This window comes from Dasypus novemcinctus, chromosome 11 (genome assembly GCF_030445035.2).
Source record: "Dasypus novemcinctus isolate mDasNov1 chromosome 11, mDasNov1.1.hap2, whole genome shotgun sequence".
NCBI classification, from domain to species: Eukaryota; Metazoa; Chordata; class Mammalia; order Cingulata; family Dasypodidae; genus Dasypus; species Dasypus novemcinctus.
Genome location: NC_080683.1, coordinates 117,470,839 through 117,615,017, shown reverse-complemented (window position 1 = coordinate 117,615,017; position 144,179 = coordinate 117,470,839). Strand labels below are relative to the sequence as shown.

The window sequence follows — 144,179 nt, the reverse complement described above, 5'->3', positions numbered from 1 at the left end:
CTGTCGATGGACATTGGATTGTTGACAATTTTTTTCTATCATAAATCTGTTATGAACATTCTGACAAAAGGCCATTTAGACATATTCCTAGGAGAGGAATGATAGGCCCTAGGGTAGGTATATTTTTAACTTTATCAGAGACTGTTTTCCTAAACGATTGTGCCATTTTACACTTCCACCCAGCACTAGGAGCGTATCAGTTGCTCCCCAATCACAATAACATTTGGTGTTAACACCTTTAGTATTTTATCCACTTTGACAAGTGTGAAATTGTGAGAATGCAGTGGCCTTGGTTAAGGCGCAGTCATCATCTGGGAAAAGGGCACAAAGAATGACGATCCAGAGAATAACCACGTGCCCTTGAGATTAAGAACTCAGCATTCCCTTAACTCCTGTTCTGGGTCTCAGAGCAGGAGGGGAAGGAGGTGGGAGCTGCAATCAGTGCCAGAGCTGGATAAAGGAGAATGTATTAAGTAGGTCAGCAAAAAGATATAAAAGGACAGTTTAATAAAGAATAAATGGCCTCATTTCTTTGGAGATGATGGTCCCCTGAGCCCCATTGTGTTGTGTCTTTTTGTGTTTTTCTTTTCACCTCCGCATTCATACGGGTTCCAGCAACAAGCAGCGTCCGAACAGGGACCTGAATGACAGTGGAGTCCAGGGGTTTCCAGGAGAACTGGTACCAGATGAACTGGTAAGACAGAAGAACTGTCTCCTGTAGCATCAGGGTTAATGGGGAACTTTCAATCACGATGGAGCGAGTATGCTCGGCTGTTTAAAACATTGCTGAAAGGTAGTGGAGTAAGAGTGAAACAGAAAACTCTTATAGAATTATTTAGATTAGTAGATTCTCACTGTCCATGGTTTCAGCCACAGGGACAACAGTTACTTAATGTAGATCAATGGCTTAAAATGTTGAAAACATTAAGAAAAGTTTATCAAAACAGCACTTCTATTCCTCTTAAGTTCTGGTCATTAATAAATTCTCTAACTGTGATTTTCCAGCCTTTGCAAAGTGACTCAGCTGACAACAATTCCTCTTCTTTCTCCTCTTCTTCTGATACTGACAGTGAAGGGACTGATGAAGAAAATGAGGATATTTTAGGTCCCATTAGAACTTTTACTCACACCTCTGTAGAGAAAGACTGTAGATGTAAACATTTAGCAACTCAGTCCCCTCCGCTACCTGGTAATTATGGTACCTTTAATATTATCCAATGTGGACTGGATTCCAATAAGGCAAATATTACTAGTTCTGCTCCTCCTTCTCATGACTATTTTGCAGCCATGCTGCAGCAAGATACGTCTACTCCCCCTGGTTATACAGAAAAAGTAAGCCTGACTCCAGCTCAAACTGGAGTGACAAAGGGAATGTTGCAAGCTACTCGAGAGGGGGATTTGGAAGCAGCAAAAATTTTGAATGCTTTTCCAATAATAATTACTCAGCAACCTCCCCATGCTCAAAATCCACAAGGTTGGTTACTATGTGATCATAATCCAGTTAATTTTAAAGTAATTAAAGAGTTAAAAACTGCATGTTCCCAGTTTGGAGCAAATTCTCCTTATACATATGGATTACTGCAAGGAATGGCTCAGGCAGATAGGCTGCTCCCTGGGGATTGGGACATGATAGGACGTACTGTATTAAGTCCGGGTGAGTTTTTACAATTCAAAACATGGTGGACAGATGAGGCACACGTTTTTGCTCAAGGAAGTGCTCAGTGAAACCCTCCAATACCTGTTAGTTTTGAGCAATTAACTGGTACAGGAGCATGCTTTGGAATACAACCACAGTTACAATACCCAGATACAGCTTTAATTCAAGTAAGAACTTGTTGTTTAACTGCATGGCATAAAATCACTGCTCCTGGAAAAGTCTCACAATCCTTTTCAAAAGTGCTGCAAGGAAGTACTGAGCCGCATCTTGCGTTCTTGGCTCGATAAGAGGATTTCATGACTCAAACAGTTACTGAGCCTGAGGTCCGTGATATGTTATTACAGACGTTAGCTTTTGATAATGCTAATGCAGAATGTAAAAAGGCTTTAAGACCTTACAAAGGCAGCCGGGAGAAAAATTGCTGATTATAGTAAGGCTTGTCAAGATATCGGATCTGATTTAAATAATATGACTTTGTTGGCTGCTGCATTGAACAAATCTAACAGTAGTCCCTTGACTTGCTTTAAGTGTGGCTGGCAAGGTCACTTTCAGAGTGTATGCCCCAATCAGGATAATAGAGGTACTAGTAACCAGAGAAATAATTATGGTTATAAAAGATCTCCCACAAAACTTCGTCCTATCTGTAATAAAGGTTATCACTGGGCTAGTAAATGTAAGTTTAGATTTCGTAGAGTTGAAACTCCCATTCCTTCCGGAGACGCCTTTGCGGGCCTTCCCCAAGGCCCTGGGACAAACAACACGGGGGGGAATCTTCGGAGGATGTACCCTGTCAGCAACGGGGAGGACCATGCCATGCTCTCTCCGCATGAGCTGCAGCCACTATGGGCAGCGCTGCTGTAGATTTACCTGCCGCCGAGCCTGTATTGCTTTCACCATCTTTAGGAGTACAATTAATTAGTACGCAGGTATTTAGACCTAATCCTAAGAGCTCAGTAGGGCTTTTGTTGGGAAGAAGTAGTTTAACAGAACAAGGGGTTTTTGTGCATACAGGAGTACTTGATGAGGATTATATTGGAGAAATCAAAGTAATGATGTCTACTACTCAAAATTATCAATTAACTGCTGGAGATAAAATTGCTCAATTATTATTACTGTCATATTGAAAACCTTCCACTTATAATCCTATTAAACATACTGGAGGGTTTGGGTCTACTGGACCAAGAATATTTTGGTAAACATTTATTGGTGATGAGGGACCTGAAATTTCAATTACAGTCAATGGTAGACTTTTTATTGGCCCGGTAGATACAGGAGCTGATGTTTCCATTATTGCCCAAAGACATTGGCCTAAACGTTGGTTATTACAACAAGTTCCCACAGTATTTACAGGTGTAGGCTCTATGTCTGATGTGTATCAGAACACTGAAGTAGTATCTGTCCGTGGCCCTGACGGGCAACAAAGCACGCTTCAGCCTTATGTCGCTGATGTGGCTATGAACCTTTGGGGACGAGATTTATTGCCACAATGAGGAGCAACAGTTAGCATTCCTGATAGCAAACCACAAACTCTTTGGATAAAGTTCTTGCACAAACAGTTAGATAAAATCAAGACAGAACTGGATTTGGATATTCTTTAAACTAATAGGGGCCACTGTGCAACCGCAAAGAGCATTACAATTACAATGACTGGTTTTTGAGCCCGTGTAGATAGAACAGTGGCCCTTAACTGAAGAAATATTGAAAGCTTTAGAACACATTGTACAGGAACAATTAGAGTTAGGACATATTGAGCCTTCAGTGAGTCCCTGGAATTCACCTATGTTTGTGATATAAAAGACATCAGGGAAATGGCATCTGCTTACTGCCGTGAGAGCTGTTAATAAAGTCATGAAGCCCACAGGACCCTTACAGCTGGCTTGCCTTCTCCCACTGCCATTCCTCAGCTTTGGCCTTTAATTGTTACAGATTTAAAGGATTGCTTTTTCGCTATACCTTTACATCCGGATGATAAAGAGAATTTTGCTTTCACTATTCCTGTTACTAATGATTACAAACCTACCCCTCGATATCAGGGAATGATGAACAGTCCCACATTGTGCCAGCATTTTGTTAATCAACCTTTGCGGAAAATAAGAAAGATGTTTTCTGATGCTTACATTATACGTTATATCGATGATATTTTATCTGCTTGTTTAACTTCTGAACAGCTCCATATAGTGTACTGAAAAAGTGTGATTACTTTTAAAGAGTATGGATTCCAGAAGAAATCTTAAAAGCAGTAAAATCTAAGATGTAAAATGAGGGAGAGCTTAAAAACAGCTATACAAAAAAAAAAAAGTAAGAATTACGGGTCAAATTATAAACTTCATGTTTCTGTTGTTGTGTTGTAATTGTTTTGTGTTTGTCTGTTTGTTCAATGTCAGTGTGTATTTTAATACTTCTGGATGGTAATATAAATTGATAAATAAAATTTTCTAAAAGAGCTCTATTCAAATGGCCAAAAATTAAATAAGTGCTTATATTAATACTTAAGTTTAAATGTTAATGAAATCTCTACAATGATAAAAATTGTAGGTCTTGATTAATGAATTTACTATAAGTCTCTTCGTAAAAAAATGGTTCTTGCCTAAATTGAAAGGAATAGTTTATTTATCTTCACAAAATAAAATAAAGGATATAAAACTTAAATGAATATTTTAAAAGGTAAAAGTTTGTAGAAATGCTTATTGAAATTTGATAAGTTTTTCAAAAAAGTGTGTTTTGTCCTAAAATAAGACAGCTGGTTTTCATAAAATCAGAAAGAACATATGCAGGCTGGGATGCCTTGAAGGCATGTGGTAAGTTATAGAGGGTATTGTGGTAACTTTGGCTAAGGGAATATGTCTTGTACAGGTAAAATTTGTCTTAGGATAATATAACTATAGTCTATATGGTTATAAATAATAATAAGTTTATGAAAGCATTGTTTAAAGTGTTTGAATGGCTAATTCCAAGAAGTCATTATTAATAAACTGAATTGATAATAACAATAAAAAGTAAATTTGTAACAGGAAAGCATGTTGGCAGCCAGCCTCCCCTGACAATTTGTTTCTAAAAAGTGTTTCTAGAATTGCATGCTACTAGGTATTTGAAATAAAGAAAAGTTATATTTGCATATAACCAAATTGAATAATTATTTTAACAAGTTTGTTTAGTGTTGATGGTAATCATATTTTGTAAGAGGTTTTCTCGGAGACAGTTTCCAAAATCATTTTGGTAACTTATCTAAGTAGGATGTATAGCATGTGTTTTTATTATTAAGGAAATAGAAAATAATTTTGCCCTAACGTAAAATGATTGGTTATTAAGAAAGAGCAAAATGTGGAACAAAACCTGAATGAATACTGAAAGTGCAAAGGTTTGTGGAAATGGAATTTTTATGGTTAAAGTTAAGTAAGATTTGATGGTCTATCTATAAAGCTTTAAAAGCTTTAGTATCAAATGGCACACTGATGCAAAGTTAAAGTTTTGTTTTTTCTCAAAGTTCCTCAAGTCATTAGTCTGTTTTAGTTTATAAAGAGTTTTTCTCCTGAATAATCAGTATACAAAGAAAGTCTGTTTTATCAAAATAGCTTCTTGTACTTTAACCTTATCATTTCCTTGGTTTTCTAAGAAGCAAGTGTTATCATTTTTAAAGGAACATAATGTTCAAACCTGCTTTCTCAAAGTCAAATCCTGAAAAATATCTTTTTATTTCAAACTTTTGCAAGAGATTTGTTCTTTTACCTTGAAAAAATTAAAGTAATAAAATAGTTAAGTTCCTTTAATATGTTATAAGTTGACTAGAAAGTGCTTAAAGTATTATAAAATTAAATGGAATTCTTTAACCCTCTGTTATTAAAGTTGCATGAGTAAAAAGTTCATGTGAATATTCAAAAAGTGTATAAAATTCCTGAAAATTTACCAATGTTTCAGCACAATATTAATTAAAAGTACAATGTGATTAATCATGGCTTTGATTGGCCAAGGATCTGAAAAAATTATCATTCCCTTGGAAACAAAAGTAGTTACTGAATTATGGCACAGCAATTTATTATGGCAGGCTGCTCTTTCTAATTTTATTGGGATAATTGTTACACATTTACCATCGAGTAAATTTCTAACATTTTTTCAAAACACATTTTTATCATCATTGTAATAGTATGAGATCAGCCAATAAAAAATGTTAGTATATATATTTTACTGATGGAAAAGGAAAAGCTGAATATTATCAGCCCACAAAAAAATTATTGATACTAAACAAACCTCACCACAAAAAGCAGAGGTGTCAGCCATTATTCAATTACTTTCTGATGTACATGAACCCATTAATATAGTAGCTGATTCTGCCTATGTTTGCTATACTGTTAACCATATTGAGACTGCTTACCTTTCTGGAAGTATGGAGATTGATTTACTTTTGGCAGATTAGCATACATCCATGTAATTGTAGATACAGGTAGTGGATTTACTTAGGCTTCTGCTATGACAGGAGAAACTGCAAAACATGTTATTCATCATTGTCTTGCCACTATGGCTATTATGGGTATGCCTAATAAGATTAAAACTGGCAATGGCCCTGCATATCCTAGTAAATCACTTTCTAATTTCTGTAAAGCATGGAATATCCAACATAGTACTGGAATCCCCTATAATCCCAAAGGACAAGCTTCATAGAAAGAACTAATGGTATTTTAAAAGCCTATTTATATAAATTTTTAAATAAAAAAGGGGGAAATAAAGGGACATCCCCCATAGACATAACAGAGATGGGTTTAATTAATGATTTTCGGCCAGCAGTTATATGAAGGAAAGCCCTTTGCACTCTGAACATTCTTAACATTCAGGCTAACACTCAGACATCAGCAGCTTGACAGTTCTGGGAGGGAAAATCAGGACATTATAAAAATCTTCAACAACCGATATATTACAAAAAGCTTTTAGATAATACATGGTACCCTGCTATGGTAAAAGTGTGGGGTCGAGGGTATGCTCTTGTTATTACAAAGGATGGAAAAGAGTGTTGGATACTTTTAAGTCACATTAAGCCTCGTGACTGCTCTGCATAAAGTAAGTACAAATGAAAATTATACATATTGGATTTACATTCTTAATCTTCCCTTATTGAAGCTCTTACATGGGTAGATACTTCTCATCCTGTATATCTCAATGATTCTTTGGGGTTTCTGGGACCTATCGATCATCGTTTACCATTACATCTTGAAGAGAAAGGGAGAACTTTAGAAAATTCTATATTTCCTTTTATACATCATCCATTGTGTGTTGGTCCTTCCCTTGCTTCATGCCTCATATAAAAGTTTAATTACTATTGAAGGTAATGCATTATTTGTCATTGCTTACTTATCTATACCATTTACTAAAATCAGCTGGCTTAATCATTCTTGTGAGTCATTTCAAACATCTGCAGTCAATGATTGGTTTTATTGTCATGGCACCAATGCTGTTCAGGCTTTTAATGATTCCTATGGAATAGTATGGATCGGGCCACTGTGGGAGCTCCACTTCCTGTTGGACTGAGCATTTCTCAGAACGCTGGTGTTAATAAGACCAGTGTTATTACTACTGCATCTAAAATATACTCATGGGTAACTTTAGAAAATATTTCAGCAAATAGTGACAAGATCAAATGGCATAATTTGGGAAAAAATATTCCACAACCATGGGATGATTCGGTAAACATTACTCAACATAATCTATGGAAATGGTTACTGGCTCTGTAACCTATATTGGTGCACAGTGTAGTTCATAATGCTTCCAAACAACTTAAACTAGATAAAGGGGAGAAAAAAATTTTTGCAGGCATGTGTGAGGGATTCTTTAGTGTTTGTATTAGGCACGATGGCTACTTTAACTGTTAATGATACCAGTTTTTATTGTTCTAATTGTTCTCTTATAACTTGTGTTTCTTTCAGTGTCTGGCTATGTCCTAATAATACTGTTCTCCTGGCTCGATGGAGGCGTGGAGTGTGGTTGCTGGTCATGTTGACTTGTCCATGGCAGCTCACTCCTGAATTGCAGTTTTTGTGGAATTTTAAAAATCATTACATTAAATGAACTAAGTGCTTTAATGGGTTACTGGTAGCAGGGATCATTGGATTAATTGGAGTGATTACTGCTGCTTCTGTTCCTGAGGTAGCATTACATAATTCTGTTAAGCACTAAGGAATATGTTAATCATTGGGACAAAAATGCTAGTGACATGTGGCATAGTCAAACTAAAGTAGATTTAGAATTAAGTAATCTTGTTAATGATTTAGAAAATGCTATAATTCATCTTGGAGATACTGTACATAATTTACAACTGAGACAAAACCTTAAATGTGATTGGAATGAGTCTAATTTTTGTATTACACCATTGATTTTTAAATAATAGTCACTATAACTGGTCAGAAATTCAAAATCATTTGCTAGGATATAAGCATAACTTAATGCTTGATATTTTAAAGTTGCAAAAACAAGCATTAGACATGTCACAAAATACATTAAATATTCAATCTATGGTTTTTTTGGGATGAATTATCATCCAACCTAAATTCTATTAACCCATTTCATTGGTGGAGTGATGAATTGATCCACACTCCATCTCTGACAATGATTGGAGGATTCCTACTATTATTTGTGAGTCTCATTATTATGTACAACTGCATAAAAAGGCAGTTACAAGTGCAAATACAGTCCTTACAACTTATGCAGGCCAGATTGACACAAAAGTGCCCCTAAAATAATCATAGCTTGGCTGGTAGTCAATGATGGGTAAGACTTTCAGAGGAAAGCAACCTAAGACAGGCACAGCACTTGATGAAATAAAAAAGGGGGAATTGTGAGAATGCTGTGGCCTTGGTTAAGGTGCAGTCATCATCTGAGAAAAGGAAAAGGGCACAAAGAGTGATGATCCAGAGAATAACCGCATGTACTTGGGATTAAGAAGAACTCAGCATTCCCTTAACTCCTGTTCTGTGTCTCAGAGCAGGAGGGAAAGGGGGTGGGAGTGGCAATCAGTGCCAGAGCTAGATAAAGGAGAATGCATTAAGTAGGTCAGCAAAAAGATATAAAAAGACAATTTAATAAAGAATAAATGGCCTCATTTCTTTGGAGATGGTCCCCTGAGCCCCGTTGTGTTGTGTCTTTTGTGTTTTTCTTTTTACCTCTGTGTTCATACAGGTTCCAGCAACATGAAAATGATCTCATTGTGGTTTTAATTTGCATTTCCCTGATAGCTAATGATGTTAAACATGTTTTAAGGTGCTTTTGAGATAAACACACTTAAGTCTTTTGCCCATTTCAAAAATTGGGTTGTTTTCCACTTATTATTGAGTTGACCAATTCTTTTATATAGTCTGAATATAAGTCCTACATCAAATATAGGTAGTAAGACTATTTTATTCCAGTCTGCAACTTGCTAATTCATTTATGAAACAGTGTCTTTGATGAGCAGAAGCTAGTTTTTAATTTTGATTTAAACCACTGTACCCTTTTTCTTTATGGTGTCCTAAGAAATCTTTGCTAATATCAAGGTTGTGATTACGTTTTTCAGTGTTTTCTTCAGGAAGCTTAATAGTGTTAGTTTATATGTTTAGGTCTATGATCTTTCTCAAATTAATTTTTGCATATGGTCTATCAAAGGTTCTTCGTGTTTTCCATATAAAAACGTGATTCTAGCACTATCTGTAGAAAAGTCACTCCTTTCTCGATTGAATTTCTTTGTTGTCTGTGTCAAAAATCAAATGATTACATATGCCTGGGTATATTTCTAAACTTTCTGTTAATCTGTTGATAGACCAATTTGTCTATTCTCTATGTCTTGATGACTGTAGCTTTACAGTTTGTCTCAAAATCAAGTAGTGACTTCTCCAACTTTGAATTTCTTTTGCAAGATTGTTGGTTCTTTTGGATCCTTTATATTCCCATGAAGACTTTAGAATCAGCTTTTTTGTTTCTATTTTTTTAAAAAGAAGCCTGCTGGAGTTTGATTGGTATGGTAGTACATCTATAGATCATTTGGGAAAACTGATATCATGACAATATTGAAGCTTACAAACCACGAATGTGATACCTCATATTACTTATTTTAGTCTTTAACTTCCTTTTGTAAGATCTTGTAATTTTCAGTGTAGAAGGCTTGCACATCTTTTGTTAAAGTTTTTAATGATGCTATAACTATTATAAATATTATTGAAAGCATTTTATTTCCAAACATTAATTGCTCCTACATAAACATAGAATTAAATTTTGCATATGGACATTGTATGGGGTAATTTTGCTAAAATAACCTAACAGTTTTGTGGATTCACTTGTATTTTCTATGTAAACAATCATGTTTTCTGCAAGTAAAGAGCACTTCAGTTCTTTTCCAGTCTTGATGTCTTTGCTTGCTGGCTTTGGTCTTGCACTAGCAAAGAGCTCCAGTACTAAGTTGAATAAAAGTGGGGAGGAAGGGACAGTGGGCCTCCTTATCCTCTTCCCAGACTTAAGATGACTGTTAGGTACTTTGTTCTTAAGTGTGATGTTACCTGTAGGCACCCCCCCTCCCCCTTGTGGCTTTTTTTGCTTGCTGTCTGCTTTCTGTGTCCATTCACTGTGCGTTCTTCTGTGTCTGTATTTATTTTTATTTATTCCCCCTCCCCTTGCCTCTTACTTGCTGTCTACTCTCTCTGTCCATTCACTGCATGCTCTTTGTGTTTTTTTTGTTTGTCTCCCCCTTTTCATTGCATCACCTTGCTGAGTTGGCTCTTGGTGGTGCTTGCGGGCCAGGCAGGACTCCACAGTGCTTGTGGGTGAGCTTGCCTTCACAAGGAGGCTCCAGGATGTGAAACCAGGGCTTCTGATGTGGTAGATGGGAGCCCAACTGATTGAGCCACTGCTGCTTCTTGACCTGTAGGGTTTTAGTAATGCCTTTTATCAGACTCAGGAAGTTTCCTTATCTTCCTAATGTGCTGAGTGATTTTATGATGAACAGGCATTGAAACTGACAAATGCTTTTACTGCAACTACTGAGATGTTTATATGACCTTACACCTTTTTCTGTTAAGATAGTGAATTACATTGATTGATTTTCAAGTGTTAAATCAACTTTGCATTTCTGGGAAAAATTCCATTTAGTCATGATATATTATTTATATATATATATGTATTAAACTATTATTTCTTATTCTATTACATTATTATTTATTATATTTATTTATTTTAAAATTTTTATTTATATTATATATTCTTTTATGTACTGATGAAGTTCTTTAGAAATTCTATTTGCTTTTCTTTTTAAAAAAATTTTTCATTAATTTTACCACTGGGTTCACATTTTCCTTTAATCCACAAAAATATTTATGAAAGCTGTTTTAAAGTCCCAACACCTATATAATCTTTGGGGTATTCCAAATGAACATTTTCCCCTCCAAATTATGGGTCACATTTTTTTCACCTTGTCTAATGGGTTTTTATTGTATCCTGGACAATTGAATGCACTTTGTTAAGAGTCTCAGTATTTTTCTATTTGAGAATACTTACTTGTATCCTGGGGAGCAATAAATTTGCTGGTAGAACGCCTTGAGCCTATTGAGACTAGATGGGTGGCTCCTTCTCCCCTGCCACAGCCTCCCTGAAGGCTCAGCTGACTGCCGTCTGGTCATGAGGTCTTTCAGCTTTAGCTGGTTGAAATCCCAATGTTTCCCAGCATCATGCAATCTCTAGAATCTTGATTAAGCTCTCAGCCCCTCCATAGCTGCTCTCCCCCAGGCCTTCTGCTGTGGACCCCCGCTGAAGTTCAGCTTAGCATTTGGCTAAGGTCTCCTGGCTGCCCTTCGCAGATTCCTGGGGCTGCCTCCAAGCCCGGCTCTCTGGTCTGTTACCCTGCCCTGTAAATTCCAGCCACCTCGGCAGCCAGGACTCCAATCTCAGGGTCCTCTGCCTGGTGAGACTCTCTGTTCAGATTCTCCTTCTCTTGGGAGAAGTTTAGGAGGCTCTCCCACCAACAGAGCCCTGGTGAATGCTGACTTCCTTGGGGAATTTTCCTTCTCTCAAGGATAAGAAGCTCCAGGCTATGTATTGCCATTTCCTGAGAATTGTTTCATGCATCTTAGTCAGTTTTGCAGCTGTTTATGGTAGATGCTAAGTCTAATACCCAGCACTCTGCCATGGCCAAAACTGGCTTTTTTCATTTTATTTTTCCCTTTCCTTAGTAGCCATCCTCTATCCCACTTCTCTCCACTGAGTAGAACTTCCTTTTATAAAGCCTGTCTTTCCAATCCACCTCAGGATTTTATTAAGCGCATGTGTTTTTTGGGAAAGATATACATTGGACTTTTAGTCCAATACCATAAAGAAAATGGTCTCATTCCACATCAAAAAGTCCCCTTTGGTTTTTTGCTTTTCTTTTACTTCTACATTCTGTGCTGCCAGGTTGTTCTCCAGTACTGTAAGAATTCCAGGCGCTCTCCCCTCGTTTTGGAAACATTTGACACTAGCACACATTCTTCATTTGTTGAACTTTTCAATGTTTGGCAACTAATGGGTATTAAGTAATACACCGTTGTTACTTAATTTACATTTCTTTTACTAATAACATTTATTGAACATTTACTATATGACAACACTGTTCCAAGCACTTTAGACATGTTCTCATACTTAATCTTGGTCAAAATCCCTGTGGTGTGCAGATACTGTCATGATCCCCATTGTGCAGATGGGTATGGGTAGAGGGATGCAAGGCTATAAGCACATAAGAAACTGTCACAGAGGTGGGATTTAAACACAGAAACAATCTGCTGCTGGCAGGACAGATGCCCAGACCGTGAACTGCCCTTGAGCTTGGCCCCTTGAAGATCACTGACCCCAATGAGCCATTTCATGGAGTCTGGCTGGAGTCAGCTCAAGAGGAAATGGGAGCAGAGCAAGCGGGGATAACAAGGTACTGGGGACTCCTGGAGGAGTTTTGCTAGAAGAAGAGCAGTGGGATGTTCGCTGGAGAGGAGGATGCATGTGTGTGTTTAATGTGGGACCCGTCGTGGCACGTGCGTTTGCAGTGGTTGCTGATCCGTGGAGGAGGCAAACGACTGATGCCTGAGGCAGGGGAGGGGCCCACGGTGCTCCTGAGCAGGTGCAAAGCCGGTGGAGGTTTCTCTTCTGGTTGCTGTACTTTCCTCTGCGGAACAGGAAGCCAGTGTCCAGCTGAGAGCAGGGGTAGAGGGATGTGGGGGGATTGAGGCGGGAGGGGGAGCATTTCACAGCCCCTGAAAAGCTGGAAGAGTGGGCAGACCAGGGAGACAGAGGGCGGCTTAGGCGACCACGGGCCCGAGCAAACCTTAGGAACCTGCTGAATTTAAAATAAGACTGCGTGGGGGTTGTTTTCCCCAGCCTTGCTCAGCTAGTGGCAGGGCTGCAGGCACAGAGGAGCAGAGAGTTGGACTGAACTGGTATTGGGTTTTGCAGGCAAGTCTGAGGAAGGGGGAGGGTGGGGTGGGCGGATACGAGGGGCTTCATCTAAAGAGGAGAGGCAGGGGGTTGCGGCAGGGTTCTAAGTCTATCCTGGTGGGTGGTGGAGTGGAAAGCTCGGGGGCCTCAAAAAGGACACGTGTTTAATCTGTGAAATATGGCCCGCTACTCTTGAGGGCGGGATCTCAGGTCCAGGCTGCTGCACCAGTCCTTGGTGTTGGGAGAGCCAATGGCAGGCCGTTGCACCTTTCTCAGATGCAGGTGTGGCCAGGGAGCGAAGCAGCTGAAAAGTGATCCAACCTCTGTAAACCCAGCACCACACGTCACTCCGCCTGGCTGGCTGTCCCGTAGGGGCAGTGTTTGGGCTTACCTGCCCTTCCCGCCCAGGTGTGGGCCCCAGCTCTATTTCTGAGAACTTCGTGCAGCTTTTCGGCCGGGCTGGGGCCTCCGTGGGGGCACTGGCTTCTGGGGTCCCGCTGGCCCCGGTGCTGGCTTGAGGCCTGGCCTCCCTCTCCCAGCTCAGGCCCCTCCCGGGCTTCTGGAAGACAAGGCCTCCGGCCCTTCTGGTTTTAAAGGACTTGTCACCAAAACACAACCAACCAGACATGACCAATGGCTCAGCTTACCAATGGTGCGAGCCGCTAGCATCCAACCAAGTTTCTATGCCTATTGTTTTTTTTTTTTTTGCATTTTGGTAATTTTATTGAGAGGTATATCTTTTAGTACCAAACATAATGGTAGTTTTTTTTAAAAGATTTATTTTATTTATTTCTCTCCCCTTCCCCCCCATTGTCTGCTTAGTGTCCATTTCCTGTGTGTTCTTCTGTATCCGCTTGCATTATCCAGTGGCACTGCGAATCTGTGTTTCTTTTTTGTTGCGTCATCTTGCTGCATCAGCTCTCCATGTGTGTGGCGCCACTCCTGAGCAGGCTGTGCTTTTTTTTCATGCGGGGCAGCTCTCTTTGCAGGGCACACACCTTGAGCGTGGGGTACTCCTACGAGGGGATGCCCCTGCATGGCACAGCACTCCTTGCGCCCATGAGTACTGCACATGGGCCAGCTCACCACACGGGACAGGAGGCCCTGGGTTTGAACCCTGGACCCTCCATATGGTAGGTGGACGCTCTATCAGTTGAGCCACATCTGCTTCCCCATAATGGTATTTGTTAGGTTACCTCTGCCAACTCAGAATTAACACTGATGTATTCAAAATATTAAAATGTATCAGCCATTTGGGAAAACTTAAAAGTTATCCACAAACATAGTTTATAAAAGTTAGGTATAACTTTTAGTTATTACTGTGGTTCTTTGGTTTACTTTTCATTGTATGTTTATACATAACATGATGTCAAAAGTGGTATCAGAATTGGTTACAACCATTCTGAATAGACTCAGGCTACACATTTGCATTGAGTGATGGTTTACAACACTTTACTGTAGACTTTTTACATTTCCTGACTTACCTGGGAAATTCTAAATACTATTGATCACAAGGGTGCCTACTTAGGACTTTTTTTTTTGGCACAGTATGGACATTACTGAAAGTATACTCTCAAAATTCTAAATTGGGAATGGCAATTTTATTAAAAGAGTCCTTAGGAAAACTTGCCTAGTCTGATTTAGGGTCTGGGCTCCCTGCTGTGGGGAATGGAGCTTCTCCCCTGTGAATTCATCAATGGCCCAAACCCCAGGCCTGGCCCCACCTGCTCCGTGCCCTCAGGGGTCCCAGTTCCAGTGCCAGGCCAAGGTGGGCCTTGGGAGGGGGCGGCTCTCGCTGGCCGGCGGTCTAGGGGTTTCACTTCCCTGGACCTCAACCTCCTCATCTTGAAAATACAGCGGGTGTCGGGTGTTTCAGAGTGGCTGTCAATGACTGTTTTCTTTCCCTTAAATTTTTCCATTAAAATTAGGCCGAATGTCCATTCCTGAACTATAAAATCTGAGCGTGACCTGGTAGAGCTTCCAGCACAGGGCCCTGGAACCCTGGAACCAGCGCGACCCCACAGGCCAGGTGAAAGCGGAGGCTAACATGAGATCCCTGTTCACCCCGGCTCCGGCATCAGGCCACAGAGAGGCCCAAGGGACCCCCCTCTCTGCTCTTCTCTTCAGCTGGAGAGCCCTTCAGGGTCCGGGTCAGAGCAACGGGGCTGGCCCTCCAGGGCTGCTGGGAAGCTGGAGGCAGCCGGCGGGCAAGCTCCTGCCCCAGTGGGACTCTGGCTTCTTTTTAACTGCTCACAATCACCTTCAGAGGGGGCGTAAGTCAATACTTCCCAGAATTAACTGTGTAGCAAGCAAAACCCCCATATTCTTCACGCTCCTGTGATATGGGAAATAGAGCTTAAAAACCAACTATTAGGGGAGGGTGGTACAGAAGGAGAGCTACAGGGGCATGTGGGAGAGGGGGGCCCACCCAGTTAGAGTGCGCCCAGGGCTGGAGAACCAAAGGACCAGAGCAGGCAAACACAGACACTGAGGGGCCGAGGGAATCAGGCCTGGAGGCTGGACCCCAGGGGGTTGGGGGGCCTTTGAGAGCAGGAGCCAGGTAGGATTTGCTTTGTGAAGAGAGATTCTGGCCTGGTGGAGCAAGAGCAGCTGGTGTGGCACTAGGTGGTGACCTCGGGGCTGGGAGGAGGGGGCCGGTCGGAGCGGTGCTAAGAGGTCATCACGAAGGAAATGTGGGTGAGGGGGGGATACAAAGGGGTTGCCTGAGCTTTGCTTTGCAGAACTGGGTAGATGATAGTGATGTGGGCTACGGGTGGGAGGCTCTTTGTCTCTTCAGAGATAACCTTAACCTAAGCTGTTTGTCCTAACTTGGGGGTGTGGAATTGTAGGAGGCTGCAGTCCTGCCCTTGGTGACCATGGCAACGACTCCAGTCCCGTCCCAGGAAACAGTTTAACAATGCAAAGTCTATAAACTTTAAATATTCAGGGAAAATGCAAACCAAATGTGCTAAAAGCTTATCTAGAATGTATGAAGTCCATACTAAAAGCTTACCTAGGATGTGGAAGATAAATGCTAATTCAAGCCTATTGAGAACTGAAACAAAAGGACCTTTCCTCTCTGTATAAAAGGGACTCAAAAATCTTGTTCGGGGTTCGAGATTGAAACAGAAAGCTCCCAAGTCTGGCCGGCCGTCAATAAACCATTTTTCCTTCTCAAAATCATTCCTAAGTACTGGCCTCTCTATACACAAATAATTGAACCTCTCTCAAATTCCACAACAATAGTGCCATTTTCTGAAATGGCGTGTGTGGTGTGCTTGTGTGTGTGTGTGCATGTGGTTGTGTGAGTGTGTTCTTGTGTGTGCATACACGCACTGCACATGTGCATGGGCCTGCATGTGCACACAAGGGTGCATGAGGCTATGTGCGTGTGTGCGTGTGTTGGGTGTGGGGGCTGGTGAAGAGGAGGTACATGGGTGAATTCCAGTTTGGACCTGCTGAGCTAGAGGTCCAGCATCACCCAAGGCATCTAGACGGTTTCCAGCCTTCCTTAAACACCGACTTTGTTGTGTGAGGGAGCAACCCTTCTACGCTGTTAGTTGCACTGGTTCATCCAGCACATACTGTTATGGCCCTTAAATAAATCTCTCCAACTTCTTTGCATTTTTCTCTTTCCCAATGTGTTTGGCTTTTGGCTTGTGATAGTTTGAGGCTTTTGTGGACCCCAGAAAAGTATGTTCTTAGATTAACCCATTCCTGTGGGAGTGAACCGATTACAGGTGGGACCTTGTGATTAGGCTCAGTTAAGGCCCATTTGATCAGATCACTTCAGTAAGGTGTAGCCCAGAGTGGGTCTTACTCCTCTTACTGGAGTGCTTTATCAGCAGGAATACTACAGAGAGGAATACAGAGAGGAACCTCCAGAAGCTGAGAGAGAAAGTCCCAGAAGCCAGAAGCTGAAATTAATGAAATCTAGGAGAGAGAAAGCCACAAAAGCAAGGAGCTGAAATCGACAGAACCCAGGAGAAAGGAACCAGAAGCTGAAGCAACGAAAACCCAGAAGAGAAGGGAGAGATCCGCAATTGCCTCCATGTGCCCGTTCCCAGGGAGAAACCATTTCCCGATGAGGCTCTGATCTGGGCATTTCCACGGCCTCAGAACTGTAAGCTTGCCACCTAGTAAATTCTCCCTGTAAAAGCCCATTTCTGGTATATTGCTTTCGGCAGCTTTTAGCAAACTAGACCGTAGTTTCTCGTCTGAGTTAACATCAACGTCATGGTTCACAGAGCAATTAACAAGTAAGTTGGTACAGTAGGTCTTGATTCTGCAGAAAGGACTTGAGAGAACCTGAGAAGTCGCTTTTCAGGCCTCGAGCATGTCATCGGCCTGTAAAGGTATCTTTCTACACTCCTTCAGGGTGGGAAAAGTAAGCAGGCTTCCTTCCTGGGAGGAGTCCGGGCTTTGGGGGGAAGAAGGGATGTTGGCGTGAGGCCCTGGGAGTTAGACCGCCAAGTCAGACCGCTTCCGCTCTGGGTTAACTACTGGGCATTTTCCCGCATCAGCAATTCTGAGCTCCGCAGCTTAACTAGCAGGATATCTCAACTTACCACGAGGTGGCAGAATGATGTCATAAAAGTCCATTACCATTAAAGCTCTTTTTCCGAGTCCATGGAGAAAGATAGCTAGAAAGCAACCATAACGGAGAATTTTTCTTATTGTTCCTAAAATTGAAAAGAAAGGAAGAAATAAAATAAGCAAAACAGGGACAAAGGAAGGAAGGAACTAAAGAGCCTAATGGAGGAAAGGAGGAAGGGAATGAAATTCAAAGTGAAAGAAAAAAGAAAGAAAAAATTTTCACTTACATGCAACCAGACTACATCTAACCAAAAAAAAAAAAAAAAAAGAGAGAAAAAAAAAAACACACCAAACTCCTGACATAGGAAATTTCCGAGAGAGGAAACCAGTATTATAACCACATTTATTCACAGCCTCAATGTGTGAGTTTAAGATAAACCTTTGACCTTCTTTAAAAAGCATTTGTCTCTTTGGGAAACTATGAGAATGAATTTACATTTACAAAGTGTTCTAGTCCTTTTGAGTAAGTCTGGCATGAGTGTGATTTAAGATCAATTTTATTCAGTATCCTTCAAAAGAGATCATTCACACTGTTTCCTAAGTTCGATTATGTGGGGACATGACAGAAATGATTCAGGAGGAGAATAAACTATTCAGACACCAATTCACAGCGATGCCTTTACATCTGGCGCCAGCCAAGTCTTCGCTGGGAAGGAGGCTGTGGTTTGCAATGCAGTTGAGCGGCTTCCCTGGCCTCTGCTCCTCAGAGGCCAGTAGCACCGCTTCATTGTGACATATAAAAATGTCTCTAAATCTTGCCCAATATCCCCTGGGGAGCCCCCCAACCCGGTGTCTGAGAACCACTGCTTTCGAGTCTGAAGAGCATGCTGACAGTTTCTTAGTCTTCCCGTCCTGTTCATGGGCAAAGCTATCTTTGAGCCAGCAGCGAAACTTGTGCCCTTGAACTCTCCATTAGAGATTTGCATCTAATGCCTTTGTCGGGGCCAGGATAATGTTCCCTATATCAAAAAGAAATCAGTTGCTAATTGTTGTGAATGTCCTCTTGGGCAAACACTCACACCAGGCCCTGGAGGGCATACAAAAAAGAAAAGGAATTTTATAAAAATAAAACACAAGAAATGTTGGTTGGGTCCTCATTTTGAGGTGGGCACTTTTTCTATCCATTGAAAATGTCTCTTTTCTATTCATGTCATTGAAACTTTGCATCATCTCTGTGAAGAAATATTTGCTTTTTATAAATGAAGATGCCACGTCTGAGAGGAGTTCAATGTCAATTTGTGGTAGGTGGAAAGACCAGCTGAAGCCCTTCTAGCAGAGGGCACGGGCCCTGGAGGGTGCTAATGATGTATGCACACAGGAAAGGCATCTAAGCTCGGGGCAGGAGAAGATGGATTCCAAAAGCCATGAAAGTCAGGAGGATGCATTGCTGTGGGCTAGGGTGTCTGGGAAATCCTTAGGAGGCGCTGACAATTGATCTGCGTTGATGTAGGCTATGGGTGGGGGTGGGGGTTTCATATATTCATAGATAACCTGAGTGTTTGTTTTCTGTGCGGTGCGTTTGGGACAGTGAGAACTGCAGCCCTGCCCTTGGTAACTATGACAACAACTCCAGTCCTGGAGAAACAATTTAGCAATGCAAACTCTATAAAAATGCAGACCAAATGTGCCAAAAGCTTATCTAGAATGTATGAAGTCCATGGTAAAAGCTTACTAGGATGTGGAAGATATATGCTAATTCAAGCCTATTGAGCACTGAAACAAAAGAACCATTTGGCCCTTCCTCTCTGTATAAACGGAAACTTTGTTTGGGGCTCAGGTTGAAACAGAAATGTCCCGAGTCCGGCTGGCTGTCAATAAATCATTTTTTTCCTCCTCAAAATCATTCCTGAGTCCCGACTGTCAATAAATCATTTTTTTTTCCTTCTCAAAATCATTCCTGAGTCCTAGCCTTTCAATTCAAATAATTGAATCTCTCTCAACTTCTACAAAGCGTCTCTTTAAAGACAGGAGGGTTGGCGAGAGAGGGGATGGGGTGGGTTCTGTTCCCTAAGCGGGAAATGTGGTATCCTGAGGAGTCCTGATAAGGGTGTTGGGAGAACAGGGGCAGTGGTGGCTACAAGCAGAGGAAGGTCCCTGCTGAGGTTGGGAAGGGAGGCTAGCATCTGATGTGACAGCGATCCAAGGCCAAATTCACACAAATGGATTTTGTTTAGTGCAGAGCCTTGCAAAAACAAAAAAAGAAATCGGATTTCTGAACATTCTTGACCAATACAACATGTTCCAATCCTTGGCTCACTCTGTCATGGGAGAGAGGCTCTCCAGTTCACTCAAATCCACACCCTGCCTTATTGTCTTATACTTCTCTTGCTTCACTTAACTATCTGCGGATCCCCTAGAAGCAATTGGATTTGCAATTCTAAATTTAGAGGCAAGTGTTTTCAGAAAGTTAATCTGATAGTGTTAATAAAAATCTACCATTTTTTCCAGTGGAAACTGGAGACAAAAGCTAATCCTCCTTGGATGGATTGTAAAGTTTGGGTCATGGAGGGAGGTGAGAGTATAACAACATTGTGAATGTATTTCACAGCACTGAATGATATATTTGAATGTGGTTAAAAGGGGAAATCTTATATATATATTCACATATAGTGTGTGTGTATATATATAAATATATATATATATACATATATATAAAACCAGAATAAAAATTTTTTTAAAACACAGTACTGTACAAAACCCAATTGTAACTGATAGACTACACTTAATAGTACAATTATAAAAATGTTCTTTCATGAATTGTAACAAAGGTGCCACAATCATGTAAGGTGTTAGTAATAGAGTGGTATATGGGAACTCTGTATTTTATGCATAATTTTTCTGTAAGCCTAGAACTAATCCTCTATTCAATGTGCCTCTATGCTTTTAGGGACTGTTGCTTGAGCTCCCACTTATTCTCTCAAATTCTCTCTGGTTTTGGTTCCTATAGCTTTTCCTGAATTTTTTTTTTTAGTTGCTCTAAACTTTTCATCACTGGCCTTGCTCGGTGCTGAACGTCACACCTTTGTACGCTGTGGTCAGCACTGTGCATGCTCCGAGGCTCATGCCTCTTCCTTGGTTCTTGACAACTCTGTGACACCAAGGATTTTCCAGTGCCTACCATGTTCAGGCTCTGTTCTAGGAACGTAGGAGCTCACCTAACCAAACAGACAAAAACACCAGCCCATGAGATGTTTATATTCTAGTGGGGGAGACAATAAGCAATGAGCCTAATTAAATAAGTAAATTATACGGTATGTTGGAAAATGATACCTGCCAAGAAAAAAACAATGGAGCAGCGCAAAGAGGTGGGCAATGGGGGGGGGTTGCACGATAATAAGATTATCGCGGCTGGCCATTGAGAAGGTGGCATTTAAGCAAAGGCCTGAAGGAGATGTGGGGAATTACCTCGATGCCACGGGCGTCTCCAGGCAAGCTGCTCTGTCACGGAACAGAAAGGCAGGCTCACACCAGCGAGCATGTTGCAATTATGCAGATCGTTGAATCTACGCGAACACATGGTGAAAAGCAAGAGGAAAGGCATGGTATAGGTTGGCACACCGAAGGTGAGGGATAGATACGTGGAAGGTCCCCACTATACGTGCCCCAGGCTACGCAGGGTCCATATGCCCCCCCACCTGTCCCCCCAGCCTTCCCCACTGACAGTGAGGTTACGAGAGCCAAAGTGGAAGTTAACATGGAGCTCAGCGGACTGGAGATGCCATGTGAATTAACCACGAAGATGTCATTAGTGACCTTCAAGGGACAAATTTCGATGAAGCCTTGGGGGCAGGAGGCTGAGCGCTGTGGTTACAGAGGAAGCATGTGGGGAGGAAATGGATGTGCTGCTTCCTCAGGCCAAAACCGTGCATGTCTCTTTGTGCCTTGGGACTGAGAGCTGAGAGATGCTCCCCACAGCCTCCCCCAGGCCTGGGCAATCAAGCACTTCCCATCAGAGCCCCACAAACCCAGTTCCCAGGTAGCAGGCTGCAGATTCATGTATTTCCAGCAAAGTCTACCAGATTCTTTGAAAGGCCTTTGAGGTTGCTCATTCAAGTGAATCCTTTTACTCATTATTTGTTTCCTATATGTAAAGGGGAAGAGGATATTGACAATGTTATTTGCTTATTTATTACTCAGTACTTAAAAAAATCATTCTGTTTCCAAGGCTATCTGCATCTCCATCCATTCATACATATACACACACATCCATCCATCCATCCATCCATCCATCCATCCATCCATCCATCCATCCACCATCCTCTTGTTTTGATAGCCTCTTGTGACACACAACCTTTCCTTCTCTCCAAGGCACACCTCTGTAAGTAACTATATTCTTGATTCTTCTCCCCACTCCTGTACCATGTCATCCCTTTCCTTCCTCCCTCCTCTGCTCCAAGGGAATTTGTAGATCACTCAATACCTTTTTATTTATGATCTCCAGTCTGTCCATTTCCTTAATAAACCAGAGTTGTTTTTACCTTTAAAAATAATACCTGTCCCCACCCCATATCCAACGTAATTTTGCCCTAGGGCTTTTGTTTTTCAGAACCAAGTTTCTTGAACGAGGCATAGCACATGCTATTATCAGCCTTTGCAGAAAACTGACCTGCTACCTCTAAGACCAGCTCATACTTCCTTGTCATGTCTTAATGTCCTCATTTACTTATTTTTGTACTGTAATTTCCTATTTTCTGTCTCATTCAATAAACTCTAGATTCACTGAGAGCAAGATTCTTTCATGCTTACCTCTGCCCCCAGCATCTAGAACAGTCTCTGGCACAGAGTAGATAGTCAGTGTTTGCTGAATGAAGGAATCAGTGAATGAAGGAGTGAATAAGTCCTTCCTGGAAACCTTCCTACATTTGGCATTTTCAGCCATGTTCTCGTTTTAAAAACCATTGGTAACTCAGACAGTATTCTTTCTGGTCTTATTTTTATTTTTTTATTGTTTGTTAGGCCTGTGAAAAGGATTTATTGAGAAATGGGGGAAAAGAACAGAGTTTGCTGGGAAATGGGAGACAAGGCCAGAAATATGCACTGAGATTTGATGCAGGTTCTTCTAGGCAGAGAGAGTGAGCTCTGACTAGTGCAGTCACTTTTAAGCTATTAATTATTCCTCCCCTTGCTAATGTAAGGGGAGGGGACACAGCTGTTACTGGCCACCCCACCAATGGTGGAGGCCAATGGTGAGGCCTGTTTGGAGTATCCGGGGCCAAGATTCCCAACTGGGACCTCAAAGTCAAGGGCTCATGGCCATGTCATCTGTCAGCCATGCTGTCTCTTGGCCATGTTGTCTGTCAGCCATGTTTTATCTGTTGGTCATGTCATCTGTTGGCCATGATATGGTTCATCTTCTCCTGGTTTCTCTGTACTAAACTGCCTCAATTTCCCCCTTAGAGAGTTCACACCCTTATTCTTAAGGGAGTGCTGAGAGGTGATGGTCATTCTTCTGTAGTTACTTCCTGCTGGTTAGAGCAGTAGTCCCTCCCTGACAGGGTGTAAATCTCTCTGGCTTTTATTCTGGCCCTCTGTCAGTATTTGTATTAGTCAGCCAAAGGGGCGCTGATGCAAAATACCAGAAATTGGTTGGTTTTCATAAAGGGTATTTATTTGGGGTAGGAGCTTACAGATACCAGGCCATAAAGCATAAGTTACTTCCCTCACCAAAGTCTATTTTCAAATGTTGGAGCAAAATGACTGCTGACGTCTGTGAGGGTTCAGGCTTCCTGTGTTCCTCCCTTCCTGGGGCTTGCTTCTGTTTCCTATGTGAGCTTACTTCCTGGGGCTCCAGCTTAAGGCATCAGCATCAAAGTCCAACATCAAAATCCAACAGTAGACAATCTTCCAACTCTCTCTGCCATGTCTTTTATCTGTGAGTCCCCACCCACCAACGGGTGAGGACTGAATGCCCTACTGGCACAAGAGGTTTACCTGATTACTTAATTAAGTAAACCTCTGAATTCAATATAATCTAATATGCCCAGAGGAAAAGATCAGTTTACAAACATAATCCAATATTTCCTTTTGGAATTCATCAATAATATCAGACTGCTTCAGTACTTTTGTGGTTTCTTATCTTTCAACATTGCAGCTCCGAGGGGTCTGCTTTTGTTCTTTTTTCCCTGCTGTCTATCTGCACAAGGTCATCTGTAGCCACAGCTTCATCACAACCTCCTCTGTGCCTCCAGTCCTGGCCTCTGTCCAGCTGCCCACTAAATCTTTCCATTCAGCTATCCCATGGGGTCCTCAAACAACCAAGTTTAAAAACTGAAATTATAATTCCTGTCTCAGTGAATGGTACAGCTGCCTATTTACTTACCAAGGGTAGTAAGCTGGGACTTTTCCTAGATAGCCCTCATCCCTCCCATTACTCAGCCATTAATTCCTTTGGATTCAAACTCCTAGCATGTGTCTGAAGCGTGTCCTTTCCCTCTCCACTTGTTACGTCTGAGCATAATGGGTGAGAGATGAAGGTGTTGGAGCAGTGTGGTAGGTTAGATTATGAGCCCCAGAAAAACAAGTTCTTCTTCTTCACTCCCTTCCCGTGAGTGTGAACACATTGTACACAGGACCTTTGAAGTGCTATATTTAGTTAAGATGTGGCTCCACTGAGTCAACACAGGTCTTAATCCTATTGGTGGAAGACTTATAGAGAAGGCCACAGAGAGAGAACCACCAAGGAGCGGCCAGAAGCTGGAGGTCAACAGAACCCGGAAGGGAACAGAGGGAGCACCACCATGACATTGCCCGGTAACGGCAAAGCCGGGACCAAGAAAGGTGCAGACCCCAGGGGTAAAGCATTGCCTTGCTGATGCCTTGACTGGCTCTTCTCCTAGACTCAAAACCATGAGTCCGTAAATTCTGTTGTTTAAGCCAAACCCCTGTGTGTTATAAGTTTAGCAGCTTGGAAACGAAGTATTCTTAGAGATGATGAGTTCTGCTCACCTTCCTACGACCCCTCCCTACACACACACACACACAGTGCCTCTGCACACTCCTGGAGAACTGAGAACAGAGGCAGGGCATGGAACTTGCCAGCTCAGGGCCACCTGCCATGCGTGAGACAAAGCTATTAGCGCCCTCTCTCTCAGGAGAGAGGAGAGGTTGGGGATGAAGCACTGAAGAGACAGGATAGGACACCTCCCTCCACACCTGCCTGAAAAAACTCCCCTAAATAGTATTATAAAATTAAATAGGAAAAGAGGGCAACAAAAGGAACTAAAAGATATTTTGATTGGGGCAATTCCAACCACACATTTCAAAATCTTTCCTTAACTTCCCTCTCTGTGCTATACTGTACTTCACACTCCTCAGTGAAGACATTTTCTTTTCAGAATTGGATTCTGCTGCCTCTTTTCTGCATCATCTTAGTGGAAATCATTCAAATATCAGGTGCCATCAGGCATTCCCTGCATGGCAGGCCGTGGGGGCAGCTGGGGGTGGGACGGAGTCCAAGGCCTCCCGCCAGCTCAGAGGGGACTGGCCACCAGCACAGCACTGCGTGTGTCGGGGGGCTGGCTGTGGGGATATTTCTCCTCTCCTTTGATTTCTGGGGAGCAGGGTGGGCACTTCACTAAAACCCGGGGTGGGCGGACTTCAGGGTACTTACAGACTGCAGGCCACAGGCAAAGATCCAAGGGCTCTAAGCCCAGGAATGACAGGATCAGATTTTGGTTTTAGAAATAACAAGGACACCAGCCAATGTTTATCGATACGTATATGTGACACAGTGTGCTGAGTGCTTCACAGGGGAATTGAATTTAATTTTCACAACAGCCCCACGAAGGAAACATTATGAATTTTCTCCTTTTTCTTTTTCACACAGAGGCATAGATTCAATCCCAGGTGTCTAGACCCAATTCCATTTTTCCATTTTTTTTAACTTTTAAAAAAGAATTTGTAATTGTGGTAAAATATATATAACATAAAAATAATTTTAACTTCTTTTTTTTACTTTCTTATTTTTATTTTTATTTTTGTTACTATATATCATTCATACATGAACACACATAAACAATAAGTGTATAGTAAAGACTGCGAACTTACAAAGTAAACATACATAGCGTCATACAGGGATCTCCATACATCACCCCTCCACCAACTCTTTGCATTGGTGTGAAACATTTGTTACAAACTATGCAAGAGCATCATCAAAATTATACTACCAACTATATTCCTTATCTTTCATTTGGTGTATTTTCCCCCCAACCCATACTATTTTTTAAAAAATATATTTTTGTTACAGATATTGTGAACTTGCAAAACAATCATACAGATGTGTGGATTTCCCATACAACTCCACACCCTGGTAGACCATTTGTTACAGATTATGAGGTAATATCATCAGACTATTACCACCAATCATGGGCTAAAGCATACATTTGGCACACTTTTTCCATACACCTCCATTATCAACACAGAAACAGCTTGGCATTGATGCAAGAGTATTATAGTATTGCTGTTAACCACAGTCTATAGGTCACACCAATTGTAGTTTTCCCATGTTTCTCCATGTTCCCATCACCCTGCAATAGTGATGTACATCTGCTCTACCTCACAGAAGGACTCTCTTGCATTTGTACCCTTAACCACAATTCTCAACTGCCTCTCGGTTCACTGTGTTATTCAGTCCCTAGATTATCTTTAGCTTTCTATTGACATTTACTTCCCCAGACTACCTTTTTCAGTCACAATCCCATTTATAAACCAGTTGCTACACACTATAATGTGTTACTATCAACTCTATCCATCTCCACAATTTTACAGTCAAGTTGATTAAAACTTCTATGTACATTAAGCATTCACAGTTCTTCTCAACCCTCCTCTTATCTCTTTATAATCTATACTCTAGGTTTTAATTCCAAGTGTTTATTATTTGCATTTAGTTCATATTAATGAGACCATGCAATATTTGTCCTTTTGGGTCTGGCTTACTTCACTTAGTATAATGTCTTCAAGACTTATCCATGTTATCACATATGTCCTGATTTCATTTCTTCTTATTGCAGCATAGTATTCCATCATACATATATACCACATTTTGTTTATCCATTCATTGGTGGATGGACACTTGGGTTATTTCCATCTTTTGGCAATTGTGAACAAGGCCGCTATGAACATTGGTGTGCAGATGTCTGTTCGTATCATATAGTTTTTAGTTCTTCTGGATATTTTCCTAGCAGAGGAATTGCTGGATCATATGGCAATTCTATATTTAGCTTCCTGAGGAACTGCCAAACTCTCTTCCGTAGAGGCTGCACCATTTTACACTCCCACCAGCAGTGAAGGGTGTTCCTATTTCTCCACATCCTCTCCAGCACTTATTGTTGTCCATTTTTTAAATAATGGCCATTCTATGTGGCGTTAGTTGATATTTCATTGTTGCTTTAATTTGCATTTCCCTAATAGCTAGTGATATGGAACATTTTTTCATGTGCTTTTTGGCCATTTATATTTCCTCTTTGTAGAAATGTCTATTTAAATCTTTTGCCTATTTTTAAATTGCATTGCTTGCTCTTTTACTGTTGAGTTGTATGATTTCTTCGTATAGAATGGAAATCAAACCCTTATTGGATAAGTGGTTTCCGAAAGTTTTCTCCCATCGACTGGGCTGCCTTTTCACCTTCTTGATGAAGTCCTTTGAATCACAGAAAAGTTTAAGTTTGAGGAGGTCCCATTTATCCAGGTTTTCTTTTGTTGCTCATGCTTTTGGTGTAAGGGTTAAGAATCCACCACCTATCACTAGGTCTTGAAGATGCTTCCCTACATTTTCTTCTAGGAGTTTTGTTGTACTTCCTTTTATATTTAGGTCTTTGATCCATTTTTAGTTAATTTTTGTATAAGGTGTGAGATCGGGGTCTTCTTTCTTTCTTTTAGCTATCAATATCCAGTTCTCCCAACACCATTTGTTGAATAAACTGTTCTGCCTCTACTGGGAGGACTTGACAGACTTGTCAAAAATCACTTGGACATAGATGTTAGGGTCTGTTACTGAACCATCAATTCGGTTCCATTGGTCAATGTCTCTATCTTCATGCCAATACCATGCTGTTTTTGTTTTTTGTTTTTGTTTTTACCACTGTAGCTAGGTAATATGATTTAAAGTCTGGAAGTGAGAATCCCCCAACTTCACTTTTCCTTTTCAAGACGCTTCTAACCATTTGTGGCCTCTTACCCTTCCAGATAAATTTGACAATTGTGTTTTCCATTTGCTTAAAAAATGCTGGTGGAATTTTTATTGGGATTGCTTTGAATCTGTATATCAATTTGGGTAGAATTGACATCTTAATGATATTTAGTCTTTCAATCCATGAGTATGGAATGTCCTTCTAATTATTTAGGTCTTTTATATATCTTTTAGCAATGCATTATAGTTTTCTGCATGCAATTGCTTTACATCCTTGGTTAAATTTATTCCTAAATATTTGATTCTTTTAGTTGCTATTGTAAATGGAATTTTTTTCCTGACTTCCTTCTCAGATTATGCATTATTAATGTATAGAAGCACCACTGATTTTTGCGTATTAATCTTGTGTCTTGACACTCTACTGAAATCATTTATTAGCTCTAGCAGCTGTGTTGTTGATTTTTCGGGATTTTCTAGATATACAATCATATGATATGTGTATAGTGAAAGTTTTAATTCTCCCTTTCCAATTTGGATGCCTTTTATTTCTTTTTCTTGCCTAAATGCTCTATTTAGAACCTCTAGCACTATATTGAACAACAGTGGTGACAGTGGACATCCTTGTCTCGTCCCTGATCTCAATGGGAAGGCTTTTAGTTTTTCACCATTGAGTACAATGTTAGCTGTGGGTTTTTCATATATAGCCTTTATCATGTTGAGCAAATTTCCTTCAATTCCTATTTTTTTTTGTAGTATTTTTATCAAAAAAGGATGCTGTATTTTGCCAAATGACTTTTCTGCATCAATTGATAAGATCATGTGATTTTTCCTCTTTGGTTTATTAATGTTGTGTATTATGCTGATTGATTTTCTTGTGTTGAACCAGCCTTGCATGTCTGGTATAAAACCCACTTGATCATGATGGATAATTCTTTTAATGTGTTGTTGGATTCAATTAGCAAGTATTTTATTGAGGATTTTTTGCATCTGTATTCATTAGAGAAATGGGTCTATAATTTTCTTTTTTTGTAATATCTTTATCTGACTTTGGTATTAGGGTGGTATTGGCTTCACAGAATGTGTTTGGTAGCATTCCTTCTTGTTGATTTTTTGGAAGAGCTTGAGTAAGACTGGTATTAAATCTTCTTTGAAGAATCTTTGAATGCTTGGTAGACCTCACCTGTGAAACCATCTGGTCCTGGGCTTTTCATTTTGGGGAGCTTTTCGATGACTGTTTCAGTTTCTTTACTTGTGATTGGTTTGTTGAGGTCTTCTATTTCTTCCAGTGTCAGTGCAGGTTGTTTGTACATTACTAGGAATTTTTCCATTTCATCTACATTGTCTAGTTTTTTAGCATAAAGTTGTTCATAGTATCCTTTCATGATCTCCTTTATTTCTGTGGGGTCAGTAGTAAGGTTCCCCTTTTCATTTTTTATTTAATTTATTTGCATCTTGTCTCTTTTTTTCTTAGTCAGTCTAGCTAAAGGTTTGTAGATTTTGTTAATCTTCTCAAAGAACTAACTTTTGGTTTTGTTAATTTTCTCTATTGTTTTTTGTTCTCAATTTCATTTATTTCTGTTCTGATCTTTGTTATTTCATTCCTTCTACTTGCTTTAGGATTAGTTTGCTATTCTTTTTCTAGTTCCTCCAGCTGTGTAGTTAGGTCACTGATTTTAGTTCTTTCTTCTTTTTTAATGTAAGTACTGAGGGCTATAAATTTTCCTCTCAATACTGCCTTTGCAGCATCCCATAGGTTCTGATATGTTGCATTCTCATTGTCATTCATCTCGAGATATTTATTGATTTTTCTTGAAATTTCTTCTTTGACCCACTGATTATTTAAGAGTGTGTTGTTTAATCTCTCTATATATGTGAATTTTCCCTTTGTTTGCTGCTTGTTGATTTCCAGCTTTACTCCATTATGATCAGAGAAAGTGCTTTGTATAATTTCAATTTTGTTGAATTTACTGAGATATGTTTTGTGTCCCAACATATGGTCTATCCTGGAGAAAGATCCATGAGCACTTGAAAAGAATGTATATCCTGCTGTTTTGGGGGCAATGTTCTGTGTATGTCTATTAGGTTTAGTCCATTTATCATATTATTCAAGCTCTGTGTTTCTTTATTGATCTTCTGCCCAGATGTTCTATCCAATGCTGAGAGTGGTGTATTGAAGTCTCCAACTATAATTGTAGAGATGTCTATTTCTCCCTTCAGTTTTGCCAGTGTTTGCCTCATGTATCTTGGGGCATCCTGGTCAGGTGCATATATATTTATCATTGTTATTTCTTCCTGGGCACAGTCAGAATGGCGGCCCCCGGCTTCCCTCTGACCTCAACAGGCTCAAAGTTTAGTTGTTCCTAGGATTCTACTTCAGCCCACAGAATCCACTCATCAGTAGCTGAAGTCAGTGCCATACTATGTTTTCCTCCCATTTTTATTGGGGGAAATAGAACTTTCAACTCCAACCATGGAATTAGCTCCCGAGGCGGCTTGCACGCCACAGGCACTGACCTCCACAGCGGGAGGGCTCTACTCACGATTCCCCTGTGTGGATGGATAGTTTCCTCCTTCCACACTGTCAAGGATGTTGCAGGATATTCCTCTGGCCTTCTGGGTCCTCCAAAGGGTGCTGTAGGTAGCTCTGGGTGACCACCAACTGCCCAGTTTCAGGAGCTGACTCTAGGAGCTCCTTACCCTGATGCCATCTTGGCTCTACCCTTCATTTTAACCTTTTTAAGTGAACAATTCTTTGACATTATGTACAATGACAACATTGTATAACTTTCACCCAGACTATTTCCATTATCTCAAACCCAAACTAATACTCATTTAACAATAAATCCCCAGTGCCTTCTTCCCCTCCCCTGGTCACCACTATTTTAGCTCCTCTTTTAGACTCTGCAGCTCGAAACACTCTGCAGGTCACAGAGACAATTCTGTCTCTATGAATTGATTTATTCTAAGTGTTTCAGATAAAGGAAATCAAATAATATTTGCCCTTTTGAGTCAGGCTTATTTCACTCAATATGATGCCTTCAAGTTTCATCCATGTTGTAGCTTGTACCAGCACATCATTTCTTTTGATGGCTGAATCATACACCATTATATGGATATACAGCATTTTGTTTATTCATTCCTCTTTTGATGGATACTTGGGTTGCTTCCACCTTTTGGCTGTTGTCAATAATGCTGTGATAAACATTGGTGTACTGAGTCTGTGCTTTCAGTTCTTTGGAAGATAGACTGAGGAGTGGAACTGCTGAGTCATACGGTAATTTTATGTTTAATTTTCTGAGGAACCGCCAAACTGTTGACTGTACCATTTAAAATCACCACTAACAATGTCTGAGGGTTCCCATTTCTCTGCATCTTCACCAACACTTGTTGTTTTCAGATATTTATTTATTTATTTATTTAAGGAGGTACTGGGGATTGAACCAAGGACCTTGTACTTGGGAAGCAGATGTTCAATCACTTGAGCTACATCCACTCCTCTGTTTTCAGATTTTTATACTGGCCATCCTAGGGGGTATGAGGCGGTATCTCTTAACTTTAATTTCTTTAGTGGCTAATGATGTTGAGCCATTTGAAGATCTTCATCAGAGAAATGTCTGTTCAAGTCTTTTGCCCAGTTTTTAATTGGGCTGTCTTTTGTTGTTGAGTTGTAGGGGGTCTTTATATAGTCTGGATATTAAATCCTTACCAGATACATGACTTACAAACGTTTTCTCCCATTTTGTAGGTGGTCTTTTCACTTTCTTTTTAATGTCCTTTGAGGGTCAAGTCCATTTCTAGTCACCTCGCTGAGCCCAGAGTCATGACAAAGGGAGTAAGGCATCACTGGCGAGAAGGCTGCTTTTTCCTTATTTGATTGGCTTCACGACCCTTCGCATCATGCCCTTGTGTTCAAGCTCTCCCCGGCCTCTGTTCTTCGGCACGTGCTAGTTCCCTTCAGGAACGTTCTCCTCCCTCTCCAGCATGGTGGTTCACTGCCCTTCAAGACTGCCCACTCACTTCCTTCTCAGACCAGCCTCTGCCTGCCCCTTCCCTATGCCTGGCCTAGCCTGGGCATTCAGGCAGGGACCCCTTTTCTCCTAGCACTGATCTTCAGGCACCTTTCCTTTGCACCCCCTAAAATAAATTTTAGAACTTTGTACTGCCTTGTGCGTTTTCAGTTTGATATTCTGAAAATTTTCATCATAAACTTAAATAGTTGTGAAAGACATAATTTCTGATAGATTGTAAACGATAGGGCTTTTAAATAAAGTGTTATGTCACCTTTTAAAACTGACCTAATGGAAAGTCCATAACCTATCATTAGCCATCCATCATCATCCTTTGGGAAAAAAAATACATGCACAAGCCCATCCTTCACAAGTGGGAATTTTATATCATTTCCTTTTTTTCCTTTACTTTACATTCCCATTTCAATATTCCCACCGATTTTTAGCACAAACATCTCTATGTCGGAAGGAAATACAACATGATAGCTCTACCAAGAACAAGTTCTCAGGCAAGAATAACTACGGCTGTTGAGGAATTGGACATTCATTCCTGGCCACCACACCAGGAAGCTTCTAGAGCCTTGGTCCACAGCCCAGCCCAGGCTCCAGGCGCCCTCTGCGCGCTTCCCAGGCGTGCTGGATCTCATTACGCCCCAATTGTCCTTGCATCTGTCCTCGTGCCCCCCAGCAACTCAAGCCTGAGGACCAATTCGCGGGCACCTCTGTGGCTCCTTCCCAGAGCAGACATTTAACAAGTGTTGGCTGATCCTGTGCGCTCCTTCATCTCCCGTTCTAGCTCCTCTTTTCCACTCGGAGGCTCTGAACACTCTGCAGGTCAGGGCCATCCAACAGGAAACCTTGGGGGGATTTTGGGCAGATGCATCTAAAGAGCTCACTTCCTTGCCTGTGGAAGAGCAGGGAAGCCCAGGTGCCAGGCCTGGGACCCTGGCTCCCCAGAAGCAGAGGCGCACCCGCAGAAATGTGCTGACAAAGGAGCCGCGGGAGGGGCCCTTCCCCTGATTCTAGAACAGTGCACTGGAAGCCCGGCCAGGCGGCCCCTGTGGTAGTCTTCCAAGGAGAGGCCACTGCCACCGCCGTGAGGGGAGTGGGGACCGCGGCCGCAGCGCCCCCCAGCGTCGGTTCCAGGGGATACTCGCTTTCTGCCCTTCTGGCTTGAGCTCCTTGGGGGCGCGCAGAGCTAGCGGGGCAGCAAGTGCGCTCGGCAACCCTGGCCTGCATCTGCCCCGGCTCGGGGTCACAGATACCACCTGTGCCAGGCAGCAACCCCTTCCCAGGCCCCTCTCACCGCCCATGGAAAGAAACCACATCAAGGGACACCGAAAGTAAAGACAGACTCAGTAAGAGGACAGCCCCAAAGCTAGCAAAAAAGTCCCTTCCTCCCTCCCCATCCCCTCACCCCCTCCTCTTAACTCCTCCTTCTCTTCCTTCCTCCTGCAAATACTTGTTTGGACTCTCGTGCAGCAGACCCAGCGGAGACACCAAAAAGTGCAAGACGTGATCCTTGCCCTAAAGGGGGTGACTGTCTCCCCGAGGTGCACAGACACGAAGGAACAAATGGCTGAGATGTGATCTTGGTGACAAGCACGTGGGTCAGGGTGTGCTGGAGCCAGGACCTAACAGGGGAAGGCTTGGCAGAGGCCACTGCACCTGGGCGGGGTGGTCACTGGCCCCCTGGCCCCGCCCTTCCTGCCCTCCCCAGGACAAATGCAGTAGTCCTTTAGCAATTGTCCTAGGCCGCTCTCGCCTTCCCACGGATGGACACCGTGCCCTGGGAGCGTGCCACGGGCTTCCCCGACACCTCATTCTTAGCGGTCTGCTCCGATGCCCGGTGTTCCCAGCCTGGAGTGAAAGGTGCTTCCTGAGACTTGATGTGCCCCTGGGTCCCGAGGGCCCCGGGCCTGGGAGGTAACAGCCGCACACAGCAAGGAGCAGCCCGCCCATCTGTGGCTGCCTTTCTGTTAGCTGTGAGTGGAATCTCAGCGATGGAGATGGGACAGGAATGTTCTGTTGGAAACCAGGGATGAGGAAAGGGCTTGCAATGCCCAGCACTTCCCAGGAAGCACTAGGCCCCAGAGGGGAAAGAGCCTGTGGGCAGAGCCTGTGGGCAGAGAGGAGAGGGCAGTGGAGTCCTGAAAGGGCATGTTCTGGATTTGGGAAATGTTGGATTAAACAAATAAAATTTCATTTTCTTGAAGTTCTTCTGAGATTCTTTATGATGCGAACATGCCTGTGCATCTCAGTAAAAAGGTAATAATAACACGGGGAAACGGAGGTGGCTCAACCAACTGGGCTCCCGTCTACCATATAGGTGATCCAGGGTTTGATGCCCAGGGCCTCCTGGTGAGGGCAAGCTGGCCCATGTGGAGTGTTGGCCCACGTGGAGTGCTGGCCCACGTGGGAGTTTGGCTCCACGCAGGAGAGCTGCCCTCCGTGTGGGAAAGCTACCCCGCTCAGAGTGCCAGCTGACATGGAGAGCTGGCTCAGCAAGATGATGCCACAAGAGACACAGAGGAGAGAAAATAAGAAGACATAGCAGAACAGGGAGCCGAGGTGGCGCAAGGGAGTAATTGCTTCTTTCCCACTCGGTCCCAGGATTGGTTCCCGAGCAGACACAGAAGAACACACGGTGAACGGACAGAGAGAGCAGACAATGGGGGAAACGGGGGAGGGGGGAGGAGAAATAAAATAATTCTTTAAAAAAAAACACACGATGTTGAGAAGGTACCTAACACTTACTGAGGATGCCCTGCTTTTCCAGCGCTGCCGTCTGTGCTTTCTGCAGTGGCTGCCCTCACAGGCCTCTGAGGAAGTGCTACTATCACAGATACCATTTTAGAGAGAAAGAGCTGTGGATTAAAAGTGGTTAAGAATCACAGTTAAGGGCACAGCCATGGAAGCAATGGCCTAAGTTCTACCTGGACTTGTTGCCCTGACTCCAGCATAAAATCCTCAACCATTAGGCTGGGGGTGTGGTAAGTTCTGGATCAGGAGGCGGCAAAGTATTTTGTAAACAGCCAGATAGGAAACATTTTTTGGCTATGAGAACCATAATGTTTTCTTGAAACAATTCTGTTATCGTAGCAGGAAAGCTGCCACAGACGGTTCATAAATGAATGGGTGTGACTGGGTGCCAATAAAACTTTATTTACGGAAACCAGCCAAGGGCCTGTTCCAAAGAGATCAGGAAGGGCAAAAGTCGTCTGCAGTCACATGACCTTACCATAGCAGTGGCAGCCTGCAGGAAGGAAAGCCACCGAGAACAGCGCGGCTGGACCTACGGAAGCACAGTAGCACAGAGTTAGTGTTTTTGTTTCTCTCTGCATTTCAGGGGTGGTCCCAAGGCAAGCCCCTCCTACTTGTAACCTGAAAAGTTCAGTCCTCTATGGTCACATTTCTTCATGTGGAAAATGAGGATACTTAGAATGCCCAACCCATAAAAATGAGGCCGAGGTAAAAGGGAACATTGCGTAAAGCAATGCTTTTGCTCAGCGTCTAGCACATAACGATTGCTCAATAAACCTTGGCTCTGGCTCTGGGTCATTAGCAAATCTTTCCAGCCTTTCTCATCACAGCATAAGCAGTTTATCCGACTGATGTCCGCAGCATAGGTCCCAGCAAACACTGGACTGGTCAGAGGGAGAAATCCTTCTGCTCTGGGGACAGGTGGGAAGAGCGTGTGGGTGGCTCAGGCAAGATAGGAGGGCCCCGCGCAGACTCACAGCCCCACGCAGACTCACGGCACTATTACGGCACTTGGGGTATTAACTTGGGCTGTACTTGACTCTCTGGGCCCCAGGCTCCCTTCATGTAACAAGTGGAAGGTGATGCGTAGCAGCGTTCTACAGCAGCACCCAGAGGAGCATTCGGAGAGAATAAACGAGCACGGGAAAAACAACGGCCACCTTAAGGAGAGCCCCACACATTGGGGTTCTTCCTCTTGACAGCGGGTAACGGGAAGGCTTTGGGTACTGGGTGGGTCCCGAGTACCCTGGGGAGAAGACGATGCAAAATGGTAGGTGTCCCTAGGAAGCGACATAAGGAGGATGGGTGACACCCTTCACGACGTCACAACCGAATGTGAAGTCAGCAGTGGCGAACATTTCGGTTTTTTTATTTTACCCAGGACACGTATGAGAGCCCTGGCTTTAGATGCACTGGCCCCGGAGGGGCACCCACTGAACACGGAGCTTCTAAAGTGGTGAACGCACCAAAGCTCTATGAGGAGGCGGAGGAGTGGACGGGGGGCGGGCGACCACGTGGGCAGAGGGAGAGGGTCTGAGTGTGTGGGGAGTGGGCTGTTTTGACAGTCCATGTAAATACCTGCCACGACCCACGCCGCAAAGAGAAAAGCACCGTAAAAAGTCCTGTTCCAAAGAACAGTCATGTCTAAAGCGCAGAAACCAAGAACATTCTTGTTTAAGCTGAGGCCTCGGCCGTTTGTCTCATTTACCATGGGAAAAGCATCTCTCTTTCTTTCGGGGAGCACAATGTTTTTCCCTTTATCAAGTTGGCAATACATTGACGTCGTCGTCCCCAACTCCCTATGGCCTGGGAGAGCACGCGGAGAAGTCTGCTTCCCACACAACCCCACCCATCCACTCTCCCTCAGTCCCCACTGTTTTTATTAGTTTGGTTTGTTGGCTTGCTTGTTTCTTTACGTGTATGCAAATAGGCAAGAGTAGAATGTATTCTTGCCCCACCCCCCTTTATTGCAGAATAGATAGGCATTCAGCCTGTTGCCATCTGTACTTAGGCTAGCCTGCTTGTCTCTTTATGTCACTACCATACTTGCCGTCATTATTTTTTATATAGCTGCATAATATTTCACTGTAAATGTCCTCTGCTTTATTTATTTATTTTAAGATTTTTTAAAAATTTATTTCTCTCCCCTTCCTCCCCCCACCCTCCAGTTGTCTGCTCTCTGTGCCCATTCACTATGTGTTCTTCTGTGTCCGCTTGGATTCTTGTCAGGGGCACCAGGAATCCATGTCTCTTTGTGTTGCATCATCTTGCTGTGTCAGTTCTCCGTGTGTGCAGCGTCACTCCTGGGCAGGCTGTACTTTTTTTGTGTGGGGCGGCTCTCCTTACGGGGCACAATCCTTGTGCATGGGGCTCCCCTATGCGGGGGACACCCCTGTGTGGCAGGGCACTCCTTACGCACATCAGCACTGCGCATGGGCCAGCTCCACGCGGGTCAAGGAGGCCTGGAGTTTGAACCCTGGTCCTACCATGTGGTAGGTGGACGCTCTATCAGTTGAGCCAAATCTGCTTCCTCCTCTGCTTTATTTAGGTCCTCTCCAAGCTCTGCCCCAGTAATCAGGCAGGCACATTTTCAGTTATGTGCACAGGTAGAACTGCAGGTAAGATGCCAAAATGCAATTGTGGGACCCAAGGATCACGGAACCTACAATTTTGGTAGATCCTGCCGAGTTCCCTCCATCAGGGTGAGAGCATTCTGCTCTTTTTAAAGGCTTGTTAGAGAAGTTGTGGGCTTACAGAAAAATGATGCATAAAATTCAGAGTTCCCATATATCAAGCTATTATTAACACTGCTTTAGTGTGATATGTTTGTTGCAATTGATGAAAGAACATTTTTAGAGTTGTGCTGTTAACTGTAGTTGTGGTTTATCTTGGGGTTCACTGTCTTGTACAGTTCTAGGGATTTTCCTTTTTCAAAAAATGTCTATTCTAGTAATGTATATACAACCCCAAATTTCCCCTTTAATCACATTTAAATATATATTTCTGGACTGTTCTTTATGTTCATGAAGTTGTACTACCTTCACCACCATCTTTTATCAAAACTTTTCCATCATCCCAAACAGAAACTCTGTACAATTTATGCATCAATGCCCCATTCCCTCCCCCAACCCCAGCCTCTGTAATCTAGATTCTAGATTCTGCCTCTATGAGTTTTCTTATTTTAATTATTTCAAATCACACAGATCATATAATATTTGTCATTTGGGTGTTGAGAGTTATTTCACTCAACATGATGTCTTCAAAGCTCATTCATGTTGTTGCATGCATCTGAACTTCATTTCTTTTTACGGCTGAATAATATTCCATTGTATGTGTATACCACATTTTTGCTTATCCATTCATCTGTTGATGGACACTCAGGTTGCTTCTATCTTCGGGCAATTGTGAATAATGCCATTGTAAACATCAGCATGTAGATTCCTACGGATATCTGCACCTATTAAAAACAGCAACAACAAGGCATTCCATAAACATTTTTCCCCCAAATTAGCCTCCCTGCCTAAAAGTTTCCCTCTCCTTATCCATATCCCCTTGACTGCTCAGTGCCTAGGCAGTCTTACTCATTTATAATGAATTTTTGTGCTGAACATTTCTGTGGATGAGTGGTTTCTCTAATTTCCTGCAATCCACTCTCATCAGCGTGATTCTTGTTGCATTCTGGACAAAGATGGGGAAGGCATTGCTCATTTCCTTTCCAATTGTTGTTGCCTCCATCCTAAGGCTCTTTCACATGGTTTCCAAGGTGCCAACTTTGTCTCATTGTTTAAGTTCTTGGCTTAAATGTCACTCAGTTTTATTTTCTTTCTGGGATATACCTGCACCTAAAATGACAGTATTTATTTTTCTGTTTATTTCTTTATTGCAGATGGACTCACTCAAAAGCTCCCATTGAGAGTGGATCTTGTCTGCTTTGTTGACTGTTGTAGTTTCCAGTTGAGTGTGGGTCATGTCTTTAGCTGACTGTGGCTCTTGTATGCTTCGTTGACTATGGCCTTCTCCATTTGAGTGTGTGTCTTGTCTGTTAGTTGACCTCTGCTTTCTCCGGTTGAATGTGGACCTTGTCTTTAGTTGAGTGTGCATCTTATCTTTAGCTGAGTGTGGGTCTTATCTATTTTATTGATCTCTGCCTTCTCCAGTTGAGTGTGGGTCTTGTTTACTTTGTTAATTGCTGTCTTTATGGCATTTAGACAGTGGCAAATGGTAGATCCTTAAAAAATCTTTGTCGAATGAACAAATGAATGAGATATAGTTCAGCTTCTATATATTTTTTTGCTTTCCTAATTTGCAATCTTCTGCTACATTAACTGAAATAGAAGTTGTGTATAATTGGGTTCATCTCATTGCAATAACTTAAAAGTTATATAACAGTAACTAACGTAGGAAATGACTTTCAAGTCCCCTCTCTACTCTAGCTTTTCTATCTCAAATGACTGTAAGATGTCCTCACAAAATAATAATGGTGATGATAATGATAATGATAATAGCAATCAACAAATAAATATAAGGTAACCAAGAGCACCAAACAATTCCAAATTTTAAAAATTTAGCAGCTTAGAGAAAGAAAGAAAGAAAGAAAGAAAGAAAGAAAGAAAGAAAGAAAGAAAGAAAGAAAGAAAGAAAGAAAGAGGAGGGAGGAGTAGGTGACTTTGGTTTGTATTTGAAATTACTTCTTGGTTGCTAATGGATACTCTACTTTTCTTCTTTATGAAAGGCAGACAATTTCTAAGAACATCTCGTTCAGGTTCAGATACTTAAAAACTTTCACTTTTGTAAATGTTCTTAACATCTGCAAAGTAGCAAATGAGAAATAGCTCAAAGCAGAAAAATAATGTGGATAAAGACTTGAAATAAAATATATCACATTTTAAAAGACATTTTTATTAACTTCAAAAATCTCTCACCAAAGCAATTATATTAGCCCAAATTCACTGAGCAAATTTTAAAAACTAAAAGATGAAAATAAAATTACTGGCATTCAATTCAAGATTCTAGAGGAAAAAACTGAAGCAAACAAAAAATAGGAGGAAGGAATAAACAAAAATAAATGTAGTAATTAATGAATTAGAAAGCATGCAAACAAACCCTTGGTTAAAACCTTAATGAGTTTGATTACATCATAATTAAAGACTTCTGCTAAATCAAAGACACTATAGACAAAGTTAAGAGATACATAATGTATTAAGAGATGGTATTTGTAATATGTATAACTGAAAAGTAATAGTATCTAAGAAATGGAAAGGAATTCCTGCAAATGAAGAATGATAGCCACCACCACAAATGAAGCTCCCTGAAAGAAAATGAGTGAAGATTCTTGTAAGGAGAAAGCAGGATGGATAACAAAAATATCAATAGATATCTGGTCAACCATACTAATAATCGGAATAACGCAGCGAAAATCATGATAAATCTTTTTATTCCCGTAAGAAGAGTAAATATTTAGAAAATCTATTACCAAATTAAAAAAACATATTCTAATAACATATATACAACCTAAAATATCCCCTTTTATCCACATGCAAATATGTGATACACTGTAGTGGTCTTAATTACATTCACAATATCATGCCACTGTCACCATCATCCATTACCAAAACTTTTCCATCACCTCAAATAGAAACACTGTACAATTTAAGCATCGGATACCCATTACCGAGTTTAGAGGGCTGAGTGGGAAATGAGAACTCCCTCACACTACAATGGGAGTGTAAATTGATGTAGCCATGGTGGAGACCTAGAAATAATTAGACAATGGCACATCTTCATGTACTACATGCTAGCAATGGCCCTTTTGGGTAAGACCCCTGGCAATTGAGAGGTATTTGGGCCCTGTAGGGATTTTTTTAAGGTTCCCTAGTAAGGGTGGATTTGACCTTTTCATGGAATTTGTCCTGACATGCAAGTCGGGATGAGGGCTTTGTAATTTGTATCAGCTCCCCACCCATCATTGTCCCTGGATATACGCCACAGGTCTTTTAGGGGACATGTTCCAGGATATTCATTGAAGAGATGGGTGTGGTAGCAGGCGTCCACCCCCAGAGGATGGATGAGTCAAATACAGCACATGAATAGCTTGGAATACCACCTAGCAGTTAGCAGAGAGGCACCAGAGGAGCACAGCAGTGTCTGAGTGATGGCTCTAGAGATGTCCGTTTCCTGGTCCTGGCAATTTATATGGTAAAAGTGTAAGTCAAGAATCCTGAGATGGGGAAAGTACTCTGGATTATCCTGGTGGACCCAATGTATTTGCAAGGGTCTTCTAGAGGGAGGCAGGAGGATCAGAGTCAGCCAGAGGAGATGTGATGATCACATCGGATTGCTGGGAGGAAGGGACCAGCAGTCAAGGAGTACAGGAGGCCTCTAAGAGCTGAAAAGGCAAGGAACCTTGGCAACACCTTGATTTTAGCCTCATGAGACTGACTTTGGACTTCTGACCTCCAAACCTGTAAGAGAATAGTTTTTGTTGTTTCAAGCCACTAAGTCTGTGATCATTTGAGACAGCGGCAATAGGAAATAAATATAAGCACATTATATAAGTAGATTTTTTAATCACTCACTGTGTTGAGTGCAATAGATAGACAAGAGAATGTATTCTAGAATACACACAAGTCCAAGAAATGGAAGGGGTCTATTGAGGAGAAGGGAATGGGAGTGAGGAGTTGTGATAAAGTGAAAAAATAATTAAAATAGAGAGTCTTGTACAAAACAATTGTAATAATGGGTCAAAAAGAAAGAAAATTCACATCTCTGCACTTGGGGTCCCCTATAACACTCCAATCAAATAGGAAAAAAGAAACAAACTAGTTGTATTACTCAGGGTTCTCTAGGGAATCAGAATCAATAGGAGAGATCTGTAAATAGTATGACATTTGTAAGACTCTCACATGACTGTGGGAATGCACAATTCCAGGTTCCTCAGGCAGGCTGCAAACAAAGCGCTCTGGTGAAAGTCCAATGAAGGTCCTTGATGAGTTTCCAGGAGACATTGGCTGTCCAAAGACAAGCTGGAAAATTCTTTTTGAATCCTGAAATCACTTCCCCTTTTAAGGCATTCAACTGATTGGATAAAGTGTCACTCATTGCCGATGGCAATCTCCCTGATGGATGTAGATGCAATCAGCCATCTATGCGGTAAGCTCACTGACGAGTAAAACCCATAAATGCCCTTGTATTACAATTAGCCCAGTGCTTGCTTGGCCAAACACCTCGGCACAATTACCTGGCCAAGTTGATACAGTAGCCCAACCATCACACTAGAAGAGTTGATGTCAAAAATGCAGCACTATTCGTAAGGAAATTTCTGGCATCCGTGACCGTGAAGACAAGAGAGAAAAGACAGTGATACCACTTTGTGCGAGAAATGAGCTATGACCACAGATAAAAGAGGACCCTTTGGCAATTAAATAGCATTTACTTCATTAAGTTCACAAAGTGAATCTTTAGATAAAATAAACACTTTTTTTGGAAAATGTAAAATGGCGATAAAAACCTGAATAGTTTGGAAGCAAAGTAATTTAACACGTTCCCTAAAATCTATTCCACCCAAATCCAGATGCCGATGTGAAAGACTAATTCTATCAAGATCTTAAAAATTAGGTGATTCCTGTGCTGAGACTGTTCTGGAACACGGACGTAAGGGAGACCTTCTGCAGCAGGACAACAAGTCCCAGCTAGACCAGCAGCGTGATGAGGGATGGTTGCAGAGAGATCCCTTGGGAGGAGGCCGGTGCCCGGTTGCCCTCCACACATCGTCCATTTGCAAAGCAGGTGGCCGTGAACGTTCGCTGACTGTGCCCCTGCCTATCGCCTCGCCCGCCAAGCAGGTGCTTACTACCTGGCGGTGGCAGCTCGGCCCTCCTCAGGCCTTCGTGCTGGGTGTGCTGTGGCCTCTTCCCCCACCTGCAGGCTCCACCCTAGTCCCCACATGGACCCGGTCCTGATGGAGAATAACCCCAGACCTCTTTACCCCATGTCTTCCGTCCAAAATGGACTAAGTCTTGTGACTGTATGTCGGGGTTCTTCAGAGAAGCAGATCCAATAGCAACACACACACACACATACACACACACACACACTATTTTAAGGCATTGTGATTGTGGGGGTTGGTGAGTCCAAAATCTGTACGGCAGGCTGGAAACAGTGGCACGGGAATCTGTGTTTCTTTTTGTTGCGTCATCTTGTTGTGTCAGCTCTCCGTGTGTGCGGTGCCATTCCTGGGCAGGCTGCACTTTCTTTCGCTCTGCGTGGCTCTCCTTACGGGGTGCACTCCTTGCGCGTGGGGCTCCCCTAAACAGGGACACCCCTGCGTGGCACGGCACTCCTTGCGTGCATCAGCACTGCGCATGGGCCAGCTCCACACTGGTCAAGGAGGCCCGGGGCTTGAACCGCGGACCTCTCATGTGGTAGACGACGCCCTAACCACTGGGCCAAGTCCACCGACAGAATTTTTTTTTAAAGTAGGTACGGGGAATTGAATCTGGGACCTCATATATGTAAAGCAGGCACTCAGCCATGGGGCTATATCTGCTCCATCAGGCAGAATATTTTTGATGCAGTCTTGAAAATTTTGTCTTCTTTGGGAAACCTCAGTTTTTACTCTTAAGGCCTTCAGTTGATTGGATAAGGCCTGCTTGCATTTTTTTTTTTTTTAGCAGAATCTCCTTTACTTAAAGTCACCCATTTGCAGATGTTAATCACATTTACAAGTCCTTTACGGCAACACCTAGAAGAGTGTTGGGTTGAATAATTGGGTGCTATAGCCGAGCCAAGTTGATGCACAAAACTCATCGTCACAATGACCCTTGTAGATTCTGGATGGAGAATGTTCATCACTGAACTCCCACACAGGCCCCCAACCCTCTCGGCTCCCCCCTCCTCATTACCTTTCAGCCCACCCCCCGAATATCTGCTTCCATGCCAAGCTTCTGGCTCTCGTTTCTGCCACCCTGTCTAGTTCTAGCCCAGGAAAGTGGGGACACTTAGAAGGCTGCAGGCAGCACCTACACACAGCCCTCTGTGAACAAAGTACCACAACCCAGGTGACTTAAATCAACAAAAATTTGTTTTCTCCCAGTCTCAAGGCCAGAAGTCCAACATTAAGGTGCTAGGTCCATTTTTGTAGGGCAGCTACTGAAGGTCATACTTGGAAGTGACAGGCAGTTAAGGGGAATCTGGCATAGTACTGCTGGAATGAGAGAAGTGCAAATTCATTTCAATACTCTATTGATTCCTAGTTGTTTATCAATATGTACTTCTCAATTACCAGATACAAAGCAACAGCAATGAACGTGTGGGGGCCACAAAATACTTTGATGAAAGAAGTGGGTCCTCTTGCTTGAGAAAGTGAGAAGATGGTGCTCTACCTAGCAAGCGTCTGAGCAAGCTTCCCAGGTGAAGCACACCTGTTGGCTTGATTCTGAAACAGCTTCCCTGTCCCACTGTCAGGTTTCTGTAAGTCTTGGGCTGTTCAGTCTAGTGCGACTCATTTGCATAAATGACGGTGACAGCTGAGTCCCTTGTGCACCACTTCTTGCCCTTCCCAGCCCCAGTTTGCAATCAGTCTCTGCAAATACCTGACCTTTCATCACCTGCCCGCCCAGCAAACTAACCTGTTGCCCTTCTCACATGACAGGACAGCTGACTGACTGGATGAGGGAATGTCTGACCACCCCCTTGGACGGTTCTGAAGATTCTTGTGGGAATCTCATCCGACAGCATCTGCTGAGTAGCACAAGTAAACCAGGCATGCTGGGTAGCATAAGTCATCATGATTGCTTGTTGCTAATGATGACATACCTGTTTTAAATAATATTTTCTTTGCAGCTCAGTAGATTTCATTTGCAAGTGGTTGCTTTTTATAGGTGGCTTCTAATTTTATAACCAAGCTCAGTGGTAACTGAGCAATTCAAAAGTTCTGGGGTCTGCCGTGTAAGGAAGGCCCTGCTGTTAGCCTCTACTCACCTGGAAAACTGTTCTCAAATATCACAAGCCCCGGAATGTGCAGTCCCAAATGCTGCATCCCCTGGCTGGGAAGGCTAAAACCCTAAAACCTTCTCACATTTCATCAGAGGATTCTGACCTCAATGTCATTTTCCAGGAAGTAGGCAAGAGCAGGGGAGAGGGGAGAGGGAGGGAGAAGAGCAAAAGTTAGTTTCATTTGAAATGAAACAAGTAGGTCAGCTGATGATGTACTAAATGAGCCCCACCACTCTGCAGGTTGAAGCGGTACCTTCAACTCAACTTTTCGGTAAAAGAAAAAAAGAAAAAAAAAATCTGGGATACAAATTGTGAAACCAGTAGTGATGATACGATACCTTAATTTGGTTAAATGCCTGACAATGTAAGTCAGTACGACATTTGGTTGACACAAATGAGGAGTTATGCTTAAGTGCACAGAAGCGTTCCCATGAGCTGCTTGTTTTTGGTTTTAATAAGGCTCCATCCCTTTAAGAGGATTGCCAGTAAATTCTTTTGCTAGCTCAACGCTAGACGACAGATGGGAACCTTGAGGTTTTCCCCTCTTAGGATGGCTATTTCTAATATCAAGATGGCTAGAGCCATGTGGGGGGCAGGGGGGCTGGAGGTGAGCAAAGAGCAAAGGTGCCAAAGCAGACATGTTTGGGGGAAGGAAATAACACGAAGAAAGTCATGCTTAAAGCAAAATATTTTTATAGGTTGTTGATGTGTAAAGGCTAAGCAATTTAGCAAGCTGGTGTAGTAATGCAGGAATAAGGGTCTTTAGGAGTTGAGTCCAGCCCCTCCCTAGTACAAGCAAGGAGATGAACCTGGGGAGTGGCCGAGGAACTTGCCTGGACTCTCATGGCTGGATGTGGGCAGAGCGATGTCCGCGGCCCATCTAACAATATGCGTCTGCTCTTCTTCTCAACGAACCTGCTGGAACTTTAGCGGTAAATGACTGTGGCATTTTTAGTGTTCTATTTTTTTTTTTAATTTATTTTATTTATTTCTGCCCCCCTTCCATTCCCCGCATTGTCTGCTCTCTGTGTCCATTCTCTGTGTGTTCTTCTGTGTCTGCTTGTATTCTCATTAGGTGGCTCTGGGGACCCATCCCAGGAACTTCTGGAGTGGGAGACAGGTGATTGCTCTCTTGTGCCACCTCAACTCTCTGTTCTGCTACATCTTCTTATTTTCTTTCCTCTGTGTCTCTTGTTGCGTCATCTTGCTGCACCAGGTCTCCATGTTGACTGGCACTCCTGCATGGGGCAGCTTTCCCATGCTGGGCAGCATTCCCATATGGAGGCACTCCTGCATGGGGCAGCATTCCCACGTGGGCCAGCACTCCATGTGGGCCAGCTCGCCACACGGGCCAGCTTGCCCTCACCAGGAGGCCCTGGGCATTGAACCCTGGACCTCCTATGTGGTAGGCGGGAGCCCAATTGGTTGAGCCACCTCTGTTTCCCAGTGTTCTAGTTTTAATGTGCCCTAAAAGATTGTTTTCCATTGGGGATCTTAGCAGGGAATGTGCCTTTCTCTAAGCACAACCTAGTTGTTGGTGTCCTTTCCAATTCCTCTACATCTAGCTGACTTGTTTTCTAAGCACCTTAACCCAGTGCAGTGTCAATTGCCTCCCTCTTTCTGCTGGGGACACCAGGTCTCGCCCAGCCTGGCTTCATCCACCCCTCCTTCTGCCCAGGAGGCAGAGCTGTGAGAACACTCATGGTTGTGAAGTCCCGGGTCCCTGAGGACTGGCTGGGTGTGACCGTGCCACTGCCCCACCCACCGCAGTGTGGCCTCCCAGGGCTGCTTGAGGCCTCCTCTCTCTCAGCCTTCGTCCCTCTCCACGGACAAGCAAACCACCTTCCTTTTTAAAAATCAGGATGACCCAAGCCAGCACGTGTGAGCGTCCTCAGACTTGTCTTCCATCCACGTGTCTCTCTCCACATCTTTCTTTGACATTAGTTTACATTCAGAGAGAGAGAGACTCTCTAAGTCACTCTATCAACCGGCGTCGGAGATGGGTGATTCTCAACCTTGGCCGCCCCTTAGAATCTCCTGGAGCCTTTTACGTGCATCCCAGACCAGCTGAACCAGAAACTCTGGAGGTGGGGCCAGGTGCCAGGGCTCTGAAAGCGCCTCAGGCGATGCCATTGCACAACTACGTTTCAAAACCAGCTTCTGGGATATCCTTTGCCTTGGCCCCCCCTTGAAGGGTGGCTCATTACTCTCCCCCCTCACATCTGCCCTTGCCCCCCACCGCTTTTGCTTCTTGCCATCTACCTGCCAGTTTTTGTAGATCTCTCTTATCAGGCAAATATTTTCCCTCGACCTTGCTGTGCCCTTCCAGCAATCATACTATTTGTCCCCTTCTGTTTGCTGTCAAAGGTGCTGGAAAGACCGTTGCTTCCTTCAGCTCACATGTCACCACTCAGTTTGCTGGTAGCCTGCCGTCCAGATTCTCTTCTCTATTAAAACGTTTCTCTGAAGTTATATGTGAACCTGATTTTCCCCCAGTTTCAGGGGCTTCGGGGACTGTTGCCCACCCCCTCGCCTTGAAACGCTTGCTTCCTGCGGCGCGGCATTCTTCAGCTTCTCTCTTCTTGTGCCGTGTCTTTTTCCATCCCCAGGAGAGACATTGTCAGCGCTAGCACCAGCTGCCTGCTTTTCCCTCTCAAGGGGCACCCTCTCCTTCCAGGAATGACAGTGATGTGTTGGCAGTGATATGTTGGTGGCAGTTCGGTTTCCCTCTGCTTCTGTCTTCTCCTCGGCTCTGCTGGGAAATGGATCTGGGGAAGGAGGGAGTGACGAGTCAGAGCCACAAGTTAGGGGACTGTTCAGAGCCCAGCAGTGGAAAAGCCGCTGCTCGCTGTGTGCCATGGGACAAGTTGCCTAACCACTCTGTGCCTCAATTTTCCCTGTAAAATAAAGAACAGCATCTACCGCCTGCGTTTTTGTAAGGAACAGATTCGTTAACACATGGGAAGTGCTTAGGACGGACCCTGGCCCCCTGGTGCTATATAAATTTAAGCAACTTTTAGGAGCAACATCAATGTAAGAAGAGAGTTTTTGTGGTGGCGGGTGGTGTATTTTGGGTTCCGTTCATGACAGTCTCGACCCCTGGGCAGGCTCCTAGGTCAGAGGGTGAGGCCGGTTCTCCAGGTGCCTCAGTTAACCCCGAGCTCGTGGTCGTGGTAGAGCACCTCCGCCAACACAAGGCGTGCTGCCGGGAGGGGAGGGTCTAGGACCAGAGGGGCCAGAGGGCATGCCAGTCGGGGGTGCGGAGGGGAGGGGGGATACTGGGGAGGGGGCAGGGCTCTCCCAGAGGCACACAGCCTTTGGGCCCCAAGGAGCTTGGTGCGTGTGTGTGTACTTGCGTGTGTGTTTGCTAACAGGCTATCTCATCATGGCTGTCCAAAGATAATATTGCAATCGCAGCCAAGGGGTCATATTTTCTTTAGTAGGTGCTGGGGAATGAACCCGAGACCTCATACATGCAAAGCAGGTGCTCAACCACTGAGCCACCTGCCAGCCTGGGTGATACGTTTTGATGCTCAGATCTCAAACTCTTCTCATCTGAGTCCAAGTCCTTACCTCCAATCGTGGAATCGCATCTAACCTCAGATGCCCAGCTCTCAACTCAGCACCACACATCTTTCCTCTCTTAGGGGCCCAGATACCTTATTTATGCCACTGGGGAGCCTGAGATCTCGTAGGTGTTTGCACCTGTTCCTTACAATGCAAGCGATCGCCGGTCTTGAGCAGGCTGCGGACCTTTCCCATCTCCCTTTCCTTATCTGTAAAACGCAGGTAATTTTGACTGCCTCCCGAGGGCTTTGGGAAAGAATGGCTTTGTTACTAGTGGCGAGTCATGGAATCGACACCTTGAGAGGCTCCCGTTGATTGCGCTCTAAGTGTTTTCCAGGCACTCTGCTGAGCACATCCACCTGGACTAGTTCCTGTGCTCCCCAGTATAGCCCTAGGAGGGAGGTTCTCTTTCCATCTTTCTGCCATTGAATGGGAAAGCCGGGCTGAGAGAGGCCCACCCGCTCCCTCAGCACACACTCGCCGAGTGCGGACACCGGGCCAGGCAGCGTTCTAGGGGCTCGAGGCTCCCCAGTTTCCAAGGCAAGGCCCTCCTGGACCGCGCAGCCTGCGGGGGGAGAGTCAGGTGAACAGGTGGAAGGTCGCAGCCTGCCGAGAGTCCTGGAGTGAACCACAGCCTTGTGGGAGCACAGGGGAGTCGGCTGATTTTGGGTGGAATAGGTGGAGAGGGCATGGCTTCCGAGGTGACGTGTAAGCTGAGCTGGGACTCAACCAAGAAGAGGGGAGTGGGCAGGACTCGCCTGGAAGGGGCAGGCACGTCTGAGAGAGTCTAGATGCTGGGGCGGCTCGAGTGGGGTCCGGGAGCCGGGGGAGATGGGGCGGGAGGGTGGGTCACTCTAGGGGCAGGTGCCTGTGGGCACGGCAGCTAGTTAGGTGTTTATTCTAAGGCCAGGGAAAGTCTGGAAAGAGTTAAGGCAGAGAAGTGAAGCGACTGATCTAAGTGAAAAAAATAGAGAAAAAAAAAACCAACAATCAATGATAGATTGTATGTCCATGATTATATATTATATTCTTATAATGCAAAGTGTTTTCCGTATTTTATTCTGATTATCAAAATCTGTAAAATACCAGAATTAATATTATGAAAATTAAAAAACAGCATAAATTCACTCCCCCCCCCCCAAATTTTAACATGTCACTCAGGCTTCTGTGTGGTGAAAGGTTTAGAGGGCAAGAGCGAACCCTGGAGACTAGAAAGATGATGGCCAGGGCTGGGAGCAGGTGGACACAGAGCCGTGGATCCGAGAGAGCACGTCAGAGGCGGGTGTCTGAGGCGCAGTCGCTGATGGATGCGGAGGGAGCGAGGAAGAGGAGGAGCCCGCAGAGGTTTCCAGCTTACACCCCTGGGTTTAGGCCACAAGGACCACCGCGCTGGTGGGGCTGGACCGGAAACAGGGTTTGAGGATGAGAAATGGGGCGTGAAACCACGAGCTACCCTGTAGCCACGTCAATGGAGGCGAGGAGGCAGCCAGATGACGAGGCTGGGGAGCTGGATGCACGAACCTGGACCAGGAGCCTGGCTAGAGCTACGCCTGTGGATTATTCACTTATACATGGCATTTATCTGATTGTACGTGGTGAGCCAGGAAATGTACACGAGAAGAGAAGGCCTCAGGCCTGAGCCTGGAGGAACCCCAGCACCTGTAGGTCAGGGGTGAGGCCAGGTGCCCAGGCGCTAAGGGGCTGAGCCGGGATTACTGCTGTGATGTGCCTGAAGAGCCAAAGAGCACCCCCAGTGAATTACTCCAACAGCCCCTTGAACCGGAAACTCCTCACTCCTCATCGAGGGCAACTTTACCGGCTGCCTTCCTGCTTCTCACATCACACGTGTTTCTAAACATCTGTGGACCAAATGAAGAAAACACTCCTCAACTTCAAAAGTAGCTTGCAGGGTACTATTTCATGTACAAATAACCCCACAACAACAATTTCATTCACTCACAGCCATTGAGGACTTGCTGAGTGCCAGGCTTGGCTGTGCCGCTGAAGAGAATTCTGAGAACAAGTTAGAAGTCTCTGTTCTCTGTGAGCTGACTGGAAGAGGGGTCTCTCTCTTCCAGGGTGCTCGCTGGCCCTCCAAGTGCCACATTCCTGCTCACGCCGCAAACGCTCATTCTGCTCTCCTCGCCCTCTTTCGACTATTTCCATAGAAGTCAAGTCTAAAAATAACATCTCTCTGGGAAGCGGACATAGCTCAACCAATAGAGCATCCATCTACCATATAGGAGGTCCAGGGTTCAAACCCAGGACCTCCTGACCCGTGTGGTGAGCTTGCCCACGCGCAGTGCTGATGCACACAAAGAATGCCGTGCCGTGCAGGGGCGCCCCCACCTAGGGGAGGTCCACGCATAAGGAGTGGGCCCTGCAGGGAGAGCTGCCCTGCATGAAAAAAGCAAAGCCCACCCAGGAGTGGCACAGCACGCATGGAGAGCTGACGCAGCAGGATGACACAACAAAAAAGAGATGCAGTTTCCCAGTGCCTCCTGATAATGCAAGTGGATACAGAAGAACACACAGTGAATAGTCACAGTGACCAGACAACAGGGGGAAAGGGGAGAGAAATAAATAAATCTTTTTAAAAAACCAGCATCTGTCAAGCTCCCATAAGGGAGCCGAGTGCCTACCTGTGAGTGCCACATTCTCACCTCCACTCCCCACACAGAGCTCCAGCCTCCCTTCAGGGGGATCCCTGCTCCAAACACAGACTTACACAGAGACTTCTTCAGAGGTGAACTCTCCATCCACACATGAACACAGAGTGGTAAACCTGGAGGAGCAGGTGCTTGTGAGCATCAGGGAGGGAGCACGAGCTTCTAAGTGGAACCAGTGGACCTAGGAAGAGATGGGTGCTGAAGAGCATATGATGGTGAGAGAGGAGGGGGTGCGAGAGGGCCGAGGACTGCTTGGGAGAGCAGCTGCAGGGTGCCTGGAAGGCCGCTGTGAGCGTTAGGTGGTGTCCTGAGCTCCCACGCCTGGCTCGTTCCCCGTCAGGAGGCGGACAGTGGCAGTGCATTCCGGGCTCCTCTCAGGAGCCCAGGCTTCATGGAAGCCTCTTGCAAGGAAGGTCCATTCTTCACCTGGAGCAAGTGCAGGCTAGAGTAGGGCAGGTTCACTGGGTATTGGCCTGTTTAACCCCAAAGCCTTCTCAGCCTCGTAGGGCCAGCCTAACACTCCCTGAAGGGGTTTGCTCAGATCATTCTCTCCTGTGCTTACCCACAGCTAACAAGCAAATAACCTCCATCACTGCAGCCGACATGGTCAAAGAGAAAACATCATAGTGATTTAACACAAAAAGGATCACCCTATCAAAGGACATTGGGACACGCGCTAATTTCCCTATATTCCAGCAGATGGTGCTACAGGCTGAAGGGGCTCTGATTGCTTCAAGCTTGTGTTTCCTGCCACCCCCTAAAAAAATACCAATGACAAGAAGAGGTAAAGGTAGAGATGGAGATTTACAGAAAGAAAACATTGCTTGGTCTAGAACTGTTCTGGGGTGGCCCCAGTGCCCAGCCAGCGTCTGACCCAGAGAATGCACTTCGTAAGAGCGAAGGCACACACGGGCACGCACAGGCCCGACAGTAGCTGGAGCCTAGGAGAGCAGTGTCGCCCCGACGTTCTGCTTTGCTTGCTTCTTGATTAGTTCCTTATTCATGCCCTTTGGACACCCTTCCTCTTGTTGTTGCCCCATCAAAATGTCATGGAAAAATTCTGTGAAACTTGACTGCAGGGTCACACTGAATGTCAAAGGGAGGTGTCTGGAGAGGCTAGTGATAAAAATAGTGCGGCTGAGGTTCCCATCTATTTCTCGTGCCCGCACGCTACGTGCTAGACGGTGCTCCGAGAAGTGTGGTTCCCCAGTCATCTGCACAGAATCATCTGGGCGATTTGTCAGAGGTTCCCATTCCCAGGCTCCACCCCCGAGGCTCCCCGAATGATGCCTCTGCACAGTGAAGCCGAGAACCTCTCTTGCAGAGAAGCTGATCTGAAGCTCTAGGGGACCCCTATTTGTCACACATATTGGGAACTTTTGCAGGCGTTGTTGCAGAAATGTTACTAATGCGATTGGTTAATCCTCTGTGGGCTGCCCCTGCTGCACCGCGGAGGGACAGATGCTAGGCTTGCTGGATTGCCTGCCTGCCGAGTCCAGAGGCACACATGGCCTTGGGGTTTCCCCGGGCACCTGTGCTGTGGTGTTGGAAGCCCTGACGGGGCTGAGAAAGCCTGCAGGACAGTAGATGGAATCTCCAGTGGGGGGCTTGGCTCCCAGGGTCATCCGAGCTCCTTGACTGGGGTCCCTGGTTTCTCCCCCGAAAAGGAAGAAGTCGATGATAGGTAAGTCATGCTGGCTCCACAACGTTGATTATCACACCTTTCTTGGTCTCCCAAGAAATGTTGAGGTATGACTGCTGCCAAGATCAGAGGTGGTGCCTTATTATTTTCATTAAGGACATTTGAAAAGGTAGACCTCTTTCTCTGTCTTCTGGCTTTCCAGCCAGATTCTTGGCTGGCCTTTTCCTCACATTTTAGCAATATTTTAAGGAATGGGGAAATACTAGACTGCCAAAGGAGTCGCTACCTCCAGCCAGTGCTAAGGACCATTGTGGAAGGAAGTGTTATTTATGTTCACGATGGAGGCCTAAGAGATGTGGAAAAAGAGACCCAAAAAAGACCCGCCCACGCCCTTCCAGCAACTGTCTTCATCCAAGGAGCAGAGAGGCGCCTCCTGGGGGAGTCCCAGTGGTCCCCAAGTCCGCTCTCGCTGGTCATCTATGCAGGAATTATTGTTTAAAGCTTCATCCTAAAACTCTGCCAAGTCCTGAAGACTGAAAAAAAATTTAACTCATACAACACAAAATGACACAAAACAAGCTCTGAGTTTGCACCACCAAATGCAGACTCTAGTCCAGGGCAGAGAGACATCGGTGAGACTCAGCTGCACCTGTGGGCGCCCGTTTCCCTCCTGGCTTCCCTTGGGCCCTGATCTTTGTTTCCCTTTTGTTTCATTTTTCTAATCCTTTTATCTTGCTGCATTGTGTGCATCTTTATAAGTGACTTTACATTCTGTTTAGGTGAAGAAATGCTTTGAATTTGCAAATAAAGATGATTTTGCCTCAAGCACATTTATCTTATACATGATTGGAATCAAATAGTTAAATAGCACAATCCAGCCCTCCTGGAGAGGCCCTGTGAAGGATGGGTAGGTTTTGTTCACACAGTGAATGATTTTTGCACATTGGGAGAGAATTCTTCCAGCAGCATGCCACTTTAAAGTGGTGCCTGAGCCACCAAGAAGTCAGGTCTGTCTTCAACTCCTCGAGCCACTGAGCAGAAAGAGGGACACCACTGCAAGATGAAGGGCTGGAATTTTATGAAGTGCCTAAAGGAAGACGTCAAGTGAGAAGAATTGCCATTTACCAAGCATCTGCTCTTTGTTGGCCTCTGGTAGACACTTGTCTTGCAGTGTGTCGTCTACTCCTTCTAGTCACCTTGCAAGAACATGCTTCCAGCCCCCTCTTGAAAACTGAAAAAACCATAGTGTGGAATGGTAACTTCTCTAAGAGCAGGAAATTAGAGCCAAGCTGAGATGGGATCTACAGAACTCTCACTCTCAACACCACAATAACTGCATTCCTCCAAATTACCTCCTTAAAGTCCACACATTGGCTCTCTAAGTCCAAATTACGATCATCAATAACTATAGAAAAGTAGTCAGTAAAGAGTCTTACCTTAGAACAGAATGTTTAGAAATTTTAGGTGAAAAACTAAAAAAGGATCTTCGTGCGGTATTAAAAAATGAATATATAAAGAAATGACTCCACCTTTATAGATCAATGTGATATTAAAACATGTGAGCCACAGAAAAGGATTAAGAAGTATATTTGGAACCTAATCCTGACAGTAGAGGAACTCAAGGCTCTAGATTTCACCAGTTCCTCAGTGAGAAGGGACCGAAAGTTGATTTTATTTTATTTTATTTTTTTAAAAGATTTATTTATTTAATTCCCCTCTCCTCCCCCGGTTGTCTGTTTTCTGTGTCTTTTTGCTGCGTCTTGTTTCTTTGTCCGCTTCTGTTGTTGTCAGCGGCACGGGAAGTGTGGGCGGCGCCATTCCTGGGCAGGCTGCACCTTCTTTCGTGCTGGGCGGCTCCCCTTCGGGGGGGACACCCCTGCGTGGCAGGGCACTCCTTGCGCGCATCAGCACTGCGCATGGGCCAGCTCCACATGGGTCAAGGAGGCCCGGGGTTTGAACTGCGGACCTCCCATGTGGTAGGCGGACGCCCTAACCACTGGGCCAAAGTCCGTTTCCCCGAAAGTTGATTTTAGAACGACACAATTTATTAGTTTTAGATGTGAGATTCTAAAGTGGGCTGTAGCAGGAAGTGACAATTGCTCGCCATTATCCTTGCATTCCTTCTTAGGAGGGGGCGTGACTAACAATTCTACTGAGCAGCTGCCCTCGCGGATAGATAGGAGTGGCCAGCAGCTTCTGGCCAGTGGCCTGTGAACGGCGCTGCTGGGTGCCCTGCTGACTGAGCTCTCAAAAAGAAGGGCAGGCCCCCCATGCCCCGTCTCCCTGCCTCCAGCTGGAAAGCAGTGTGGTGAAGGAGCTGGACCTGGAGATGGAGACCAGTTGCTAAAAGAAGAGCCTGAAGGCTGTGGAGCCACCTCACCTAAACTTTCACAGTGGAGAGAAATAATTCCTATGTCTTTTTTTGTAAAAACCCTACTAGGAAGTACTTGACTTGTTTTCCTCAGGAAAAACAAAATTTCCAGACACTAACAGTTCACCACATTTCCACAGCCAAGTACCAGCTGAGAGGGGTTTCCAGGAGGTGGGGCTTCTAGAGCATGAGGAAGCAAAGTTGGTGTCCTGCTTCCCTCTAGATGGATGGCATAAGTCGTGAGTGGGAGACTTCCGGCTGCAAAGCCAATATCAGAGCCCAGTGGAAGGACATCTCCTTTTATAGAGTTTTTCCTTCCTGCTCTCTCCCTCTTCCCACAGAAACACCACCATATAAAGGCCAATAGCAGTTAGCGTAGGCGCCATCTTTCCCTAGGGTAGGAAAGGGAGTGAAGAGAAGGAGGGCCCCTTCTGAGTCTCCATGCTTTCCTCTTCCTCTGCTTGATGTGGTTCTTCTCTATGCTCCTCCTCTTGCTCTCCTTCCTTTTTCTCTGGAGGCTTTTCATAAGCCTCTTCTGAAGGCATCGTGATTGCTCCATCCCAAGTGGATATTTCGGAAGATCACCTTCCTGGTCAAGGATCTTTCTGATGCCCCCTAGAGAGTGGATTTGGATGAGAGTCTGAGCTGTGGAGCAGACCGTGTCCTGCTGTCCCCAGGCTATGACTGTGTACTAAGAAGTTACCGCTCTCACGGGGGTCAGTGAACAGTCCTACAGCAAGAATCCGTAAGCAACACCCACCTGCCACCTTGAGGGCCAAAGGCTGTCCCGTGGGGTTTTTCATCCCGGCATAGAGCCCAAGGAGAGTAAGGCTCCAGGGTGTGGGTTCGAAGCCAGGAAACGGAGTCCTGCAGGCCTTCAGTGGTCTGATGAGAACTTTCACAGTGCCTGAAAGCATTTCCCTCCAACCAGTGATCCAATGGCTGCCCGGGCACTCCATTGTTATCCAAATGGAGTTCTGAGTCCAGGTTTTGGACATTGGGTGGCACTTTGTGATAAGATTCTTCACGGGAGCATCAGAAGAACTGATAAAGCTAGTTTCATTGGTCAGCATGGTTAAAGCTTCCAAAGGACTCTGTGTGCCTAGGCTTTCCTCATCTTAGTTCCTCAGGGCAGCAGTATCTTCCAGTGCTGGTCAAAGCTTTAGGATTCACCACCGGGTCAGCCACATTGTGTCCTGGGCTCATTGTTCCCTCTTCATCTGATCCTACCAGTTGGACTTCTTCCCTTTGCACTTCAAATGTTCCTGGAGCCACTATTAAATTGTCCATCACGTTGTTTGTTTTTGTCACCGTTGAAAGGATAAAGCAAGGCCCTGAGTCCTCTTCAGCAAGGCCGCCCTGACCGAGGTTGCACAGGTGTAGTTTTTCGACTCGGGGGAAGGCCATTCCCCACACAGAGCCATCTAATGGGATTCGTGGCACAAAGGGCGTGAACCCTTCTCCTATGCCTCCTCTGGAACGAAAGCACCTGCCTCGAACAGCTCTGTCACCCCTGATGGCACCCTAAATGCTGAATCCCAGAGGCCGCCCCAACCTCCCGCTTCCACTGGGGAGTCGACGCCCCATGTCTCTTTAAGCAACTGTTGAGTCTTGTAACTGCAGCCAAACCGATATTCTACCTTATGATTTAATGAAACAGAACGCTTCATTCTGCAAACCTTCTGAATGAGAATTTGTGCAATAATTCTGCATAGAGAAGTGTCTGCTTTATTTTAGTCTTCGTATCATGGCCCCATTGTTAGCAACATTGGAGGCCCTGCAACAGAGGGCGTGCCTCATTTCTTTGGTTCCTGTACTCTTTGCAAGTGAAAAGATTACCAAGGGGCTCTGGCCTCTCAGTGCCCTTAGGAGCATCTGAACCGGGTCTGGAGACCCTGGCTCATTTCTTTTCCGCCCAGGATAGGAGGACTTGGAAAGTGAAGGTCCCACGAGGGTGGTTTGATATTTGTTAGCATTTGTGTTTAAGCCCAAACAGTCCAAAAAGTGACTGGAAATTTCTGCCACAATCTGACCTATACGAGCCCTTTGAAACCTGGGTAGGGTGTTGGATGAGGGCTTTCTCAGACTAGTCTGAGGTTTCTAGAGTTAGTACATCGGCAGCTTCCGGAAGGGGGAGGGGGTTTATAACCAGAATTCCCCTGTCGTCCCCTTTTCTAAAACAGGGTTTAGAGAAGGTGTGGGAGGAGTCCCTCAAACCACTAAGAAGTCTCGGTTGTAAAACCAATGTCTTATTAATGAGCACATTGGGTCAATACCAAGTTTTATAGCACATTTCAGTGAAGAGAAGAAAGTGAAAGTGCACTTAGTATATACATGTATACACACACACATGCATATACTATACACACATGCATGCACTATACATACACACATGTACTATATATACATACACATGTAGTATATATTTATATACACATATGCTATGTATGCACACGCACATATTGTATATATATGTGTACATAATTGTATATATGTATATATAGTATATATGTATCTATATATGCACATGCACATATTGTATATATATTTTTATCATTTCTATTCTTTGTATTAATCATGCTCTTCTTTTTTTTTTATTTTTTTGGTCTTTGTTTTTTTAATGTTACATTAAAAAAATGAGGTCCCCATATACCCCCACTCCCCTCACCCCACTCCTCCCCCCATAACAATAACCTCCTCCATCATCATGAGACATTCATTGCATTTGGTGAATACATCTCTGAGCACTGCTGCACCTCATGGTCAATGGTCCACACCATAGCCCACACTCTCCCACAGTCCACCCGGTGGGCCATGGGAGGACATACAATATATATTAAATTAAAGAGTTTGTTGCCAGCAGGGTCAGGAGTTGTGCACACGCCTCTTGAATTCTCTGTCCTCACTTCACTTCGTATATGGCATAGCAGAACACAAGCAGTGGACCGCTGTAAGGGATGCTACAGTGCAGGTGGCTGGGAAGGGATGGCGAGGAGACTGCCTAGGCATATTAGAAATGGGACTGATCATTGGTAAAATGCCCCTTGGAAATAGAACTACAAGAGTAATGGTTTTTCCTAGTACATAAGAGAAAAAAAGAAGGATAGATGAAGGGAAAAGTCAAGAGTGTCCTTGAATGAAAAAGTAAAGGTCCATAGAAATATTGGGAGAGAGTTATATTGTTGGGAGAGATAAAAGTATATATTCCATTATTTCTGCCTAGTGCAAGAAGTCTAGTCATCAAATTGGTACAGCACAAAGCTCTATAGCTTAACATTTAAATAATGTCATCAATTACGATCTGGGTAAGTTCTGAGCAGATGATAAGTGAAGGAAATAAACAGATATGGCCCTGCCCTGGGCAATACAACCCAAAGCAGATAACAGTACCTAGACAGAGGAAAGCTCTAAGCTAAAAAACTGGGGTTTCAACCACCCTTTCATTTTCCTTCTTGCCCTACTACCTTCCCAAAGAAATTTCTGCTGCCCTAGAGTGGTGTTTATTTAAACTGAGATCCAGAAATAGATGGGTTAACTAGTTTTCTCTACAAGAAACACAAGTTATAGCAAGAAGAAGTCTATAATAGTCTATAATAGAAAGTGACTACAGAAATCTTAAGAAAACCTCTACACAGTTTAAAAAAATCTTTGTTGGCAGGGTTTTACCAGTGGAAAAGTGGATATTCTAAAACAAATCCATGTAAGCAAGTCCCACATGTGGGCTCAGGCCAAAAGTCCCCTTCACACGTGGCAGAAGAAAACCCCATAGTTCTCCTGACTTCCCCCTTGGCCTGCCTAAGTCCTGTTTCTTGGCACTGAATGCAGGGGACATTCGGTCTTGCCAGACAGCCTCTCGTACTTAGCTGGCCCAGACTCTTCCAGGCTCAAGATGGATACCAAGGAAGGGCCCAAGGCCAAAATGATTTGAAATAAGGGGAAAGAGGGTTCCTTTGCAGCAGCCATGGTTTGAGGTAATGAAACTGAACCCTGAAACACAGCAGTCAAAAACAGAGGGGCAGGAAGCGGACTTGGCCCAGTGGTTATGGCGTCCGTCTACCACATGGGAGATCCTGGTTCAAACCCTGGGTCTCCTTGACCCGTGTGCAGCTGGCCCACGGGCAGCTCTGATGCACACAAGGAGTGCCGTGCCACGCAGGGGTGTCCCCCGCGTAGGGGAGCCCCACACATAAGGAGTGCACCCCATAAGGAGAGCCGCCCAGCGCAAAAGAAAGTGCAGCCTGCCCAGGAATGGTGCCCCACACATGGAGAGCTGACGCAACAAGATGACGCAACAAAAAGAGACACAGATTCCCGTGCCACTGACAACAACAGAAGCGGACAAAATAATACTCAGCAAATAGACACAGAGAACAGACAACTGGGATGGGGGGGGAGGGGATAGAAATAAATAAAAATAAATCTTTAAAAACAACAACAACAACAAACAAACAAACAAAAAACAGAGGGGCAAAACTGAGAAGGGCTGACTGGAGCAGTAACCCAGCAGGGCTGGGCGAAAAGATGGCATTCAAGATGAAAAATACCAGGTGTGAGTGAGATTCATTAAGGATGGCAAGGGAAGCAGATGTGGCTCAAGCGATTGGGCTTCCTCTACCACACAGGAGGTCCCAGGTTCGGTTTCTGGTGCCTCCTGGAGAAGGCGAGCTGGTGTGGTGGGCAGGCACGGTGAGCAGACTCAGCAAGATGACTCAACAAAAGAGACACAAAGAGGACAGACAATGAGAGACACAACAAACCAGGGAGCTGAGGTGGCTCAGGTGATGGAGCACCTCTCTTCCACAAGGGAGATCCCAGGTTTGGTTCCTGGTGCCTCCTAAAGAGAAAACGAGCAGATACAGACAGCGCACAGCAAATGGATACAGATAGAAGACAGTGAGCTCAAACAACGAGGAGGGGGGATAAATAAATAAAAAGAAATCTCTAAAAAGAGGAAAAAAAAGAATGGCAGGGGCCAGCTGAGCGAGGAACATGTGGGAGGATGCGAATCAAGCTTAGTTCATAAAACTAAGGGAGCAGCGACTGGGAGTCTATAAAGGAGTCCTCCCTGCAGAACACAATGGTATTAACTTCACCCGGAATATTTATTTATTTATTTATTTATTTAGATTTTTTTATTTATCTCCCCTCCCCAGTTGTTTGTTCTCTGTGTCCATTCGCTGTGTGTTCTTCTGTGTCTGCTTTTATTCTTGTCAGCCACACCGGGAATCTGTGTCTCTCTTTTTGTTGCATCATCTTGCAGCGTCAGCTCTCCATGTGCGTGTGGCACCACTCCTGGGCAGGCAGCACTTTTTCTGCACGGGGCGGCTCTCCTTACAGGGCACACTCCTTGTGCGTGGGGCTCCCCTGTGTGGGGGACACCCCTGTGTGGCACGGCACTCTTTGCGTGCATCAGTGCTGCACATGGGCCAGCTCGCCACACGGGTCAGGAGGCCTGAGGTTTGAACCCTGGACCTCCAATGTGGTAGTTGAGTGGTCTATCAGTTGAGCCAAATTTGCTTCCCCACCAGGAATATTATGAAGGTCAGTTTAAAGGAGGAGCCTCTGTACTTAGCTTTATTATGGTGTTTACTGTGACTTCCCTAAGAAATGCATAGAATAGTATTGCTTGATATATTTGAATCTGATTCAGAGGATTTCAAATACACTTAAAATCCTTTGTAACCTCATATATTTTTCTTATTGAGGTGAAATACACAGCACATGAGATTAACTGCTTAAAGGTGAACAAGTTCTGTGGCATTTCGTGCATTCACAAGGTTGCGCAACATCTCTCTAGTTCTGAAATATTTTCGTCACCCGAAAAGGAAACCCTGTGCTCATTACACAGTCACTCCTCATTTTCCCTCCCCGCAGGCCCTGACGTCTGCTGCCTGTCTCCACGAAGCTACCTGCTCTGAACATTCCATGTCCGGGAAGTCAACCTCTAGTGACCTGTGTGTCACGTTGTAGCATGCATCGGGACTTCATTCCTTCTCACAGCTGAGTAATACTCCATCACGTGGACAGACCATGCTGTGTGCATCCAGCCGTCTGTTGATGGACACGTGGGCTGCCTCCACCTTTTGGTTATTGTGAATGATGCCCCTGTGAGCGTGCCTTGACATGAGTCCCTGCTTTCAATTCTTTGGGGTTATAGACCTAGAAGAGGGACTGCTGGATCAGATGGTATTTCACATACTTTAAAAACAAAAGTGTATTGATTATTGAAAAAGTTGTTGATATCCATTTGTATCTTTAAAAAAAAAAATCTTCCTTTAACCTATCCCCAAAAGGATGCATTAGAGAGGAAAAAGGTCCTCAAACTTTAAGAGATTGTAAAATGATGGAATGAGATTTGCCGGAAGCTCCTTTCTTGACACTGCTAATCTGTGGTCTGTGAATTATAAATACTGACCCAGGGAATGAATGGACACCAGGTAAATGTCAATATTTTTTATAAAACAAGAGGAAACACCACAAGAAGTTCAAATTTTTATTAGTGCAAAGTAGACAAATAATCTATTAATAGGACTAACTTATTCAATGTAGCATTTGAATAAAATTTTCTTCCTTTACCATTTTTTTGTTTATTAAAACCCTCAATAATTCAGTTGAGTAGGAAAACCTCACTAAGAGCCATGAGGCCTGGCTCTGGAAGAGATCAGCATTTATGAACATCTGGTCTACCTTTCTGCAAAAAATGATTTGATTTTAAGGATCAAATCAGACAATATTTTGGAAAGTACTTTGAAAATTGTAAATCATTATACAAATGTATTATTTTTATGAAACTGGTATTCTCTGCTCACAGAATCATGGTTTGATTATACTGGGAACCAACTGTTTTCTGTTTTACTGAACAGCAAAGGAAAACAGAAACTTCATCTCTTCTCACTGACTTATAAAGAGTTTTGCTATAGGTCAAATTATTTAGCAATTATCTTTTTTTCCCCTTTCCCTAAAAGGCAAAACTTCATACATACAGTCAGCTGCTGACTGTTTCCTGTTCTTGCTATGAACCACAAATATAATTTGATTAAGAGCCTTGATCCTTGAAATAGTCCTTTACTGCAAAAGGCACCTGAAAATTTGGCTGTAAAATAAACAGCTTTAGTTTCATCTAGATTACAAAAGGGACATTTACATTCTTACATTTTGCTGAAGAGAAAAGTATCCAAATGTTTCAAGTTGAATGAATATTCAAAAGACAAAAGATTGAATGGAATAAAAGATTTAGACTATATGTAAAAGAGAAAGGCAGAATGTCTATAATATCAAACAGTCCCTCAAATTAGAAAAAGAAATGACAACTGTAGCAATTTGATATTACTTATGAAATCCAGATTATGTTTGTAAATTGGTCTGTTCCTCTGGGTGTGATAACCCTGTGATTGTATTAGATTCAGCTGAGATGACTGATTAAATTATGTTAAGATTAGGGCTTGATCCTACCAGGTCATTAGAGTGTGACTCAGCATTCAGTCCTCGAATCCCAGACCCCTTGGGAATAAAACAGATGCTCACACGGAGGTAAATACATGGAGAAGGAGAACACAGAAGCAGATACACAGGAAGAGAGGGTGCTCCATAGACATGGTCCCAGGAAGAGAGATGAGCCTGAGAGCCTACAGCTGACCTTGTGGAGAGAACAGGGCATCTGAGCCTGAAAGAAACAAGCCCTGGGGAGAAAGACGAGGCTTATTGCAGCCTGCAGCTGTGATAGGAAGAAGCTGGATCCACAGAGCCCTAAGAGGAAAGAGGAAGGCTGAACCCTCGCAGACATCGCCCGCCATCTTGCTTCAACACATGGCACCAGACTTTGGTGAGGAAGTAACTTTGAGTTGGACTCTTTAGGGCCTTGTAACTGTAAGCTTCCACCCTAAATAAATATCCTTTATGAAAGCCAACAGAGTTCTGGTACTTTGCATCAGCATCCCTTTGGCTAATATAAACAACCCAAAATAAAGGTGGGCAAATGATATGAATTAAAATAAAAGAGATATATTTTCATCCACAATTTAAAAGACTGATAATATATAATTCCAATACAAATATGGGAAAATAAGGATGCTCAGCTATTACTAGTGGGGAGTACAAATTTCTGTAATGTTTTTGGGAAGAGGGTATGGACTACAATAATTCTAAATACTAGAGCCAGAAAGGATGGCTTACTGCTCATCTTCATTCATAAAACAAATATTTATTGCATCTTGCTCTGTGCCAGTGATAGAGCAGTGAAGGAAAGAGAAATAAATTTCTGTTCTCCTGGAGTCTCTGGCTTACTGGGAAGAGACAAACAATCTGCATAATAAATATGCAATTTACGTAATGTGTTAGAAAGGGATAAGTACAGTGGAAGAAAATGCAAGGCTGTAAGGAAAATTTAGACCACCAAGGTGGGAATGTGGGCTGTGGATTTCAATAGTGGCATCAGTGCAGGCCTGACTGATAGGTGAAATGTGAGCAAAGACTTGAAGGAAATGAGGGAGTGACTATGGGATGTACAGGGTACATTCCAGGCAGAGGAAAAGGCCAGTGTAAATATAAACAAAGATTGGTACAAATGAAGTTGCTGGATAGAAAGATAAAGACGAAACTGAAAGAGGATGAAGAAGATTGCTCTATTCTCTTCCAGGATTTTTTCCTTTTCTGCCTTCATTTATTCCATTCATGGGACCTCTGGGAGGGGGTGTGAACCGTCTGTTATCAGAGAGTCTCAGTGCTTGTCTGTCAAACACGCTCACAGAACCCAGAGATTTGCAAATTTTTTCCTTGTTTGTCCCATGAAATCACACACCTGCCTTGCAGGGCCCACCTGGGATGAGTGGTCCTCAAATCCCCAGGTCCCCTGGGATCCTCCTACCCCCACAGGGGTCTCCACAAGGCCTGAGAGCCAGAGACTCCCTCTGGCCTGAGGAGCCTGCAGGTCCTGCCTGCTGACCAGGGAGGGGCCTTTGCCAGGCCAGCACCCAGACTGCTTGCTAACGGGACCTTCTTTCAGTGCATTAAAGTTGTTGCATTAATTCCTCCAATGAGGACGCTGTCCCTTGCCTGTGGATTCCGACACCACTGCCATAACCTAGAGGTAAGCATGACCCCTGCCAATGTCATACGAGCGTTCCTGTCCCCTTTTTACCAGCTCTTCTGACGCTTTACTTACTTCATCAGTATGACAACTTCTCATCTTCACCAGTTTTCTTTGACCTTTTTTTGAGGTTTAATATACTTGTCCACGTAGACTTTGATGAATTCTTAAATATAGATACGTCGTGTAAATCTCTCCTCGACTGAGATCTTTTGAGCATTTCAGAAGCCTCCTCTAAACCCTCTTCTCGTCAGTCACTGCCCCCAGGTAGCCACGGTTGTGACTTCTATCCCCAAGGATGACTTCCTGCTGTTCCTGGACTTTACAGAGAAGGAACCCGCTGGCTTGGCCCTCTCTCGCATCTGGCTGCTTTCACTCAACAGGCCACCCCCATGCGTCACAGGTAGCAGCAGTGCTTTCTTCTGCCTTATCGTATAATTGTGTGAAGGCACCGCTACTTATTCATTCTATTATGGGTACACATTTGGGAGAGTTCGATTTTTGGCACTTATGAATTAAATGGCTACAAACATTCTCATACATGTCCTTTTATGAATATATGCATTTATTCTCTGAGGCAGGGAATGCCAAACTTTTTCTGTAAAGTGCCAGAGAGTAAATATTTTAGACTTTGTGTGCCATTAAGTCCCTGTTGCAACTTCTCCGTGATGTCCTCATGGTGGGAAAGCAGCCACAGGCAATACCTAAACAAATGAGGGTGGGCGGGTGCCAAGAAGACTTTGTTTGCAATGACCAGAGTTGACCCTCTGACCCCAGTCTGCTGATCCCTTGCCTTTAGGTTTATACTTAGGATTGAGAATGCTGGGTCTTTGGGGAGCTGCATGTTAATCTGTTTTACCAAACAGTTTTCCCAAGTGGTGCAAAGCCCATTTGTACTCTTGTTAGCCATAGCTGAGAATCCCGTGTCTTCCCCAATGTTTCCTAAATATCTGTAAATCCCTGAAAAATGTTTTCTCTCATTTGCACATTAATGTCATTATTTTTATATTAATAAACTATTATCTAGCTTTTTCTCCTCTTAAGAAGTCCCTAGAGCACTGACCTAACATCTCCCAGATCCTGCAAAGGAGCACTGATGGCACTACCTTGTGAGCTCCTCCGTCCCTTAAATTTTTTTTTTTAAGATTTATTTTATTTATTTCTCTCACCTTCCCCCCTCCCCTCCCCCGTTGTCTGTTCTCTGTGTCCATTCGCTGTGTGTTCTTCTGTGACCACCTCTATCCTTATCAGCGGCACTGGGAATCCATGTTTCTTTCTGTTGCGTCATCTTGTGTGTCAGCTCTCTGTGTGTGCGGCGCCATTCCTGGGCAGGCTGCACTTTCTTTCACGCTGGGCAGCTCTCCTTACGGGGCGCACTCCTTGCGCGTGGGGCTCCCCTACACAGGGGACACCCCTGCGTGGCAGGGCACTCCTTGTGCTCATCAGCACTGTGCATGGGCCAGCTGCACACGGGTCAAGGAGGCGCAGGGTTTGAACCGTGGACCTCCCATGTGGTAGGTGGAAGCCTTATCCTCTGGGCCAAGTCCGCTTCCCTCTGTCCCTTAAGTTTGATGTGGGGCAGACCAGGCAGCAGGGGTGAAATGGGTGCCTCCCTCATCCGTGACCTGAAAGTGTGACTAAGAGCCTCTGCCTGGCTCTATCCTTGGGTTTTTATAATGACAAACAAAACAAAGGGTGAAAAAAACAACAGGAAAATGATTATAATATAATAACTGAAAAAACAAACACCATGTGTAGCAGTTTGATATAATTGATGAATTCCAAAAAGAAAGATCAGATTATGCTTGTAATCTGATCTATACCTGGGCATATTGAGTTTTGATTAGGGCATTGTGTCCCCACCCCTTGGTCGGTAGGGACTCACAGGTAAAAGGCATGGCAAAGAACAGAGTTGGGGATTTCTTATGCTAGAGTTTGAGGCTGAAGACCCAGGAAGTCAGCACCCGGAGGAAAGAGAAGCCAGCTCCAAGAAGGAAGGAACCTTGAACCCAGAGAAAAGCAAGCCCCAGGAACATAGGAACCCAAGAAGCTTAAACCGTCACAGACGTCGGCAGCCATCTTGCTCCAAATAGACTTTGGTGAGGGAAGTAACTTAGGCTTCATGGCCTGGTATCTGTAAGCTCCTACCCCAAATAAATACCCTTTATAAAAAACAACCAATTTCTGGTATTTTGCATCAGCACCCCTTTGGCTACTAGACCATGTTACAAAACAGTAGGTCTAGCATGATTCCAACCTGGAGGCCAGGCTGGGAATGTGTGTTACAGGCTTAGGAGAAAATGCCCGAAGACAATTTCCCAAATATTTAAGTGACACTATCAGGGGGAGATGACTCAGACTGGTAACTCAATCTTCGTTTTCCGAAGCAGACACGGGTTCTGACCTAGTCAGAAGAGAGGTGGCCCTCCGCAGAGCGCGGGGGGATGGAGGCGGCCTCTGCGCCATCCGCGCAGTCACCTTCCACTGACACTGGTTTCTGGCTCCAGCAACAACCCGAGTGCCAAGCCCGGGAGGGAAAGGAAGGGAAGCGCGGCGATGGGCATCTAGACGCCAGGAGGCCTCTAAGGGAGTCTCTCCTGACCCTCCGAGGCCTTAAACAGACAGTTACCACCTCGCGCCGGGGTTTAGGGTGGAGATGAGTAAGGCAAAGGCATCCGAAGGGCCGGCGAGGGGCTCCCAGCAGCCGGCGGCTCTGGGGGGATCCTGGGTGCCGCCCCCTGGCCTCCAGGCCCTGCTGAACGGCTTTCACGGTGGGCGTCACAGCAGGCGGGCGGTGTGTGGAAGGGTCCCAGGCGGGCAGACTGCCTCCTTGCAGGCTGACAGTGGATGTGCAGAGAGGGCAGCGGGGGGCGGGGCCAGCCTGGCTTTCATGAAGGTGCCTTTCACCTGTCTTTAAAATGGCTGTACGGGGAGGTGAAGAAGGTCAACCGCCACACCAGGGAGCCAAGATGCCTACAACTGCAAGCGGGAGAAGTGCCTCCATCATCCATGTGGGATCTAAGCCCCCCCTCCATCTAGAGGGGGAGTGGACATCACCATCCCAGGGTCCACGGGACGGAGGAATAAAATATGGATTAGAGTGGACTTACTGATATTCTACTATGGGACTATTATGATTAGTAATGAAAGAAATTGTAGCATTGATGTGGAGAAAGTGGCCACGGTAGGGGCTGAGGGTTGGGAGAAGGAAGAAGAGATATGACGTGGGGCATTTTCGGGACTTGGAGTTGTCCTGGGTGGCGCTGCAGGGACAGATGCTGGACATTGTGTGTCCTGCCATGGCCACTGGGTGGACTGGGGGAGAGTGTAACTACAATGTAAACCACCATCCATGCGGCGCAGCAGCGCTCCAAAATGTATTCACCAAATGCAATGAATGTGCCACGATGATGAAAGAGGTGGTTGATGTGGGAGGAGTGGAGTGAGGAGGGTGACCTCTTGTGTTTTTTGAATGCAACATTTAAAAAAAAAATAAAGAGAGAAAAAAAAAGTAAAAAAAAAATCGACTGTAAGAAACTGCTCCCTAGCTCCCCCAGGCCGCTTTCCAGGTTAGAGACACGCAGGAAGCTGCTTTATTATTATTTTAAATAGCGAATGAGAGCTCTTTCTTGCAGAAATGTTGGCCCAAGTCCAGCACTGAGGCCAGGGCTGGGGGGAGACACTGGGCGGGAAGGCCTGAGGCCCGGGGAGGCGAGCAGGTGCCCGTGTGCGGCTCGGACGGTGTCTCCTCTGACCTGTGGGTGGCAGGAAGGAAGACGAGCGACCGCAGCGCCACCCGGTCGGGCTGCGTCCCCCGCCAGCACCCAGGCCGGGTTCTTAGACGGCTCCACCGCGGGGCTGTGAGGCCAAGAAGGGGCTTTCCGCGTTCAAAAATAGCACGTCTTCAGTTAGATTTGCGATTGCCTTTTTGGGAAGTTTGTTATATTTAGAAGCCGTTTTTTTTCTCTTCCTTTCTTTCCCCTCGCCACGCTTTGAGGTTCCTCTGCGCCACAGCAGGAGCCCCCAGGACTCGTGCCCGCGGCATTCGTCGTGGCAGGAGGACGGCTTATGATGGGCGAAGCCTCCCTGGCACTGACAAAAATGCATTTTTATCAAAATGCTGGCAGTGGCGAGGATCAAAAGGCACCTCTTTTCTTGCTCAGGCTTCTCGGGGTTTCCACCACGGCGCCGTGTCCGCTCCGGGCAGCTCTGGCAGAGGCACGGCGCCCAGTTTGCCTTGCTCTGGGAACGGCGGGGCTGGCGCAGCGCCAACCAGGGGATGTCCCCCCGTGTGACTTGAGAGATCGGTTACACTGACTGCAAAAACGGAGTTGCCAAAAAAATTCTTATGGGGTATAGGAAAAATAAACGTACTGTGTTTTCTTGAAACACAAACTATTTCCCCCTTTTTATTATTATTATTTTTTTAATTTTTTTGTTTTTATTTTTTTAATGTTACTTTAAAAAAATATGAGGTCCCCATACACCCCCCACCCCCCTCACCCCACTCCTCTCATAACAACCTCCTCCATCATCATGGGACACTCATTGCACTTGGCGAATACATCTCTGAGAACTGCTGCACCACATGGTCAATGGTCCACATTATAGTTTACACTCTCCCCCAGTCCACCCAGTGGGCCATATGAGGACATACAATGTCCAGTAACTGTCCCTGCAGTACCACCCAGGACAACTCCAAGTCCTGAAAATGCCCCCACATCACATCTCTTCTTCCCTCTCCTGACCCTCAGCAGCTACCGTGGCCACTTTCTCCACATCGATGCTACATTTTCTTCAACTACTAATCACAATTTTCCCTTTAACATGCCCTAGTCTCCATAAGGGTGGGCCAGTTTTCAAAGATGGGCTTTGTGAGGACTACGGTGAGAGCCCCTCAACCTGCAGCAGGAGTTCCCCGGTGCAGCTCCTCCCCAGGGCAGGGGAGGTGGGGGCAGAGAGCTCCAGTATCGCCGGGGAGCTAACTGTGGATGGAGGAGGCCCATGGGCTGCCAATCCCGCTTCCAGCCCTTCTCTCCTCTCCAGAAATGACTTTCTGTGCAACTTGACAGCGCTGTGCAATCAGCAGCCCCAGCCTGGAGCTGCGGGACACGGCCAGAGCCAGGAGGGAAAACCTCTCCGCAGCCCTGAAGACTCGTGGAGGCTGATTTTTGCCTCCACTTGAGAAGGAGAGAAGGTTCCCACCCCTCCCATGCTCTCCCTTGAAGCACAGAGGCCAGAGTCACCGGCCCGTGGTTATGATTTTGCACCAACTATTTTTAAATGTCTCCCTAACCTGAGTACCATCAGCTAATGCGGACCAATTCCTGCTGTTCGGGTAAGATCCCACTTTCTACCTCCAACTTTCTAGCATGCATTTTCTAATAAAACTGATCGTTCTTTCCCCCCAGTTTTCAAGTCCTTTGCCAAAATTAGCAGCAAATCCCCCCAGTGGGCTGCATCTCTGGGCAAATCTCAGACTATGTTTCCCTGTGGCTGGAATGTGGGAACCATCAGCAGCAAAGCAACCCGTGAGAGCTCGGGCCATGGAGGGCTCCTTGGAGCCCCGAGTTCCGCTCGTCTCATGGACACGTCCCTTCCGTCTGTCCCATCCCTTCCAAGGCACGTTCCAAGGTGTGGGCCAGCGGATCAGGGAAGGTGCTGCAGGACTTGCTGAGGGCCACGGGGCCGCTGCGTGCTCCTCTCGGCCTCTGCCGGGTGGCGGGGGCTGCGGCGGCAGCGCGCACAGGGGGGGAGGGTTGGCTCCGGCAGGGGGGCTCGAGAGGCGCTGCTGGACGTCTGAGCCGCCTCTCTTCCAGAGAGGAGGGTGGACACCCACCCCTGTGGGCAGGAGCCAGCAAGCCCTCAAGTTCCGAGGCGATTTTATCTCCGAAGTCGGGACTCCACGCCGCTTTCCTTTTTTTTTAGCTCAGCAATTTGGTCTGTTTGCTTTTGTGCTGCTTTCAATATCAGTAAAACCCCTCGCCCAGAGGACGTGGTCAGCGACGATTTCTGGGGGTGGGGAACACGTGGGCTTGAAGGTGAGGAAACCAAGACCGGGGGGGGGGGGGGGGGTTAGCCCGCAACCACTGGAGGGAAGCCAGAGGACGGGACGGCCGTAGGGCCTCTGGCGTCATCACAACTGCGCAGCAGGGGCCGGGCTTGGGGGCAGGGGCAGGGGGTAGGAGGGAGGGGCAGTGGGCAGGGAGTAAGGGCAGGGGCAGGGGGTAAAGGGTGGGGACAGGGGCAGGGGGTAGGGGCAGAGGTTAGGGGTCTGTGGACAGGGGGTAGGGGCAGGGGCAGTGGGCAGGGCAGAGGTTAGGGGTCAGCGAGCAGGGGGTAGAGGGCAGGGGCAGCGGGCAGGGGCAGGGGGTAGGAGGTGGGGCAGTGGGCGAGGAGTAGGGGTAGGGAGTAAGGGGTGGGGACAGGGGCAGGGGATAGGGGTAGGGGCAACAGGCGGGGGCAGAGGGTAAGGGCAGTGGTCAGCGGGTAGAGGCAGGGGCAGCAGGCAGGGGGTAGAGGGTAAGGGCAGTGGTCAGCGGGTAGAGGCAGGGGCAGCAGGCAGGGGGTAGGGGCAGCAGGCAGGGGCAGGGGGTAGGGGCAGCGGTCAGCAGGTAGAGGTAGGGGCAGCGGGCAGGCGGTAGGGGGTAGGGGCAGCGGTCAGCGGGTAGGCAGGGGCAGCAGGCAGGGGGTAGGGGCAATGGCCAGGGGCAGGGCAGAGCTGTGGACCAGCTTCTTCTCCATGGACTTCCATTTCCTGTTTTGCCAATTGAGGGATTAAATGCTTTATCTCTAAGATCCTTCCAGCTTTAAAGATGGATTTCAGTGACTCTTCTAATTCAACATAAAGCTTCTAAAGAGAAAAAGCAGAAGGTCCTGGAAAGGGAAATCCGACTGGAATTGAGCAAGGGCAGACAGAAAGACAAGACTGCAGACTCATTCTGCGAGGCGTGGCGTCGGGGTGGGCAGGGTGGGCTCAGGTGCAGCTTCTGCTCTGCCTCGTGCTCGCTGCCTGCTCTGGCGGTCACCGCCTCTCTCTGCATCGCTCTCCACTGTAGAACAGGCTTCTTGTACTATTGGGGCAACACCCACTTCATAGGTACGTTTGGGCAACATGAGGGTAACATGGCACGATGCAGGGAAGGTCTCCGCCTGGCTCAAGGCGGAGGGTCTTGGGTCACTGTCCTCAGCAGATGTGGAGGACGGATGCACCTGCTGAGGGCCATTTGAGGAGGCCATGGCTTAGGGACATCTCACCTTCCCTCGTCACAGGGCTCCACGGGGCGGTGAAGCAACGAGCAACAAGCAGGGGACAGACAAGAAGATGTCTCGGAGACAGGTCCCCAGGCCGGCACTGCCGACCACATCAAAGCCTGGGGTAGAAGGAAAATTCAGTCGTTCCAACTTTTATCTTTATTTTAAATTTTGACAATTTTCTTTTCATCATGGAGTGTGGTTTTTTTTTGCATAAATTGTGATTATTCAAAAACATCATGTGGGGCAGGTGTAACTCAGTGGTTGAGCAAGTGCTTTGCATGTATGAGGTCCCGGGTTCAAACCTCAACACCTCCTAAAAACATAAAAAATATTGCATAAAAAATATCATTTTCCTTGAGGACTGAGTTTTAGAAGCCCCTAGAAATTGTATGTCCAAGGCACGGATTAGCCTCACCCTAGTCCCAGCTCTGCCCAGCGGAAAGCTTTGGTCCTAAAAGTCAATCCTATAATAAAAAGGTAGAGTAATTTGGTGTGATGGCTCAGATCCATCCTAAATAATTATAGGAAGAAGAAGAGAAGGAAGCATGTCCTTTTTCAACTCTGGAAGGAACTCAGAAAATAAGAAAATCGACCGCCTCCCCTGCAGCCTGCGCTTACATGTAACCAGGGCCCCTTGGAGCCACGTCCAGGCAGCATCCACCAGGGCACCCTCCAGCTCAGAGAGGAAAGTGGAGGGTCCCACGGGCTTGAGCAGGAGGGGGTGACCGACGGGCGCAGGTTCCAGGACTCACTGGTCAAGGATTGCCCGCACCACTCCACACTGCAGGTCAAGAGCTTCTTTGTCAGGCGTATTGCCCAGTTTTTACTTTTCAACACTACACTGTGGGTGGGGCAACAATTCTATCCCACAGAGGGACTACGCGGTGTGCCCGAGCCCACCCAGCCAGTTAATGAGAAGAGGGAGACTGGCTTTCCCAGCTCTCAGGAGGCCACACGGTGTAGGAGGCGTTTCCAGCCACACGCACGTCTGGCCCCACCGGAGCGTGTCTCTCAAACTTCGCCATGGTGCTTTGCTGCCAAGGTCAGCTGATCTCAATCCTCGTCCCCCACCAAGCGCAGGGGTCAGCCCGCTCCTCGGCGTCCTTCCACCCCTTCCTTCTCACCTGCATTCTGGGAATGGATTAGCCTCATTCCCTGCCTACGTTGCCCAACACCAGCCACCAAGCTCCTTCCTACTGGTCCCTGTGGTCTAATCCTGCCTCTCTCTCCACTGAAGGGACAATATGGTGGAGGAAATCACCAGCGGGCTCCAGATGATGTTCAGATGTATTCATCACAGCACGAAGTGCTGCCCTGAAGCCAGACAACTCATCATCACTCTCCTCAGCATCATCAGTGGGCACTGGAATTACAAGGAAATACAGACCTTCCTTCTTCAGAGAACTTCCTACAAAAGACTCATAAACAGACAAGCTCGACATCTTCTTTTTTTAAAGATTTATTTTATTTATTTCTCTTGCTGCATCATCTTTCTGTGTGTGCAGCACCACTCCTGGGCAGGCTGCACTTTTTTTGCACAGGGCAGCTCTTCTTACAGGGCGCACTCCTTGCATGTGGGGCTCCCCTATGCGGGGGACACCCCTGTGTGGCACAGCACTCCTGTGCATCAACACTGCGCATGGGCCAGCTCATCACATGGGTCAGGAGGCCCTGGGTTTGAACCTTGGACCTCCCATGTGGTAGGCGGACGCTCTATCAGGTGAGCCAAATCCGTTGTGACCCCTGCACGGGGAAGTGTGTTCAAGGTGCAAGAGCAGCAAAGAGGAAACGGGTCTCAGTCTCCCTGGGGGAGTGATGAGAATCAGTTCCCTGAATACACACCCCTCCTGGGACTCAGGACCCAGGAGCTGGGGCATTCTGGAAGGAGGTCAATCTATGCACAGGATCCTATTTAACACTGAGGTTTATGCTTGGGGTTACGGGGCTACTGTTTGTGGCCAGAATGGGCTCCAGAATTAAACCATGAACAAGAAATTCAGTGACAGCTGTGACTTCATTTATGTCTCTGGGGCAGGGCTGGGATCTGCTTTTAATCACAATACCACCCAAACACAATTTATTGAACACCAAGTGTCAGGTGTTGTAGGCACATAGCAGCTATGCTATGAGGGCTGAATGAATGAATGATGGATGAATACGCACCAGACTTGGGGCTCACATTCTCATGGTGGTGGGTGTTGAACAAGCCTTTCAAAAGACCTGCGTTTCCGGGGAGCAGTGACCCTCAACTCTGGCCCTTGGAATCACTGGGGGACCTTTTGAAAAGTTCCACAGCCTAAGTTCCACAGCCTGGCCCGACTCAAACTAATACAGCCTGTGCATAAATTCAAACTTATTTTATATCCAAGTATGCCTAGAAAGTCAGTTGAGAAGGATAAACTCTATAGGCTTTGGATATTTAGGGCGGAACACAAGCCGAATGCGTCAAACCCACCTGGAATGTGGGGTTCATGCTGAAAGCTCACCTGGACTGTGGGGGGTGTATGTTAACTCAAGCCTACCTGCAATGTGGGGGGTCTGTGTTAAATCAAGCTTACTTGGAGGAAATAATCCATCTAATACTCAGATAAAACACTTGAAGAAACTAACAAAAAGTCCTTTGCATACAAGCACCGTTTGACTCCCCACTCTTATTTCGTCTGTATAAAAGGGACCCAAAAATTCTATTCGGGGCTCAGTTTTTATCAGGACAATAGTCCGCCAAGTCTGGCCAGTCGAAATAACTCATCTTCCTTCTCAGCATTCTCGCATCCTGCCTTCCATACTGCGTACACCCGACTTCTCTCTGCCACTACAAAGCCAAATTCAGAATCTCTATGGGTGATTGATAATTTTTGTGGCATTCCCAAGATGACTCTCATGTGCAGGGAGGGTTGAAAACCACCGCCCTAGAAATTCTGATGTGCGTCCCTAGGGAGGCCTGTCGGCCCCTCACCACCTCCCGTCAGCCTTCTGAGAGTCACTGAAATTATTCGTAGGGAGTAAACCCAGCCCCAAAGGCTCAGTGGCATGTCCAAGATAACGGGGTGTATTTCAAGAGCCCCGGGAACAGAGCTGGTCCTCTACGGATTTTTAAGTCTGCAGTTTCTCCCACCATATTAAGCTATCGGCCTGTATTGAAAGAGCTGAGAAAACAGTGAAAGTTGTACCTCCTTACAGCAGTGGGTCCTGGCGCACCCAGGGAAGTGCGGAGATTCCTGCCTGCCTCTCAGGACCTCAGGTCACTGGCTGAAGATCTTGGCGTCGTGGTAAGAAACGTTAACTTCCAAAGACCCATCAACACACTGGCTCCTTCCGTGGGTCTCCTCCTGGCCAGTCCGTTTTCCCAGGGGTCTCCAGGGGAGGCAGCAGGAGTCATGAGCCATCCACAGACACTCCCTTCCGTCCACGGATGACGTGGCAGCCATCCACTCCCGTCCTCACCTGCTGAACACTACCACAGATGCTAGCTCAAACCCCCCGTCTCCAATGAGAAATCCAATCCTTCCAGCACACGGGCTGGAGCTCCCTCCCTGCCACAGTGCCCCCCCTACCATCATCAGCCTCGGCAGGCTGCCCTCTTCTTTCTCCCTCTTGCATTCCTCCCAGGCCTGGCTGAGACCCCTTGTGCTAGCTTTCATCATTGGGGGACAAATATTCCAAACGCCCATGCCTACTTCTCCATGGGCCACCAGCCCTCGCCCTTGCTCTTCTCTGTCCTTGAGTCTAACTCCGAGTCATCCTTTAGATGTAGCCTTAATCCCAGCAATGTCCCCCACTCCCTCGACCCTTCCTTGTGTTGCAGAAGTCAAGAGAGGTTCAATTATTTGTGTATAGAAAGGCCAGGACTAATTTTGGGAGGGAAAAAGTAATTTATCCATGGCTGGCTGGACTTGGGAGCTTTCTATTCAAAACTCAAGTCCTGAACAAGATTTTCATGTTTCTTTTTATACAGGGGGAGGACCAAATGGTTCTTTGTTTCAGTGCTCGATAAGCTTAAATCTTCCACATCCTAGGTAAGCTTTTAGCATGGACTTCACACATTCCATGTAAGCTTTTAACACATTTGGTTTGTATTTTCCCTGAATATTTGAAGTTTATAGAGTTTGCATTGCTGAACTGTTTTTCCGGGACTGGAGTTGTTGTCATGGTTACCAAGGGCAGGGCTGCAGTTCTCACTGCCCCACACGCACAGCTCAGGACACCTACAGCTCAGGTGATCTAGGAAGAGATGAGCAGTTCCCCACCCATAGCCCACATCACTTGCACCCAGCCTGCACAATCTTTACCCTACGTTCTAGCTCTACATGCCTCTGAGTGATGCTCTGTTTAATGTCCATTGCCCATCAGGCAGTGAATACCATGCCCTGGGGCTCTCTGCTGCGGTGCCAGGCCGAGCCCAGCTGGCGGCACCCCTGCAGACACACAGCAGGTACGTTGTGAGTACATGAATGAATGTGTGATTAAACGAGTGGGTGATTTCTCCTAAGGCACGCAGGGTTATTAGGTGGCAGAACCGCAACTTGGCCATTCGGATTGTGGATGGACCTTTGAGAGGGTTTCCCACAACTCTGTTTCGCAGCTGAGCTCTCCAAGGGGCCCTCTGCGTGGGTCCTATGGTGCACCACACCCCGAGAGGCTGACTTTGTCCCCATCATGAATCCTAAAGCCCTGTGGCTGGGGAGCAAAACTTCCACAAGACAGTCAGAAGAAGCTGCCCGTCCTGCTGCCTCGGGGGGCTTATGGACCCCTGAGCCGAACGGCATCCAGGGCAGTGCTGGGGCATCACATCTTAAGTAGCCGTGCTGGCAGTACTGCCTGCCAGCCCCAGAGATGGCACCTCTCGTGCAGCCTGCAATTTCTCTCCTTCAGTCCAGTCATTAATGGATCTTCTTAAGCATAAATTTCAAGTTTTCCTCACATGCAATACTCATTTAATAAAAGGACCTTTTTCCTTCTGAAAGTGCTCAACCTTTCCCTGAAAAGACAGCCTGCTGGCAGGGATTCCAAGATTTCATACACAAGAAATATTAGAAGGATGATTTTTCCCCATGGGAGATTGTTTCAGATCCCTCAGAAATCTCAAACTTCTGTGGCTTGGGCGCTGACCCAAAGAGCAAGCGAGAGACTTGGAGAATGGGGCTTCAGACATCCACCGCCTTAATTGGTTAATCGACTAGCCACCAGCGATGATGACTGTGATGATGGCTGTCTAGCGAGTGAGTTATGTGACTTGGAAAGCTGAAGGCGACGGCCATCCGCGGGGAAGCAGGGAAGAAAGGGCCCTTTGTTCTCTGTGCGGGCTCTTCGTTGGTGCTGGGCCCGGCGCTCACCGCGTGTCTGTTCCTCAGCCCGTGTCCACGCAGCTGGGCGCTCGTCCCTAACCACAGTTCCCACCTGGCGTGGAAGTTGACACCGGTAGACTCAAAACGCTCAGCAGACGGTTCTGATGCTCAACCAGTGTTGGCCAGGGGTGGCCTTCCCAGGCGTTGCCGGGAGGCCCTGGGTGGGAATGGCCGAGACCCTGTCCTTGAGAGAGTCCAGCTTCCACAAACACACGAAGCACACGTGCTGAGGAGCCCCCGGGGCCTCTGCTGGCGGGCTGTGCCCTCACTGCCCAAGGAACAGCCCAGAGCCCTCCACGTCTGCTCTTCTGTCTCACCCCGCGCAAGCCCCAGGAGGGCTCTGCAACACAGGCCCAGGCAGGGCTTGCAAGGTTTGCCGGCTGTTCCTCTCCTGTGGCGAGCAAGAACACTCCTTTGGACTGCAGATGTGAGGAGGATGTGACCAGCATAGATTAGTAAGAAGACAAGCCACCCTCCTCTCAGATAATGTGAACTCAGTGGACTCCAGCATATCAAAGCGTCCCGTGGTGGGGAAGCGTTTCCTTGCTTCTTTTTATGTTATAATTTGTAGTTCACATTAGCTGGGTCCTTTCAACCATTGCACATGGAGGCAGAGGAACATTCAATGATTCCTGTTATGCAGATTTGATGATAATATGTCTAGACAGGCAAATATGAAGTATGACACCGATACTTTGCATTCTAGATTGATAGGTTGATAGTGGCTGCTGGAATTCCAAATCACTTTATCATTATATTTTTAAAGACTGATTTTATTTATTTCTCCCCACCCCCTTGTTGTTTGCACTTGCTGTGTTTGTTTGTTGTGTGCTCATCTTCATTTTTTTAGGTGGCCCCAGGAGCTGAACCCGTGACCTTCCAAGTGGGAGGGAGGTACCCAAGCGCTTGAGCCATCTTTGCTCCCAAATAAATTTTTTTTAATTAATAGCGTTTAATTAAATATTCAAAAAAATAAAATTTCAGTTTTATTTAAATGAATTGGATTGAAATTATTGAGACATTAAAATTTGATATTTGGTAATTATAACTTACAGGTCACTGTTAATTTTATTGTATCAAGTTGAAAATTTTGGAAGAAAATAACTTGCTTCTTTATATGAAAAATAGTGCTCATTTTAAAAGTCTTCCCACTTACTTTACTTTTTGCTGTATAGATACTCAAATTCCATACAATTTGACTACAATTACATTTACTTCAATTCTTTAGGTAATTATGTCAACAGAACATAAATGAATTTAAAGCTTTGATTTTTAGCACTATAATTAGTAATTTTGCTGAAACAAGAGCAAGAGAAGTAATTTTATTGGATAAATATATAAAAGTTTATGATTTATATACATTTTATCTTATTACTGATGCAAAGCTTGCTGATCAATCCTTCAAGAGACAAAATACAAGTAAGGGGGAACAGGTGTAGCTCAGTAGTTGAACACTTGCTTCCTATGTATGAGGTCCCAGGTTCAATCCCCGGTGCCTCCTAAAATATAAAAAAAGAAAAGAAAAAGTGAAATCCTGTTTAGTTGACGTGATCCCATAGCTTTATATCAACTTTTCAGTTTTGTCAGTTTGAAAGTATATTTGTCAATGTGGGAAGAGAGGATCTGGTGATTTATTATGTTTTCAGCTTGACTTAGAGAATTTAAACTTTAGACCCAGGGTATGGAGTCTCCCTAAGTTGGCACCGGGCCCTGTGGTGTGAGGGCTGGACCTGCGGAGCCTCAGAGCAGCCCAGAGGCTCAACCAGCCCTCGTCTCACATGTGCTCCTGTTGATCCCCTCTCATCCCCCTCCTCCCTCCCGCCCCCAGATCAGGTACAGTGTCTTTTGGCCTTGCTAATAAGTTTTTGGGGAAAAAAAATCAATTTCCTTAAAGTTCATTCTTAGAAGGCCTGCTTTCCCTTTGTTGAGGAATGGAGTGAGGCCAGTGGGGGAAACTCAAGCTCTGTTTGTGCTCTTGGTCTTCATTGAAGTATGAATTTCCCTGGACTGGGGCCTATTGCCCAAATCCCTTATTCTTTACATAAATAAACAAATAAATAAAATCTTCTGGCTGACATCTAAGAAAAACACATACAGGCAAGTTGAGTTTAGCCTCTACCCTGGAATCTCCCAGCTTCCAAACTCCAATAACGTTGAATAGGTTATCCAACCCAAACAAGCCACATACACATAAAATCCCTTATCCCCGTTTAGCTGAGCAAACAGTGAATGAAAGGGTCTTCTTTTCCCCAACTACTTTGGTTGTGGTTCAGTGGCTAAGATGGAGAGTAGTGAAGAAAAATTTACTAATTTGAAGAATTTTATTTCTGTAGAGGAAAAAATGCTACGATGTATCAAAATATCTGAAGCAATCATTTAAACAGAACAAAAAAAGATGGCTGAAAATGATCTTTTGGCAATGAGATTTGCCTCTCTTGGCTACTGTACTTATTTCCAAAAGAAAGGAGGGGAAAAAGTGGGTGTCATATGCCTTCTCAAACCACATGGCTTTAGCTTTATTTGGATAGAAAATTCCAAAAGCAGAGACTGATCAGCTTCCCACCTTTCAAAGAATGCCAAACCAGGAAACATTCCCAGCCTACTGGTGCTCCCAAGCCCCAAAGTTAAAATCACAAAAACAATAATGAAAAATCCCCAGCAGATAAAATTTATTGCTAGTGGCATACTGTATTAGTCAGCCAAAGGCGTGCTATTGCAAAATACCGGAAATTGGTTGGTTTTTATAAAGGGTATTTTTTTGGGGTAGGAGCTTACAGATACCAGGCCATGAGGCATATGTTATTTCTCTCACCAAAGTCTATTTCCACGTGTTGGAACAAGATGGCTGCCGACATCTGCGAGGGTTCAGGCTTCCTGGGTTCCCCTGGGCTCAGCACCTCTCTTTTCTCTACAAGGTCAGCTGTAGACTGTCAGGTGAATGGCTGTCTCTCTCTCTCCCTGGGGTTTCTGCCATGTCTGAGGAGCCATCTCTATTCCTCTGTGTTCTTCTCCTGGCTCCAGCTTAAGGCTTCAGCATCAAACTCCAACATCAAAACTCCAACATCAAAAACCCTCACATCAAAAGCTCCAACTCTGTCCTTGGTCATGCCTTTTATCTGTGAGTCCCCATTCACCAAGGGGTGGCAACTTAAGACCCTAATGACATGGCCCAATCAAAGTCTTAATCATAACTCAATCATGCCCAGTAATAGACCAGATTACAAACATAATCCAATATCTATTTTTGGAATTCATAACCATATCAAACTACTACACATATGTCTTACATTTAGAGTGTGACAGAGAGGAAGATCTCAGAGCTCTCTGGCATTTGTTCAAAAGCACCTAATTCAGCGGGTCTTAACTGGAGGCATTTTGCCCCCTAAGGGGCATTGGGCAATGTCGGGGTCAGCTGTTGGGTGTTGCAGTAGGATGGGTGCTCCTGGCCTCTACCACAGAGAGCCCAGAGACACTGACGCTAAACTCCCACCAATGCTCAGGACAGCCCTCGACAAAGACTCATCTGGCCTCAAACGTCAACAGTGCTGAGTTGAGAAACCCTGACGCACTGGGTACCTGGGCACAGAACTTACTATGCCATGGGCTACCCAGGGGGACACAGGGAGTAATAGCTCTAAGGTATGGAGTGTTCCTTGTCTCGCTGGCCTCATTTTAAGCCTCATAACTGTTTTTCAAGTTGGGTACTTCCTCCATGAGATGGAGGCTCAGAAGAGTTAAACCCAATGCTCCTGTTAACTGAGTACAGAGTGATGGAAATGAGATTTGAATTTAGGGGTGTCTTGGGTCTCACTTTGAAAACCATAATCTTTCCACAACATTGTGCTCTTATCCAAACAAAAAAGAAGATGCCTTTTGGGAAGGTTTTGCGAAGCAGATCTTCCTTTCTGAAATTCCATGTCCGTTCTGGGGTAGACTTGATTTTGAAATGAAAGGTTTTGCTACCTTAAGGGAGACCAGAACGTGGAGACCAGCGCACCTGTCACAGAAACCCAGGGCCTGAAATGTGGGTGGCGGGCTACTATGTCTGCAGTTAAGTGAGAGGCCTGTGTGTCCCTAGAAAAGGTCGTGCAGAAGGCCCTGCTTCTAACAAACCTGTTAGATTAAGGTCCACACCAAGAGGCCCACAGAAGGCAGGCCAGCCCAGGGGTGCCACCAATGGTACCAGCTCTCTTGAGCTTTGCCTTCCCTAAAGTTGAGTGGGTCTTTTGTCTTCATGCTTCTGGGCTCCTGGTGGAGAGGCCAGGGCAGCTCTAGGCATCACATCTCTAGCATGGGACCAGAAAGGGGGAGGAGGTTGGCACCTGCCTCCCGCCTTCCTTTCACCAGGAAAGAGACAGAGGCCCCTGGCCAACTTCTCTCAACATCTCATTGGTTAGGGCTGTCCCACTTGCCTACTCTTAGCTGTCCCAGGCTGCTAATGAAGACTTGTAGGGGAGAAGGAGCTGGGAAAGGGTGTTGAATGTGCACACTCAACAATGCCTGCCTGAGGCATTTATTATCATAATTCTTCTAATCTCTTGCACCACCTCTTCCTGTGTGTAAATAAAACTTCCAGCACAATGACAGCTTAAACTCTTCCTCTAATTCTGGCTCCCCTGGAGAGTAAATCTATTTTTTTTCTCAGGATGATATATATTTTATTTAGGGAACCACTGGACTTGTCCACAGGACCCAAGTAAAGAAGCTAGAATAGTGAGTAGTGGGCACCGATACTCTGGAGTGAGAAGCACTGCCCATTGGCTGACTTAAATCCTGGTGTAAGAGAATTCACTTAGTCTAACAGATTCAAAAGCACTGAGCTGGAGAGAGGGGACACATCAAAAACAAAGAAGGGAAAAATATACTAAGGGAAAGCAGACCCAATTATCCCATTATACCTCAAATAGATAGCTTTAAATTTTCCTGTGACGATCCTCAAAACCCAACAGAGAGCATATTGGAGACACATTTCACAACTTCAAACTAGACATGGATGCATACCTTTTTTTTAAAATTTATTGAAGTATATCACTCATACATAAACATACATAAACAATAAGTGTATAGTAATAGTTGTGAACTTACAAAGCAAATATATAACATCATACAGGGCTCTCATATCTCACCCTACCATCAATATCTTGCATTGTTGTTAAGCATTTTTAATTAATGATTAAAGAACGTTGTCAAAATATTACTACTGGATGTGGATGTGGCTCAACAGATAGGGCTTCCATCTACCATATGGGAGGACCTGGGTTTGATCCCTGGGGCCTCCAGGTGTAAAAGAAGAGAAAGTGTGTTTGCACGGCAAGCCTGTGCCTGCACAGTGAGCCAAGTGTCCACATGGGTGCCCACGTGGCGAGCCAAGTGCCGGTGCGGTGAGCTGAGTGCCCACGAGTGCCCATGTGGTGAGCCAGTGCCTGCGGTGAGCTGAGTGCCTATGTGAGTGCCCACGTGGTGAGCTGAGTGCCCGTGCAGCAAAGTCGAGTGCCTGTGCAAGTAGGTCATGGAGCAAGATGATGATGAAACAAAAGAGAGGCAAAGGGGAGAGTCAAGGTAAACTGCAGCAGAAACCAGGAACTGAGGTGGTGCAGCTGACAAGGAACCTCTCTCCACACCAGAGGTCCCCAGAATCAAATCCCAGTGAATCCAAGAGGAGAAAAATTGAGAAGAGAAGACAAAAAGAAATAGATACAGAAGATCAGCAAATGGACACAGACAGCAAAAAGCAGCAGGGTGGGGGGAGGGGGAGGGGATAGGGGAAAATAAATCTTTAAAAATAAATAAATAATTGAAATTATTTTAAAAAATATTAGTACTAACCAAAGTATTTCCCCCCAAACCACCCCATTATTATTATCTTTATATCATTTTTACATGAACAACATAAACAAAAAGTATATAGTAAAATTTGTGAACTTACAAAGCAAACATGCATAACATCATACAGGGATCCCATACATCAACCCTCCATCAACACCTTGCATTGTCATGAGACGTTTGTTACAAATTATGAAAGAATATTGTTAAAAATCTTACTACTAAATATAGTTCTTATCTTACATTTGGTGTATTTGTACCCCAATCCACCCTATTATTATTTTTTAAATATATTTTTTTATGACAGAAGTTGTAAACTTATAAAACAATCATGCCTATGTGCAGAATTCCCAAACAACACCACTCTATCAACACACAACACTGTGGTGGAACATTTGTTACAGATAAGATAATATCATCTGAGTGTTACCACGTTCCATAGTGTACATTTGGCACACATTTTCCATACTGCCCCATTATCAACACAGTGTATCTTTGGCATGATGCAAGAATATTATATTATTACAGCTAACCACAGTCCATAGGTCACTCCAGTTACATTTTTCCCATGCTTCTCCACATTCCCACCTCTCTGCAATAGTGATGTAAATTTTCTCTAGCTAACAAAGAACGTTCTTGCATCTGTACCATCAAACACAATTCTCATCCACCTCTTGTTTTACTGTGCTATGCAATTCCTAGATTATTCTCAAGCATTCTGTCAATTGGCATTTACATACCTAGACTACCATTTTTAGCCACATCTGAAACTAGCTGTTACTATGTGTTACCATCCACTCTATACATTTCCACACTTTTACAGTAAAGCTAATAAAAGCTTCTACATACATTAAACATCAGTAGTCTATTTCTGTCCTCCTCTTATCTCCTTTGAGAATCCACCACTTACCACCAGATCTTGAAGGTATTTTCCTACAATTTCTTCTAGAAGCTTTATGGTTCTTGCTTTTATTTTTAGGTGTTTGATCCATTTTGAGTTAATTTTTGAAAAAGGTGTGAGATAGTGTATTAGTCAGGGTTCTCTAGGGAAACAGAATCAACAAGAGGAAACTGTCAGTAGTACGTGATTTTATAAGAGTCTCTCACGTGACCATGGGTATGCACAAGTCCAGGTTCCACAGACAGGCTGCAGCCAGGGGCTCCAGTGAAAGTCCAATGAAGGTTCTTGACGAATTCTGGGAGACGCTGGCCATCCAAAGACAAGCTGGGAAGTTCTCATGCAATGCTGGAAACACTTCCCCTTTTAAGGCATCCAACTGATTGGATAAAACATCATTCATTGCTGAAGGCAATCTTCCCTGATTGATGTAATTGTCATCAGCTTTCTGTGATTTACCACTGCAGTAAAGTCAATGGTGACTAAAGTCCATTACAGTTATTACAGTTAGCCCAGTGCTTGCTTGACCAAACAACTGGGCACAATTACCTGGCCGAGTTGACGCAATAGCCTAACCATCAAAGATAGGGATCCTCTTTCCTTCTTTTGGCTATGGCTATCCAGTTCTTTCAGCACCATTTGTTGAATGTACTGTCCCACCGAGCTGTGTGGGTTTGACAGGCTAGTCAAAATTCACTTGACCATACATGTGAAGGTCTGTTTCTGAACCATCACTTTGGTTCCATTGGTTTATAAGTTGGTCTTTATGCCAGTACCATGCTGTTGTTACCATTATAGCTAGGTAATAGGATTTAAAGTCTGGAGATGAGAGTTCTCTTTTCCTTTTTAAGATGTTTCTGGCTATTCAGGACCCCTTACCTTTCCAAATAAATTTGATAATCATGTTTCCAATTTTTAAAAAATGCTGGTGGAATTTTTATTGGGATTGCATTGAATCTGTATATCAATTTGAGTAGAATTGACATCTTAATGATATTTAGTCTTCTAATCCATGAGCATGGAATGTTCTTCCAGTTATTTAGGGCTTTTTAAATTTCTTTTAACATTGAGTTGCATTTTCCTGAATACAAGTGCTTTACATCATTAGTTAAGTTTATTCCTGACTATCTGAGTTTTATCTATCACTTTTTATTTTCACCACTCTTTTGACACTTTTAGTTACTTTTATTGATATAATCTTCATTTCTAGACTCTCTTCCATGCCCTTCTCTCCTGTCTTTTCTTTTCAGTTTCTAGCACACCCATAAGAATTTCCTGAAAATCTGGTTTCTTGGTTAGAAATTCTCCCAGTTTCTGTTTATCTATGAATATTCTAAGTTTTTCTTTTGTAGTATCTTAAATATACCAAACCACTGTCTTCTTGCCTCCATGATTTCTGGTGAGAAATCAGCACTTAATCTTATCGGGTATCCCTTATATGTTATGCATTGCTTTTCTCTTGCTGTTCTCAGAATTCTCTCTTTGTCTTTGGCCTTTGACATTCTTATTAGTATGTGTCACAGAGTTGGTCTATTTAGATTTTTTCGGATGGGAGTACATTGTGCTTCTTGGACATGGATATCTATGTCCTTCAATAGTGTTGGGAAATTTTCTACCATTATTTCTTCAGATATACCTTCTGCCCCTTTTCCCATCTCTTCTCCTTCTGGGACACCCATGACACATATGCTTGCATGCCTTTTGCTGTCATTTAGTTCCCTGAGGCCTTGTTCAATTTTTTTCCATCCTCTTCTTCATCTGTTCTTTTGTTTGTACACTTTCAGAGGCCATTTCTTCAAGCTCACCAATCCTTTCTTCTGCCTCCTCAAATCTGCTATTACATGATTTGAATGTCTTTTTAAATTCATTTATTGCAACTTTCATTCCCATAAGATCTGCTATTTTTCTATGTATGCTTTCAAATTCTTCTTTGTGCTCATCCAATGTCTTCTTAATATCTTTAATCTCTTTAGCCATCTCACTGAATTTATTAAGGAGATTTGTTTGAACATCTATGATTAGTTGTTGCAACTCCTTTATGTCATCTGGAGGCTTATCTTGTTCCTTTAACTGGGCCATATTTTCCTGTTTTTTTATGTGGATTGTAATTTTTTGTTGGTGTCTTGGCATCTGGCTTGCTAGAGTATTTATCTCTAAATCTAAGGATTTTCTCTTTAGTTTAGGTCTTCCTGCCCATTCTCCCTTGCTGATTGTGCAGTAGGAGCCAAGGATATAGTTGGTGCTGTAAGCTGTGGAGGCTCAAGCTGCCCTCATTACCCCAGGACCAGTGAAGCGTCTCTCAACTTTCTCCTTTGCCAGGGGTAGGGACAGAGTCACATCTGTGTGGAATAATCCAAGTCGTGCAGGTCTAGACTCTAGTTGCCCAGAGAGACTGATGAAGCTTCATGCCCCTTTCTTCCCTGCCTGGGGTGGGGATGGAGCTGCAGGTGTGGGCAGCAATCTGTGCAGTGTGGGTCCAACATGACCGCAGTTGCCCCAGTAGTCTTCTGATTATTCAGTGTGTGTGCCAGCCAAAGGTACCTTTAGTTACCTGGATAGGCTGGTGCAGGGCCCGCCAGCCTCCTCCCTGCCAGAGGGGGAGCTGAAGCCTAGTCTAGGGCTGAAGGGAGATCTGGGTGAAAGAAACAGATTCCTACCATCACTGTGATTTTCTGTCAGCCAGGCTTCCCCTCAGGCTGGAGGCGGAGTCAAAATGGCAGCTACAGGCCTTTCTCCAACCTGGACAGGTTCATACTTTAGCTGTTCCTAGGGCGATACTTCAGCCAGCTGAATTTACAAATCAGTAACTGAAATCAGTGGCCAACGATCTCGTCCTTTTCTGTTTTTGGGAAATGGAGCTTCAAATTGCAGTCACAGAATAATTCCTGGGGCAGCTTGTGCAGCCAAAGTAACATAATCACCAGCCTCCATGGCTTGGCTGGTAATTTCCTGGAGAGGCTGGTGCGGGTCCCCCCCAGCTTCCTCCCTGCTGGAGGTGGGCCTGGGGCATATGCTAGAGCTGCAATATGATCTGGATGGAAAGAAGCTGGTCCCCACCAGCACTGGGATTTTCAGTCTGCCCCACTTCCCCTTGTGCCAGGTGTGGAGTTAAGATGGTGGCTCCCAGCCTCTTTCTGATTTGGACAGGCTCAAACTTTGGCTGTTTTCAGGATTATACTTTAGCCTGCTGAGTTTACTCATCAGTAGCTGAAGTTGGTGCCCAACTGTCTCTTTCTCCCCTGTTTTTGGGAAGTAGAGATTTCAATTCTAGCTGCAGAATAGCTTCCGAGATGGCTTGTGCCTCCAATGGAGGATGGGCACCAGCCTCCAAGGTTTGGAGCCTCTACTTACGAGTCTTCTCTGCAGATGGGCAGTCTCCTCCTTCCATTTCTTCAAGGATGTTGCAGGATGCTCTTCTGGCCTCCTGGAGCCCCCAAACAGGTGCTGCAGCTAGCTTTAGAGAGCTTTTGGTGTTTGCTAACTGATCTGTAGTAGGAGCTGACTCTAGGAGCTCCTTAGTCCATGCCATCTTGCTGGTTCTCTCCTATGCATGTCTTTTTAATATGCTAAGAGGCAGCAGTAGTACTTGGTATTGACCCGTGGATTATTGTCCAAATTCAGCACTAAGAATACAAGTGTACTTAGACCGAATACAGGTGTGGTTTACAAGTCGGGATCTATGAAAGGGCTCAGACAAATCATTGCAAGACCATCATGTGCATTTAAGAATAGAATGGTGAGCGCATCAGTGGATGTCTTAGTTTGCCAGGGTTGCCATGATCAGTACCACAAATGGTTGACTTATACAACAGGAATATGTTACCTCCATGGTAAAAGAAGTTCAACATCAAGGTAACAGCAAGGTTTGCTTTCTCTAGGAGTCTGCAGTGTTCCAGCAATCCTATGGAATTCTAGGACATGATGCCCCCTCCCCCCACCTTAGGTCTGCTCCTCTGGTTTCCACTAACTTCTGGTGTCTCTTTCCATGTCCTTTGCTTACAAGGAATTCAGCCATACTGGATTAAGTCCCCATCCACTTTTAATTTGGTCTAAACTTAACTAATAACATATTCAAAGCCCTATTTACAAATTGCTTCACATATCCAGGGCCATATGCAACACTTTGATACCAAGAAAAGCAAATTCTTTTCTCCCATGCATTTTTAAAGCCAATTCCTGAAACACGAGAGTTTCAAAGAGAAAAAGAGTTTTATTGGTTGCATAAGAAATGGAGTATGGTAGCCTTCTGGCCCAAAACTGAGTCCCTGATCTGCAGAAATTCTAGTATTTTGTACCATCAGGGTGCTAATGAATAATTGGGGTGGAGCTGGACACAGGTTCCTTCATTAATATACATTAAGGGGTTGAACAAGCTGGGGGTGGACCCCAAACCGGGGGGAGTTACAAAGTTACAATCGTTTCTGGAGATCAAGGTTCTGAGATAGGAAAGTACAGAGCAGAGGTCAGTCGCAAGGTTTTCCATATAGATATTAAACAGAGGAGTGTTGAGTGGTTACCACCCCAATAGTATATATACACAAGGGTGAGCTCAATCTCCAATTGCCATCAAAATAGGAAGCGTACACGAGGGTGAAGTTAAGTCTAGAGAGAGCTGGCTAGAGGAGTTGGGCCACCCTAGTCAGCTTCAGTAATTTCAAGTATTTTGCTATTTTATAATATAAAGGCAGCTACATAATCATTTAGCAATCATAATTATTTGTTCATTCTTACCTGTTGGCTACAATTTGAATACATCTTTTGTGGGGAGCATGATTCAATCCCCAAGAAGAGGGGGAAAATACTGTCTTAAAAAAAGATTCTTATCAAACACAGAACATAATAGCCCTGAAGAAGTCTATTTTCTAACTGGGGAGGTGGCTCCCTCCCCAACAAGTTCAGGGGCACCCTGGGAATCTAAATGAGATACATTGAGTGCTGGTCATGAAGTTGGTGGGGTTAACCAAGAAAGTCTTTCTGCAAGAAGTAAAATTTTCCATTAATCTGAAAAACAAAACACTGCTTTCTGTGTATAATTCAGGGTGGTTTCAAATAATTAGATCAGGAGAGAGTTAAACATGTTAAAGGATGACAAAAAAGGAAGCAATTGTGCTGGCTGAACAAATTCCTTCACACACCCCCAGGGCCTGCCTGGGAAGAATCTCTAAAATAGGAAATGAATTAAAATGAAAAGAAATGGCCACCAGAGAAGATGAGCTTTAGGGGCAGGATGGAAAGGATTTGCCTCCAGGGTTAGGTTGTTTCCCAGACACAGCTGCCCCTCCCTCCTGCCAGGGGCCCTGTTCTGCAGCACAAAGGTGTTTCCCCAGTGCAAATGAGCAGAGCAGGGAGATGCCAAAAAGAAGTAGAGCTTTAGCCATCCATCCTCACCTGCATTCATCTCCCAAATCTGCTTGCTTTTCTGGTGGACTGGATGGGAAAAGACTTTTTTTTCAGGAGACCAGCCTGGGGAGAGACTGTAAGAAGGGAGCTAGAGAGGAATTTGGTCGGCCTATCTCACTCATTGCTTCAGCTGCAGTCTGATGAAGGTCGTATGGAGGACAGAAACTTCTAAATCAGCCAGCCTCTGTCTCTAGTGCCCATGTGGAGGTCCCACTCCAAGCTGGAGGCCCTGCCAGGCATTGGGCCGTAGAAGGTGAGGATGCATTGGCACTTGAGGCTCAGGGAGGTCTAGAAGGAGAAGGAGAGATGGAAGCATGACAAGGGCACACAGCCCAGCTTGGCACGGGGTTGGGGGACTTCTTAGTGGGTATTAGGGGTTAAATCGTGTCCCTCAAATAGACCTGTGCATGTTCTAACTCCCAGTCCCATGAATGTGAACATAGTTAAGATGAGGCCAAAGTAGACAGGAGTGTGCCCTAAAAGCAACATCACTGGTGTCCTTGTAAGAGGGGAATTTGGACACACAGCGTCGGGTGGGGGTGGGGGGGGAGAGTGGAGAGAAAGAAAGAGAGAGGGAGAGAGAAGGTGAACATGTGAAGACCAACTTGCAGTGATTGGAGTGATGCAGCCACAAGCCAAGGAACACCAAGGATTGCCAGTCTCACCAGAAGCCAGGGGCGAGGGGCAGGGAACAAATCCTCCCTGCAACCAGAGGTTGCACAGCCCTGCCAGTACCTTGATTTGGGCTTCCAGCCTTCAGAACTGTGAGAGGATCCATTTCTCTTGTTTTAGGCCACCTTATTTGTGGTACTTTGCTATAGCAGCCCTCAGAAACTAAGACAGTGGTCAGTGAGCATTGGGTTCCAATAAGGGGCATTCTTTAGGAATGAAAACAACTGAGCATTTGTTTGTTTAAAGGAAAATAAGATTGGAATAGGAAATGTTCTGTTGCTCCAAAGAATAAGATCCTTGGGTGAGGAGATTTTAAAGGAGATAAAGAATTTGTGAATTCAGAATTTAACTGGTGTTCCAGAGTGCCTAAAAGTTACCTCCTGAGAACTTCCATGTTGCTCAAATGTGGCCATTCTCTAAGCCAAACTCAGAAACACAGCATATAAATGCATTACCTTCCCCCCAGCATGGGACATGACTCCAGGGGATGATCCTCCCTGGTTCCAAGGCACCAGCTGGTGATACAACTAGAAAAAATCCTTGAATAAAAGGGGGAAATGGTATATACACATTATTGCATGTGTAGTTGGCCCTGGGGTTGGTGTATGCCCAGGAGACTTGAATCTCTGGATTGTCCATGTGCCAGTGGGCCCTGAGCCTCAGCGGTGCTGAAACACCTACTCTCTAGTTCGTTGGACTTACCCAGTTAAGCTGACAAGGAGTGAGGATGAACAACCACCATGCCAAGGGACTGAGAGAATCTACAGTTGTGGGCATGAGAGTCCCATCCACCAGCCATGTGGGATCAAAGCTCCCTTTCAGTTGAGAGGTGGAGTGGGCATTGCCATCCCAGAGTCCTCAGGATGGAGGAAAAAGATATGGATTAGACTGGACTTACTGGTATTCTACTATAGAATTATTGTGACTCTAGCAATGGAAGAAATTATATCATTGATGTGGAGACAGTGGCCATGGGAGTTGCTGAAGGCAGGGAGAGGGAAAAGGAGGTTGTCCTGAATGATATTGCAGGAACAGATGCAGGATATTATATATCCTGCCATAACCCACTAAATGGACCGGGAGAGAGTGTAAACTACAATGTAAACTATAATCCATGCTGGGTAGCAGTGCTCCAAAATGTATTCATCAAATGTAATGAATGTGCCACACTGATGAAAGAAGTTGTTGATGTGGGAAAAGTGGGGGATATGGGGAGTGGGACATATGGGAACCTCCTGGTTTTTTTTTTTTTATGATTTACTTATTTATTTCTCTCCCCTCTCCCCACCATTGTCGGCTCTCTGTGTCCATTCACTGTGTGTTCTTCTGTGTCTGCTTACATTCTTGTCAGTGGCACCAAGATTCTGTGTCTCTTTTTGCTGTATCATCTTGCTGCGTCAGTTTTCCGTGTGTGTGGTGCCACTCCTGGGCGGGCTGCGCTTTTATCACGTGGGGCAGCTCTCCTCGTGGGGCTCACTCTTTGTGCCTGCAGCTCCCCTATGCAGGGGACACCCCGCCGTGGCATGTCACTCCTTGCACACATCAGCACTGCACATGGGCCATTCTCTCCACTAGGGTCAGGAGGCCCTGGGTTTTGAACCCTGGATATGGTAGATGGTTGCTCTATCAGTTGAGCCAAATCTGCTTCCCTCCTATATTTTTTGATGTAACATTTTGTGTGATCTATGTATCTTTTAAAAATAAAAAAATATATATTTAAGAAAAGAATTTAACTGGCAAAAGCAATAAATAATCCTCAAGTGATTTTGTTCATTGCTGCAGCAAGAACAGGTAGAGCTACATTATGCTGAAAGCTAGATGTTTTGGCAGGGGTGATTCCTAGTTATGTCAAGGAAGAGGCGAAGGACCTAGAAAATGTATTACCTAAGTGATACCCCCCAGGAAAACATAGTATCAATATTACAAAAAAAAAAACAGTATTTTAAAAAGATATATAGATATGCTGGGCTTCATTTTAATTAGTGGAAATTCCAGAGACTTGAGTGGGTGTTTATAAAAAAAATACATGCTCTGGGAATTTGCTTGAAGGGATGTTGGGGAAAAGAGCACAGAATAGATGAGAGAGTGGAAGCCAGTGTGGTTTGTACCCCCAAGGCCATTCTCAATCCCCAACTCCCTGTCCTCCCCCATTAGGGAAGTTGAAGAGCCCCAGTCTCCATCCCACATGCCCTAGAGCCGAGGATGACTATTTGACCCATTTCTGGTGAAGGAGACTTTAAGTGTATTTGCAAGGGCTCTTTGGGGGAAGATACTTAGCTTTCTGATTAGAAGCAAAAGGATATTTCCATGGTCTTTGATTCCTGCTTGAGTTGCTGAACATCTTGCAACCATGAAGCACCAAATACAAGGACAAAAAACCATCACATTACTAGAAGTTAGGTGAACAGAAAGATGGCAATTGTTTGGGGCATCATAGTTCCCGACTCACCTAATGAACCCTAAAAGGGGCTGCCTCCAGACTTCCTGTTGTAAACAATACAACAGAACACATATCCAACCACAGATGCACCCGTGCTTCATGTAGAGGGGTTGAGGAAGTTGCCAACTGGTAGAGGCGAGATTTTCTTACTCCTATGCCCCCCACCCCACATCTTCCACCCTTTATTGGGTGAATTAAGGTAGATGGAAGTTATATGGAAGATAATCATATGAAAGATAAATACAAGTTAATTTCTTATTAAAAGGTATGAGCGACTAATATTTATTTCCCATTTATGGATGAAGAGACATTCTTGAGGAAGAGAAGAATTGAGGTAAGAACTGAATCGGCCGATAATTAAATAAATCCCCAAGGAGAGTTATGGCATCTCCAGCTGCGGGGTCTTAAGTAGCAGCACTCATCATTACTTAAGGGTGGAATTACACTTGCACTCTGCTCATAAGTAGGGGTATCGGAGCAGATGGAAGGACGGAGTCTTGGTTTCCTCCTCTCTCGCTTGTGTTTTGTCTGTCTGTCTGGTGGGAGCCCCCGGCACTGGTGTGCCAATGGCCTCTTCTTCCTTGGCTTTGGCCTCTTTCTTTCCCACTGATTCTTCCCTCAAGAGTTTCACAAGCACCTGCCTGCCCTCACAGGTGTCTGCCCGGCCATCCGTCTTCTCCTTTGCCTGCCTTTGCTTACTTCGTCTCTCCTTTCCCTTGTTTTTGCTCTTCTCACTCACTTGTGTCCTCCCTCCCTCTCTTCTTTTTACTCAGTGATGCTCCCTCCTTCCTTCTTTTCTTTGAAGGAAAATGAGATACAGTCACTCCTTTTGAAGACACTGGTGACTATTAAACGTTTTGTTAATCAGAAACAGACCTACCAAAAAGGTGACGAGGTGACTGATGGATACTTACGTCACCTCATCTTCCCAAACGCACACTAATCGGCCTCTTATGCCTTAAGTAAAAAGATTCGTAACAAACACAGAGCATAACACAGCCCTTCAGAAGTCTATTTTTTAATTGGGTAGGGGACTCCCTCATACAGGCTAGACAACAAGTTGAAGGGAACCCTGGGAATCTTAATGAAATACAATTTAATCTTAAATAATCTTGCTTACGTGCAAAAAGGGAGAGGCTTCCACTCCCGCTTTGTGAGTACCACCTCTCCCCCCAACTACGTTCCCTTTGCTGGCCTCAGTCTCCCTTGGAGAAGTCATTTGATTCTCAAGGGGCAGATGAGAGAATCCAGTGCCGGGAGGGACCCTTCAGGCAAATTAAATCTGAGTCTCAGGGACTGCTCAGACATTAGAAATTTTTAAAAGCTCCCTAAATTATTTCAATGTGCAGCCAGAGATGAGAACCAATGTTCTAGAATATCCATTCTCAGTATAGTACTGCCTATTAAAACTGCACAGTATGAACTAAATTTGTGTTGGGGTAAAAGGAAACCTCCATCAGGTAGAGAATGGTAAAATAAAGTAGAAAAAAACACACAAAACCTACTCTTGAGGGTATCAGGACTTCCCAAAAGGGTAAGAGGGGGCTGAGATGACATTGTGTGGGTGTCATCTCAGGGGTGGAAGGGTGCACCCGAAGTGAAAATTGTTTCCAAAAAACCCCTGTGTGACCACAGACACACTCAGTGTGGTCACACTTATATTTAGAAAAAGGCAATAAACAATGAAGGAATTCCATCAGGCATCATAAAATTAAAATAAAAAGCTTTTCTCCACTCTAGGAAGAAAAATAAACTTTTATATCCTAGTCATCTTGTTGAAAAATGTCCAAAAAACTTTTCCTTTTTAACTTAGTGGGAGTAAGCACAATAATTTCTAGGGTGGGTAATTTTGTAAAGTTTTCCTGGGTAATTTTAGTGAAATTTTTAGTAGTTAAATATTTTTGGTTCCGTTTAATGTTTCAAGTTTAGAATCCTGGCATGCGTGAGTGTGTTTGTGTGTGTGTGTGTGTGTGTGAGAGACAGAGACAGAGACAGAGATACAGAAAGAGAGAGAGACACTGATTTAAAGAATGGGCCACACATGGTGAAATTCCATATTAAAACTTCTTAAAGACAATCTGGCAATACTGTTTAAAAACATCTTAGCAGTTACATTCCACTTTCAGGAATTTAATGGAGGAAATAATCATGAAATGATGGAAAGATATGATTATTTATAATTGCAAAATATTGGATACAGTATGTATCCAACAAAATAAAATTATTAAATTATGATCCATACATAGAATGGAATATACTATGTATTCATCAAAAATAAGGTGGCAGAAGGACTTTTGTGATATCAAAAATCAGATTACTTAACTGCATATACAATATGACCTCATCTGTGTTTAAGTAAGTATATATTATTAGAGAAAAAAAGACTGAAGAACTATAACATCAAAAACTTTTTGGTTGTCATTCACCAGAATGCAAAATCCTGGAAAATAGGGAATAAGTAGCTGCATTTGGATCACATAGTGTGTTTTTGAATTCTATTAAATTACATGGTGGAATTAGGAGTGATTTTGATTTTCTCGTTAAGACTATTTCCAAAAGTTTCCTCTAACTAATAGATATTACTTGAAAACAAGAAAACGTATCAAAATTTATACTATAAAAAATTTATACTTGTGGAGAAAGACTGAAAGAAGTATATAAAAATGAAATGAAATTTTAAGTGATAGAATAGCAGAACAATGGATACATTTTTGTCTTTAATGTTATTTCTACTCACACACACATATGAATGCACATTTGTACACACTAAGTTTGGAAAGGAAACTTCAGATGAAATAATTCTGGGTATACAGAAAGAACCCAAAAGAATTTTTAGATAATTTATTAAAACACAAAATCTTTACATAAAACCATTATTTTTATATAAGCAGCTACCAAGTTAGTTAAAAGTAACAAAAAATGATGAAGAAGAAAGCATTCACAAAAGAAGTAAAATAAATCAGGTACATAGAAATACCTTTTTGTAAAAGAGGAACAAGAACTTCATGGAAAATATTAGAAAATTTAAATTATTAAAAACCCAGATGATCCAGTTTTGGCAATATGCCCGCCCTGAATTCATGGAAAAAATGCTCTAACATATCCCAAAATCAACTTCAGAGATAATACAGACTTAAATATGAAAAACAAAGCTTAACTTTTGGATGAAAATGTAGGATAATATATTTATTTCCTGGGAAGGAAAATATTTCTTAAGTATATCTCTTAGATATTTCTTAATGATTTTTGCTTATAAAGGAAAAATATTTAAATGTGAGACCAGCAAAGTTAAGGCTTTCTCTTTGTGAAAATAAGCCAAAAATTTGGAGAAGATAATTTCAACATGTATGTCTAATAAAAAGATCAGTAACCAGAATATATGAACAGTCTACCCATTAATAAGGAAATGACAAAAAGAATGCTAGAAAAACAACAGGAAAGATGAGCAAAAAACAAGAGCAGACATGTTATAGAAGAGAAAATGTAAATGATCAATAAACATATGAAAAGAATTTCAAACTCTTTAGTAATCCGAGACATGTGTATGGAATTCAGAATGAGACACAATTTAGTGCCTCCAGATTGGCAAAATTTCACCAAATGCTGGTGAGAAGGTGGAACAATGGGTCATCTTAAATACCACAGACAGAAGTGTAGAATGATGTAACTATTTTGAAAAAACTAATTGACCTCATTTTGTAAGATTGAACTTCCACATACAGGCCAACCTGTATTTTAAGCCTGGATGTATATAGCCAAGGGAAATTTTAGCTCTCATGGACAAGGAGACTTGGTTTTGTTTGTTGGTAGCAGTGAAAACTGGAAACAGTCCAGATGCAGATAAACGGGAGTTTATCTTCATTTTCAGGTAAAGAACTGCACGAACTCAACATAGATTGGGTTGAGTGAAAAGATCAAGTTAGGGAAGCAGATGCGGCTCAAGTGATTGGGCTTCTGTCTATCATATGGGAGAAACTGAGTTCTATCCTTGGGGCCTCCTGGTAAAGGTGTGCCCGTGCAAGATGATGACGCAACAAAAGAGAGACGCGGTGGGGAGTCAAGGTGAGATACAGCAGAGATCAGGAACTGAGGCGGTGCAAGCAACAGGGAGCCTCTCTCCTCATCAGAGGTCCCCAGGATCAAATTCCAGTGAAGCCTAGAGGAGAAAACGAGAAGAGAAGACAAAAAGAAACAGACACGGAAGATCACACAGCGAATGGGCACAGACAGCAAAACGGCAGAGTGGAGGGGAGCGAGAGGAAAAAAAACATCAAGTCACAAGAGAATCATCAGGCTTTTGAATGACCACAGAAATCTGAGATTATATTAAGTTAGTGCTGCGTTATGTAGAAAATTGTGCCCTGTTTGAGAAGGAAGTTTCAGCCAACTAACTCAATTTGATGCTTTCGTTCATCTAAACGGTCTCTCTTTCCTGTGCGGGCCCATTTTGGATGTGACATTCACACAGAACTTGTATTTTGCCCATCGCATGAAGCTGGATTACTAAGAATTACTCTTTTTTTTATGTGTATCAATAAAATGGATTTGTTTAAAAAAAAAAAAGCATTACTGTGGGTCTTCAGACAATAGACATTGAAAATCACCCACAAAAATATTCACATCTAAAGAAGGGGAGCCATGAGGTCAGGTTCAAAGAGGAGACCCCGGGGACATGTCTGGGCAGAGCTGGCTGAGAAGTGAAGCGGTCAGTTACTCAAGGACCTGGAGGCAGGGGCCCTGCTCCTCCACGGGCTGTAGGTGGGCCCGCCAACTGGATGACATCATTCGATGAAGTTATAGCAGAGAAAATTGGTTTCACAGCCCCCGAGAAGTGGGCTTGCGTGGCTTCCCTCGACAAAAGTCAAACTGCTTACCAAAAAGTCACATTGCTAAAACCTGTGAGCCAAAGGAGAAGACAGAATTTCCTCCAATCACAAGGAGCCAAGGAAAATATCACATTTCCTGGCTGCCCACTCGTCTTACCACATGCCCCTCCCCAAGCTCCCCTTTAGCAACAGAAAAAGAAATCACTGTAGTGAAATAAGGCGTTGACACAGACTTTCCTTTCCCCGGGGGTGATTCAGCCCAGCTGCTGGAGGAGGGGTAGCTAACAAATTCTCAAACTTCTGAGCTCTCTGGACTGGCTTTCAATATTAGACATCGGAGTTTTTGAAAATTAACACTGAAACAAAAGTGACTAGTACACTCCATGTCCCCTTCACCCACCCTCGGTCCAAACTTTATTTTAGTCTTCTTTGGGGCCACCTAAAAAAAAAAACAAAGAAACAAAAACTCATAGCAAGCTCTACCTAGAAATTTAGAGATCAGTGCTACTGTGAAGCCTTTTACGGAGACCACTGCCTGTGATCGCGTTTACTACAGACTAAGAGAAAACGTGTTTTCCCATAAATGACGCTGTGCAAGCGCTGTCATCAGCCCCCCTTCCCTTCTCTTTCCAGCCTATCTAGTAAATCAAGCATGGCTGCAGCAAGGTGATGTAATAGTTTCAGTGTGACAACCTTATCTAGGCTTGGAATGAGAAACCGAGTGGTTGAGTTGCTGCAGACGCTGACAGCACTACCCTTGGGCCTGAGAATACCCCCGAGTTTTTCCATTCTGGCATGCAGGAGTATCTGGGGTGCCCGAACCCCCTGGGAAGTGCGCTCCCATAGTCCAAGGACCAGGTGAGAACTTCAGGATGCTGGGCTGATGCCCCTCCTAGCACATTTCTGAGATAAGGTTCTAATAATAAATTCCATTTCCATTCTCCTCATCTGCCTTCTGGGTTTTCAAAACATGAAAGACGTACCTGAACCCAGCTCCATGCCCAGGCTGTGCCCTCTTGTTGGTTGATGGCTCCGTGGAGCCTGGGAACACTCACTCCTCACTGCTTCCCTGGCCTCCTCAGGTTTTTGTCCCAGTGAGGTGTGTGCTAGGCTCTGGGCTTCACACCAAAAGGCAGTGCAAGATCCTCCAGACCAGGCTGCGATTGGCTCTTCACAACAACCTCGTAGCTCCCTAACCCGGCGAGGGCCCACAGTCATTCCCAGCTCCATCTACAACAGTGTGGGACAAAGAAGGAGTAAATCCTCAAAGCAGGACTCTGACTCCCTTGAAATTACTGTAAATTTTCCAACATAAGGCAGAATGTTGTAGAATGTTCCAGAAGAATGCTCACTCACAAAAGAATAACTCTAGATGGGAACCGGAGCTGAAAGATGGCTGGACAGCTGCCCTCCTCCTGGCTGGGGAACTTCCGGCTTAGCGCCAGAAGCATGGTAGGCTCTCTCTCATCCACCTTTCTACCTCCTTTGGGAAGCCTCTGAGTCAGATTTTGACATTACAGGTGGGTACGATTCTATCCATTAAAGGTACTTCCTCAAAGCATGTGTAAATACAGACTCTGCTTTCCAGTCACTGTTCTCACTGTTATATAAAAAAAAAAGAAAATTAAGGGAGTGGCTGTAGTTCAGTGGTTGAATGCTTGCTTCCCATGTACAAGGTCCTGTGTTAGACCTCCAGTACTTCCTAAAAACAAACAAACAAATGGAAAAACCAGCTGTCATTGGGGAGCAGATGTAGCTCAGTGACTGAGTGCCTGCTTCCCATGTATGAGGTCCTAGGTCCAAACTCCAGTACGAAAGAAAGAAAGAGAGGAAGAGAGAAAGAGAGAGAGAAAGAGAGAGAGACAGAGACAGAGGGAAGGAAGGAGATAGGAAGGAAAGAAAGAAGGAAATTGGTCCCAGCCCTTTCTTAACAATGTTCTTCCAAGAAGAAAACTGGGAGATTTAATCTTTTTGCTCTTGATTCTCCCACACAACCTTCCCAGGAATTAGGATATATGGATAAGTAATTCACATGGTTTAATACTACATTTAAAAATACATACTCCACTGGACTTTTCTGTTATTTATAACATCATCAGCCTTTTAAGGGGTGTGTGTGCTGGTAACAGGTATTTAAGTTTGCTAAAGCTGTTGAAGGCAATATGTCAGAAATGGGTTGGCTTTTACAATGGGGATTTATTAGCTTACAAGCTTATAGTTCAGAGGCTGTGCATATGTCCAAGTCAAGGCTTCATCAGGCCATGCAGTCTCCTCAAAGACTGACTGCCAGCAATCCTGGACTTCTCTGTCACATGGCAAGGCACATGGTGGTATCTGCTGGTCTCTCCCAGGTTTCACTGCTTTCAGTTTCTGACTTCTGTGGCTTTCTCTCACTCTTCATCTGAATTCCATTCTCTTATAAAGGGCTCCAGTAAGAGGATTAAGACTCACCCTGGGTCATGCCTTACTGAAGAAACCTAATCAAATGGACCTACTTGCAATGAGTCCACACCCACAGCAATGGATTAGCTTTAAGAACTGATATTGTGAGTCCCTATAGCTTCAAGCCATCATAAGAAGGTGCTTTTATTTTGTTGGACAACATGCTAGGGTTGAGGGTGGGGATTTGGAGGTAACAGCTGGAGACAATTGGAATTACTCCCCAGCCCAGAGGACAGGACATTTAAAGGTGGGGTGGGGAAAAGCGGGAAGGACAAGGGAAATAACTGTGAATGAGAGGCACCAGATAGGTTTGCAGTATTTCAATTGCTCTATCTTTCCCAGAAACTTTCATAACAACACTAAAAGGGTGAGAGCTGGAAGGACCTGCCAGATAATTAGAACCAACTCTTTCCCTTAACAGATAATGAAACAGGTTCAGAGAGACTGGCTAACTAAATCAAGGTCATGCCACTAATTAATCAGAGGTGAAGTGGGAACTAGAGCCAAGGAATGCTAATATCTAGGCAATTATTTGCCCAGTTTTAGGGGACAGTGGCTCTCCTGGAGATTCTGATAAATCGTGAAGTCCCTCAATACATTTGCTAACCCCCATGGCTTCTAGATGCTTCTAATTCATGTCTCAGTAACCAACGTTTTAACCCCTGAAGGAATATGAGGGTAGAAGAAAATAACTCTTAGCTTACCTATCTTTGTTAAGTTAATTTGAATCCTACTTCCTTGGAGATGGTGCGCACACTGCCACCTAAAGCTGCAGAAATGAGCAGGTTCCCATGCCATCTTGAGTTAGAGCAAAGGACTTTGAAGAAGGACTCACACTTTCCATCTCGCTTATCATCACTGTGCTGAACCTTCAGGAGGAACCAGACCCCCTGGTCCAAATTTGTAGATAAATGATGAAGAATTGATATCTTTTTTTTCTTTAAAGATTTATTTATTTATTTATTTATTTCTCTACCCCCCCCCCCTTGGTTGTCTGTTCTCTGTGTCTATTTGCCGCGTGTTCTTCTTTGTCCACTTCTGTTGTTGTCAGCGGCACGGGAATCTGTGTTTCTTTTTGTTGCATCATCTTGTTGTGTCAGCTGTGTGTGTGGCACCGTTCCTGGGCAGGCTGCACTTTCTTCGTGCTGGGTGGCTTTCCTTATGGGCGCACTCCTTGTGCGTGGGGCTCCCCTACGCAGAGGACACCCCTGCGTGGCTATTGAGTATTCTTTTTCTTTATAAATTGTTAGGTTAATAGGATGATAAGTTTTAAGAAATTTTTTCTTTAAAGAATTATAAAAGTAATATACATTTATTACGAAAAATTGGGAAAATACAAAAAATTATAAAGAAAATAATCATTTATTTAAAAAGATTTATTTAACCAGAAAAAAACATAATTAAATATTTTTTTTTTGGTATACAGTACTTCCTTCCATAACTGTATTTCAATTTCTACAGGGTGTGTCCAACTCTTTCTTTATCTACCTATTTATCAATCTATACACAGTGACACACATAAATGTGGTTATAATAGCATGGAATAGTCTAGCTATTAACACACTATCATTAGAATTTCCCCATGCCATTAAATAGTCTTCAAAAACAACATATCGTTAGTAGGTATGTATTAAGCTGCTTTTGAAATGAGTCCATATTAAACTCCTCTGGGTCCCAAATCTAAGTTTTCATTTGTTTTTAGGTGAGCAGTTAATGTTTAAAGACTCAGTACAATAATGTATTAATGCATTTTGTCACTTCTGGTTAAGCTTCAGGTACCTGCCACCATCGTTCACAGCTCTATCCTGATGACCCAGCTGGCCTGGTCAAAATTGGAAGTACATCAGGTTCCCCAGCCCTATCCATTGGGGGTTCTTGAATTTGTAATGGCACCAAAGCCTTTTTGTCTGGGCTGGGCCCCAGCGTCTTCAAACCCACTGAACCACACTTTTTCTCCTCTTCCTGGCCTTCCCTGAGCTTGCTCAGTCCATGTCACTAGGCAACTTCTTCTAATTAACCCTGTAATTCTATCTGTGGATCTGGAGGCAGGTATAGACAGCACCTGGCTTTCTTCCACCTTGAAAACATGTTCTGTTCTTCTTAGATATTTATGTATTCAATTAGTCAGTCAGTTGGTCAAGTTCAATAAAAATATATTGATTGTTTATTCTGTGTCAAGCTACTGTGGGCAGGGGGTGGGGCGGTAGTGTGTGTGCTACTACTGGTACTTTGATCAGCACCTGCTGAGAGATTGTTCCAAAACAGATAGAGCCTGGTTACAACACAACCAATGACCTGAGTCTGAAAATCCCCACTGCCTGGAGAGTCCCATTATAGTAACCTTCCTGTACTGCCCCAGTTGGGAACCCTTGAACATGGATACCAAAACAAGTTTCCAATATCTCTTTAGGCATCTAGGCACTATTTTAATAGTGAGGTCTCCCATTAACTCTGGCTTCCTTTTCTCTCTTTGTCTCTCCCTTGCCAATATCTTAGTCAACTTTTCAGGTAAGTTTTCTTGAGTTCTGACCTTTACAAAATGTCTAGTTTAAAAATATTTTCAGATGTATTTTCTCATTCTGGTTTTGAATCTTAAAATAAATTTGTGGTATAGGAGGATAGGCTTTATAAACTTGTTTCACTAAAGAGGTAATTGACTTCAAGAGGAAATTGACTTCAAAAGATCCAATGACTTATTTATGTTTGCATAGTTAATGAATGGCAGCTTTTGAACTTGAACCCAGACCTTTCCCTCGTATTTCATTGTTCTTTCCAGTTGATGGGGCTTAGAGGTGACTAACATCCACTTTGAATGGGCCTTATGATTCATCTGAAGAGGCGGCCAACTTTCCAGTGTGAAGGATTAATATACTAGACCCCCCAGGACAAACTTTAACCCCAAAGAATTACTTAAAACATACAAATGCCAGGTACTGTATAGCTGTTAGGGTACAAAATCTGTGGACATGAAGGACCTTTGAGCAGCTTCCCTTAAATTTCTCTTGTACATTGGTCAAACCCCTCTTTGAGAATACGGTTCTAAGCAAGGTACAGACCTATTAAGAGAAAAATTTTGCATAACATTTCCACAGACCTAAGGTGATGTAGTTTTTTCAGAGTAGTTACTTCAATATATGCAGTGTATGGGCTGTGTTAGTTGCTACAACCTTTGTGAGTGCTCACCTCTCTAAAGGGTCTAGAAGCCTGGAAACTATAGTTAGAATTCTCTTCTGAGAGGAACTCACCAGAGGTTTGAAAAGGCAAGAGAAAAACAGAAGCCGTTATCCTATGGCAGCCGCTGTTGGCAGTGGGTATAGGCTGAAAGAAAATGCAATTCCTGGATTTTCAGATGTTTTTAAAGTCAGAAACAGAAGTGTGTCCTCATCTTTTCTCCCCTACAAATTCTAACAGTTTTGTTAGAATCACATTTCCTATATTAACTCCCATCCTGCTTAAAATTTTTTTTCCTCCTGGCCTGACTGACAGCTTACAGCACTTCCCGCACTATTGTAGTTTTGGTATTGTCATTGGTTTCTTCTCTGGATGTGAGATCTTGAAGACATGGGTCATTTCTTGTTTATCTTTATGTCCCCAATGCTTGCAATCTAAAGGGAATTCCATATATGCTGTTGAAAGAGGTAGTAAATAATAAATTTGGGGGGTGGGGAAATGAGATTTTTTTAGCAAGCCAAGAAGCAGATACCCTGTGTAGTGGAAAAGAGGAAGCTTCCAAGCGTTACTCTTTAACTCTGGACCTGTTGTATATGGCCAACTAGTTGATTCACCTTCATTAAGAAATCCTATAGAAGCAAGCCTCTTTATAACAAAGTTGGACCTCTTGACGAATCACAAAAATATTTCTACACCATGCAAATTAGTGTGGACATGTTTCATTAAGTGTTCAACTCAATGACAACATGCTTCAAATTGAGACCTATTACTGGCGATCATTACAAGAAAACTGTACAGGTACTATCCATTTTTCATTTCACAGTTGGAGGAAGGGAGGGCTGACCCTAGGCAAAAAAGGAAATTCTGATTTCATTTCTTCAGCCTCTCCTATCTGAGCTCCTCTGTTGGAGCTATGCTAAGTTGTTACCCTCTTCAAGGTAGCAGGAAGGGTTCTATGTCAGACTCTAGGCTTACTAGACTATAGGCCCTAAGAGCATAAAGACCCTGTGGGCTTTCATTTACTCTTATATTCCATAACTTAGCACCATATCTGGTACAGAGTGGGCATTCTCATTATTTGTGGCTGTTAAGTTCTATAAACTTTCCACAAACCCTGAATTAGCAAATACTGAACCATGGCTTCCTGGGAAACTGCAGGTCACAATATTTTCATCAGTTTATAACCTTGTTGTATGAGTATTTCTTTTTAAATACAACTTACTTAATATATATTGTTGATTCATTAACATGGAATTCACTGCCAGCAGCACTATAACCCATTTCTGAGTGAAACTTATCTAACATGTATTTTCTTCGTAAAGCACAACACAGTCTTCTGGCACTTAGGACCACTAGACAGCACTTCAATATGATGTTTGGGGGTCATTTTAAACAGTGAACTCACCACCAGAAAGCATAGAAATGGCACTAAATAGTCCATGCACAGGAGAGTTGCTTATGAAGAACCACAACAAGAAGGCAGAGTGTCTCCTTGACCCACCTCAGCTAGGAATGTGCCCGTCAGGCAACTCAAGCTTTTCACCTATGCCTGTGTCTGAAATTGACCGTAAAACCACTGCATATATTGATTTTGGAGTGAAAATACATTTTATCAAGTAGAAGAATTTGCAAATATGAAATCCTTGAATAGTGAGACTGACTGGATTGGTCTTTAATAAATAGCTTGGGAATGAACAAAATAATGAATTACCTGGTAGTGAGCACTTAACATTGAATGGTTAATTGGTTGTCCACACTTGAGTGAATTTTAGTCAATTAATACTTCAACCAGGCATTGCCATATTAAATAGTAAATATTTGTATCCTTACAATAAAGTGTTGTTTTCTTCAATAGCAATTTAAACACTCAGAACAAAGGAGCATTTTGGTTTGAGGGCTGGGTGAGGCAGTGAGTTGTAGTCAAGTATTTGGGAGAGTGGTTAATTCCAAACCAGAGCTTTCTTACAGCTAAGAACTCTACTAATAATAACTCCAGAGTACAAGGGCCTTAGAAATGGCAAAGATCAGAAGGCACCATCCATTCATCTGGAAAAGGAGCAAGACAGAGAGGAGCCTAAGAGAGAGGAGAGCTGGGAATCGTGCCAGAGGGAATAATCTATTGTCTATGTGATCTTGGAATTTTATGTCATCTCCCTGAACATCAATTTTCTCAAATGCATTGGTGGATTCTTTCAATTCTCAAAATCTATAAATCTAAGATTATATCATAAGGTACATATCACACACATAGGGATTATTTGAAATCGTATTAGGATCCTCATGAATCAAGTTTGTTCTGAAGTCAAATCAGATAGAGGTTTGTTATGAGTTTAATTGTGTCCCCCAACATGAAATGTCCAAACCCTAATCACCACCCCCACACCTGAACTAACCCTATTTGGAAGTAAGACCTTGAAAGATTTGATTAGTTAATGTGCAGCCAAATTGGATGAGGGTGGGCTCTAATCCAACATGACTTGTGTCCTTATAAGAAGAAGACAGACACAGAGGACAAGGCAGAACAGAGGCAGAGCATGGTGCAATGGTGCCAAGGCCAGTGGGTAACCAGAAGCTAGCAGAGGCAGGAAAGGAGTCCCCTCTAAAGCTTTCAAAGGGAGTGTGGCCCTGCCAGCACACACTTAATTTCAGACTTGTGCCTCCAGATTTCCAAGACAATACATTTCTGTAGTTTTCAGCCACCTAGTTTGCCGTACTTTGTTAGAGGGCCCTAGGAATCTAGGAAAGGTGTTTTGTTTTTTTTTTTCCTCATTTCTTGTAAGGGGAATGAAAATGAATAGCTCTTTTTCTTTTCCCTTCCAAACTGAGCCCACTCCTCAGATAGTGGCTGCTCTAACTCTAGGCAGCCGAGTGCCTCCGTTGGCATGATCAGCCTTTTCAGATCGAGGAACACAAGTCTGTCAGCCAGGCCTTGGTACCTTCTACCCCACACTATGCTTTCCTGCTTGAGCATAGTTTAGTCAACGATGCACCCAATATCTGTTAAACATCTTCTGAGAAAGAGATGGAAATGTGAGACCCAGATCCCCCTCCCAGGAAGGACTGGCCGTCCCACCCAGCAGACAACCTATACCTGCCACCTCCTTCAGTGTTGACCTTGGGTTCAGAGGCCCTTTCACCCAAGGACATGCCCTTTCTGGGACCACCTGCCTCGGAGGACTGAGCGAGGCAGGGGAACAAAGATCCGACTATTCCAGCTCAAACTGGGACAGAGCTCCTTGTTGGATTGGGTCTGCCTTGAAGTCCAGTTTCTCCTTCCATCCAATCCTGCTTCTCCCCCTTTCCCTCCAGGTGTGTAGTCCATAGTGAACATCTGCCTCCCATGCTCGTCTCCTTTGCTCATGCAGAAACATGGCGGTCACGGTTGGTATCCCCAGTATTGCTATCTAAGAAAGCAGGTGATAAGACTGGGCTTGGAGCTGCTCTCCACCGCTCGGCTGGCAGTAAGGGCACCCTCACTGAAGGTAGGTGACGACAGCCAGCCCCTGGCACAAGGGACACTTCTGTTCTTCAGGCTTCCCCTGGTGAGGAATTGGGAAGGTGACTGGCAGAAAGGAGTGACCTGGGCAGTGAAATGCAGGATGGATGGAGAAAATAATAGATAAAAGGCCAGTGGGATTTGATGGTGTATTACTGGGGCAAAGTACCAGAAGTCAAAGTACCCTTGGTTTTCATAAAGGGTATTTATTAGGGGTAAAAGCTTACAGTTACAAGGCCCTAAAGTGTCCAACTCAAAGTTACTTCCTCACCAAAATCTGTTGCCACGTGTTGAAACAAGATGGCGGTGATGTCTGTGAGGGTTCAGCCTTCCTCTTTCCTTTTAAGGCTCTGTGGGCCCAGCACCTTCTGATCTCAGCTGTGGGCTGGAGGGCTTGTTTCTCTCTGGGCTCAGCTACTCTGGTCTCTTCACAAGGTCAGCTATAAACTCTCAAGCAAATGGCTCATCAGTCTTCCTGGGGCCACAGGATCAAAATCCTTTCCTCTTCTGTGTCTGTGGAGCGCTCTTCATGCATGTATCTTATTCTGTGTATCTACTTCCATCTTCTCCTTGCGTGAATATCTGTTTATATAGCTCACCAAGGGGGTGGGGACTCAACCTGTATGCTCTAATGACATGGTCAACTCAAAGCCCTAATCTTAACATAATTAAGTAAATGTAAAACCTTTGCATTTAATACAATCAAAGGGTATCATGCCCATAGGAACAGACCAGCTTACAACATAATCAATATCTCTTTTTGGAGTACATAAATAATATCAAACTGCCACATACAGCAATTGCCAAGTGCCATTGATGATAACGGACAGCCAAGGATGAGTAATAGGCCTTGGAAATGCTGAGAACACCAGAGGGCCTCTTTGGTTGTCTCCAGAGAAGCTGGCATGTCCTGCAGCAGCAGGGGGGAGAAAATCACATACCAAGCCCAGAACCCAAAGCTCTTGTGGCTGAATTTTAAAAGTGCAATGCCCAACCAAGGCGATATGTTATAGGCAAGTCAAGGAGGCTTGAGACCTGTGATAGGTACATTTGTTCAGATAATCCTAAAGATTTTGACTCCTCAGACTCATTTGAATTTTTTGAGGCTGATTATGTGGCCCATTTCTCCCTGTAATTATGGGGGAAGAGCAAGGAAAAGCTTCTGAGCCTACCCTGCCTCTCCTCCCTCTTAGCCCAAATAACAAATCCAAGAGTGTGCGGCAATCAGCACTACTCTGAAGGACCTAAGAGTGCCTCCTCAGTCTCCATTTACCCCACTTTCTGGCCTCCGTAGCAGCAGAGCAGTCCTGATGGAATCCTGCCAGCTGGACCAAGTATCAGCCCCAAAGACAGAGCCAAGTGTGGCAGCTTTGCTAGAGCAGATGACTGAGGCATGCAGCCACAGATCTGGTAAAAGAGTTCTTTTCTACCCCAGTTGGAAAGGAGAGGTAGAGTCTGCATTCCTATGGAACAGTCAACAGTGTACGTTTATGGTTTGCACCATAAATGTGTTAACTCTTCTCCCCTCTGTCAGAGAGGTTGGTGCAAAAGGAATTGTGGTTTCGGACTGTGAATTTTAAATCATTATAACTAGGCACAAACACATCTTTACTAACCAAAATAGTAACCAGTACAATCAAACATTGTTGTCAATGAGAAATAAGTTTGCTTATTCCTGTAGTGTAAAAATCTGTGCTTCGGGATTCAATGAACTCTTGGAAAGCATTTTCTGCATCCTGCTGGAAAATTGCTCAAATTTGCTTTTTCTCTAACATCATTTCCATTGTCTAAAATCAATATAAAATAAACAGCAAGTAATGAGTCATTAGCAAAAACATTAAGAGAGAAATGCACATTAAAATGATGTATAGGGAAGCGGCTGTGGCTCAATCAGCTGGGCTCCCGTCTACCATATGGGAGCCGCTGGGTTCACGCCCCGGGGCCTCCTTGTGAAGGCAGGCTGGCCTGTGCATGGCGGGGAGCTGGTGCAGCAAGATGACGCAACAAAGGGAGACGAGCAGGTACAGAAAAAATATGCAGTGAGTGGACACAGAGAAGAGACAGCAAAGAAAAGAACAAGCTGCAAGGGGAAGGGAATAAAGAAATAAATCTTAAAAAAGAAAATGATGTGTAACATAGCAACATTTATTTAAGAATGTATGTCACTATCAAACAGCAAATTTCAAAAGTGTCTGGCCTGTGTGGCATCCCACAGCATATCACCGCCACCCACTACATTGATGACACTGCTTGATGCTGCAGCTTTCTTAACACACATGCACTCCAGAGGGCAGGAGACTAACCCCACAAAGATTCCGAGGCGAGCCACGCCTGTAATGTATGAAGGCCCAGTGTTCCTTCTTACACTCCTACCACAAATTGGAAAGCATGATGCATGTTGGGAGTCTTGAGGAGGCAGCTTATACCACAACTAAAGATAACATGACAACCCGTCCACTGGGTGATGGAAAGGGTGCTGGCTCTGAGTGGGTCCCAGGCCCCGGAAGGGCCGTGCAGCAGACCTGGGCTGCACAGCTAGCATTTCTGCCCTTCAGGTCAAATCCAACTGAGCCGAGGGTGCTGCAGCATTGGGGATGGAAAGACACCACGTGGAGGTAGTGGCAAGCCTTTGCGGGAGAATCTGACACTAGCCTTGGGGGTCCATAGGCAAGACCATGTCATCTGCAGCACAGCCCTTGGGGTCCCAGAGCAGGCATCAGGCCTTCTGCCCCTGGAAAAACACTCCAGAAGTGCCCCTGGGCCCTAGGAAAGACAAAATGCTTGGCCATGGGGCCCCAAGTGACCAGGCACCTGGAAAGCTCACCGGGGGCAGGCCTCTCAGGCCAACCGCGTCCCCTGGCTGGCAGCCCCTACACCGTCTCTCCTAAGGTGGAAGTGGGACCTCTGGGATCGAGCATGAGCAGGATAAGAGACCACAAGCCTGCTGCTTGAGCAGGTAGCTCTGTCCCACAGGCACCTCCTCTGTAGCCCCAGAGCTCCTCGCTCAGCTCTGGCTGCAAAAGTCCTGTGCAAGCGGGAGTAGGAGGGGGAGGCCCAAGCTTGGGTTACAAATAGGGCATTTCCGTGTGGGTGTTATTGAAATTACGGCAGGTCCTCTATTCAAGCTGTTCTTAAAAGATGGTGGTGAGGGAAGCAGATGTGGCTCAGGCAACTGGGCTCCCGCCTGCCACATGGGAGGTCCCTGGTTTGGATCCCAGGGCCTCCTAAGGAAGACAGCCAACTGATGTGATGGGCAGGCGTGGCGAGCTGATGCAACAAGATGATGCGACAAGAGGCGCGGGGAGGAAAAACATAATAAGAGACACAACAAAGCAGGGAGTAAAGGTGGCTCAAGTGATTAGATGCCTCCCTCCCACATCAGAGGTCCTGGGTTTGGCTCCAGGTGCCTCGTAAAGAAATAAGGAAGACGAGCAGACACAGCAAGTGAAAAACAACAAGAGGGGTGGGGCGAAATGAATAAATAAAATAAATCTTAAAATGAAACGACAGTGGTGAAGAGGTATCCCCCCAATGGGCAGAGGGCCAGCTGCGCACACACACACTTAGTGTCTGTGTGGGTTCGGGGGCAGTAGGGAAGACCTGGCCAGCGGGTCAGGGTCTGAATGGACCAGAAGATCAGGGACAGGAAAGCCTGGGGGAGAGGTGCGAGGCGTGTAGATGGAGACAGGGCAGTGGGCAGAAAGCGTGAGTGTCTTTTCCCACATTAACACCCACCGGGGAGGGCTAATCGACCGACAAGGCAAAATGGCTCAGCCAGTAGAGTCCAATTGGCCACCCCAGCGCTGGCACAGGGTACTTGGATGGTGGCAGAGATGGAGGCCACGCATGGGTCCAGGACGTGGACTCCCTCTTGCCATGTCCGATCTGGCTGTTGCCATGAGCGTCCAACCTGCTCACCCAAGCGACTCTGTTAAGCCCCTGTTACGGCATCTTTCCTGGAGGAGCACCTCCAGCCACTTGTAGGAAATGGGCCATCCTGCAGGGCCAGTGACCTGTGCTGGTGGGAACAGACGTGCGTTCTGGTCCAGGGCTTTTGCCCCTCCTGCCCACACAGCTCAGCCAGCACCAGTCTCCTGGGGCCCAGGGGGGCTGGTCCACCAGCAGGGGAACCACAGAGCATGGGTCAGTCTCACCGGAGGGGAGGGAATGGATCATGGCCCCAGCCAACATCACACCTCCAGAAATCACCAGCCGGGCAGAATGGCCAACGACCTCTGGCCGTGCAGCAGAAGCCCCCGCTCCCGGCAGCCCTCGCAAGGCTGGGCGCCACCCCCTGATGAGTGCTGCGTTACATCGCGACCTTGCTGTGGCCTGTGCCCCTGGCAGGAGGGAGATGTGGGCCTGGAACCAAGGCGGGCAGAAGGAAGGCCCTCTACCATCCTCCTATGACCAGTCCCCTGAGGGGCCTTTGCTTTCTGTTCCCAAGTCTGCAGGTTAAAAGCCTTGGTCTTTCTAGGGGCACATGTCCACCAGAAGCCACAGCCCGGGGAGCCTGTGTCTTGGGAACTGCAGATGAAATAGCCACATCACCCGTCCTGGTCAGCTGAAGAGGGAGGGCTGCGCTTTCCCATGGAGGGCAGCGAGGGCGCGTGCTTCCTGAGTGGGGCGTGGGGACGGGGCTCAGACCTGGGGGAGGAGGGGCTGGACCGTGCCCTAAGCATGCCATGGAGGCCAGGGGAGGGGTCGGTGAGGGTGAGGGGAATCTAGATCCAGGATGGGAGGAGGGCGATGATGAGTTTCAGTTGCCACCTTGAAGTCCCACTCATGTCCCTCTTCCAAGGTTCCAAGCCCAAGATGAGCTGCTCCCTGAACAGATTTGGAGAAGGGGATCTTGAGTGGTGCAAGGGATGACAAGTGCACCCTCAGGAAGGGCTGGCTGGCCGTCCCGGGGAGAAGGGTCAGCCCCCAGCCTCCAGCGGGCAGCACTCCAGCCACGGGCAGATGCTCTGTCCAGGCTCATGGCCTCCCTAAGCTGCCAGCACCCTGTGTCTAAGTGAGGGGGGTCTCCATGCCCAGACGTGCTGGGCACCCAGCCCTGCCTCTCCCTCCTCCCCTCCACCACTCACGATCCCTCATAAACATCTCACACCTCAAACTCGATCTCTATGTCGGTTTCCAAGGAAACCAAACCACAATCCCTAACTCTGAGCCAGACATTGGGTTAGGCATTCAGGTTAGAGAAAAATGCAGATTTTCTATTTTAATAAGGGAGTTAAGCAATAATTACAAAGTCATGGCAGAGAGTGCTAGAAGTGGAACAGGCATGGAGTCCAGTGGGAGAACCTGGGAGAGGTGCCAAGGGCTCGGGCAGCATACTGCTTGGACGAGGGACTCGGGTCAAGTCCTACAGGATGAGTGGAATTAGGTGAGGGAATGAGGGTCGTGCTGGTGGTGGGGTTGGCAGAGCAGACTCTGGCTGGGGGGTGGCATGGCTGGGCTCTATCGGAGTGCAAGGGCCATGGGGCCACATGGAAGGAGAATAAAGGGTCTAAGCATTTCATCTCCTTGTGGTTGGAGGAGCATTTGAAAAGGTCCTGCAGGCTGCCCTGTAGAGGATGGATTGCAGGGGGCAGGCCTGAAAGAGAGGAAATCTCCTGCACCAGGAGAGAGGAAATCAGGGTGGGCTCAGCAGGGAGCCTGGGAAAGCTGATGGGATCCAGATTGACAGAGTCAAGCACTCCTCTTCCTTGTGTTCTGGGATACAATTTTTTTTTAAAATTCTGTTTGGTTTTATTGTCATTTGTATTAAACAATATTTTAGAGCATAATCCTCTCCTTGCCGGATGGTTTGGAATATGAGCCTACTATATTGCTACATCTGCCACGTTTCCTGACAACCAGCTGATCTTTAATGTATTTTTGGTTGGCAGAAGCATTAATAGATTGACTCAGATGTGGAGAACCAGGATTTCCTTTACAAACTCCTACATATAGGGCAGAAGAAGCATGAATTCAGTGTAAGTAATAAGTTTCTAAACTCTGTGGTTAGATATTGCAGTACATTTTCCACAGACCCACAGAATAGCTGCTGACGTAGGGCCCCAAGTGACCAGTGGACCTGGCTCCTTATTTCCTATGCACTCTTGGAAACTAGCCCCCTCTGTTTTTCACTGCAAAAAAGACCATTCCCTTTTGATACCTGTTTATTAAATCCATTTTTACCAGGAGTAATTTTGCATGCTTTACTTTCTGTTCTGTGTATGGATTTGGAAAACTCTGTATCTCAGATTCAGATAGAATACGTCAGTTGCCTGTTTAGAAAATGATTTCTACTGTGAACGTGGTGCTTTAAGTAAAATATAACTTCAGAAATGAGTTAGAAAACATATAATACTTGGAAAACTGAGGAGCAGGTGGCTTGTAAAGTGGCAAATATTTTTGCTTTAACGTGTTTGCTTCAGAAACCACAAACCTACCCAAATGAGTTGAAAACTTAAGTCCACACCAAAACCTGCACACGAGTGCTGAAAACAGCCTTATTCTTTGCCAAAAATTGGAAGCAGACAAACTGCTCCAGAAGATGGTATATCCACACAGTGGAATGTTGCTTCCTGGTCCAAAGGACTGAGCGAGGGAGCCGTGGAAAGACACACGGAGGCATCAATGCATCTTGCTACGTGAAAGAAGCCAGTCTGGAAAGGCTCGTACTATATGACTCCAGCCATATGACCTTCTGGAATAGGCAAAACTATAGGGACAGGAAGAGATCAGGGACTCCAGGGGAGGGCAGGGGGGTGAAAAGGTGGAGCCCAGGGCATTCTTAGGGCAGTGAATCTACTCTGTGTGATACTGTGTGAATCTACTCTGTGTGGATACATGGCATTACGCATTGGTCAAAACCCATAGAATTGTGTGACACAAAGTGAGCCCTAATGTAAACTTTGGACTATAGTTAATAGTATAATTATGATAATATTGTTTCACCAGTTGTATCAAAGCTACCACAGTAATGGAAAGGGTTAATATTGGGGAAAACTGTTTGTGGAGGGGTATATGGAAACTATATTTTCTGCATGAGTTTCTGTAAACCTACAAGTTCTTTAATAAAAAAAATTAAAAAGTAAAACCCATAGAACTGTACAACAAAAAGGGTGAACTCTAATGTATATTATGTACTTTAGTTACTAATAATATATCAATAATGGTTCATCAATTGTAACACATGTACCATACCAATGCAAGATGTCAGTAAAAGGAAAATGTGTGATGTGTGTGTGTGAGGGAGAGAGAGAGAGATGGGAATTCTGTAGTTTCCTGCACAAGTTTTCTATGAACCTAAAACTTCTCTAAAAATAGTCTATTTGAAAAAACAGCAACCCACAAAACCAACAAAGCCTTTAAATCCTCAAGAAAGGATGAAATCACCTTCAGGTTTCTAGTCACTTTAAGTTTTCAAAAGATGATTGTGAAAAGTAAGTGCCAGATGCTTGCTAGTTTCCAACTCGTTGAACAACTATGGAACTGGAATTCCCAGAGCAGCCCTGCATGCTCTGAAACCAGCTCAAAGCTCAGCTGCCATGTTGCTGATTCCACCTCATTAAACTCTTGGTGAGAGGGTGTGGGCACACTGGACCTGGAGGGTTTTGGCAGCAAGGCTGGAAGGAAGTCTGGGTTTGTATGCCCTGAGCAGAATATCACTCAATCATAGGACTGGGGGTTGTTGAAACACCCTACAAAGAGGGGCCTACAGAGAGGGGGGGGAGGGGCAGGGAGAGGGGGAGGGGAGGGCAAGAGAGGAAGAAGGAGGGAGAGAAGGAGAGGGAGAGGGAAGGAGGGGAGGGAGAGAAGGAGGCAGGTGGAGGGAAGGGGAGAGAGGGAGACGGAGGCAGGATGAAGGCGCAAGAGAAATTCATTCCCTTCCTCTTGTCAGTCATTTCCGAACTCCAAGTTTCTTAATATTGGGGAAATCCGTGCTTGTGTTTGGAGTCCTTCCCTATGGTGTAAATAATGGTTCCTCTAGTTTGAAATTCTGTGTAGCTGATGCAATGTGTGATAAAATAAAGTCTTATGCTCTTATTTGAAAAGGTACAAGAGCAAATCAGATCCCATAATAAGAAGCTCTAAGGTTTCTCCAATGATTGCCTTCTCAGTCTGGAATTTTAGGTAGTAGCTGGAGGGTGCCATAACTTGGAAATAAGATTTTCCTCTAAAAGGTAAAAAATCATACCAGCTCAGAAATGTAAAAAGTCACCTAAGGGAGGCGCTGTGGCCTGAGGAGTTGTGGAGGGGCAGAGGAAAATGGGCTGGTGTGTGGGGGGGTGGGAGGCAGAGATCACCAGGGCCAGCAGGTGGGCGTGGGAGCAGGACCCCAGAGGGTTCTCGTGGACCTAGCAGGACCTAGAGGCACATGCGGTCACTATCCAGAGTGGGCAGCTGTTGCACGCAGCCTTCCCTGGCACCCCTGGGTCTGAGTCCGTGCCACCAGGGTCCTTTCCAGGGCACAGGCTTTGAGGAGGAGCTTCACTGTGCAAGGGGGTAAGGTCTGGTTGGGGCTTCTTTGGTCGACTATCCAATCGGGGCATCTCTCTGTCCTTGGCTGATATGACTTGGCCCCTGAGAGATGGAGCTGCTTTTAGGCCAAGGTGGGTCTCACCACCCCGGTGGGGGTGGGGTGAGAAGCCAGTCTTCTCTGCACCTACATCCTTCAAATGCCATAGGTGGGCACAGGAAGTGGACTCCCGTTCACTTACTCGCCTCTGTGAAAATAACACTATTTTTTGTGACTGGTGATTACGAAATCTGACTGCATGTTAGATTGACCTGTGCTTAAAAAAAATCCAATACCTGGGCACCTCTCCAGACTCCTTAGAATAACAATCTTTGGGGCTTGTCACTATCTAAGAGCCCTCTGGGTAATTCTAAGGTGTACCCAGGGTTGAGAAACATTAGCTTGATTGTTGATAGAATAAAGCATTTTCTGGTAGGGTGAGAGAGGCAGTGCCCTAATATCAGAAGAAAAAAAAAGCACACACATATTAAAAACATTGACTGAGCATTTCACATGGAGAGCTTGAGACTCTGACATGAGACAACGTGCTCAAGGATGGATAATGAATGGGATGGGGTTGAGATTTGGACCTCAGCATTTCTTTGACAAAATGGCACACTTTTTCCATGGCATCTGGGAAAACACAGTAACCAGGAACTCTGCCCTAGTCTGGTGAAGGGGGAGGAGAGGGAGGAAATGGAAGGCAGAAAGGCATTCAGAACAACTTCCCTAGAAGTGGCAGAGAGGAAGGAGAAAGCATGGGCCGTTCCAGCAGCTGCCTCCAGAGCACGTGGGTGCAGAAGACTCAGAGGCAGGGCAGGAACAGGACAGAGCTTCTGTTACTTAGCTTTTATCTCATCACTTTTCTCCATGTTTTGTAAAGTACAGGATATACTTACATAGAAATATATGTATATATATATATATAATCTATAAAGAAATAAGTGTACATATAATGGGAGTGCATGCTCAAAAAATTCTTAATGATAGGGATGCACAGTCAAGAAAGGATAAAGACTCTGGTTTGGAGAGACTCTTGTTGAGCAGGCTTGGGGCAGCCCAGTCTGCACCGGGTCCCTGACCTGAGATGGGCCAGAGTAGGGATTTTCAAAAGATCCTGCAGGAGTTTCTGATGTGATGAGGAAAATCTGTGGTTGAGAATTGCTGTTCTCAAGCAGAGGTTCTCAAAGAATGGCTTGGTCTCTCTCTCTCTCTCTTTCTCTCTTTCTTTCTTTCTTTCTTTCTCTCTCTCTCTCTTTCTCTCTCTCTCTCTCTCTCACACACACACACACCAAGCTCCCTGAGATCTTTAGGACTTCACAAGATACAAACCTTTCCTAACAATACTATTTTCACACTCAGAGATATACACTGGAGCTTTCCAGAGGCTCCATGACATGTGATGATGTCTAATGGAATGTTTGCTGGTATATTCCGTGCTTTAAATTTCTGTTTTAATATCTAAGATGGTACATGTAAATAGATATAATACACATAAACAAAAGCTCTCTGGGGTCCTCCATGATTTTTAAGCCTGTAAAAAAGTCCTGAGATCAAAAAGATGTGTTGTTCCAGAGAATATATAAAGTCATGCTACATATGGCAGAACACAGGAATGTACACATAAGTTGGTTCAAACTGTGAAGAACGTTGTGTAACATATATTGGAAATTGGACATCAGATGCTTTTGGTCTTACAATATTTTTGTGAAAACATTTTTGAGCATACATTTACAATGTATGTACATTTTAAAAGCAATTAAAATGTATCATTGTGTTGCTATACTATATAAAACATTAAATCCTAATGTATAGGGATTTTAAAACATGAGGTACAGATGAAGGAAAAAGTTCACTTTGCCATTTGAAAAATTAGAATGATTGTTGGAGCTGAAAAAGACATCTCAAGATGATAGAAAAACATTGACTATGCCTCCTTATTCAGGGCTAATTATATTTTATTCCCACCCATCAATTACATAAAGAATTGTGTTGAAAGGCAGCCAGTAAACCATTTTCTTCTTTCATGTCAATTAGTTGGGAAGGCATAATAATAGGCCAGTGTTCCCAACAAATTGGTTCAAAAGCCACTGAAACTCTATGTTGCATCATTTGTAAGCAGATTGGAAAATCTGGCTTCTAAGTGCAAGTGTGCAGATAAGAGAATTGATAGACAGCAGGCCTTCAGCGTTTCTGGCAATAAAAACACATAACAAGAGGTAAGGAGAATATGATTTGTCTCAGTATGAGATGAGAAGAGTGAATGAGGGAATGGGGTGCCAACTGCAATCCCCTCACATATGTCAGGACTGCTCAGGGGTCATGTGAGCCACAGCTACTGCTCATCCACATAGACGATATTGGTAAAATGTGATTCAGGGTATGATTAGTTCTCTGTATTAATTTTGCATTATTTTTGAAACTGTCCTGTCAGTTTGAAATGATTTCAAAACAAAAAGTTTAAAAAGTGTGATTTATATTGTGGCATTTAAGAATAAAAAATAAACTCAAAGGTCTTCTGTAATGCCTGGCGACATACCCCCATGGTGGAGGCAACTAGAAGCCGCAAGTGACTTTTAATTAGAGGAGAAGACTGAACAGGACTGTGACTTACAAGCACAGGCAACTAGTAAAGTGCAGCTAGAAAAAAGTTGGAAAGGGGAGGATGAGGCCCAAGGACAAGGAGGTGACCAGGGCCCAAGGAGGAGCAGCAGCAGGAAGAGGGCAAGGACGGAAGGAGAGGCCTGTGAGATACACTTGAAGTGTGGGCGTGGGCCCCACAGGTGGGCAACATCTAGAGACGGCTGGGAAGGCGATACTGGTCTTCCCTGAGCAAGGGAGGAAAAGGACGGGATAAAATATTCTGAATTCTGCTTTGGATGACATGTGCTTGCATGTCCTGTACACCACCTGTAGGACAGGGAGGTGACGCTGACCTCCCACAGCACAGGAAGCAAATACACAGGCGAGACAAAGGCCGGTTCCGTCCGACTTACTTTTCAGCCTCTTCTTTTCCTTTCTGGAAAGTCATCAACTTCCTGGAGAATCTGGAGAACGCCATGGCCCCCCAAGGAAAGATGAAAGCACCCAGAAAGTGGTACCCACACTTGCAGCACCCCTCGCCCAGGGGCCCGTCGTGACCCTGCAGGGTGCCTGTGGCAAGTGGTTCCCCCGCTCGCCTCCAAAGGGGCTCCACCCCCTCTCAGGGGCCTCTGTTCTGCATCGGCGGTGACTTGCTGATTACAAGCCACTTCCTATTTTGGAAATCCTGATGACTTATGGTCAAATGCTTTGAGAGAATTGCAATTCTAATGGTGGGTGAGAGATTAGAGGAAGCATGGAGAAAGGCTGGAGGTCAGTTTTGCATTAGCAGCAAATAAGCTCCTCGGGTTTGGGAAGCAACTGCCGGTACCTGGCCCTGCTATGCTCCTGGCTTAGAAAATGGGCCCAAATCCAGCAAGCACAGGTCAAGTTCAGTGACACCTAAGGAGGCCATCAGTCAAAACCAGAATGCTGGACTGTCTCCAGAACTAACAGCCCGATGGCTCTAACCAACCAGCAGCCTGAAAAACGACAAGGGAAGTCTGTGGGATAGAAGAGCCTTAGGAAATGCTAATAATCAAAGGTCATGGGGCTCTTTCCTGAGAAATCAGGACACACGCTGGGGCGCTGGAGTGACGTTGGCGCGCCATGACTTGGCCTGGCATGTTAACGGTGGTCTGTACAGAACGTACTCCAATCAGATGCAGAGAAGCATCTGCGGCCCTGAAGGCACCGTCTCTGGTGTTTGCTCTAAATTCTCCAGCCAGAAACCCAAGGCGAGGGAGAAGGGGCAAGAGTAGCCCAAATTTGGCACAACACTGATAACTGATGGCACTGGATAGCTATGTGGGAGCTCATTACATCATCCCCTACTTTTTTATATGTTTAACTTTTTTTTCTAGGAGGTGCCAGGGATCAAACCCAGGACCTCCCAGGGCATGGAAAGCAGGTGCTCAACCACTTGAGCTACATCCGCTCCTGTTTAACTCTTTAAATAACATAACGCAAGATGCAATTTTTAAAAAGAATGTGGGTCTAAAATCTTGCTGATCAGCAGAATTGGGGGGAGCCAGCACCCTCATCTCTGGGATCCATCCTCTGTGTGTCTGGGTGGCAGCTGGAGGGGGAGGTGGGGGTACTGGACGATTCGCCAGCACCGCCCTGGGCCACCTGTGTACCGCCACCCAGCCAGCCCCCACCCTGGCCACGCTCTGCTCCCGTTCTCTCTCCTCCCCACTCCTATGCCCCCCCAGGCTCTGAGAGGACAAGTCTGCGCAAGGACCGGGGCAAGGACCGGTGCCTGGGGGGGCCCTCCTGCCCTCCTGAGGGACCAGGGCTCATGCCCGAGTGCCCAGCCTACCCCTGATTATGTCAGACCCACCTCTTTCCCGACTCACGGGTGAGAGCGGCACCCAGCGCCCAGGCCTGGATCAAAACGAAGCTGTTTGGGAAGCACAGTCTAAATATTTGGGCCTATCTTTTTTTTTTCTATTATTTGTAGACACAAAACCCCACGACTGGTTCTGAAATAATTTATTTTTTTTAATACCAACTCCTGTGAAAAGTTACATTTATTTAAAAAAAACTTGAAGAAATCCCCAAAGAGGAAACAACATTTAGGGCTAACTAAATGTGCAAATTTCAAATACGTCCCATAACAAGTATAAATAATTCCATTTTTTCACATTAAGAATAAAAATATTGATACACACAAAATATTAAAATACTACCTTTTGAAAACCTAGATGCAAACACTGACGTTTATCTGATGTCTTTAGAAAGAAACTGGAAAGATCTGTCAGGGAAAAAGACAGACATGAGCTACACCTGGAAAACGACTGTCAGAGAAAACGAGCCTTGGAGAGCTCTGGATCGTGGGGCTTTTCAGGCCTCACGTCCAGACCAAGAAAAGGCAGCCTCTCCTTCCCCAGGGAGCTCGTTTTCTCTTTTTTTTCCAAGAGCGAGTAAGGCAGTGGGATCGAGCACGTGGAGAAGCCCCTCCTCCGGTCTCGGGACTGCAGTCAGCGTGGTGTCCTGCCCGCGGGACACGGTCCCGCTCCACAGGAACGGGCTCGTGAGGGTCGCCCCTTACCCGGGGACCTCTACCGACCTCCTCCTGCTCCGTCCCCACCTCAGCTCCAAGGAGGGGGCAGCTCCGGCATCCACGGAGCACCAGGAGCGGTTTCTTACCCTCATGCTAGGAAGCGGCTCTGGCCACGGTTTCCTAAGAACAGGGCTCTTTGAAAGAAGTCCCTCTTTGCCAGGGAAGGGTCAGCAGAGCACATCCCCGAGGCCGACTGCCACGCTGGGGTCTGGTCCGCGCCCGCTCAGGCAGGACCCAAAGGAGAGGGACGTATCAGTCTTTCTCCAGAGCAGGAGGAACAGCTTCACTTAAATAATCTTGACGCTTGTAATAAAATAAATAAACGACACAGACACGATTCGGAGGCTTCCTTTCAAAAGGCAGCCGGTCGCTTTCACACAAGCTGTGTATATAGGCGGTGCCCCAGCAACAACCAGAACACAGGTCCTTTTCAGTCTTCCTACTTGGGTCTCTAGGGCAGCAGTTCAGTGGAATCAGAAGATCCTCATACACAACCCAAGGGCGTATTTTAACACCTCGGGTCAAGCTCACCTCTTCAGAAGTCAACACCGTGAGAACCAAGAGGCATCCCTGAAACTGTCTGATTTTTCAAGGTATGTGTTGTAAAGAGCAGCTCGTTTTCTTCTCACTGTCAGCAGCCTCAGAGCCACAGTCTGGGGACCGAGCAGGTGGGACGAGTCCACGGGCAGGGAGCCGGGCAGGCAACACCAGGTGCCGCCACGCTCCGAACACGTCCACTAGCCCGGCACGTCCCCGAGCCTCTGCGGAGGGCCCTTGAGCGAGGGCTTCAGCTCTGCATCTCCCGGCTGCTGATCGAGGGCTGGTGGGGTGGCGCTCGGTGTCCCCACCTGCCCACCAGGGTGTCATTTCCCTCTGCTCTTAAGATGACGGATCTGTCCAGGCAGGCAGGATGCAGGCTTCCGGCCCGTCCGGGCTCCACTCCATGGCCACGCACGGCCCCGGCCTCGCACTTGGTGGACGGCCCTCGAGGCCGTCCCGACAGCCAGGTGGGAATGTCCCCGGGCCACCAGCCTGAGGTCACGGCCGGAGCGACGAGCTCATCTCTCCTTCCCGAGCTCCAGGGGACCGGCCCTGCGGCGGCTTCCACGCGGGCCTACAGCTCTCACCCCTCAGGCGGGGTCGGCCCCCGGGTCCCGCTAGCCGTACATCTGCTTGAACTGGAAGCACTCGTTGCAGTAGCCATTGCACTTGGCGTTGCCAAAGTGGTCGCAGGCAGGGGCCCGGCAGCGCTGTTTGGGGGGCTCCTCCGGCATGGGCTCGGCCCGGCATGCTCCCGGGCCCCCTCGCTGCCCGAGGTGCTGGCACTCCATGCACAGCTCTTCTCCGCGGCAGGCCAGGATGTTCTTGCAGGAGGAGCGGGCGCACTTGGGTCTGGAGGCGCTGGTCGGCGCATGGGGCGGGTCTCTGCGCTGGCTGGACCTCTGCAGGGAGGAGACACAGGAGGCTCAGGGAAACGCAGCGAGGGGCGGGCAGCACCTGCCTGGCCCGAAGCCCAGAGGTTGGCGGGCACACAAAGGCAGCACACCAAGGCCGTCCCTCCCGGCTCGAGCGCTCAGCCTTGGGGAGGTCGAGAAGGGTGGCCAAGAAGCCAAGCGGCCTGTGAAAGCCGGGCCTGAGCTCTGCTGGGGCAGTCACTACCCATCGCTTCCCTGCCATCTAATGACCCAACGATGCCTGCTTTTCTGAGGTGCAGAGAAAGGAGAGGCCCTGGGACGCCCCGCCTTCTCCTCTCTCCTCTTGGCAAAGGACTGGGGAGTTAAGAAAAGCCCTGCTCTCTCAGAAGTCTGTGCCATCTGCTGACCAACCTGTCCCCGGGGATTTGGGGGGCTCTGGGAGGCTTTCTTCTATGGCTGATTTGACCTGATTTTTTTAAAAGAAAGGACCAGGTATTGAACCCGGGACCTGGTGTGTGCAAAGCAGGTGCTCAGCCACTGAGCTGTGCCAGCTCCAAGGATTGAACCTGGGACCTGGTGCGTGCAAGGCAGGCGCTCAGTCACTAAGCTGCGCCAGCTCCAGGGACGGAACCCAGGACCTGGTGCACGCAAAGCAGGCGCTCAGCCACTGAGCTGCCCAGCTCCAAGGACTGAACCCGGGACCTGGTGCATTCAGAGCAGGCGCTCAGTCACTGAGCTATGCCAGCTCGGTTTGATCTGCACTTTGCAATCAATGCCCAAGTCTACTCGGGCCATGGAAAGCTAGAGTTGTTGTGGCCTGTCCTGAGCCACAGCCACGTGGACCTATTGTCCACGCCCCTCCCCAGTTCTCGGACATCAGAGCGGACAGACACCGCGCACCCCACGAGGAGGCCCTGGCTAGCAAGGGGGAGCTCGGTAAAGGGCCTCACCAGCTGCTCTTCCGTCTTCTTGGCGTCCTGCAGCCGCTGGCTCTGGGCTTCGATGAAACACTTCTGACAGTAGCCTTCCAACATCGTGCTTCCCAGGGTGCCGCACTCTCTGCCCAGGCAGGGAACGGTGTTCTGGAACCTGGAGGCTGTGGGGCTGGCTTTCCCAGGAGCAACACCAAAATCTAAAGAGAGTAGAGGCTCATGAGTACAGACGCAAGGTCACGACTTTAGGGAGAGACAGGCACAGCGTGGGCGAGGCCAGCCTCTCACACACACACACACACACACGATGCCAGCCTTTTACCAATGCCACCAAGCGAAAGCGAGATGCTGTTACTGTGGAAGTGTCTTTGGCGTCACAAACGCCTCCCTGTGGGATGTGTGGCCCCCTCCGCCACACCAATGGGAGAAAAAGACACTAACCATGGCCATCCTTCTTGGGAGCTACGGGGTTCAGAAACCATGACGCCCGTCTCAGCGTCACGGCAGGCCGCCCCCTCCCCAGCTACTGCTCTTCAGACTGGGAGACGCCTTTATTCTATCAAGCTCTCAGAAGAAGCCTCATCTTGTAAATGCCAAACCCCCAGTGACCTTTTAAAAACCAATTCCATCAGCGGTCTCGGGGCGCTTCTGATTTGGCACATGTGGCATTCTGAGAGCTGACGTCATCGTTTCGGGCCTTTCCTCCAGGGGTGGCTCTCAGAGGCCTGGGGACGGCCCCACGGGGGAAGCCGAGGCCACTCTGACCACCTACCCCAGGACCCCCCTTCCCTGACGCTGGGGAATGAAGCCCCTTCGACGGCCGCCGCCCCTGACCACTGGGCGCACTCACGTTTGTTTTCTCTATACTCGATGAAACACAGCGTGCAGAAGCCCTTGTTTTCCGGAGTCCCAAAGTACATGCAGCCCGCCTTTCTGCACTTGCTCGTCCCTGCCCTGTCCTCCGGAGTCCGCGCCGCCTGTGACAGGCAGCCAGGCGGGCCGAGGCTCGCGACAAGCAGCTGGGAGGGGTCCGACTTGGAGCGCTGGTGGCAGGATGGGGCGATGCTGGCGCCGGGCGAGGGCTCGGCCGTAGTCCTTTTGAAGCACGTGCTGCAGAGCCCGTTAAACGTCCTGGTGGCGTCCTGGAGGCAGGCGCGGCACTTGCCAGGATCAAGGCGCCTGGCGGAGTCCAGCAGGCGCCGGGGGCTGAGCTGCCGGGCGTGGTGGCAGCGCTCGCAGAAGCCGTTGTGCTGCACGTTCAGGGTGAAGGGGCAGCCGGGGCTCCGGCACTTCATGGCGGTCGTCTCGCTGAACAGGAAGAGGCTGGGCGCCGTCGGGGGTGCCGAGCGAGGCCCCCCGGCCGGCTCCTCCGCGCTCCAGCCTAAGGGCTCGCACGTCTCCCTCCAGGAGGCCCCGAGCGCCAGGCCGGGGGGCGCCTCAGGGCCTGGCACCGCGCGCGGCTCGGGGGGCTTCTTCTGGCTCTTCTGCCGTCTCTCCGAGCACTCGTGGCACAGAGGCTGGGTGTTGACCGACATGAAGAAGGGGCAGTTGGGCGTCTCACATTTCACGTCCATGAGAGAAAGCTGGGGCACGGGAGGTTCCAGGGGATTCTGGGCATGCACCTCTCTCCGTCCCCGCTCGCTGTTCTCCTGCCACTTCTTGTACTCGTGCTGCACAAGTTCAAAATAGTCGTCCACCAGGTTGATTTCTTTGGGTAAGTTAGCTTCATCCAATCTGAAGATCGAGAGGGAACACATGAGAACCACAAAGAGGGCACGCACAAGTTGACGGCACTAGCTCAGAGAGACCACGAGAAAGCAGACTCTGGCAGTAACTATTATCTTAACCATTCCCAGTAGGTAACACCCTCCAAGACAGGCTCGGTGGTTTGACACAATGGAAGTTAGGTCTACTGAAAAGACTTCCTTATTTTCAAGACCCCAGACTCATTTAATCCACTGTGCTCCACCCCAAACTGCAGCTAATCATGAAGAAAGTTCGCCTTATTGGTCCACTGTTATTGTAAAAATACCACTTTTACTCTCTCTCTTCTCAGAGATGAAATTTCTATTAACCCATCACCGAGACCGTCAATGAGGGCTCAGTTTACTCTGTAATACAAACTGCTTTGGAACTTGGTGTTCTGGCTGTACCCTTTTGGCCCCCTCACTTTGAAAAATGGATTCTCTGATACTTCCATTGCCATTCGAGGTGCTACCCAAGAAACAGGCATCTCCTGAACGTAAACCCAGTGTTTAAACCTCAAATATCTGTACTGTTGGAAGTCTGGGTCTCTCTTCCCATTTTCAAGTGGCAAAAATCAAGTAGGGCCACATACACACATTCTACAACTGGCCTGTCTGGCTATCCTTACCAAGAAGTCAAGGAAATGGCTTTTGTTTCCAGGAGTTTTCATGTCCTGGATAGTTTAATTATGCATTAGGGCAATTTAAAAAAAGTTATCCTTGATGTAAACACATATTTCAATGATAAAATTCTGACTCTCAGCATCCCGATACCCAGAAAATTCTCAATAGATCAACTGCTCATTCCCATTTGAAACCAGAGTCAGCACTGCCTAAAGTGACTGTCCCCAAATCACACATGGGACCCTGGATTTGCTTCACGTTGCAGGAAACGGGCTGCAGAGAACTGCACTGCTGGGCTATGGGGTGGCCACTACTTAAGAGCTTTTAGAAACGGCTGAGCATAAAAAGGAATGTAAGAAGAGACTGCTTACTTGGCAGCATTGATCAAATGCGTTGTGCCGTGATCCCAGCCTTGGACTGGGATGGCTATAACCATCAAGTATTCTTTCAACAGCTTTTCCTTCATCTCATTTTCAGGATCAGTCAAAAAGTGAACTTTTAGGTCTTCGAATCTTCCTCGGTCTCTGTTAACAAGGGGAACGGCTCGGACTTCTGAGGGGAAAAACAACAGGCGAATGAGCGGATGACGATTACAACGTGAACGGGCAGACAGGATACAGCTCAAGAACGGAAAAGGATTGTCGAGCCACAGTTAGACCCAAATGAGTAAACCAGAGGCCCTAAACCCTAATGTGAAATGCAGTTTTCAGGACTCTCACAGAATATTTCACCCAGGTTGGAGGTGGCGCCTCTGCCTCGTGAAGTTCACATGCTTCAGAATCAGACCGACCCATGTGAATCCGGACTCTGTCACTATCAAGCTGTGTGACACGCGTTACTAGCAAGAGCAATAGGAAGACAGATAATAGGTTTCCCTCTTGCTACAAACTTGCCAAACGAGTGTGCCTCCCAAGCCGTAGCGGGGCACACAGAAGGGGGTATCAGGATAACTGACGGTCCCGGCCGTTACAGGGCAAGCAACGGCAGAATGGCATATTTAAATCAGGCACGAAAGAGGAAACATGGCGTTCAGTGTGAACAGCATGTCCTGGGGGCGACGGGAAGTTAGAACCGGGAACAGCTGCTCCGTGTCCTCACCTGGCCCACTGTCCTTCAGCGTCACCAGGGGGACAAAGTGCTGGTGGTTGTAGCCCAGAACGATGGGGTATCTGTAGCACTCTTGCGCAGGCCAGTGGAGAGGCAAGTAGATGCCGCCCACCTTCACGGGGGCGAAATTGGAGCCCGACTCCAGACTTCTCAGCATTTTGTCTGTTTAAGGAAAAAGGAAGAAAAATCAGGCCCTGGAACGGCGTTCGCCAAACCCTATCCAGGCACTGAGACCTGTCGCCTTAGTGGCCCGGCTCTTTCCTAAGAGCCACAGCACAACGGCGAAAAGGCCACAGCATCCCACTCCCTGCGCTGCAGGGGGCTCACCTGCAATGATGATGATGGGCCTTCGGAGGATGTTGCAAAGGACAAATATGTGTATTTCTTCCAGGGAATTGTACTGGAGCCCACTGAGGGGAAGTGGTATGTCTACAGATGCCATTTTCACAAGGTTGTCCCATTCCTCATTCCAGTTCTGCAGGGAGAAAGGTGAAGGGGAGACACTGATTGAATCAGCTTGGCATTACAAACAGATCCTTCTGTAATTCTGGTCCACTCGACAGTTCTTCCTTTCTATAACTCAGATTATTTTTTTCCCCTTTCTCAAAATAATCATTCAAATAATCAAGTCCCTCCCCCACCCCACCCCCAATTCTGGTTTTCTTCCTTGACTTTTTCCACTACGAGGCAAATTCAAAAGTGGAGGGGATGGGGACAGCACCTGCTTAAAAAAAAAATACCCTGATGAGGCACAACATTAAAGTCCCTCATCCAAATGTATACAAAAATTCCAGGCCTGGGACTGCGAGCGGTGAGCGGTGTGTCTGGATTTGATTCACTGGCTCAGGAGAGCTTCTTGAGGGCAGTGACACCAAAAAAACCCCCACGAGAGACGCTGCACACACAGGCCATGGCGCAGTCCTTCTGCTAAAAGGAGGATGAACACATGGCTGCCCCAGACGGCACGGCCACGCTGCCGCCTCATCCCATGGGAGGCGACTTCCCGGGGTTTTCCCTGGAGAAGCCTGGGCTTAGCCAGGTGCACCTGAGCCACTAAGTCACCCCGGATGCCCTCCCTGCAGCACTGTCCAAGGACGCTCCGTGGGGAAACAGGACCTACCCGAGTGTCATAGCACAGCCCCGTCTCCACGAACTCCTGCGACTTGAGAGACTCCAGCTGCCAGCGGAACTTGAAGTTGCGCGTGTCGGTCTCCTTGAGGGTGCTGGCCAGGGCCTTGCGCAGCACCAGGTCCGCGTCCTGGACGCCCCACAGGTACTGGGAGACGGCGTGCATGAGGCAGTTCCCATCGCCTGGGTGGGAGGCAAGGGGGGAAGGCCGTCAGGCTCCGCCCGTGTTTTCGGAGAGAGCCGCCCTCCTTGCAGCGAGGGCGACGAGCAGGACGCCACGTGGCACGCAGCGCGCCCGCTGCTCTGTCTAAAGCCCACCGCGAACACTTCACTGACACACGCCCGCATGACAGAGAGCTCCGTTCCTGGATCTGACTTCTCCTGGGTGATCCTAGAAAGCCCAGGCACCGCCCTGGCTGGTCCTGCTAACTGGCTGGGTGCCTCGGGGGACATCCCTGAACCCTGCGGGGTATGTTTCCCTTTTGTGATGGTAACGAGGGCCACTGCGTGTGGACAGGCCTTGATCTCTCTGCTAGGACGCTGGCACTACTGCTCTCTGATTCTAAGGATACAGAGTGCCATGTGCATGCAAGGAGCAGGACGGCTCGGGTTGCTAGACGGGGTCCCACCTGCACTGATCAGTGGACCTGACTTGACCACTCCCGGTTTGCAGAGTGGGGCTGACACTGCCAGATGACCACACTGGACCCTCAGGAATGTGGAGTGTGAGTGTGCTTGTTAGCAAGGGCAGTGTCCTTTCTCAAGATTCAAGACAGCCTAGATGTCTACATTAGAAAATAATTCAGAATTCAGGGTTTCCATTGTAACCACTTTGAATATAAAACTATTTTGACTCCATTAATTTGTGACTTTTCCAGGTTTAAAACCCAAAATTCAATAGAGACTGCATTATTTTTCAATCCCCAAACAATAAACATTTTAGGGGAATATTTACTACCAACTCCTTCATTTTCTTTGGTAAATGCAAAATTGTTATCAAGGAAAGCTACACCATTTTCTTATTGTACTCTGTAGCTAGGGCAATAGTTATGTGTAATTTTATCAAATTTAAATTATAGTCAGACAGGTAGGAAAAACAACAACAACAAAAGCCCTCAACTACATCCACAGCCAGGATCCCTTCAATTTCCACACTTGGGAAGATGAGCTAAACAAATATTCAAGCAAATAAACAAAAAAAGATCACCAAGCTTGTGCCTTGGCAGAAGTGTGGCAACTATTTATTGCATTCTGTTGAAATTTCCCCTTTGCAAAATCTAGAGCAAAGATAAGGCTTTTTTTCTTCTTCTGGTGCTTACTTTCAGTTCTTTATTGAGACGCACCAGCATGAAATTCCCTAAGTAACATCTGGAATTCCCCAGTGCTCAGTTATTTGACTAGCAATTGAGCAACAGCTATTGTACTTTTTGTTCTGGTGTGCAGACATTTAAACTGCGAAGTGCACCCTGGACTTTCCAAGTGGGTGTGGCTGGGGTGAGCTGGAAAAGGGCTACTCATTAGACAAGTGAAATCTCTGTAGCCAATAAACGCTGGAATTTTTCACATGAAGTTTCAATTTTATGCCACCAACCCCCTTCCCCATTCACCACAGTCTCATATCCTCAAATGCAAACTTGTGAATCACCCCCTCCCCAAACAGCCCAGTGATTTTGTAGAACCCTCCTGTGGGGGGAGGGAGAGGGTGAAAAGAGAGCGCTAATAAAAAATCAGAGAAGAAAAGTCATCTGTTTTCCTTCCTCCCTGAAATATCTTTTCACCCTTATTTTTAGAATTCTAAGGAATTTTCTTAGAAGTAGGGAAATTAAAAGATTCTGAACCCAGAAATTCCTATTTCCCAGGAAGTGTTCTCAAAGTCCACTTGCTTTTGTAGTTTTCCTTTGGCATGAATCCTTATGGATTTAAATGATGTATCTGCAAAATACGCTCTTACTATTTGTAGACCATTGCTTTTTTCTAAGGAAAGAACAGGTTCCATCTAAAAATATCAGCTAACAATGATGATAAGGGTTCCCACTTCCTATGATGTTTCTATTTCTGCAGAATTTCTTTGTTTCCACCTTTCCCCAAGTTGACTCCATCCCTTCTTTTACCAGAGTGGGAGAGGAATGAACTACAAACCGAGGGGCAAATAAACCCCTTGATGATAGCGTAACATCATTACCTGCTTCTATGCATCTTGATTTCATGCCAGGAGACATGCAGACACCAGCTGTGCCCATTGCTCTCTACCTGTGCTTCATAAATATAAACCAAAGGTCGAGGGGACGCTGGAGACCCCCAGAAACAAAGGAAACCATGCCTATCAATCGCTCCAATTTATCCCAGTAAAAAATGACCAAAGCTAATGCACCACCAGTTAATTAAGTTCATGTCCTTATCATAATCATTGCCAACAAGGATTTTCTGCTCTTGGATGTAACATCCTGATTGGGATGGTTTAGTAATGTCACTGAGACCCCTGAGCTTATCCTGGGCTATATTACAGACCACCTGCTACTTGCAACAACTATCTACATCCACAAAGCAGAATTTTATTTGTGCATGAATCAGAATGGTTGGATGTCTGTCAATAGGCACAATTCTTGTTCAATGGAAATAACTAAAAAACAAAACTGTGAGGTTTAGAGCCCCAAATAGCTGCTCTTGGGAAAGGACCATTAGGCAGTAGGAATGGACAGGAAGAAACTGAGTGACGAGGAATTGTCAAAAACAATGGCGGTGAGGGCTAAAATCTGGGCTACACATCTCCAGTATTTTCCTACTTTGTATTAGGGGACCACAGGCGAGAGAACTGAAGTAAGGGGAAGAAGACAAAGGCAGCCTTGCTGTCCTGAGTGGCCTCGTGCTGGTTCAAGTGCACCGCACACCGTCCATTCAGGCAGCTCGGGCCGGCACAAGCATTTTCTAACTCTAATGGGGAAAAGTGCTAACAGCCAATTTTCACACCAGGCTTTCCGTCTGAACTCAAAGGTCTTTAATATTTTCTTTACTGGGCAGGGAAGGGTCTTTTACAGATGATTAAACAGTCACAAGAATTAGATCCACATCAACTGCTTAACTGGACAGGACCTTGAGGAAGGCACCCCCAGTCCCATGGCGCTCTGCTGTCCACTACACAGCACGGGCAGTCCCAGGGCTGGCCTGTGGGTGCTGCACGCCCCCTGCAGAGCGTCCGTGGGCACAGAGGGGTCTGTGGCCTCAGGAAGTCTGCCTGGTGGCCAGTGCTATGAAGGCTTAATGAGCAGACCCCCACCCAGCACCACGGGTCCCCTCCCCAGACAAGAGAAGGGCCGGCGCGTCTTACCGTTGGTTTTCAGCGCCACCAGCTTCCTGACTTCCCGACACCAGTTGAGCTTCCTCTGGCTTTCCAGGGCTGCTTGGAGGTTTCTGTCCAAGAGCGCTTTGTGGATAATCTCCCGAAACTGGGGGCAAAACTGGCCCATTCGGAACATCTCCAGCGTGTATCGGTGCATGGTCTTAAAATGATGAATTATCCCATTGCTAGGTTTAAAAATATCCTCTGGCGTCCTCTCTCTGATCTTCACAGCTTTGCGCATGTTGCTCAAATACAACGCCTGAGGGAGGACAAGGTCAGCCATGGCGCAGGTCACCTGAGGAGGGAGAGAAGCCCACTCGTTAGCCCGGCTCTGGTACCCCCCGGTACACCTGCCTGCAGGACGCCCCGGATCTGCCCTGGCATTACCCTCAGCGGTGGGCAAAAGAGCTGTGCTCTCCCTTCCCAGGCCTCGAGCTGGCCCCGCCGATGAACTCGCCCGAGACTGTTTTAAGTTACATCACCTTTAAAAATGAGTCTAAACAAGAGTGGGGAGGCGGCGAGCGCACGCTGAGGAGGAGGGGGACAGCCCGTGCTGTCAGGACCCGCGGGCCCCGGGCTTCCGAAGCCACCTGCTCCCACTGCATGCTGACGCCCCCTGGGAAGGACACTCCACAGTTGGTGGAAAATCCTACCGTTTGATGCGCTTGCCCAGGCTACCGAATGACATTTCCTGACTAGCCCCAAAGAGAACATAGAGTTAAAACAATGTTTTCTAAGCCACCGAGACGCCTATTCCCAGCAAGCTGCCCTGCCAAGCGGGCGGCTGTTTGTCAGACCGGCTCCGAGGAGCTTCGGACGTCAGAATAACAAATAGAAGAGAAACAAACACAGAGTCATGAATTCTGCGCTTCCGAGGGCAGACACCGGAGTGCGGGGATTTCAACTCAACTGCCAATCACGTTTCATTATCGTCCTCCAGGTAGCCACGCTCAGGTGCACTGCCCTGCACTCCGAAATCCTCCAACACAATCAACCGGTGGGAGAACAGGAAAGGTTGGAAGCAGAAAGAACCTGCAGCCAGGGGGGCCGCTGAGGACCTGTGAAAGAGGAGGGGCAACCTCTCCAACCACCCCAAGGGGATGTTGAGAACCAGGTACGGAGGGGGGGGGGGCTGCCCAAGGTGCAGCTGGGGACCCAGCTCGGATCCGCCAGCCTTTCCCAGGCTGCCTCGGCACACGTCCTAACTCCAGGAGGACGATGAAGATGATTTCAGAGCACAGAGATGTTGCCTGGGTGGTTCTGCAGCCATAGTGAATCCCACCCCTGCACCAGGGACAGGCTCTGGTACAGAAGGCTGCTCAACCCACAAAAGGACAGGGAGGAAACCCCGGCTGTAGGGGAGCCACTCCTGGGTGGGTCCAGGACCTCTCCCAGTCATTGATAAGCTGCTCTCTAGCTCAGGGCCCACTTGGAGAAGAGAGGGTTGACCAGATGCCCCCCAGGCTGCTTCCAAGGAGCAGCGGTCAACTTCGATTGGGATGCTTAATCTGACAGCCACGTGGGACCTGGGACAAGTCATTCAGTGGGGGAGATGGGGACCGCTGCCTTGATGTCAGTCATTCCCCACAGATGGACTTAAGCAAAATAACAGCAGCACCACAAACCCATGGAAGGGATAAAACACTACACACGCTTCCTTCCCAGGAGCATAGCAGAAGACCCTTTCATGTTGTCACCCACTCACCTCTCCACCCATTCCTCCAGGAGCACCACCTCACCACCCACGGAAGCCAAGTGCATGCTTGATGCTGAGGCTGAGCATCAAACATGACCTGAGCCCCTCCTCGAAACCACACAGGCCCCTGGGCGGCAGTTCAGGCAGTGGAGGTTCAGGGTGGGGGACCAGGAGGGTGCTGCTCAGGGCTCCACAGCCATCCCCCCGCACAGCTTTGCCTGGAAGCCAGGTCTTCCCACACCTGCCCCGGCACCACACCTGAGGCCCCCGTGCCTGCTGCCCTCGGATGGACAGGCAGTCAAGTGATTTTAAGCAACTAAATGTTGGCTCTAGCTTGGCCACCTCTTCTCCACTGGACCTAAGGATCTCTCAGCAAAGATCTAAAACCTTGGAGAGCTACAAACCACGGACAGGTCATGCAAATGTCGCTCTCGATGGCCCAATGTCATCTCCCCCACCTCCTTCGCAGAGTCAGCGTCTGGCAACAAGCAAAATCGCCTCTTTCAAAGAAATACAGCAGGACCCTTAACATTTGTTTTTGCCTTTGTTAACCTCACCTCCATTTCCCAATTTTTGTTACTAGGATTATTGAGATTCTACAGAACTTTCTCATCACTCAAAGTCTCGGCCCTCCCTGTTTGATTGTTCTACTTTAGGCAGATATTCTTGTCTGCAATGTGGAAACTGATTAATTACTTATCAACAAATGCCCCACCGGATTGTTGGTAAGAAGCACAACTCAAAAGTTGTGCAAAGAAATGCCAAGATCAAAGACACACCTTGGACAAGAAGACTAGAGAGCATGAGCCGGGGTGCTCTGGAATCTAAGCCATTGGGGTCTCCCCGCCAGTTCAACAACAGTTCTGCTCCAGCACCTTGTGGGCAGGCTTTCCAAGGAAAGATGGGAGGCAGGGAGAACTGAAAACAAAGCGGGTCTCCCAGAGAGCGCGGCGTGCCTTCCTTCCTTAACACCAGAGCTTTCCTCGGGCCAGGTGGCAGGATGTGGGATTACCCGGCCGACAGAGGCAGGCTGCACAGCCCTCCTCGGCTGCAGCCCCCCAAAGGCAGGCCACCACCCGCTAGTGCATGCACACTTGTCTGACCCTGCTGCAGCTCACAAGCACGAAGCCGCCCTCCCGCCCCTGCCCAGGACACTGCGCGGCGGGCCGGAGCCCCCCAGCCCCTGCACCCGGCTGGGTGCGAGGGCCGAAGGCGCGTTCCCGCCGGGCTCGCCGGCCCGGTCGGGCAGGCTCCGCAAGGTCTGCGGAGAGGCCCGGGTCCCGCAAGGCGTACGTGGCCACCGGCAGGCAGCACCTAGCTCCCAAACCGACGCCGCGGGGAGCTCCGCGCCCACCCCGCGCCGGCCAGGGGCCGAGGGGGCCGCGCCCCCCGGCCAGGGGTGGCTCGGGGGCGCCGTGCTCCGGGCAGGGGACAGCTGGCTGGAGACGCCCGGGGCTGTCACGCGACCTCTGGCGCGGCGTCTCAAAGCTGGGACGACCCCACCGGCTCGGCCTCCCCTGCGTGTCCCCTCGGGGGCCGCCGCTGCAGCCCCGCGGCCCGAGGGTCGCGCCAAGTACGCACCGGCAGCTCGCGGTCTCGGCGCGGGGTCGCCCTGGTCGCGGTCCCCGGTCCCGGTCAGCGCACGGGCCGGCTCGGGCGCCCCATGGACGCGGGCTGTGCGCGCGGGCCGCTCGGCCGCAGAGAGGGTGGCCGCCGCCGCTGCCGGGCGCCCTGTCGCCGCTCCGCCCCCCGGCTCCCGCCGCTGCTGCCTGGGCCGGCCGCGAGCGCCGCAGACTGCGCAGTTCTCTTTTCTCCCCTTTCTGTTTTAGCGCGCGCCGCCGCCGGGGATTTCCGCGGGGACTTTCCAGTCACGTGACGCGCGCCCGCGCTGCCCGCGCCGGCCGCCAGGGGGCGCGGGGCCGGCCCGCCCGCGCCGAAAGCCCGCGCCCCGCCCGGGGGTCCCCGGTGAGTCACCTGGGCATTTCGGAAGCTGGGCCCCACGTCACATCCCTGTGGAAATCGCGGTGATGGGAACTGGAAACGAAATCGGTTCTTTTTCGCGGCCGCTCTTCTGCAGAAAATCATCAACCGGGGAGAGAAAAAGAAGGGAAATCGGAGAGAGAGAAAACCCGAAAAACCACCCCGGCGCCCGGGCCCGCGGGCCTGCGGCGCTCGGGGCGGGCTGGCCCGTGCCCACCCCGCGACGCCCCTGCGGGCCGCGCTGGAGGCGCCCGCCGGCCGCCCCGGGCCTGCCGCTGCGCCGCTCTCCGTTTCCACGCCTGGAGAGCCGGCGGTGGCACAGCCAGCAGGCCTTCGGGTTTAAAAGTCACTTCAGGTCCCTTGCCCTGCCCCCCAGGCCTCCCTGCGGTCCTTTTGCGTGTCTTCATAACCCGTTCACCCCGGACTAGTGGCTCATAACGCCTCCCTAGCTCCCCTTCTCAGGTGTTGCGGGCCAGGTACCTGCGCTGGCTTCCCCCCAGGGCTGCCAGGTGGAAATCCAACTCACCTGGGCCTTGAGGGGCGGGCGCTAGGGCGCCTTTCTGCCTTGGTGCCCTCTAAGTCCAGCTGCCCCAGTCACCTGTTCTCCAGGTTGGTCGAACTGAACAGGTGGAAACCTTCGTGCCACTTGCCCGGCCAGCCACCCCGTCTGGAGGTTTGAATTAGGAAAGTGTGCTCTTTCTCCCCAGTTAGGACCAGCAGAGGCACGCTGGGGTGGGGTGGGGGTGGCAGTTTGAGCAAAGCTGGAGACTTAGGGCTGAGTCAGCGCTGGCCACAGCCCCGAAGCGGGCCCTGGTCATTCTAAACCCAGCGCTGGACTTTATTCCCACCCCATGCCTACTGGCACTCGTCCCCTTCCCTTTCACAAATGCTTTCAGAGGTCCACACTCCACATGGGCCAGTCAAGCTGGAAATGGAACAAGGGTAACATTTATCCAGCACATACTCAACGCCAGACTCTTGGCTAAATGTTTGAAATGCAGGCATTCCCAGCAGTCCAGCTTGTGGCTGAAGAAATTGAAGCTTAAGAAGGTTAAGCGAGTTACCCTAGGTCTACAAAGCTAGTTAAGAAGGCTAAGCGAGTTGCCCTAGGTCTACACAGCTAGTTAAGAAGCCTAAGGGAGTTGCCCTAGGTCTACACGGCTAGTTAAGAAGCCTAAGCGAGTTGCACTAGGTCTACACGGCTAGTTAAGAAGCCTAAGCGAGTTGCCCTAGGTCTACACGGCTAGTTAAGAAGCTTAAGCGAGTTGCCCTAGGTCTACACGGCTAGTTAAGAAACCTAAGCGAGTTGCCCTAAGTCTACATGGCCAGTAAGTGGCGGAGCCACGGCTGGAACTGGGCCTGTCTTACCCCAGAGCCCACACTGGTCAGCCTGAACTCTTACTCCAGCTCCCTCAGCAGGGGTCCTGTGCAGATGGAAAGTTGCAGGGCCCCCACGGCCCCTGGCCCGGGCGCCACAGGCGCTGAGCCCATGGGGAAGCCTCCGGGCTTGCTGAGTGCTAACGGAGTTTGAGGGACAGTGCAGAGCACCCTGCCTAGAATCGCAGCCCTCAGACCAGCTCCCCTCGGCTCCTTTGTAGATAAGACGTGCTTGTCATCTCCTTTCGGCTCTGACCAGCTCAGGGTTCCGACAAGCTCCCCAGACTCCTCCGGCAGCTCCCGTTGCCCCTTCCCTGCCTCGAATCTTGCTCCCTGGTTTGGTGAGCTAGGAATACAATGAGGAGGGGGAAGTGAGAGGCCATTTCAGGGGTCCCTTTTCCGATGTCCCAAGGTCGCGGCCTTGCTGTGGTACCTGCCAGGACGTGTGACAAGGTGAGCGGCCTGGAGCCCTCCACCTTCTTCCCTCCCCCCGTTTCCTGGAAGTGAGCCCACATCCCTACAAGGAGGCGTCTGGGCCCTGCTGTCCCTCGCTGGCCCCCACTGTCCTTTCCGCCGCCGAGGCCAAGGCTCCATGGCTGTACACAGGGCTTTCTTGTACGAGCAGTTAGTCCTTGGCAAGCCCAGGGAGCATTTCCTTGGAGGCGAGTCAGACGGAAGGAGGAGGTAGAAGAGGAGGGAAGAGCGTAGGAGAGACCCCCTTATAGCAGAGGGGATATAAAATTTAGGGAAATTTGTGGGATCAAGTGAAATCACGGAGATAGGGAGTGCCCAAAAGCCTCGTTATGGATTTTTATTTCTGTGGTAGACTTTATCAAGATGGGTAGACCTCTGCAAAAAGGAAAGAACGACCATTAACATCCGGTGGACACAAAGGAGAAACGTCTCCCTGTTGGGGGAGAGTGGAATCGGAGCTCGTGGAGGGTTTCGGGAGAGTTAGTTCCCGGGTGATGTGTGGTGTCCACACAGGGCCTGGGTTCCCAGGGCATGAGATGCTGCAGCGAGCACGTGCGGCCTCTGTCATGCCCAAGTGCCTCTTAGGTACCAGGGAGCAGTAGACACCTGACCGAAGAGGAGCCTAGTGACAAGGGAAAGGGGACCCAAACCCGGCTTTACTCAAGCCATGGCTTATTCAAAAGATGGGGACGGTGAAGCCGGCTAGTAAAATAAGGAATCGATAGATGGATCTGGAACCTGGCAGAGAGTCCACGTAGACATCAGTGACCCCCAGATGGCTGCTGGAAGACCCTACCCCCACGATTCTGCCATTCAGAACAAAGACTTCTTCTGGAAGCCAGGAGAAGCCCCGGATATTCCCCAAGGACTTTATCTTTGGGTCCTCACTAGGGATTAATGGGGGGAGTAATCAATCAAAACATCAAAGAGCTGGAACACCTCCCCTGCCATTAGCAAAAGGGTGGAATAATTAATGGTTCAAAGGGCAGGTGCCAGGTCTAAGCTCTACCGTGGCGCTCTCCTGCGCTCTCTTGCCTGGACCCATTCCTGCCCTCTGCGCACCACTCTTGCCGTTTTTCCTCTGCCACGTGGCCTCGCAAGTAAACCTGGGCATTTATAGTCTATAATAGGGAATTGTAGCTTGTAAATCAGCCTGCTTTATCACTTTTCACCCCCTTCCTCTCTCCCTGGGGCCCCTGATCTGGTATTTCCTCCCATTTCTCTTCCCTCCCTACCTGAATAAATGACTGGCCTAACTCACCCCACGTGCTCTTGAGATTCATTTCTGCAGCAGAGTCAAGAACCTAGACAGAATCCAGTAACAAGGGGGCCTTCCAGAGATTGCGCAGAACCCCAGGCCTTGGCAACCGACCGTGGGTCAAACTGAAATCCAGCCCTTCCTGTGTCCTTGCACGCCCCCACCCCACTCCACCCCCGCTTCCCACCATTGCGCGGTGCTGAAGCTTCTTGAAGGCTTTTTTGAGACAGCCTTAAATCAGGACTGCAGTTCAGTGATTGACGGCAGCTTTGAATCCTGCCTCAAATTTCAGTAACCCTAGGCTGAGCTTTAAGGGGCTAAAGAGTCAGGTTTCGCAGGCACTTTGGGGACAGCGACAAGACTAGTTCTGAGAAGACAGTAGAAACGGCCCCGGGGCTGCAGGAGCAGGAGACCTGGGATAAGGAGGCCAGAGACTCCATAGGAATGCCACATTCTTCTGGGAATGTTCTTATCTGGGGACCTCAGATCCCTTACAGGCATTGCCCGGTGGGGGATGGAGAAACTAAGACCCACCTTGGGGGAAGGGGCTAAGCTGAGGTAACCCTAGCAGTAACAAGAGCCTACCCCAGGAGGGAAGCAGTTGGCTTCCTGCCCAGGACAGCGCCTCTTGTTCCACTTTGCCTCAAAGTTCCACATGCTGAAATCCAACACTGACAGAGAGCTCGGTCCCCCTGCGAATTCCGGCTTACTTTCCTGTCAACACTTGGCTGAAACACTTGGCAAAGCCTACTTGTTTTACCTCATGAATGTGAAGATCCAATTCTTGGTTTCATTTTAGTTTCTGTGGAGGCTGCTATTAACGGCCAGGTAAGAACTCGGACAAAAAGCCTGAAAGGGGTTCCTGGGAGCCGAGCGCTGTGCACGCGGTAAGCTCCATGTCCCCAAGAGATAAGTCCCTGAATCTGGAACTGGGCAAGCCACCAGGAAGCTTCCCTTTGTCACACCCCCTGCTCTCCTCTTGTCCCTCAGGCCCTGTTGTCTGGTTTGGGGTCCTGTAATCCGACCCCCTTGCCCCATTCACTCTTTTTTTTTTTTTTTCATTCATATTTTTTTTTATTGACTTTGTAATAATATTACATTAAAAATATATATGTGAGGTCCCATTCAACCCCACCCCCCCACCCCCCCTTTCCCCCCCCCAACAACACTCGTTCCCATCATCATGACACATCCATTGGATTTGGTAAGTACATCTTTGGGCACCTCTGCACCTCATAGACAATGGTTCACATCATGGCCCATACTCTCCTCCATTCCATCCAGTGGGCCCTGTGAGGATTTACAATGTCCGGTGATTACCTCTGAAGCACCATCCGGGGCAGCTCCATGTCCCAAAGACGCCTCCACCTCTCATCTCTTTATCTCCACGACAAAGGACTCATTTCACTTTTTCTCCCAGGGGCCAGCTTTCTGAGATGGGCTAATCTAATAAAATAATTCATGTCCATTTTTTTTTTTTCAAGCAAAATGTAAGATATTCTTAAAGAAGCCAGAACGTCCCAGGCTTAATGGTGGAAATCCCAACCACCTTAGCAGACTGGAGAGGTAGCTGCTCTATTTCCAGGATTCTGAGAGTCCACCACAGTCAAGAATTTAATTCCTTCCTGGAGGCTTGAGGGGCAGTCCCCGTGTATGAAATGTCCCCACCTTCCTTCCTGGCTGTAGCCCACATTTACCCATGTGATCCATTCTTCTTTCTTCTCACTGTTGCCATCCGTGTTGGGTCCTAAGGCCTTTTGGGGGTTACCACTCTACTGAGTTAATTTTGACTTTGAGAGTCATGCACTGCAGGTTGGTAGGCTATTTTTAGTAACCAGCTCTTCTGGCCTCTTTAGAGGTTCAGGATTGACCACAAAATTACATATTCCTTTAAGCTTCTCTTGAGAGTCAGTTGAAATCTCAAAGTCCTTTGAGATCCCCAGCTCAGTGACACATACCTGTTCTAGTTTTGGAAAGGCAGTTAGCATCGTCCAAACCTTGGCTTCTATCCCCACAATGCGTTTAAGTAGCTTTATCTCTACAGAGGACAAGATCGAAAAAGGCCCTTGGTTCTTGCTTCACCAGTAGCCGTGGAAGAGCAGTCATTCCTCCAGTGATGAACACTTGCTTCCCTTAGAATATATCCATGTACTTTTGTTCATGATTTTCTCATTTAATTTCCATAGAACATCATAATGTAGCTTTTGGAAGATAAATTTATTCAACAAGTAAGAATCCAAATTTAAGTTAAATTGAACTTTTTGTTGAGGACTTGATGTCTTCATCTTGCTGAGCTCAAGCCAGTCTGCCTCAGGGCCTTTGCACTTACTGTTCTCTTTAGGGATGCGTTCCCACTCACTGGGCTTCCAGCTTTCTGCTCACATGTCAGAGAAGCCTTCCCCATCACCCCTTTCCTGCTTGTTTTCATTTTCTCTGCAGCATTTATCAAATTAGAAATTCTCTATTTCTCTGACTTTTTAAAAATCTCTCTTCTACACTATAATGAAACTCCAGAGAGCAAGACTCTTACCTACCTATCATCATTCATTCTTATATCCCCTGTGCCCAGAATTGTGCCTGGGCCATCGTGCACTTGATAAATGAGACTTCATGAGATGAAAGCAACGATTGCGTGAGTGCACGAAGAGAGCCCTATTTTGTGAACATTTCTAAGTTTGCTGATGTTCAGGGAGTGCTACCGCTTCACTCGCTCGTGTTTGGCAAGATTCTTCTTATGGGAATTTTAAGTCTAATCCCTATGTCACAAAATTTTAAATGCTTTTAAAAGCTTGTCAAGAAATTGAGGAACTCTAGTACTTTGCACGTCCAAATACATCCATGCAGTTTACTGATCTAAGTGTCGGATTAATCCTATCAAGTGAGCTACCTTTTTACTTAGATTAGGGGATAATGGAGAAGTCCCAGAAAGAAGAGGGGCCTTTTGAAAATTTAAAGTCCTTAAACATGCTACTAAGTGTCTCTATTAAATTTTACTCAGTGAAGAAGAAAATAAACTGGCTCTAAAGAAAACAGTGTGCTTGAGATGGACCAGCCCAATCATTTGCCTCTTTCTCCTTCAAATGGATACAGTTAGCAAAGGCGGAGAAGCACTGACAGTCTTCCAGGTTTGATGGTTATTATTCCTTGATTGCAGCGAAGCTGTTTTCCCATGTGAAAATAGGGGAGTTGTAAAATGTTTGTTCACATACTTTATTTTTCTTGTCCATTTGTAAATGAACTTACCATAGAAATTTTTTTTTGTTCCATTTGTTACCAAAAACAATATATATTTTTAACTGGTTCTGTTTTCATAAAGTCCTAAGAATTTAGCCATGTTAATTTCTGGTTGTCATTAGAGAGCATTTAGAAACTTAGAAGTTTGCAATTGCTGTATTTTTAGTATATGCTTTGGGGTGCCCAGGTATTTCATACTAGAAGTAAATCTGTCTGACTCTGTCTGGAGGTACGTTCAGCTCTCTGTGGAAAACCAGTAAATGGGAATTATGATCTGTAGAATGAGATAAAATTTTCTCTCTGAAATAAATGACCTTCACGATACCTTAAAACAACCCCAAAAATGTCAACTCGTTACAGCTCAGCTCTGAAACTGGCCTCTGAGAAGAAAGGCCTCGATTCTTAAGTTTTCTGGGTTGACTTCTGGGTCCCTGGATTGAACCTCAAGGTCGTCGTCCCATTTCCCCATGGTGCCAAGCATCCAAACGTTAGCAAATGGAAGGTGTGAGAGGTTTTGAAAGAAGAACGTAATTCACAGATACATTTCTGGCTTTGAACTTTAGGAAAATTGCCATATTCCTTGAGCGGCTAAAAGCTTCTTAGCCTTCGGCATTTTAACTATTAATATAAATCGCTCGGAAATGCACAGCCTGTTATGCCTTCCTCCCTAACGGCAGTCGATTTCTTTATGATAACTCAACTATTAATGCAGAACTGTCGACACTGCTGTATTTTCAAAGTGCCTTTCTCCAGCTAAATCAGATGATTTGATTGGAAAACTGACCACCGTGCAACATAAATAACCGTCAAAGCTAATGATTGTTTAAGCTTTAAAGCTCTGTCTGCCTGATGTTTTCTGAGTTGATACTTGTTTTCTAAAATTTTTTTGAATTTTTAATGTAAGCCCTTTAAGTTATAAATTCTTATCAACGTCACTTTGAGAAACTTTAGCTGGGCCAAAATATTACTCTTTCTCCTCCTTAAATCGGACTCATTTTGCTCATTTATGAAATGAAAGGTTTGAATGCACTCATCTTTCAAGAGTTCATTCCAACTCCAACAGTTTATCCATCTTTGGTTCCATCAGGAAAACTGAAACTGAGGTGACATTCCAGCTCATAACTTAACCCAGAAAGCTAGATCTGACTCCTGCTTTTAAAGCTTAACCTGGCCACTTACTAGCTAATGACCTTGGTCATGTGACTTAGCTTCTTGGCCTTTAGTTCTGCATCTGAGAAACATGGATAACAGGACCTAGGGTTATTATGAGAATTAGATTAACAAGGGCAGGCCATGTGCTTAGAATAGTGACTGGCACATATCAAGTGCTCAATAAATGTTTCTTATTATTGCGTGCTTACTTTATTGACAGAACAAGTCTTTTTAATCCCAAGGTTTGCTTGGAATTAAATTAAACGCTACAACAAGATATTTATTTCATGGTGGTTTTCCATATTGGGAGGTGAGGGGACGTATTACCTAATTTTGCAGGGAAGTTCAAGAATTCACGTACGCATTTACTTATGTTTACAGATAAAGTATGATAGAATTATTGGAATGTCAGAGCTTGATGGACTTTAGAAATCAAGGCCTGGGATTTTCAAACTACTTTCCACAGGGGAATCCCAGAGTTACTGAGGGTGTGACAAAGGTCGTCCTAGAGGCCAGGCAATTGGATGGGAGGGCAGGGGACATGGGACATACCTCCACCTCTTTCCTCTAATTCAGCCACAGCGGCTTTGTTTCCAGCGATTTTATACACTGCACTTCTCCTCTATAAAAGTTTAGCCGGATTGATCTGCCCAGGGACCCAGAGCCGGTTAACAGCAGATGGAAAAAAGACCCAGATTTCCTGAGGGTCCCCAGACCACCGACTGTTACACCATGCTACCATGGAAGGGAGAAGGAAGTAAAAACAAACAAATAAATAACAACAAAAAAGCCCCAGGGTAATTTCGAGTCTATTCTAGGAAATACCAAGGCATTTTTGCCCAGCAGTTTTCTTCCACTTGATAAAGAGATTGAACAAAGGCAACTAGCATTTAGAAGTCATGCTCCCCCCCCACCCCTCTTTCTTTCTTCCTGAAATTTCTACCAGTATGTTCAGGGGAGAGTCAACTTGTAGAGTGTTTTATTGCCTAGTTGTCAAAGTTTTTTTTCTTTTAGTAGGTACCGGGAATTGAACCTGGGACTTCCTGCATACAAAGCAGGCATTCAACCACTGAGCTACACCCACCCCGTCCATTTAGAGGTTAAAGGAGACCCTAGAGATTGGGTCTATACCCTGTTTCATGAAATTTTCAGCACTTTTATCTCATTTAACTTCCCATCTCTAGAAAAAGTGATAATCACCTTTTTTTTAGGAAGCACTTCAAGGGCCAAATAATTCATTTATGTCAAGTACCAAGGGAATCCGGGATGAAAAATGCCCTACAGTTCTAAAGCAAGCATTGTAATTTGAGGTTTCCTGGTAATTTTTGCAAGGAAAAGGAAAACACTATCCTTTCTCTTGCAGGCCAAATGCCAAGGTAGGTAATTACCCTTTGCCCATTTTCTTTCCCCAAGCTGTTTTAATTAGATAAGAACCCTGCCTTCATTTCCTTTCATGAACCCAATTCTGATGTTGCCACATGCCTTTCAACAACAGCTAATGCTCAGGTTTCCTTTAGAATGGAAGAGTTTTTTGCCATAATAGGTAGCTGGCATGCTTCAAGGTACAAAATGCTCCCCAAGGAGCAGAGGATAGTGGTGAACCCCAACAATTTAAATCCAGCCTCATCTTGGTTTCTGCAAACACCAGTGTTTGATTGAGGCAGGCCTGTTCTCCATAACCTAAAGTTAAAAGAGTTTTAGTGGCTTGCTCGAAAAACAAAAGAGCCCATTTTTTTTTGAAGCAAAAATGGAGCCTGAAACTGTAACTGAGAGTGAAGAATTAACAAATAATTGTGATTACTGAAACACTATATAGATGCTTTTTCTTACTTTTCCAATATCTTAAGAGTCAAAAATTAATCCCTGAAATTACCGAAACTTGCTGGACTGACCTTACCCTTGTTTATTTTTATTTCTAAAGGAGTCTCACCCTTGAGTATACTTTCTATTGTGAGGGTAATTCTAAACTGAGCTTAACTTTTGTTTATGGTTATTTAGAAACTAGGCACACCCTTGAGTATACTTACTATTGTGATGGTAACAGCTCTACACTTCCCTGTAGAATCCTGTAAAATACCCTACTCCCCCTTGTTCAGGGAAGGCAGATTGGAGACACCCCCGGTCTCCTGGCCTTCCGCCTGCTGCGTGAATAAGCCTGCTTTCTCTCCTGGCCGACCATCCCGGTGTTATGCTTTCCAATCCCAGATCTCTCCGCTTCAAGGTTTCCCCAGAAAGGAATTCATAAGCCATTGCTTCCCATCTGTCCAGGTGTTTCTGAGAGATGGTGAGGGGAAAAATGTAATCCCTGACTCAAGCAATAATTGTTAGACCAAAATCTTGCTGTCCATCCCCCCACCCCCATCCCCTACTCCTTGAACCTGTCCAAGGAAGCAGTGGATTCACAGTTCCAGAAGACATGCCTACCTACTAGGAGGCAGCCCTGGCCCCTCATCAGCTTTTACCAACAATAGAAGTTTTCTGTTGAGGGAGAACAGCAGAGCCATTATGAGCAGGGCTTGTACTCAGAGCTGAGTTCCAGTGTCAACTACTCTACTTCATAGCCAGTTATTTTAGACAAGCTACTCCTCTTCTTGGAGATTTTTTCTTGAACTTACATATTTTTTCACTTAAATATCTTGGAAATGTCCCATACCAGCACATGCAATCTACTTTTTTCTTTTTTTAATGGCTACACAGCCTTCTATTATAGGGCTGTACTGATGGGCAGTTAGCCTGCTTCTAGACCCAGAGGCCAAGCTACAGTTGGAGGGGTCGTTCTAAACCTGTGAATATGTCCCTGTAAGCTAGCTCATAGGTGAAACTGCTAAGTTAAAAAGATCTTAGTGCCTGAAAGTTAGATACATGTTGCCAAATTGCCCTACAATGCGGTGATATCAATTACTAAGCCCCTCTCTCAAGCACGGCCGGAGATGGCCTGTTTCCTCGCTGCCTTGCCACGTTTGAGTTAGGTAACATTGGAATCTTTGAAAATGGTAGGCTGTGCCTGGGTGATAGGCACCTTGTGGTAACTTAACTTGCATTTTTCTTCTGCGAGTGAGGTTGAGCATCCTTTCATATTTTAAAGAACCGTTTTTATTTCCTTTTCTGTAACTGTTCAACTCTTTCATGCATTATCTTTTGGATGGAAGCCTTTTTCTTATCAAAGTAAAAAAAATAAAAATAAAACAGGTTAAGTGGAGAGAAATTAGCCCTCTATCTGTTGAGTGAATTGCAAATAAATATATATAGTTTTCTTTTAACTTTGGGTATAGAATAGTTTTCCAAGCAGAATTTAAAGAAAAAAAAATGTGGCTTTTAGGAAGGTCTTTCTCCTTCTGAAATTGGAAAGATAAAATCTCCCAGTTTTTTCCTAAATATTTTGTGACTTCATTTCTTACTAGTAAATATTTGAT

The 144,179-nt window shown here is 46.0% G+C and overlaps 1 protein-coding gene and 1 pseudogene across 2 annotated transcripts; both read right to left on the bottom strand.

Moving 5' to 3' along the window:
- Nucleotides 1-55,189: 55,189 nt before the first annotated feature.
- LOC101444048 (interleukin enhancer-binding factor 2 pseudogene) lies at nucleotides 55,190-117,222 on the bottom strand (annotated as a pseudogene).
- A 1,499-nt stretch (nucleotides 117,223-118,721) lies between these two features.
- On the bottom strand, nucleotides 118,722-133,391 carry TNFAIP3 (TNF alpha induced protein 3). Of its 2 annotated transcripts, none has more exons than XM_004470223.4 (9): nucleotides 133,266-133,391; nucleotides 129,584-129,890; nucleotides 126,251-126,441; nucleotides 125,458-125,605; nucleotides 125,122-125,292; nucleotides 124,395-124,575; nucleotides 122,505-123,388; nucleotides 121,673-121,854; nucleotides 118,722-120,749 (listed from the first exon to the last, which is right to left on the bottom strand). In XM_004470223.4, exons 1-9 carry the CDS (start codon nucleotides 133,374-133,376, stop codon nucleotides 120,465-120,467), a joined length of 2,460 nt encoding a protein of 819 aa, XP_004470280.2. In that variant the 5' UTR covers nucleotides 133,377-133,391; the 3' UTR covers nucleotides 118,722-120,464. The 2 variants fall into 2 exon arrangements, with proteins under 2 accessions (XP_004470280.2, XP_004470279.2); XM_004470222.5 differs by lacking the exon at nucleotides 133,266-133,391 and adding an exon at nucleotides 132,873-132,996.
- Between the last annotated feature and the right edge of the window lie 10,788 nt (nucleotides 133,392-144,179).

Excerpts from the sequence above, each read along its gene's own strand:
- TNFAIP3 (XM_004470223.4), bottom strand. The coding sequence starts at position 133,376 with ATGATTTTCTGCAGAAGAGCGGCCGCGAAAAAGAACCGATTTCGTTTC. Across the intron at positions 129,891-133,265 it reads CCAGCTTCCGAAATGCCCAG|GTGACCTGCGCCATGGCTGA; the intron begins GTGACTCACCGG and ends CTCCCTCCTCAG. Across the intron at positions 125,606-126,250 it reads GGCTGTGCTATGACACTCGG|AACTGGAATGAGGAATGGGA; the intron begins GTAGGTCCTGTT and ends TTCTCCCTGCAG.